Raw genomic sequence first — 134,399 nt, forward strand, 5'->3', positions numbered from 1 at the left:
TTTAAGCCTCTAGGCAGTCAACCAAGCAAGTGAGATTATCCTAGGTAATCTGGGTAGCCCTGATTTAATCTGGCTGAAGGCCCTGAGAGGAGAGCTGGGAATCCCAGATGAGGAGGGAATTCTGGGCGTAGACCTCAGCCTCCACTCAGCCCCAAAGTTTGAAATAAGTCCTGCTGCCCTTCTTACCACTTCCGTCCAGATGTCTGCAGGAAGTGACTTTTCTAGGGACAGGTGCATGCACTGACCACACTGCTTTATGAGGGTAAGTGGACCGGGAGGCCGAGAGGGAGGCCAGGCCCGTGAGGAGGCCCTCCCCTGGCACAGGGCTCGAGGTGCGCACGGACAGATGGCAGGGCGTGACTCTCGCTCCTCGTTGATGACCTTTTGTGATGAAAGGTGCACCCTCGTCAGGGTGCAGGCGGCCCTGAACGCCAGGAACACCGGAGTTCTAAGGGCCACAGCGGTGCACCCGAAGCTGTCTCATCGGACGGGAGCAGCACCTCCGTGACCCTGACAAGCGTCCACCGCGGAGAGCCCCGAGAGCCAGCGGGAGGTGTGATGGAGCTCGGGGCGTGCTGCGCAGGGCCGAGCTCTGGACAAGGCGCCCTCCTTCCCTGCAGGAGAGACGGGCCGGCCCTGGGCCAGAGGCACCTCTTGGCGTGTGGCGGCAGCCTCCGCACCAGAAAGCGCCACGCCCTTTGTGTGGGGTCCACGGTGGTGGGGGCGCCGCTCTGCCCAGCCCAGGGACGGGCCCAGGCGGCTGGCGGGTGGCACTGAGGTGCGGTCACCAGCCTTGTCCCAGCGGGTCGCATCGGGGTGGGCAGGCTCTCGCCTTGCACCTCGACGTGAGTGACTGGACAGTCTGACGTCTTCCAGGCGGCAGAGCGGGTGAAAGCGCAGCAAAGCTTACTGGGTGGGGGGCCGGCCTGGGCTTCCAGCCTGAGCGCAGCACCCACGCCCACTTCCGGCTCGGGGCTGTGCGGCCTTGGGTGAACAGCTTGGCCGCAGGTGGACCCGTCGGATTTCAGCTTAGTGGTCCCACCAACGAACAAGACCCTGGTGTTTGGGGAGCTGGAGGTCACCATGGAGCCAGTGGCTTTGCTTTGGTGGGAGGAGCCGGTGATCCAAGTCTCCAGAGGATCACCAGTCAGTGTTTGCCCGTCTGCTTGCTCAGCTGCCCCACGGCACGTGGGATCCTGTTTCCCAATCACACCTGCGAGCCCCGCATCGGAAGGTGGGTTCTCAACCACTGGGCCACTAGGGAAGTCCTGAGTGATGAGCTCAGGCCAGTGACTCTGGGTCGCAGTCCCCTTCCTGGACTGGATGAGGGCTTACCCAAAGGTCAGCATCATTCAGAGAAGGCCGGAATTCCATAGAAACGAACTGTGTGGCAAAGCAGTTTGGGGAACCCCGAGTCAATGGGGTCCCCGCACTACAGGATCAGAGCCTTTTCTGACCTGCTAACTGCCTGGGCGGGGGCTGCGCACGCCTTGCTGGCTGAGCGGGCCTGCTCACAGCACCGTCCCGGTGAGCTCCGCACCTCTGGCTCTCAGCACAGGGCTTTAGAGATGACGGTCTCTGGAAGGTTCCATGCGCTGGTCTCCGGATCCCTCGCGACCCTCGTCACCTTGTGTTCGCGCCCGGTTTTGAGCTCTCCCCCACCCTAGCACCTCCAGTCAGGTCGTGAGGGCCCCGGGCGGCCAGTAGCCAGCATACCTACGTGTGAGTGCAGGAGCAGCTGTCCCAAGGGAACTGGGACCACAGGGGCGGGCTGGGGGCTGCCAGCGTTTTCAGCGAGGACCATGTTTATTGAGAATGGTTCATTACAAACGAGTTAACACGTATAAAAATCCCTGTGATGCAAAAGACCCCTTTCGCCCCCAGGTTGCTGGGGAGACAGCCAGCGGCCCAGCGCGCCCCCCTTGTGCGGCCAAGGGGTCGCGGCGTCACGTGCCGAGTCCTGCTGTCTCCAGCCCCGTTTTCATGATTTGTGTGTGAACAGGACAGGACGGCGAGGTCTGTGTCCTGCCCGAGACCCCTCCAGGCAGGCGGCGGCGGCCCCGGGGGCAGGCAGCTCCTGCGAGCCTTCCAGACGGGTGACCTCTAGCCTGCGGCTTGCCCCGAGAGGCCCGCTCCTCCGCCCCAGGGACGGCGTCTCTGATGGACGAAGGCACCGTGGCCTCTGTGGAGGCCGCTCCCTGGGCAGCCCCCGCCGGCCCGAGTACCGGCCTCACCCGAGGGTGGCCGCCACTTCCCGTCGCTATCTCCCTGGACGCCGCCACCCTCCCTGGGGTCACCTGGAGCCCTCACGGGGGCGCCCGGCCTGCAGCTGCCACGTGGGATCCTCCCGGGCGTGGGAACCAGGGCTGCGGGGGTCTCGGGCCACCCAGGGTTAAGGCAGTGGGGACGAGAAGGGCCTGCAGGCAGTGCTGGCCTCTGAACCCAGCGCGGCTGCCTAGCCAGAAGCATCTGCCTGTCAGTCAGGGCTGTCGGGTCGAGGAGCTGTACGGCTGGGTGGTCTGCAGCCCAGGGAAGGGGCAGCCGCCACCCCAGCATCGGGCCTCCGGCACCAGACGACAAAGACTTCGGTGCTGTGGCTGACGGGGGCATCCTGGCCCCCCGGCCAGAGGTACCCGGGGCAGGGGTGGGAGGAGTTCCAGCCCCTTTTGGGAATGACCCATCTCCCTTTTTTTCCAGGGGCGCAGACCCAGGTTCAAGATGCAGCCCCACCGCCGTCCTGAGTCAGGCTCTGGCTGTGGCGAGGGGCCGGCCTGCCTGCAGCCCCAGGTCCCCTTGGCTTTGGAAGAGACCCTGGCCTGGCTTCTCTGCCCGTGAAGAGAGGTGTCTGTGGTTCCAAAGTACCTGCAACCCCACTATTATTGTCTTGCTTGAGGTTGAGTATCACCCAGCCAAAAGTGAAAACTTCAATCTCAAAAAAAACACCCTCCCCCGGCTGAAAAAAGGACTTAAGTCTCACACACACACACACACACACACACACGCACACAAACCTCCCCTGGCTGAAAAAGGAAGAACAGGAGGCCGCTCTAGTCCACGCGAGGGTCCATGCTGTGCGTTCTCTGCTGAGACAGACCACCGGCATTCTGTCGGGGGGAGGCCACAGGCCGCCCCCAGCCCAATCAGGCCTGCAGGCCCAGGGCCCCAGCACCCAGCCCTGAGAGGTGGGGCTGCCCGCACTCAGAGGCAGGAGGTGCCATGCTGGGGGCGGGGAGCGTCTTTGGGGCCCAGGCCGCTGGCCCTGGCCCTCGGGGTGCCAGCAGGAGCCAGGGGCCCGCCCACAGCCCAGGTGTCCCCTTGAAGGAGGGCCACAGGGGCCTGAGGGTTTCTGCCTGAGGTCCAGCCCTCCCCAGGGGCCAGGGGCCTGGCCACCAGCCGCAGGGACTGGGCCCCCCCGGGGCAGGGGCGGGGCAGCGGGCCCAGGACGGCATCTGCCTTTCAGAGCCCAGGGAGGCTGGAGCCGGCACAGCCCCGGGGCCCAGGCTGGCTACGGTCTCCACACAAACAGACCCGCAGCGTCTCTCTTGGGGCTAGGGAGATGGGCTCTGGCGTGCCCGTGGGGGCGGACGTCCCAAGCGCAGCAGAGCTGGCCTCAGGCCCGGGGATGACGCCAACAGGCAGCAGGGACGCGCGCGGCGCCTCGTCCGAGCCCCAGGCCCAGGCCTCCAGGGACAGGGCGGGGCAGAGCGGGCTCCCGCCGTCAGCTGTCCGCGTAGACGAAAAGGATGTCCTCGTCCGTCCCGTAGCTGGTCCTGGCCTCCTCGAAGTTGCTGATGCTGGCGCTGCACATCCCTGCGGCGGCGGGAGGACGGGGCGGTCAGCGGGGGGACACCCTCCCTGCCACCGCTGCGGCCCCCGTGAGCCTGTCCTCTGAGCTCTCCCCGTTTCAGCGGGAGAAACAGGCCCAGAGGGGAGGGGACTCGCTGGAGGCCGCAGGGTGGTCCCTCCCTGTCCCCAGGGCCGTGGGGAGTCTGGGCGGGGAGCGGTGACCAGGGCCAGGGCCGGCAGACTTCCCTCTTTCTCTTTCGGCCCGTCTGCGCAGCGTTTGGGCTCTCAGCCCGACCAGGGTGCCCGGGCCCTCTCTAGCGTGGAGGGCCAGCCTGCGGGCGGGGGGCGGCGGGACCTGTAGCCCTGGGGTGTGCCCTGGGTGGGGGCGGAGGGCTGGCCCGGTGACAGCCGGACGGGTGGGCCCCGGGGAGGAGGCGGCGGGGGCCCGCCCGCCCCACTCACGGTCAGCGTATGCCGGGTTGTTGTAGAAGATGCAGCCGGCGGCCCGGCTGTAGCCGCGCAGCACGATGAAGTGGCCCTGGTAGCCGGGCGAGCGGCAGAAGCAGCGGGGCCCGCCGGGCGTGAAGCAGCAGTACTTGGGGGGCCTGGCGCAGGCGTCGCAGCGCAGCACGCCCGAGTTCACCAGCACGATGGCCACGTGGCCCTGCGCCAGGTGGGCCTGGATGTCCTGCACGCTCACCCTGCTGCGGGGGTGGCCGGGGTCAGGCGTCCGGCCTGCGCTCCGTGCAGGGGGGCCCGCCTGCTTCGTCACGGTGGCCGGGGCTCAGTGGGGGACCAAGCATGGACCGGGGGGGCTCTGAGGGCACCCAGGACACGCTGGGCCCACGGCACTTCACAGGTGGCCATACAGCTCCAGACGGCACCCCATCTCTGGACCTGCCCCCCACTGCCCTGGTCTTTCACCCTAAAGACTGCATTAGTAACATAAACGGGTGGTTTAATTTACTTCCCTGAATCAGAACCGAGGCTTTACCGGTTTCTAAACTGAGTGCTTCTCTGAAAGGGTTATTGCTCTTTCTGTCTGAGGCTCCTCGTGGCAGGAGGGGCTCCCCGGGAAGGGCTGGGGGGATTCCCCAGTGCCCAGGGCCCCACCGTCTTCACCGGGGGGCAGGGGGCCAACGCCCCGCCGGCTGAGCCCTCCTTGCTTCCAGGCCCCCCGGAGGAGCGTGTGGGTGCCTGGTGGCCGGGCCCAGCTCCAGCCCCGCCGAGTCGCAGGGCGGCCTGGCCTGACGCCGTGGCCGGGGAAGGGTGCCATGTTTCCACTGGGTCTCTAAGAGGAAGCAGCTGGCTGAGCTCCCAGCAGAAGGTATGACCAGAGGGGGACTTCAGCCACCGGGAGGCGCGGGGCGGGGCTGCAGGGCGGGCCCGGGGTCCGGTCCCGGGTGCGGGTCAGCGTGTGGCCAGGCCGCGGGGGTGACCGCGGCGCTCACTGCGGGGTGCGGGGGGGGCAGCCCTGCTCTCCACACAGCCTGTCAGGTGCCACTGAGCCAACACTGGCCACCTCGCCCTCCGACACGCGCTCACGTGGCCCGGGGACACGTGAGACTTTTTCCCTGAGCCCCGAGGGCTGTGTGCCTGGGTCACATGATCGTGAAGTCAGAAATCCGGGAGACGGGGGACGCAGGAGAGACTGGCCGGGGGGGGTCTGAGAGCCAGACGCCTGCTGGGCGCAGTGCCCACAGCAGGCTGGGGAGGAAGCTGCTTGCGTCCAGGCAAGTCTCCTGGGTCTCCTGGGACCCCCGCCCCGTGTGGAGGAGAAGAGGGTAAGGTCAGGCAGCCGGGGAGGAGGTCTGGCTGCCAGGCCTCCCTGACAGCTGACCCCTGGCCTTCCCCACCGCCCTGGATGGCTGCACCAGCGTGCTCCCCAGGCTGTCACCCCACCGCTAGGGTCCCTGCACTCTGTCCCAAGGCCAGCATTCCCCGGGCAGCCCGAGGGCTGGCTCAGATCTGTTCTGCTCACCTGTCCGTCTGTCCCCCGCTCAGGATCCACCCTAGGTCAGAGTTTTGTGTAGACTAGGTCTCGTAGCCCCCCACCTGTTCCCATTTTATGGGTGGAAAAACTAAGGCTCGGGGGTCGGGGGCGGGGACAAGTCAGTGCCCATGGCCGGCAGGGCGGGAAAGCTCAGGTCCACCCTTTCCCAAGGGAGGCTCCCCCCCACCCCGTGCCAGCCTTGGGGGAGCAGGTGCATGACGGAGGGCGGGGGGGCGGGGACACACGGACTCACCACTTCTCCACCAGCACCTTGCAGCTCTTGGCTTGGGCAAACAGCTGGTTCACCCGGGTCTCCTCCGTGTCAAAGTGCTTCCTGTAGAAGGACTGTGAGGGCACAGCAGCTGCAGAGGCCGCCCGTCCCGGCTGCCCTCACCCCCCCGGGAGGACGCGAACAGCACAGGGGGCGGGAGTGGACACAGGGGCCCGGCCTGCGGGCAGCGGGACCACCCGAGGCTGGGAAGGATGCTTGGGAGACGGGCGAGCAGCAGGCGCAGGCCAGCACCCTGGGTGGGCGGCAGCCTGGATGCCACCTACTCGGCTCAGCCAGCGCGTGTTAGCAAAGGACACGGTCTGTGTGGCGCAGGGGCTTTTAGGGGGCCAGGGCCCCCACGGGGGAGGGAGAAGCGACTACTCTGGGGCCATTCCTCCGCCTCGAGGCCACGCTGACCACGCCAGAGCCACCAGCCTTTGCCCCTGGCCTGGACAGTTCACAGGAGAGCTAGGTGGACGGGCGCTGGCCCCTGGGTAGTGGCCTCGTCACCCACAAGGCCGGCGGGCACTCTCTGCTCTGCCCAGGTTTGGAGCCTGGGCCAAGGCCTGCCCCTGGGGGAGGCAGGACTGTTCTTCTAGCAGGCCGGCAGAGTGCCCTGGGGTCTCAGCGAGGCTTTGCCGGCATTCTGTTTTTGTTGTCATTTGCTTGTGGTTTTTCTTGTGTGTGTGTTTGTGTCACTTTCTTGACCTTTCCACATGCCGTGGGGTCTCGGTTCTCCGCCAGGGATGGAACCCACGCCCTCTGCGTTGGAAGCACCGAACCTGACCCGCTGGACCTTCAAGGAGGTCCCTGGCATCCTTCCTTTTTCATAAAAAGGAAAGCCAGTAGATTTTCTTTTTTTTCTCCTTCCAGAACACCAGGGACCCAACTTGGAGCGGGCTGTCCCCGTAAGGAAGAAACCTGGCAGAGGACGGCCGGAGGGAGACAGGGCGCCCTGAGGCCTGGCCGGCTGCTGCTGGGACAAAGGGAAGGACCGTGAAGGCCGCCTGGGGCGCCTCTGCAAGCCAGCAGGCACTTCCGAGACAGGCGGGGGTGTGTGTGCCTCTAGGTGGGGGTGTCTCTGTGGGTGGGGTGCCAGGAGCGGCCCGGCTCACCACTCGGGGCCTGAGTGGCCTGTCCTGGCCGTGGCGTGTCCCCCGGCGCCCGCACGGCCGCAGCTGGCGCACCTGGTTCTTGTAGCCCTTGTCCACGCCCAGCGTCCGGGTGCAGAAGCGGTGCCGCACGCCGAAGCGGCGCATCAGGTAGGCCAGGTCGATGGTCCAGATGCTCCTGGTGAGCTGCAGCTCCTGCAGGGCCCTCTCGAACTCAGCGTCGTCCAGCTGGCCCAGGTACCTGCGGGCAGACTGGCCACTGAGCCTCGGGGGCGCCGGCGCGGGGCAGCCCCCCCGAGGGCCCCCGGGAGGCTGCGCCCTGCATCGTGAACTCCTGGGTCCTGACCGCACGCCACCCGGGGCCGCCCAGACACCACGCAGGCCCTCGTGCGGGCCTGGACTCTGTGCCTGGCGTCTCTCACGGGCCCTGTGACTCTGGGCCAGTTGTCAGCCTCTCCAGCCTCGTCTCAGGACCGTCTAAGCGCTTGGAACACATCTCGTCACTGATTCCCTGAGCATTAGACATGGAACACCTGTCTTGCCTGGACTTGGGGGGGGGCGGAGCGAGAGGCTGCGCTGCCCAGGGACCCCGTCTTCTGAGAGTCTGAGGTCGGGGGTGCACGGGGACCCCGCGTCTCGGCCGTGGGGGTCACTCTGTGGGGTGGGCCCGGGCACCTGTGACTTCCCGGCCGTTCCAGACCCCCGGCATCCTCCGGAGGCAGACCTGGGGGGCCTGGCCCGCCACCCCTCGCTTCCGCAGGTGGGGTGGCGCCTGGGTGGATGCCGGGCCTCCCCCAAGCCCCAGCTGGAGACGGCCACCGGGATGACGAATCCCGCCCGGGGCTCTCCCCGTGCGCCCCTCCATCAGAGGGCCGGCCCGGCGCACTCACCGGAGCACCATCCTGGAGCAGGCCAGGCCGCAGTCCCAGTGGTAGAGCTGCTGCATGACCGGCACCGGCAGCTGCACGAAGTCGCCTGCGAGGAGGAGCACGGGGTCACGGGGGGAGCACGGGGTCACAGGGGGAGCACGGGGTCACGGGGGGAGGAGCACGGGGTCACAGGGGGAGCACGAGGTCACGGGGGGAGGAGCACAGGGTCACGGGGGGAGGAGCACGGGGTCACGGGGGGAGCACGGGGTCACGGGGGGAGCACGGGGTCACGGGGGGAGCACGGGGGTCACGGGGGGAGCACGGGGGTCACGGGGGGAGCACGGGGTCACAGGGGGAGCACGGGGGTCACGGGGGAGGAGCACGGGGTCACGGGGGGGGAGCACGGGGTCACAGGGGGAGCACGGGGTCACAGGGGGAGCACGGGGGTCACGGGGGGAGCACGGGGTCACGGGGGGAGCACGGGGTCACAGGGGGAGCACGGGGGTCACGGGGGGAGCACGGGGTCACAGGGGGAGCACGGGGGTCACGGGGGGAGGAGCACGGGGTCACGGGGGGGGAGCACAGGATCACAGGGGGAAGCACGGGGTCACAGGGGGAGCACGGGGGTCACGGGGGAGGAGCACGGGGGTCACGGGGGGAGGAGCACGGGGGGGTCACGGGGGGAGGAGCACGGGGGTCATGGGGGGAGCACGGAGTCACGGGGGGAGCACGGGGGTCACGGGGGGGAGCACAGGGTCACGGGGGGAGCACGGGGTCACGGGGAAGGAGCACGGGGGGGTCACGGGGTGGGAGGAGCACGGGGGGTCACGGGGGAGGAGCACGGGGTGGGAGGAGCGCGGGGGGGCGGTTCATGGGGTGGGAGGAGCGCGGGGGGGGGGTCACGGGGGGAGGAGCACGGGGGTCACGGGGTGGGAGGACCATGGGGGGGTCACGGGGTGGGAGGAGCACAGGGGGTCACGGGGTGGGAGGAGCATGAGGGGTCACGGGGGGAGGAGCACGGGGTGGGAGGAGCGCGGGGGGTCACGGGGGGGTCATGGGCGGGGGGGTGTCACAGGGTGGGGGAGGAGCACAGGGGTCACGGTGGGAGGAGTATGGGGGGTTCACGGACCCTCGGCGCCGTGCCCGGCCGCCAACCCACTCCCACTGGAGCCACCGGTGCCACTCAGGGCCCACAGGGGCCACCTGAGGACCAGTCCACATCCTTACAAGGCCCCCCAACCCATTCTCTGCCACAGCAGCAGTCTCCCTGAAATGCTGGTCTGGGAGCGTGAGCCGTTTGCACAAGCCTCTGGTGGGGAGGCTCCCACACCCCCAGGACAAGGCTTGTGTGGCTGCCGCCGGAAGCCCACTGGCACCCGGCCTCCCCTCACCCTCCTGGGGCTGGAGCCTTCACGCGCCCCAGGGCCTTTGCACACCCACTCCCTCCCGCCTGGACTGGCTCAGCCTCCCAGGCCGCGGAGCCAAGTCTTGTCTGCGGACATCACTTCATGACGCTGCCCCCATGGTGCACGCCCCCCGCCTCCACGGGCCCTCTCTGGAGCCCCTCTGTGGCCGGGGGCTCCCGGAGGCACTCAGCAGACGTTCCTGTCTCAATTCCCAAGGCCGCTGACTGCACAGCCCCCAGGGTTACGAGCAGGGGCAGTCACGTATCAGCTAGGGCTGGGCTACCCGGGGCGGAGCAGCACGGGCCCGGCCTGGGCGTTCTGCTTCGGGCTCTCCTGCTGGCTTGGCGCTGACTTCCACATGTGGGCCGGGTCTGGCCGTCCCTCAAGTGCGGACTTTGGTCTGATTTCCCTTTCGGTCAACAAACATTTCCCCAGAGCCCCATGAGTGCCCAGCCTGCGGACTGGCGACTCGGTGAGGAGTGCCCTGGCGGACAGCACACACAGGCGGCGCAGGAAGAAAACGAGGGGCCAGGCCAGGGCCACGTGGGACGCGCTTTCAGATCAGAGCGCGGGGCCGTGCGGGGCCGCGAGGGGCCGTGCGGGACGCGCCTTAAGACAGGAGAGTAAGGGGCCATGGCAGGCCCACGGCCTGGGGGACCCCCCTGCCCTGGGGTCCCGGGAATGTGCACAGAGCTCAGAGCTGAAGAACCGGCCGTGCTACTCTGCTCGTTCAGGACGCCCTTTCGACTCCCGTGGTCTCCCCACCTCGGGGGTCTCCAGGCGACACTCCTGAACTCACAACCGGCCCGCGCAGAGCTGACCCCTGCACCCCTCCCCACCCCGCCCCTACACGCACCAACCAGGAGGGCCGCCTGGGAGCCCTGGGGTCCATCCCGGCCTTGCAACCTGCGACCTCCCGATGCCTTCAGGGGTCCCAAGCTCCTGCCCTCCCGTCCACACCCTCCCCTGCCCTTAAGGCCTGGCTCAGAGGACAGCAGGCTGGCCATGCCCTCGCTCATCGGCACTCCGCCAGCCCAGGCCCACACTGTGGCTCCCAGGAGGGGCCCCCGCGTGGACCCCTGCCCTGCTGGGCTGTCCGTGCCCTCTCCGGAGCAGGGCCCGGGACTGCGCCTTGGCTGCACTGCCACGGCCTCCCTGCTCTCCCGCCTCACCTGCAGGGCCCATGGAAAACAGCTTGTTGGCCGAGCTGCCTGGCCCCAGGGGCAAGAATGTCCGCGGCGCCCCTTCGGGGGTTCGGCCGGGAGCCCCGCCCTCCATTCGGCTGAGACCAGGCGGGGGCCAGGCTTCGCTCCCTCCTTCCCCTGGCTCCAGGAGGCCCTAAAAGGAACCCAGGCCACCTCTCCAGGCTTGCGACATCCGCCTCCGCCCACTGCCGCGAACTCGGCCCGGCGGGCACCGACCTGCCTGACTTCTTCTGCCTGACTTCTCCCCCCAGTCCCTCTCTGGCTTCGGTCCACAACAGCCGCCGGGGTCCCTCCACAGTCTTCCAGGGCCCTCAGGAGACAGTTCTTACCCCTAACGAATGCCAGCCGGGCCTGCCCCACTCGCCGGGGGAGCTCTCTCACCCTCGGGACTCAAGTCTGCCCCCTTCTGTCACTCGGGTCTTGACTCAAAGTCTTGCCCGCCCCGTGAGAGGCATTTACTGACTGTGCCTTCGGGAGCAGGGGCTCCTTCACAGTACTCCGCAAAGGTGACAAAAACACACAACATAAAGCCTTCCTGTCTCCCCGCTAGGCTGTAAGCGGCCCGCGGGCAGAGAACTGGCTCATCCTATGCGCTGCTGTCCCACACGTGGTGCTGGCTCGCCGAGGGCCCACTGTGGCGTGCTCGGCTCTGGGCACACGCGGTGTCGGGACCGAGCTCTGCCAACCAGGTGTTCACGTCCCAGAGTAATCCCCCCCGAAGGCTGGGCAGAGGCAGAGCGTCTGCAGGCTGCTCTCCCCTGGCGGCCCGTGTCCTGCCTTCTGGAACCCCTCCCGTAGCTACAAACTGCCTTCTTGTTTTCTCTCCGCGGGCTGTGTACTCCCCAGCTTTGGCTCCTGCATATCCCTCCGTCCGGAAGGTTGTCCCCCACCTCTGAAGATCCAAACGTGTCGGTCTCTTCCCCTCCATCTGGAGGACTGGAGCTGGTGTCTGTCTGCCCGCAGGACTCACAGGGAACTCCTCAGTGCCAGGCACGCAGCGTTTGCCTCCTCCCAGCCCGGAGACCTGGGCAGGCACACTTAGACAGTGAATGGAGGGCGTTTTTGTTTGTTTTTCTTTCCCTGGAGGGGCCCGAGCCTCCGTGTCACCGCAGGGCTCCCCTTCCCCCAGGCTTCCAGACTGTGGTCCTCTGTCCACGGCGCCTCCTGACTCTGCGGCCCGGGTTCTGGCACTGGCTGGCTGGGCCACCTGTGGCCAGGCTCGACTCTTGTCTGTGCCTCCCCAGCTGTAAAATGCGGCACCGCCTGGCCGCTGGCTGAGGCCCTAGGGAACCCTGCCCCACCTCTTCTCGCCCTTATCTCTTACCCTTTGATCCTGCCCACACCCCTGAGGTGGTTGAACACCCGCCTCGGGGCCACCCCCAATCCAGGCACAAGCAAGTCGGCCAACAGGGACCCAGAGATCCTCCTGCAGCGGGTGGCGATAAGCGCAGGCCTTCCAAGCCCCAAGCTGCTGCCAGATGCCTGGAGCCACAGGCCCATCCCACCTAAGGGCCAGGGTGTGCCTGGAAGGGGCTTCGGCAGGCAGCTGTTCTCAAGGAAGGAAGGCAGTTCCTGGCCCTGAATACTTAAGCCATCGGTCGGCTCATCTGCAAAGTGTAAATGACAATAGGAACCAGCTTCACCAGAGTCATTATGAGGATTAATGAGGCCCTGCTTGTAAACAACTCCGGCAGTGTGCCTGCTTGGAGAAAGCACCCTGGAACTGTGAATCATTACTCCACTGAGGCCCCTCTGGACAGGCAAGTGTCTGGTCCAAGATCACAGAGTGAGACAACCGGAGGAGGAGACAGCAAACCCCAGGGACAGCTCCAGACCCAACTCCTTGCTGCAACCACGGTCATGTCCCACGGATGCCTCAGGGCTGGGGTCTCCCACGTGTGGGCGCCTCACTGTAGAGTTCATCGGCCCTTTCTCATCAACTGTGTGCCGCAGAGGGGACGGGAAACCACTGCTCCCCCCTCTCCCACTCAGAAAAGCATGCCGAGGCCGGCCACAGAGCTATCAGTCTGTACCCCCATGCCCCCCAGCAAAGGAACTCAGGGGGCTGGGAAGGAGGAACTAAAGAAGGAAGACCCCATAGCAAGACAACACGCAGGGATCTGGGAGGCCAGGGGCAGGAGGTCCGTCACTGCTCTGCGATCCCTGCCAGTTGCCTGCCCCTTCTAAGGCCTGTATACCGGAAGGGGGACAGGGTCTCCCGGAGGCAGCTCCAAAGAGGACTTTTCCCTCCTGGGAAAGGTGACCCCTCCCCCCGCCCCGGGTGCTCAACCAGGACCCTCCTTCCCTCCACTACCGCAAGCGGGAGATGCCCAGGGGTGTCCCTGCTCGGGGAGTTATCAGGAAAACAAGCAAATCTTAGGTGGTCGTGGCTGGCCGGCAGGCCCGGCCAGAGCGCACACCTGGCCAGGTTTCGCTCAGAGCTCAACAGTCGGGCCGCGGCGGCGGTCGGCCCAAGGTCGCGCGGCCGGACCCTGCCCCGCGCTCGGGCGGGGTTCCCCCCCATACCCCATCCCCGGGGAGAGGGCTGCCCCCACCCCTGACCCCCGATCCCCGGTCCCCGGGGTCTTGCCCCGCGCGCACTGCGATCGCAGGGGTGAGGGCCGCCCCCCGGTCCCCGGGGTCCTGCCCCGCGCCCGCCCCGACCCACGGGGTGAGGGCTGACCCCGGTCCCCGGGGTCCTGCCCCGCGTCCACCGCGATCCCCGGGGTGACGGAGGGGGCACACTGACCGGGTTCGAGCGGCGGCCCCGCTGCCTCCGCGTCCACCTCCGTCCTCATGACCCGGGCGGCGCAGGGCTCCCATGGCCCCGGCCCGGCGCCGGCTGCAGCTCTGGCGTCTACTGGGGACGAGCGCGCGCGGCTGGCGCGCGCCGGCTTCCCGGGCCGCCAGCACCAGCGCCCCGGGGGAAGAAGGGGCGGGAGGCGGCGGCGGCCCCAAGCCCCGCCCCGGACCGCCTCCGGCTCCCACGCCGGCCGCCCCCCGGGCCGCTCCTCCGGGTCCCCGCTTCCCCTGTCCGCACGCCGGAGGCACTCGCCTCGCTCGGGGCGCCCCTTCCCCGGCGCCGTCGGCTTCCCAGGCTTCCGCTGTGGGGGCAGGTCCCGGCCCCGGGCCCCCGCGCCCGCCGCCCCCGTCGCCCGCCTCGCCGTCCAGCCGCCGTCTGGCGTCGGGTGCTGGGGAACGCGAGTGCCCCTCGGCCCGGGCCGGCCCGAGGGTCGCTGTTTCCGGCGGCACCTGGGTCCGGTCATCAGCCCCGCTCTTCCCCGGGCCCGGAACTATTGTACCCGAGCTCGGGTTCCCCAGCCGGCGCGATGAGGATGAACGCGAAGGCGAGAGACCTCGCCCGCCGCCACTAGGGAAAAGGAAGGGGGCGGGCCCTGCGCGGGGCATTTTGGGAGCGCGTGGTATTCTGGGAGCGCGCGGCCCGCCATTCGAGCACCTCACGCCTTCGCAGTCACTGGAGTTCCGTCTACCCTGCCACCTCTGAAAGAGGAGACCGGAGCCGGTGAGGAGGGGGCCGCCGGGGCTGGGGCGGGCGAGGGCCAGGCCGAGGTACCCGCGAGGGGCGGTGGGGCTGGAGGAGGACGCGCCGCCGAGGAGCTCTGCGGTGCTCGGGGACGGAGAAACGCGGGCAGCCCGGCCACCCAGACCCTCAGCGGCGCCTCACAAGCGCCTGGAAGTGCGCTTGTTAGCTTTTCCCCCGAAGTACTTGCTCTTCGGTTCCCGAACCTCTCCAGACCGGTGTTTCTCCATGCAGTGGTCTTGAGATCGTCCCTGGCTTGTGGCCACCTTCCCCCCGAATCCCTACCTGGGTGATTTCTTTTCAAAGCCGTTTGCATCTCTGCCTCCCTCCCCCTTCCAGGACCTGATCCCCTCACGCTTGAAACACAGGTTATCAAATTTCCTTGCCTCTAAAGCGTGTTCGATGCATTTTGTAACTTCGGCGCCCTTGCATTGGTTAGGCTCTGTGCTGCCCCGGTTCCCCCAGCTGCGTTTCAGCATTGTCCTCACCAGTGGAACCTGTTTTTTCCCAACCTCTCCCGGTCCTTTTTTTCTCTTGACTACACATAGTTGTGTTCCACCCTCCAGCCGCCTGTTGACTGAAAAAATACCGCCACCTAAAAGCTGAGAATTAGGTTTATTAGGTGGGAATCATGAGGACTCTGAGCCCGGAAAACAAGATCTCTGGCGACCCCGAGGGGAGAGGTGGGGTGGGGTGGAGTCAGGCTACATACAAGTTTGCAGCAAGGGGCAGGTAATCTGAATATTAAAAGATGACTGTTGAGTAATGAAGACCAGATCTCCTGTCTGAAGAGATTTAACACTTTTCTGTTATATGGGAGGATGCAGGAGTCCGGGCTTCCTGAAATCTTTTCTTTAAAATGCATCTCAGCTCTCTGGGGCCAAATCCTGCTTTTTGGTTGTTCACATCCTAATTCCTCCTTTACCCTAAGCCGTAAGGTACGGGGGACTGCCTCTGTGCTTCTCACATCCCCCAACTCCTCAGCACTTGTAGGAAGTAACGGAGGGCTGCCAAAAAGCCAGTATGGTTTTTACCTGGGCTTTGAAATTTGCATTTGGAAGGCTGGAATACCAAATGGTTGTGACATGGCTTGTTTACTGGAGAGCAGAAGATGTTTCGTTTTACAGAAGTTTTGTTCTACACACCCATCTTGGGATTTAAAAAAAAAATCCACTTGCTTTTTTTCTCTCTTAATTAGGTCAAGTCAGGGTTTTCCCTGATTATATTTTCCCTCCAGGATGAGCATTTCCTACTTGTAGCAGATTGTCACTTTGTGAACACTTGGATATTTTCTCTTTAGCTTGATGGTGAAGTAAGTAGGTCAGAGAGCACTTAATGGGTTGAATTAAATGCACAGCCCCTTCTAGATTTTAGCTTCCCAGATGGCACTAGTGGTTAAAAAAAAAAAAAAAAAACCTCCTCTCAGTGCAGGAGATGTAAGAGATGCGGGTTCCATCCTGGGATCGGGAAGATCCCCTGGAGGAGGGCATGGCAACCCACTCCAGTATTGTTGCCTGGAGAATCCCATGGACAGAGGAACCTGGTGGGCTACAGTCCATGGGTTCACAGAGAGTCCGACGTGACTGAAGCAACGTAACATGCACACTCAAGGGACCTGTGGTGGATGGAAAATGGGAGACAACTTACATTCCCATTAGCTTTCCCCCTGTCTAGCCCCCCTGTTGCTCCCCACCCACATCTTGCGTGTGTTTGCCAGATAGGTCCTTCAAGCTCAGAATTCAGCTAAAAAAAATAAAAATAGTGCACCTTTGGCAACCTTGCTGAGTTTTCCGGAGTATCGGCTTTGAGGGGTTTCGGTGTTTGCCACATGCCTTCTCCGGCTTCGAAAGATGAACTAACTGCTGTCTCTTTCTCGCTGTAGAACTCTCTTCCTGACAAGATGTCTATTGGCGTGCCGATCAAAGTCCTCCACGAGGCTGAGGGTCACATCGTGACATGTGAGACGAACACTGGCGAGGTGTATCGGGGCAAGCTCATCGAGGCAGAGGACAATATGAACTGCCAGGTACCCTGCTCTGCACCTGAGGCTGGGGCACGCCTGAGCCTCTGCCTCGGAGGACAGGAAGCAGGCGGCTGGGGGTCTTTTCGAAGTTCTTGGTCAGCAGTTGTTCGAGTGCCTGAGGTGTGCCAGGCCCTGTTAGAGGTGCCAGAGAGGCGAGCATCGGCAGGAGCCACTTGGAGGTTGAGAATATGTAACCTTTAAGGGTTTAACTGCTTAGACTACTCGTCCTTGGTTTCTCCCAATCCCGCGGTCATCCTCTCGCGTGTTGGGAACCCATTTAAGAGAAGTAGCACAACCTTCAGTGGAGCTCTCAGGTTCAGTACCCCCCCGCCCCCGGCAACGTGTTTGCATGATGCTTTGCAGTTAGCAGAATCTTCTGCTCACATACCGTGGGTATTTGCTATTTTTCTTGCAGAAGCAGCTCATGTGATTGCACTTAGAGCAAATACTTGGCCAAGTAAGCAGGTTTGGATGATAGTTTTATCCATAAAGCGGGAAGAATAAGATTACAGGACTCACCTGCTGAATATCACTCTGCTAAGAAGTGTCGGACCCACTGCTTGGTGCGGTTCCCTTCCCACGGCACGTGAACTCGCATAGCATCACTTTACAGAGTGTAGGACCCAGTTTCTCCCTAAGAGCTTGGGCTTTGGAATCTGATGTGGGTTTGAATTTCAGTTGACTTTGGGCACGTTAATTACCTCAGTTTGCTCATCTGTAGAAGGCTGTCAGAGTTAATTCTGCAAGAGATTGATTGGGGGAGCTGATGAAAGCAAAGGGTAAAGGAGAAACAGCAGGAGAGCTGTCAGTCTGGTGTGCTGGTCTGACGTGGGGACGGGGGTGCTGAGTAGGAGAGCCTCAGACGGTAACACTGCCCCGAGGGAGTCTCAGCTCAGCCAGCATTGCTAGTGAGGTAAATAAGTTACGATTCTTCACACTAGTGTATCTCATGAAGGGTATTACTCACCTAGTACAATGGTGTGAAAGAGTATTTAATGTGCTAAAATGCCATGGCATAAGTGGGGAGATACAGAATTCCACAATGTTCCCAGTTTTATGGAAATGAGAACCAGGCTATAAAGAATACATTAAAATGTTTTTAGAAGATTTTGAGGAAGACCCACATGAGTAGTTGCTTTTCGGTGGGGAATTATATGTGATTAAATTTTTAAAAATATTTTTCTCATTTTGAAATGACAATCGTGTGTTAAGTTTGTGATCATCAAAGCACAGTAAATGTTATGTTTTTTTAAAAAAAAAAGTAAGGGCCAAATCCAAAATTTCACTGTACTTAAAGCAGTGTGCTTCCCAGATGTTTTGGCGGGGAAGGTGATGGTTAATGGATTCTGTGAAAGTGATGTTTTGCGGGTGTTGGCATGCTCACCCCTTTGGTGACAGGTCAGTGCAGGCCATTTTCTTGGCCATGGCATGATGGTCTGTGGAAATCTCCCGAGGTGTTTCCCCGAGCTCTCCTGGAGAGCGGGCTGCAGCCCTTCACTGCATGCCTTTGTGTCTGTTTGCGTGTGCTTGCTCTTGCCCAGAACCCCAGCGTGGAGTCCATTCTTTAACCTGCAGCGCCTCCAGTTTCTTCAGGTGTGTGGGCTGTCCCTCATGGCCCCGCCCAGGGCCCCTTGGTGCGTTTATCGGTCAGCTCCTGTAACGGTTGCTCCAGGTTTGCTTTTTCACACCGCTGATGACTTGGTGAAGACTGGAGGCCAGGTGTTTTGTTAGCATGTCCCTTGATTGGGGCTTTTCTAGTATTTTCTCCTCATTAGGTTTGGGTTATGCTTTTTGGGGGTGTTGTGATTTTTGTCTCCTCGGGGCGTCACTCGGGCCTGAAACGCCTGTTTGCCCCTCGTGGGTTGTGAGCCGTGATCTTCCGGTTGAGGTGCTGTGTGTGCTCTCCTCTGCGTGTTCCTTTTCCTTTTGTAACTGATGAGAATTTCCTGGGGAGGTTCTGTAAGTAAATACCCTGTAACTGTCTGTTCCCCACTCTTCTCCCAGTGGTCAGCCCTGCTTCCTTCCGCTGAAGATTCTTGCTTGAATCTTTGTGTTATTACAACCCTTGCAAGAGTAACTTCTTTTCTCCGTGATGCTCTCTGCGTTAATTGGGTCTGCTCTGTCTGCTTCTCTTACACTCTCCGTTTCTTCATTCGTTTGTTTTCCACGTGGGTTCATAGTGTCCGTGTGTTTGTGAAGGGGTTATGATCCGTTGCTATCATTATCACCCCAGTGTGAGCAGGCTTCAGCCGGGCGGACACGTGCCGGTTGTGAGAGCACTCAGCCTGAGTGCCGTTGATCTTTTAGAACGGCCTGTCCGGGTTCTCAGGGCGGGCTGGAGGAGAGGCGGCCTGCGGCAGAGAGCCCCCGAACACTGCAGGCCGGCTCGGAGTGCACTTGCCCCTTCTGCAGGCCGGGGGCTCCAGCAGAGGCTGGGGCAGGGGCAGTTAGCACTGGGAGGAAAGCGCAGGTCGGGGTAAGGTGACGACAAGCGTCAGGAAGCCCGGGAGCCAGTGCTCAGCTGTGCGATGTGGGCGTGACCCGTTCCGAATAGACTGTGATCCCTTTCCACCCAGAAGGCTGGTAGAATGAGCTGCCCTTTCTGTTAAACGTGGTGCCTGTTGAGATTGGCACGTTCAGGTTTGTGTCGACGTCCCAGGCCCAGCCAGTCTGCTGTCTGGATTCCCCTCCGGCCATCCCCCACCACCCTCTGCCGGCATATGCACCAGTCCACAGGTGCAGGGCCCCTTAGTCTCAGCGACGGCCCTGCTCCTGAGTCCTGTGTGGGCCTCGTGTGAGCTCTCGCCGCACACCCGTCCTGTGTTCTGGGCCATCATGTGCGGGCATGGGTGACAGGTGTGGACGGCCCCGCATCTGGGGCACTCATGACCCTCGGGATGCCTTTGCAGCCCGATGCGGGGGCATGCGAGGCTAGGCCAGGCCGTGCTGAGCCGTTGCAGTCAGTTCACAGCGGGGCTGCGGATGGCAGGATCGGGGCTCTGGGGCCAGGCCCAGGGTTCCAGTTAGGATTCTGCATGCTGTCCATTAGGCCTCGGGTTTTTAATCTGTTATAGTGGGAACTCGCATACTGCGAGGTTCGAGGTGCAACCCCGCTCCGGCGCACACCGCCGGCGCTCTGGAGTCCCGGCTCTATCTTGTGACGTGCGCGTCTGCGTTTCTGGTCTCCCTGCCTCCAGCCAGGGCTCGCCTGCACGCACCCTGCGCTCTGCTGGTGCCCGTGACCTTACTGAGGAGGGCGGTTCTCTTGCAGATGTCCAACATCACAGTCACATACAGAGACGGCCGTGTGGCTCAGCTGGAGCAGGTGTACATCCGGGGCAGCAAGATCCGCTTCCTGATTCTGCCCGACATGCTGAAAAACGCGCCCATGTTGAAGAGCATGAAGAACAAAAACCAGGGCTCAGGCGCCGGTCGGGGAAAGGCGGCCATCCTGAAGGCCCAGGGTAGGTGCTGTGGGCGTGGGGCTGTGACGGGCGGGCGTGTCGTGGTCTTTTAGGGAGGCCCTGTGACCGGGGCAGCTGGCTCCACATTGCTGTCCCCACTTTCCCTGCAGTCTTAGGGATCCCTGGGCCCCGTCTTCTCTGTCTTGCCTCACTCGATCCCACTCAGGACGTACGCAAGATCCACAGGGGCTCCGTAGAGGAAACACGGGGTCTCAGATCAGAGTGGATGAGTCCGCTGCGGTGACTCTGCGGGGAGCTTGCCCTGAAGGGCTGGGGTGTCTCCTGACGCCCAGCGTGAGCGAGAGAAGTGTGGGGAGGGGTGCTCTCAGATCAGAAGTCAGCCATCTGGAGCCATCTTTTACCCATTAAAGGAGGCCAAATGCAGTTTTCCTTTAATACATTCCAGAAGTGGGACGTGGTCTTCCAAGACATGGCCTGACCTTTTTCTCTGGCTTAGCCCACTCAGTGTTCTGTGTTGGGGTCCTGGAGAGTTCTGCTGTGTTGATCAGCTAGGAAACAAATGAGTTGTTAGGAGCAGTCTGAGTATCTATCGATGAAGAGCCAGAAGGTCCCTGGAAGCTCTGTCAGGTCCGTAGCTGCAGCAGGCCTGTCCCACTTCAGGTGGCCTTGGAGCTCAGAGGGGCCTTTAAATTGCCCTCAGAAAAGCTGGCCAGAGAGCCTTCTCACCCCTCCCGGTAGGGACCGCAGCCCTGGACCTCCGTTCTGGGGAAGGCAAAGGCTGAGCTGCAGCTGCTGTTCCCCGCTTCCTGAGGGGCCACCCTCGCCACGGTCTCTGTCTCTGGGAGGCGCTTACCGGTGGGTCAGTAGGTGGCCTGGTTCTCAGAGGCCCGCCCTCCCTCTTCGGTCAGCTCCAGACTCTGAGGAGAGCAGTGAGGCTCCAGTTAGTCCAGAGCCGGCAGGGTATTGTCTCCTCTTCGGACCTGAGTCTCAGAGAATGGCGGTCTTCACTGAGGGGTGGTTTGGGGTTTTCATTTGTAGTTCCCCCACCCCCAATCTGAAACATTTCACACATGCAGAACAGCTCAGAGAACAAGATCCCTCACCCAGATTTAATAGACGTTAACACTTAACATCTGTTCCAGAATTTTATGTGTGAATTAAATGCGTCTGTAGTGTTTTGTTCGCTCACCCTGGGGCAGCTCTGAGAATTCATCTTTTCTCTGGTTCCCAGACGGGCTCCCCAAACCACCTTCTCCACAAGGCCCTACCCCCCAGCTTCTGGTGGACGGGTTCAGGAGACAGGTTCAGGGACCCCTCTCCATCTCTGGCCGGGGCTCTTTCCCCTGTGAAGTGTGACGGGCGGGCTTGCTGCCGGACTGGGGGGCCTTCAGGCCCCTCTTGGCCAGCATCATGGGGCCCTGGCTCCTCTGTGGTGAGAGTCCGCACTGACCTGCCCCATCCTTTCTCTTCTCTCCTTTCAGTGGCCGCGAGAGGGAGAGGACGTGGAATGGGACGTGGAAACATCTTCCAGAAGCGAAGATAAATTTTATCTGTTGGACAGAACTTTGCTCTTTTTTTTTGTTTTTTCTTTTAGGTTATCTGGGTTGAGATGCGTGCCTGTGAATTATGTCCTAGGTTATCTGTTGACATCATTTTCTTTAGATGTGGGTAAAATGTTAAACTAAATAAATATGGTGGTTTTTCCTTTTTGAGAATCTGAGGACTCTGTGTTCCTTCTGTAGTTTTTTATTGTGTTTGCTTTGGCTGCAGCTTAAGCTTTGACACCCTAGGAGATGTCCTGGGGAGGTGCCAGCTTGAAGGAGCGTGGTTATTGATAAGCGCAGGGGCCGCCGTCCCAGCCCGCTGCTGGCCAAGCGCTTGGAGGGGCTCTGAGGGCGCACGGGTTCTCTTGCCGGCGCGCGGGCACGTACGCGGTAGCACTCCGTCCGGCGGCCTCTTCGGGAGCACCGTCAGCTCAGCTTGAACAGCAGGACACACAGGGTCCTGCCCTGTGGGGAGAAACCAAGACCCAGGCCTTGCAGCCTGGAACGGTGACTCAGCACCTAGCAGAAGTAACCTAATCCTAGAAGGTCGTCCAGAGCGCCCCGGCGGCTCCTGCCGAACTGGCTTCATAAGCAGTTTTGTGCTGACCCGGGGAACAGCTTCCTGCGTGTTTATCAGCGCTCGGCGTGGACTGGCACAGCGGCAGCTGCTGACGCAGAGACGGGGTGTGCGACACCAGTAGCTGATGGCAGCCCCGAACTGGAAAAGCAACGTGGAGAAGAGAAGTCGGACACCAGAGAGGGGCCAGCAGGGGCCCTGCGTAGGATGAGCTGCGGCAGAAACGAGGCGAGGGGGTCGGTCATCAGCCCTAGAACGTTGCTTGTCGGACAGATGTTCCAGCGCTGCGGGGAGAGGAGGAGGTCCCCTAGTGAGCTTCCATCCCGAGGTCAAACACGACCATGAGGTGGCGGCCCTCAGCTCAGCCTGGCGTGTGGGCGTGCCCAGGACCGGCCCCCCAGAGCTGCTCCAGCAGGTTCAATGAAGGGTGGCTGGGGGCGGCTTCCAGCGAACTCACTGTGAAGGAGTTAGTTTGCTTTCGATGTGACCAAGAGTTCATCTGTTTCTCATAAGAGAAACAGGTCGGTTGATACGCTCACGGAGACTCCCCTAGAGATGCGGGCTCGGGAACCTGTTCTAAACCATGCCCTTGCTGTCTCAGTGATTCCAGTTCAGTATATCCAAGTCCACGTTCTGACCCTGGTCTAGAGTGTCTTGTTTTATGTGATCATTAACTTTTTTGGCTGTGCCCCATGGTTTGTGGGACCTTGGTTCCCTGACCAGGGATCAAACCTGGGCCCTTGGTAGTTGAGGCCCAACCACTGGACCGTCGGGGAGTTCCCTGGAAGTTTTATAAAACAGTAAAGTTACCCTAAAACAGCTTTATAAACAGTTTTGTATCCCGCAGTTTAGGAGAAAAAGATCCGTTACACTGAAAGAGCAGACAGTTCTGGGAGGAATCTCCCCCGCTGCCTCTGCCCAGCCCTCTCAGCTCCGGGCTGGTTGTCCGTTTTTGCTTCCGTATGTCCCGTTTAAACCTGTTTGCGTGGCTACTCCTTGATGTTTCGTTTCAGGCATTTATCTTCCAGCTTCTCTGTCCTGCCTACCGACATGGACTCCCCGTGGCCCATCTCCCTGATACTGTAATTCTGAGTAGCTCATGTTCAGTGTTTATGTTATTAGGGATTAGGGCCGGGTGTTTGATTACAGCTGAGCCAGGTGGTAGGTGGGATCACTTTCATGCAGAACTTTCTCTTTCCTAGAATTAATAATCCTCTTACTGGGTCGGCCAGGAGGTTTGTTTGGGTTTTTCCGTGATGAATGAACCTTTTGGCCAACCCAGTACCTTCTTGCTTGCTTCGTTTTCTGTCTGCTTGTTGCCAGTTCAACCCCAGACTTGTCTAACGACATTAATACGTCTCTGTCTGGTCCGTTTCTTCTCAACTGGCCCCAGGCTGGACCGGCTTTCCTCTGTGCTTGCTGTTAGGGGCTTTCCTCTGTCGAGGTCTTCTGTGGTTTGTGTAACGTCTTCCTCCTGCCTCTGCTATCGAAGAGTTACGTGTCAGAAAGCGGCTTGTCCTCATACTCTGCTGAGGGTGAGGTTCAGGCGGGAGTTTGCTTCTGTTAGAATATTAAAGGCATTGTTACCTTTCCATCGAGTACCCTGTGCTGCCATGGAGAAGTCCGGGGCCGTTCTGAGCACTGACCTTTGTACGTAACTGTCCCTCCTGGCTCCCAGTTCCGGGATTCACACCAACATGCCCCAGCCAAGGTCTGTGGGTGCATCGAACTGGGCTGTTGCTGAATGAACCTTTTCAGAATGGACTTTAATCCTTCGTTTCTGGGAAACTTTCTTGAATTACTTGTTAATGATTTCCTTCCTTTGGTTTTCTGATTTCTCTCTGGAATTTCTATTCAGATGTCAGATCTCCAGGACTTTGCCTGTTCCACTTCTTTCTCTCCCTGCCTCCCCCGTCCCCCATTGTCTTTTTGGTCTCCTTTGTAGATTTCTCCAAGTTGATTCTCTGAAGGTCCCTTTTTCTTTCTTTCCTTTTTTTTTTAAATAGGACCTCAAGCCTTCCCTGGGGTCCGGTAGTTAAGACTCCACATTCCTACTGCAGGGGAATTCGAGTCTGATCCCTTGTCAAAGAACTAAGATCCCATATCCTGCACAACCCTCAAAAATGAAAATACATTAAAATTTTTTAAATAGAAAATTGCCGTTTAAGAAAAACAGTAAGGTTGGAAACAGCATGGCATGGTAAAGAAGATGACAGGTCAAGGATGGCGTTGTGGAAAGATAACCGGACCCCGACTTAAGAGATGGATTTGAGCCTGACTGTGTCCACTACCAATTCTCTCTGAGCCTCTTACCTATACCAGGGAGGTTCAGACTCAGTTGATTCATTGATAGCATCTCCGCTTCTAGACACACCTGCTGAGTTTTTCATAACCTTAAAAAATAATAATAAAGGACACAGGATTTTTTTTTTCCTACTCCTGGCCAATATGGAAACTTATCCTCATGCCTAAAAAATAAAATAAAATAAACTCGGGGCATTGAAAGAGAGTAACCCCTGAGAGATGAGAAACACATGAGGTGGACTTACCTCCTGGTGAGAGCTTCCAGGCCGCGGCAGTGAGGGGGAGCTGGCAGACTGCTCGGGTTGAGGAGTCGGTTGAGAATCCGGAGACACCGAGGCAGCTCACGTTCAGAGGACAAAACAGCAGGGAGAAGAAGAAAGCCGCACAGAGGACCCCGGAGGTCTGCAGAAGGTTCCTCTTATTAAATACCGGTCAGTACACAAGCGTGGGGAAACGGGCCAGGGAAGACGCCATGGAAAAGACGCGGCATCACCCAGCCGCAGGAACAGTTCCTGTCCCCACCGGCCAGAGGAGAGCCTGACTCACGACAGTGGGAGGATGTTAGACCCAGAATCTCATTCTAGGTAGAACGGGACAGACTGGAGACGACACTTCCCAAGCGCAGGGGGCATGCCACGCTGCGCGGGGTCACCCGAGGAGACCCCAGCTGGGTCAAGGGCGGGAGGGGAGGGAGGGCATGGCCCAGGGCCTGAGTGTGGAGTCCACGGGGGAAGCAGGGGTGAGGCCGTAGGCTGGTTTGAGGACATCTGGAACTGGATGATTTGAACAGAGCGGAGGGCGCCGAGCTCTAGGGGTGGTGTCTGCTTGTGTGGTGTCTGGCACGGAAGGTGATGGCTTTGATGGGCGAGTTAAATAAAGGTGGTTGGTTTAGACTTTGGTTAGTCTGTATGTGAAAGGCACGCTGTGCAGGCAAGCTGTTTACTGTCTCTAGGAGGGGCAGTCTTTAGTGAGGCTCCAAGATTTTAAAATTTTTGACATACTCAGTAAAAGACATTTAAACATGGGTAATACAAAAATATGGTATATTTTTAAGACAACTATCCAGGAAAGTCTTGCTTCATATGAACTTTGAGCCCTAGATTGAGCATTGCTGTGGACCCAGGTAACAAATCATAAAAACAGGACTTGAAAGGATCAAGCTGTGTCTAGGTCAGTCAACTGTATTCTCCAACAAAGCCCCAAAAGATTTATAAGAACATAAACGTATCTAGCACCCTACAAAGTGAAACTCGCAGTGTCTGGCGTCCAGGCAAGGATTACCAGGCATGCAGGGCCAGGAAAGCACAGCCCGTAATGAGAATAATCAAAACAGACTAAAACGGACTCACGTGTTAGAGGGAGCAGAGAAGGTAAGATGGCTGTTTTAGCTCTTTCATACATTCAGAAAGTGACAAGACACACGCGGAAGGTCTGTAAAGAAGGTCAGTGGATGTTAAGGCTCTTCGTGAAGAACCCACCTGCAGTGCAGGAGACCCTGGTCGATGCCTGGGTCGGGAAGACCCCTGGAGGAGGTCATGGCAGCCCGCTCCAGTATTCTTGCCCGGGAAAGTCCATGGACAGAGGAGCCTGGCAGGCCACAGTCCACGGGGCCGAGAAGAGTCGGACGCGACCGAGCGACTAAGCACAGCACCCATCACAGAAGCGATCCAAGAGGAGACACACACAGAGAGAAGGTCTGGAGGGCGTTCCCCGGGCGGTCCAGTGGTGACGGGTTCTGCCTGCCAGTGCGGGGAACACGGGCTCCATCCCTGGTCCGGAAGCCAGGGTCCCACTTGCCGAGGCACAGCTGAGCCCCTGCACACGACTACTGAAGCCTCCGCGCCCTCGAGCCCACGCTCTGCAACTAGAGAGCGCGCACGCGGTAACGGAGCCGCTTCAGCGACAGCACAGCCAAAAATAAAAGAACTGTGGGACCATTTCAGGTTTCCTAACATATGGGTAGTTGGAGTCTCTGAAGTAGAGGTGATGAGAGAGACAGAAAAAGTGTTTGAAGAAATAATGGCCCCAAACTTTCCAAACTGGATGGAAACTATAAACCCACAGATCCCAGAAGCCAAATGAACTTCAAGCACCAGAAAATGAGATCCAGGCATATATCATAATTCAAAACCAGTGATGAAAATTCTAAAAAAACTGCTAGAGAAAAAAAGAAGTGTTATCATCAGAAGAATAATAGGAATGACATTTCTCACTGGGGACCATACAGACACAAAGATCGTGAAACAGCATCTTCAGAGTATTGACAGAAAACTGTCAATCTGGAATTCAGTACTTGGAGGAATAACTTTTTAAGACGGAGGCAAGATACATCATTTTCAGACATTCAAAGGTTGAAAAAAATCACCAGGAGACCTGCTATACAAGAAACATTAAAGGATACTCATCCACCAAAAGGAAAATTAGAGCACGTGGAAATCCAGATCTACAAAGAAGTGAAGATCTCTGTCCTTCACCGACTCCCTGAGTTTGCGCAGACTCCTGTCCATGGAGTCAGTGATGCCATCCAACCATCTCGTCCTTTTGACGTGTGAATGTAAAATGCATGACAATATTAGCGTAAAGGCTAAGAAAGGGATACTACATACTATTATGAATTTCTTATACTAGAAATGGCGTATTACTTGAAGTCTGTGGTAATTTTAAAATGTATAATATAAACCCCAAAGCAACACTAAAATAACAAAACACAAGGCAGTACTCCCATCTGCAGCAGCTGATGTGTGAATGGGTAAACAAAAGTGGTATATCCATACAATAGGGTAGTATTTAGCCCTGAAAAAAAATAAATTACTGACACATGTTACAGCATGGATGAATTTTGAAGACAAGTGAAAGAGTACACAAAATATGATTCCATGCATATGAAGTCTAGAATAGGCAAGTTCATAGGAACAAAGCAGGTTAGTGATTTTTTCTAAGCAGACAGCACTACACACCTGTATTAGGGAAAAAAGGTCTTGGGTCAATGATCTCAGCTATATCAATCTCAGACAAGAAGATATTAAAGAATCTAGGAGAATTCTGTGGCGGTCCAGTGGTTAGGACTCAGCACTTTTGACTGCTGTGGATCCGGGTTCAATCCCTGGTCAGGGGACAAGATCTTGCACTCCTCTCGGTACAGCCAAAATAAAAGAGAAAGTTATGAACACCTTCATGTCAAATTCCACAGCTTAGATGAAATGGACTAATTCCTTGAAAGATCAAAAATGCAAAACCTCCCTCTGAGAAGTAACAGCTAACCCGAATACCCCTACTTCTTTTAAATTGGAATTGTAGTTGAAAACCTTCCCACAAAGGAAACTTCAGGCTCATGAGCCTTCCCTGAGGAATTCTGCCAAATATTTAAGGAAAAGATAATATCAATTATCAGTTCTTTGGGAATGCTTCCAAGGTGGCTCAATGGTAAAGAATCCGCCTGCAACGCAAAAGAGTCAATCCCTGAGTCAGGAAGTTCCCCTGGAGGAGAAAATATTGTCCCACTCCAGCATTCTTGCCTAGAGAATCCCACGGACAGAAGCCTGGCGGGCTGCAGTCCACGGGGTCACAAAAGAGTTAGCACGACTGAGCCACTGAGCACGCATAAGCGCAATATCAACTCCACACAGACTCTTCTCCAGTGACTCGGCTCTTCACATCAGGCGGCCAAAGCATCGGAGCTTCAACTTCAGCCTCAGTCTTTCCGGTGAATATTCAGGGTTGATTTCCTTTAGAAGTGACTGCTTTGATCTCCTTGGTGTCCAAGGGACTCTCAAGAGGCTTCTCTAGCGCCGTTCAGAAGCATCAGTTCTATAGTACTCAGCCTGCCCTGTGGTCCGGCTCTCACATCTGTACACGCCTACTGGGAAAACCATAACTTTGACTCTACAGATGTTTGTCGGCAAAGTGATGTCTCTACTTTTTAAATACGCTGTCTAGGTTTGTCGCAGCTTTTCTTCCAAGGAGGAAGCGTTTTTAATTAAAGATTTCTATCTGGGCTCAAACGTCCTCCCTCCAGGACAGAAGTTCCCGAGCGCTGGTCACCACGGTCCTGCAGAAGACAGGCATGTTTTCTTCGTCTTTCCTTTTGATGCTCTCAGCATGCTGGCATGACCCGAGAAGCGGAGCCCAGAGAGATGAAGGCTCCTGCAGCTGTCCGCCAGTTTGCCAGCAGCGGGCTCGGATCCCACACGCCTCAGCGGGGTTCAGTCTGAGAAGTATCGTCAGTACTTGCCGACCCACTCCTCACCAGCCCCTTTCCATCCCAGAAGAGGACGGAGTCTGGCTCCTCACTGCTCCGCACCGCACCCGTCTTGCACACGCGGAGACAGAGGCCCGGGGAGATCCCAGCTGTTCTTGCTCCAGCGGGGCCGCCATGATGGCTGAATGGCCTCTAGCTCACTGGGGCTCCCCTGGCGGGAATTTGGGTGACTCCTTGGCCCCCAATGGCTGGGAGACAGCACCCCAGACTGAAGCCAGGCTGCCTGGCTCACCTCCTGGCTGCCCCCGTTCCTAGCCCTTTGACCTCAGACAGGTCCCTCAACCTCTCGCTGACCCAGTTCGCTCACCTCCTCCAAGTGCAGAGAGAACTGAAGGGGTGTAAAGCCATGGAACAGTGCTTGGCCCCGACAGAGGCTGCAGAGCGCTCTTAAATAAATAAATGGCTTCAGCCCCGCCTCGTCCCGGGGCCTGGGCTCCTGCCACTCCCACCCAGAGCGCCCTGGGTGGAGGCCCGCTGACGCTGCGGAGCATCTGCCCCGTGCCCCCCACGCCGCAGATCCTTTCCAAGCCTTGTCAGCCTCGCGCCGGCGGGATAAGGGGAGCCTGGTGAGCCTCGATCCCAAGATGCGGGGCCTGGCCCCGAGACGACCACACTGTCCGCGGGTGACAGGGCGGCGGGACCAGGCCAGGTCTGTCTGCCTCTGAGACTGGGCCTAGCAGCGGACCAGCCCCAGCCAGGTCCACCTGGCGCCTCCTCCACCTGCAGCCAGCTTCCTGGGTGTCCCTGCCCGCAGAGGAAGCCTCTCTGGGGGTCGCAAGGGCCCCTCGAAGAGGCAGACTGCCCCGGAGCCGCTTCACACGCCGGCCCGGCCAGGGCATCGCACGTGTCCATCTGAGGGGCGGGGAGATTGAGACCAGCTACCACCGCCTGCATCCAACCAGCGCTCAGCCGGCAACACCGGCCACGGTCCTCACAGCGTCCCGGTGAGACTCCCTCCACGCGGTCACGGTCATCAGGCCCCAGGGCTGTGGCAGATGCAGGCCCGGGGTGGGCAGGGAGGATGCGGCTCAGCAGCTCGCCCGGCCCGGGCTGGCCTCCTCATCCTCCCAGCCCTGGGGGCCCGAGCCCACTGTCCCAGAGCGGGGGCCACTGGGCAGGTCCATGGCATTAAAGCAGGGAGGCTGGGGAGGGGCCAGGACCCCACGGCGGAGAGCGGAGGGAGCCGGTGCACAGAGGGGAGCAGAGCTGGGCTGAACGGGTCCACTCAGGCCTCCCAGGAGGGCTCCCCCGGGCGCAGGGAGGCAGGGGCCTGACCTCACCGCCTCCTGACCTCCCAGGCCTGACGCCGCCCTTCTGGCCCAAGACGCTGCCCTGTGTCCGGCCGACTACAGACGTGTGTCACGGTGCCGGCTTGCAGTCCGCCGAGGGCCGGAGCTCTGGGGAGGGTCTGCGGGGGCGCTCCCCGAGGTGGGGGTCTCCCCCCCCGGCAGGACCCCGCCACCCCCGGCGCTGACCTGCAGGGGAGCCCTGGGCTAGGCACGGTGACACCGCTCAACTCGCTTGGCCTCCCTGCCCAGCTCCCAGCGGGGCTGAGCGCCAGCCTCCCACGCGGGCCTGGGCGGGCGGCGAGGTCTGGTCTGCAGCCCGCCCGTGGGGCTCTGCCTGTCCCCCACCCCCACCCCGCGTGCGCCCTTGGGTTTCCCCACGGGGGAGGACTCTGCGTGGGGGCCCCCAGGGCCTGCAGGGAACACAGAGCTCTTTGTCTCTGACGGCTGTCTCTCCTCCCCTGCCCCGGGGAGCTGCCCACTCGCCAAGTACAGGAGTCCTGGCGGCTGGGCAGCCCTATACGCCCCGCGGGAGACGGGCCTGGCCCCGCCGGCACAGTTGTGGGCCCTGCCCAGGGAGTCCTGGTTGCTGGCGGGGGGGTGCGGGTTCAGCAGCCTGGGCTCAGGGGGGAGCCTGGCCCGCTCTGGTCCCGTCCTCCAGGTGCTCAGGCCCTGCCCCGACCCGAGGGCCGGTCCCGGAGGTCTCCTCCAAGGCCCCGCCCACAGACGGACTCCCACTTCCCCAGTCTCCCAGGAGCACCCAGGGGAGGCCAGAGTGAGTCTGGTCCCTCCCTTTAGGGCAGGCAGGGCCCCCCTTCTGCTCACCCCAGTGGCCGGGCTGGTGCCCAGTAGCCCCGGAGACCCACGGTGCAGAAAGGCTGAGGCGGAGAGGACGTGGCCCTTTATTGTGGGGTCTGCAAAGCATGGGCCCCTCCTCCTCCTCTGCGCACTGGCTCCGGGGGGCCTCCGCCCCCACCACCCCGCCCGCCCACGGGCTTGGGAGGCGGGAGCCAGGGCGGCTGGCAGGTTACGCGGAGCCCCAGGCTTGGGTCGCGGGCCCCGCGGCTGCGGAGCCCCAGGGGGATGCCAGGCCTGGGGCCTTGGGTCCAAGCCCTCGTGGATGGTGGGCAGCGAGGGGCGCTGGCTCAGCCCCTCCAGCGTAGGCTGGCCAGCAGGGGCTGGGGAGGGGAGGCCGTGTCCACGTTGCTCCAGGCCAGTGCCGGGAGCTTTGCGGTGACTCGAGGGCCTCGGCGAGCTCACAGGCGGTGGCCCATGTCAGCCGGTCGCCGTTGGGCAGGAGCTGGGCTGGCAGGGCTGACTCAGAGGCTGGGCAGCAGTGGGCACGGCAGCCCATTGCTGAGCCCTGTGAAGCTCAGGGCCAGGCCCGCCAGCCCAGGTAGCGCGTGACGGGCCGCGGGGTCCTGGGCCGACCATGGGTTCCCGACGGGTCCACAGCCTCGCCCACCCTGCAGGGTCTTCCGGAGGCTGCGGGAGAGTCACCGGTGGGGACGGCCTGAGCAAGGGCCTCGCCACCTCCGCCCTGGCCACAGGCGGCGACCCTCAGTCAGGGCAGCCCAGGCCCCCGTGCACGGCCACTTCCTGGGCGAGTGGCCACGGGCAATGCTGGCAAGAGCTCTGAGCCCCAGTTTCCCGCTAGGTTAAGAGGCGGCCTGGCTGTGAGGCTTTGATGCACCTGCGTTCATCAAGTCTGTTCTGCAAACCCACTGTTGGCGGCTTTGCCACGCCTGTCACAACGGTTGATTTTTATGCCGACACAGTGGGTGGCAAGGCTTACCCCGTGGTGCTCGGGAGGGGCGGTGACCTGAGTCCTCCATGGTCACATACCACTACGGGGCAGCTGGGTCTGCAAATCGGGGTGCTCGGACCCCCAGGTCCATCCCGTTGGTGTTCCCATTCTCCTCCTTGAAGGTCCCTGACCGTTTTGGATAGATGGATGCTCCTGTGAGGGTGACTGGTCCCCCCACAGGCCCAGGCTAAGCAAGAGGGCCGTGCTGGGGGACGTGGGCGGGTACCTGCCCTGTGGGAGGCTCCCTGCGTCATAAGCTGGAACTCTGGAGACGAAGGAGGGTCCCCCACCCGCTGCAGAACCCCTGTGGTTCTCTCCTGTCATTTTAACCTGGGGCTGGCAGCCTAGGGGCTGAGAACACCTACAGAGCCCCCACCCGCCAAGACAGGGTTAGGGCCCCAGAACGGGCGTGGACCCGCAGGCCTGAGGACAAGGGCAGCAGGCTGGGGGGAGCCAAGGAGGCGCTCCAGGGCCTGTTGCCAGGCTGAGTCTGTGCGCACGCGGCCACGGCGGCCCGACGGAGGGGGCCCGTGGCAGCGTGGGCCGCTGGGCTGGCCGCGGAGCCTCGGCTCAGGCAGGGGGTTCCCAGAGGGTCGTGTGGCCCCCAGCCTCAGTTTCCTGCCCGGTGACAGGACCTGGACGCCTCCTGCCTCCCCGGCTGCCGCGGGGACTCAGCTGACCGCCGCTGAGGTCATTTTGGTCCAGGGGGACCGGGCCCTGGGCCAGGCGAGGCGCAGAGGGCAGGGCAGACGGCAGCTCCCACGGAACGTGCAGCGAGGGGGCGCCTCCGCCTGGGGGTCCGCATGCCCGCCCCCTCTCCAGCCCTGGGCCTCCCTCCAGGGCGGGCGGGCCCCCCACGGCTGCCAGGCGTGAGGGACAAGACCGCAGACGAGCTGCCGGCAGGTCCTGCCCGAGGACTCCGAGCTCCGGGTGCTACGGGGGGCAGCGTGGTCAGGGAGGCCGGCCTCGGGGGCCCGAGCACGGGCATGCGCACAGCCGGCCGTCTGACCACGGGCCGCCCACTGGCTGACCCCCCCACCCCCCGCTGCAGCCTGGCTTGCAGCCAGGAGAGGCTGCCCGCTGGGAGCTGTACAGGCTGGTCCGAGGCCCGCGGGGCCCGGCGGGAGGAGGCCCAGACAATGGGCCCTTGTTCCCGGTCCTCAGGCCCCGGGCCAGAGCCTCGGGCCACCCGCCGGCTCCCCGCGCACCCTCGGCGCCCCCCGGGACCAGGCCCCTCCAGGGAGCCCTGCTGCCCCCACGCCGCCCCAGGAAACAGGAGCCAGCCAGGTCAGCACGCCCGCCCCCCTCTCCCCGTCTAGCGGGCTGGCGCCCGTGGACTGGGTCTGGGCCGCCGGGGGAGGGTGGCTGTTTGACGGCGCCCCCCACTTCCTGGCCCCCCTCTCTCTCTCTCCTAAGCGGGCCCTCGCAGAGGCCCAGCTGGGCAGGATACGGGGCGGCCTGCTTTCTGCAGAGCCGGCACCAAGCCCGCTCCGCCACCCAGCACATTTTTTCAGCCAGGGCTCTGTGAGCAGCGTGCGTGCACAGTGGCAGCAAGCCCGGGGTCCCCGCAACGGCTCCAGGCCAGCCTCAGGGCGCCCGCGGCGACCGCTGCACCTGCATGCAGCGGCCCAGAGCCGGCCGGGCCCGGGGGGCCGCCCTGTCTCACGCCCGGGCTCACTGTGACCAGGGGCTGCGGCGGCCACAGGCTGTGTCAGGAGCAAGGCCCCTTCACGGCGGGACGTCCAGTGGGCGGGGGGATCGCAGGTGGCAGGGGCCAGCCCAGCAGGAGGAGAGATCTGCTCCTGGCGTGAGCTGCCTGGGGAGGCGGCAGGCTCCCGTCCACAGGGGGAGCATGTGGACCGGCTCTCTCCCGGCTCTGGGCCTCACTTGGATCTGTCAGGGTGTTGTGGATCCCGAAGGTTCTCCATGTGACCCCCTGCCTGGGTCCCGGGGCCAGGCCCACGGCTCAGGAAGCGGGTCCAGACGACAGGTGGCACCCCGGGGCTGGGGTGGCAGGGTTCCCACGGGCTGCCGCTGCAGGCCAGCCTCACACACGACGCCGGCACGGGGTCCCAGAGACGGACACTGACCCTTGTTCTGAGGCCACGAACGCAGCAGGCCAGTGGGGGGCCCCCCGAGGGCAGCTCCAGCCTCACATCCACCAGGCCGCCCAGCCCGGGGCGCTGCAGGTCAAGGGCCAGGGGCCCAAGCAGGCGTGGGCAGGCTGAGAAGGCCGCGTTCCTGCAGAGCAGGCCAGTGAGCAGGGCCCCCTCCGGGCCCAAGTCCTGCAGGCGCTGAGAGTGGAGTGAGCCAGGGCCATGGCCTCCCCTCCCTGGACAACGCCCTCCCAGCCGCTGCCCCCGCCCCAGGCTTGCCGGGCCCCCTTCCTCCTTCCCCTGCCTCGTGCCCAGCAGCGATGGGCCAACTGTCCAGGGCAGCTGGACGCTACATGAACAGAGAGTCAGTGAGTCAGGGGTCTCAGGGAGGCGATTTGTGGGTCTGGGAACCCTTAGACTGGTTCCCTGGAGGGGAGAACGTTCTGAGGCCCCCACGGCTGCTCTGGGGTTGGGCTTGTCTTTGGGGGGCTCCTCTGATGACCGCCCAGTGCCCCTGCCCTTCAGCACCCCTCAGGCCCCCCACCTCTACCTGCCTAGGCCCCAGGTCTCTGGGGATATGGCTGCAGTCCAGACCCTGCCTGTCAGGTGGCACTCGGCTCAGACCAGGCGATCCCTGCCCCTGTGCCCTCAGCAGGGAACGCCACCAGCCCCGTCTTCGCAGGCCCTCTGCAGAGCGCGGGCACCACCCTGCCTCCTCCCTCAGCCCCCTGCCCAGCCCACCCACCACTCGAGCAGCCTCAGGCCTCGCCCCCAACAGCCTCCTCCCGGGGGTCCCGGCCTCCCGCCCCTCCCAGCCGGAGCCAGCTCCACGGCAACCCTGGGCTTGACCCTCTTGGTGGAGATCAAACGTCCTCAGGTCGTGTGGTGGCAGAGACAGCCTGCAAGCCTCAGACTCTGGCCTCCACGGCCTCCCCCGCCCACCAGCCCCCTGTCCAGCACCCGTCCAGCCACCCAGCCTCACGCACACCCCCCCATCAGGCCCCCGGCCTACCCTGTCCTTCCCAACCCCCGGCACCTCTGCCTTGGCCGCCGCCTCCTGTTATTCCCCTGCGCCCTGCATGCTGTCTTTTAGGGGCTCCGTTTACAGGATGCGGCAGGCACCACCAGGATGGGCCCCCAGGCCTCAGGTCAGGTACCTCTGCCAACCCCAAGCCAGAGAGCAACGTGCTGTGTGCGTAAAGCCCAGGAGGACACGGGAAGCCAGGCCGAGTGCCTGAGGGCCGTAACGGCAGAGGCCCTGCTGGCCGTGGGGCAGGGCAGGCCCCAACCTCTGGGACACCAGGGGGCAGCCCGCTGGTCCCCCCCCCCCCCCAGCTAACATGCCCAGCCAGTGCCTTGGGCTCCTCGCCAGAGAGATCTGGGGCCCTGGCTGATTCATGCTGCTCTGCTGGCACCTCACACACGGTTCAAGTGGGAGATGCCAGCTGGGGAGGGTCCAGAAGCCCAGGCTGACCCAGACAGGGTCCCGGAGACCCCAGCCTGCCTTCTGCAGGCGTGGACAGCTCCCCCGAAAGGGCCAGCCCCAGCCTTCCCGCCTGCGGAGCCCAGAGGGGCGGGCTCTGGCCTCGGCTGGCCCCCGCTTCGCTGGGCTCGCCCCTCTTCTCCAAGCCCCCGTCCACCTGCAGACCAGGCTGATCTCCACACACGGGGTGGCGTGGGCGGGGTGGCGGCCGCCGCAGGGCGCCGGGACTTGCCAGAGAGGAAAGCTGCGTGCGGGGGGTGACTCCTGGGGGGGCCCGGGGGGCGTCTGTGGAGCCAGGGCCCCGCACACCCTGACGCGATGCTGCGAGGCACAGCAGGTGCCAGGTGCGTGTCCTCGGCGGCCCCAGGCGCTGCCCGTGAGGAGGACGGGCCTTGTCTGAGCTGCCAGGGTGCCAGGGTGAGGCTGCTGCACCCGCTGACCAGCCGGGCGGGGCTCGGCTCCCCCAGGTCCTGGCTGCAGGATCCAGGGCCGGGCCTCCCGTCTGCCCATTGCCCCGCGGGACAAGACCACTGGCCCCCAGCCGCCCTCCTTTCTTGGCAGGGTCTGAAGGCAGGAGCCTAGCTCCAGGCTAGGAGCCACAGCCGACCTCAAACCCCAGAGACGCACGGGCTGCCCAGGGAGCCCCTCCCCAGCTGCAGGCCGCTGCTCTCCGTGCCTGCCTCGCCCCGAGGGCCAGACGAGACCCCCATCGTCCCCTCCCCTGGGAACCGCCCGGCGCGCGGCCCGCTCCGTACTGCCTCCCGGGCCCTCCCCGGCCTTCAGCCCCGGCCGGCCCTCTCCTTCTCTCGCCTGGCGCAGGAGGCGCCGCGGGTGCCGGGCGCGCTCGGGCCGCTGCTCGTGGAGCGTGGACTGGATCTCGCGGAGCCCGCGCACCCGGCGCTCCTAAGGCGCGGCCCGCACCCCGCCGCCGCCCCGGCCTCCGAGCCCGCCGGCCCAACCGCGCCCCCAAGGCCGCCCCACGGCGGGCGCAGAGCCGGCGGGAGGCCTGGCGGCCTGGCGCCCCGCCCCGGCCCCGCCCCGGCCCCGCTCCTGTCCGGGTATGCGCGGCGTTCGGGGCGCGCGATCCGAGGCTGCGCGCCCTGGCCGGGCCGGAGCGCGGGGCGGGGGAGGGGGAGAGGAGGGCCCCTGCCGAGGTTCCCGGAGATCCCACACTGGGTTTGGGGGTGTCGCTGGAGGAGGCCGTCGGCCCCCGCTTGTCCTGGCTCGAGCTGTGTGGCCAGGGACGGAGTCACCAGAGGGGAGGTGGCGCTCGGCGCCTGCAAAGCCTCGGGCACCCGGGGCTGACCGTGGATCGACCGTTTTGGCGATGAAAGGAGGCAGACTGGACTGCGGGGTCAGGGCGTGGGGGGGGCGGGGGGATCAGCTGAAGGCGGTGCCAGCGCCGGTTCTCAGAACCTGCCCCCAGCCCTCCACGCAGCGCAGGTGTACTGCCTGACTTTTCCACCCGCTGTGGGCTCTCCTGCCTTGACAAATATTTACGCTTTCTCCCTCCTTGGCTGGCAGCAGAGCTGGGCGAGCCAGCAGCCTCTGCCAGCCACCTGGGGCATGAAGGGGGTGCAGGTGCTAGTTAACCATCTAACCGCAGCTCTGGGCAGGCTGGCAGCAGGCTGGCCGCACCTGCCTGCCTTCAGCCTTCCTCCCAGGCAGAAGTGGGGGAAGCGTGTGTGTGTTCGGGGGGGGGGGGTGCCTTGCTACTCCAGGGCCCAGGGGTGAGCTCTCGGGGCCCCTCGCTGGAGGGGTCTTCGTTGGGAGTCCACTCCCCCTTTAGCTCTTCCCCCCCAGCCCCTTCGCATCCCAGTGCAGGCGAATCTGGCTCCAGAGCCCTGACTCCCCAACAGGGAGGGTGTTGTGTCCAGCCTGGGAGGGGTGCCCAGGGACGGCGATGGGGGAGGACCGGCCCATGAGGGAAGGCTCCTTCTGCAGGGTTAAGCACCGCTCCGCCCCTGCAGGAGTAGGGCTGAGCCCGTGCTGGGCTCTGTGGCCCCGGGGTCTGAGCCCCGGAGACGAGGCAGGGGGCTGGCCCCCGAGCCGTGCTGGGCTTGTTCCTATCCTGGCCCCCTTCTTTCCTGCCGTTGGACGGCTGGACGCAGACGCCGCCCCCCCCCCCCCCCCCCCCCGCCCTGTAGCCGGCTTTGTGCCCGGACCACCTTGGCACCACAGGCTTCCTCCTTGGCAGACCTGCAGGGCGGCCCCGCCTGCCTTCCTCTGGGGCCCAGGCAACGGCACAGTACAGCGACGTGGTGGGGTCCCGGGCCTTCAGCAGCGGCCCCACGGCCCTGGGGGCCTCCAGACCCCTGCCCAGAGCTGGCGGCCCGGCCAGCCACACACGCTACGCCCCGCCCCATCCCAGGACCGGAGCCAGAGCTGGGACGCCTCCCAGGTCTTGACCGTATCCTTGCAGAGGCTGAGCCAGGCCTGGACCCGGTCCCCTCCGAGAGTGAGAAGGCCGAGGAGGCGGCGTGGGGTTGGCGGGGCGGGGTGGGCAGGGGAGGCCCAAGCCTGGCTGTCCTGAAGGGGCAGCCAGGCAGCGGTGGGGTGGGCGGTGGAGTCCCGTGGGAAGCGGAGAACTGCTCCCCAGCCCTGAGTCTCATCCCCACGCCACCCTCTGTGTCCTTGGCTGAGAGATTCCTGGAGGGCGTTTTCCAGGAAAGCGGGGAGGGTGGCATCTGGGCTCAGGTCCCGTGGGGGCGGCCGGGTTGACTGTCCCAGTCTGCGTTGGACAGAGGCCCCAGAGGCAGAGCTGTGCCCTCAGCGGCGGGGGCACCGTCCCCCCATGGGCCGGCTCCCGTATGTAACTAAAGCCTGATTGTCCTTATTCCTGGACTTGCCCTGGGCAGCTGAACTGTGTCTGGGGAGACCCCGTGGGATGGGGTGGGGGCCGTGGTCTTGCCCTCTGAGCCCCCAGGGCTGAGGTTGAGGTTCAGAAACTTGTATGCAGTCTCTCTGGCTCCCCAGGCGGTGCTAGTGAACAAGAACCTGCCCGCCAATGCAGAAGACTTGGGAGACGCGGGCTCGAGCCCTGGATTTGGAAGCTCCCCCGGAGAAGGAAATGGCACCCCACCCCCGTCCTCTTGCCTGGGAAACCCCGTGGGCAGAGGAGCCTGCGGGGCTCCAGTCCATGGGTCACTGGGAGTCGGACAGGCCTGAGCATAGCACCCAGTCTCTCGGGGGGCCAGTGAGCTGGGAGGGTGAGGAGCTGGAGAGTCAGGTGGGTGGGTGAGGATGCTGAGGACGTCCTGGGCCCCGAGTGGGACCTGCCAGGGGACCAGGAGTGCCGACAGTTGGTGGCCCAGCTGCTCTGACAGGGAACCGGGGTCCGGATGACCCAGCAGCTGTGGGGGGGAGGGCTGGGGCCGGCCCTGCACGGGACGAGTCCCACCTTCGGGCTTCTCTCTATCCACCCAGTGTGTATATCCAAGCCCAGGAGGAAGAAGGCCAGCCCGGGTACCTCAGCAAGCAGCCACGGACGCCTCCCGGCAGCACAGAGGCACGAGGGAGCACTCGCTGGGAGGGAGGAAGCAGGAAGCAGATGGACACTCTGCAGGGACCGTTTCCCCTGGAGCTGGCTCCAAGGGGTGGGTTAGGCGCTTCCTGCAGGTCAGGGGTCCTCAGGCCCCCGCTCCACACCCCTGGACCTGCCCCTTTGCGGGGACAGAAGCATGGGCGAAGCGCGTAGTGCTACGAGCTTTCTGTGCCTTTCATAACATGTGAACCACAAACTTGGTGATGGTTTAAAACGACAGGAGTGTATCCTCTCCCAGTTCTGGAGGCCAGAAGTCGGAAACTAACCGGGGCCCTGGCAGGGCTGTGCCCTCTAAGGCGCTTCAGAAGCTTCTTTCTCTGCCTGTCGCCAGCTTCTGGTGGTGGCCAGCGTCCCGGGCCAGCTCGCCTTGCAGCGGCTTCCCGCCAGTCTCTGCCTCCTGAGGGCCCCTCCCTGCGTCTGTGTCTCCTGCTTTTTAGGTCGGCGTCTTCGGCCGCGCCGGCCTGCGTTGCTGTGCGTGGGCTTTCTCTAGTGGCAGAGAGCGGGGGCTGCTTCCTGGCGTGTGGGACTCTCCCGGATAGGGACTGGAACCCCTGTCTCCTACACTGGCGTGTGCGTGCTTAGCCGCTCAGCCGTGTCTGACTCTGCAAGCCACGGACTGTAATCCACCAGGCTCCTCAGTCCATGGGATTCTTCTGGAAAGAATACCGAAGTAGATTGCCATGCCCTCCTCCAGGGGATCTTCCCCACCTAGGGATCGAGCCCGCATCTTCTGTGTCTCCTGCATTGCAGACAGATTCTTCACCTGCTGAGCGACCAGGGAGGCCCCGTGACTTCTTACAGGGACGCTGCTTACTGACGTAGGAGCCCGCCCCCACCCAGGGTGACCTCATCATTACTGATGACTTCTGCAAAGACCACCTTTCCAGACAGGGTCCGATTTGGAGCCCCCAGGTGGATGAGGGTCTGGGGGGAGATTGTTCAGCCCACCGTAGCAGCTTCTGCAAAACCGTTTCCTCCTCTGGCAAATGGGGAAAATGAAGATGCCCACCTGGCAAAGGCAAAGGCTTAGACGCAGCAAGGAAGGCGTCCAGCACAGACCCACGGTTGGTGCTGAGCACCGGTGGTCTAACCAGGCTTCCACGGCCCCGTGCCCAAGCCTCCCGGCCACCTGACGGCCGTCACGTCCATTTAGCCGCGGTCACCGGGTCCCGTGGGCGCCCCCGAGAAAAAGATGCAGGAGGTCGGTGGGAGAGCTGGGGGGGTGCTGTGATGGGGGTCCCGGGCCCTGCCGGGGCCAGGACAGCCCCCAACCAGGAGGCAGGGGGGCTTCCAGAGAAGGCGGCGGTGTGAGGTCAGGCCTGACGGAAGAAGAGTCCTGGTGGTGGGTGAACCGCTCGGAGGAGGGCCCGGCCCAGCCACGAGCGCTGACCTGGAGGGCGGCGTGCACCTCTGAAGGGAGTCTTAGTCAGGGAGGGACGTGACCTGAGCTCCGGGGCTGCAGGGGGGCGGAGAGGGGCACCGAAGGACCCCGCAGGGTTGCCACGTGAGAAGGGTACGCTGTGGGGGATGGGGCGGGCCGGGGTCAGGTGTGGCCAGGGGCAGCGCCTTGGGGGGAGGGCTTGGGGCCGCTGGGCGGGGCGGTGAAGATGCCCGGGCCCCTCCCCAGGGTGTGGCTCTGCCTCCCGTGGCCAGCAGAGGTCTGGGGAAGGTCGCCACTTAGCTCAGGTTCAGCCTTGTTGGTTGAAGCATCAGCCGACAGGGTGTTTCAGCAGGACGCAGCTAAAGAGAGGAATTGAGTCCAGGGCTGAGCCGTGAAGGGGGTCAAAGAGAGGCTGAGGAAGGGGCCGGGGGGAGAGCTTCCAGAAGCCCAGGCAGGCCGAGTCGGGCGTGCACAGAGTGAGAGCATCGGTGAAACCACACGTCCCCGTATCCCCGTGCAGGGTCGCAGCCGTGGGCGTGGGGCTTGGGTGTCGCGCCCGCCCCCACCTGGAGACAGTAGGTGGGGGCTGGGGGCTGGGGTGTGGACGAGACACTGCCTTCCTCCCCCGCCCCCCGGAGCTCCCAGACTCACAGATAATTACGAGGTGATGCGATAAATGCTACCTGTGCAGAGAGCCGTGGGCAGGCAGGGGGCGGCGGCTGCAGGCCCCAGGTGCGGCCGGCCTTAGCGCGTCTGCCCAGCAACTGTTTGAAAGATCCGTGCTTCTCCAGACAGAAAACGGAGGACAAAGAAGGAGAGGAGACTCTGGGCCGTCAGGCTTGGGGTTGAAGGGAACCTAGGCCCTGCACTTGCCCATGGGGCCCGGGCCCTTGGTCACCCTGCCAAACTGCCTCTGAGGTTGGAACCTGGTCTACCAGGTGGCACGCGGGCTCTGCAGCCCAAGCTCCTGGTTGTTAACGCGAGCCACTAGCCCTGGAGGCCCACGCACCTGGCCAAGCACAGGCCTCTGTCCTCACGCCAAAGGCAGGTGCTGAGGTGGGAACCCTGCAAGGCTGCCAGCGGGTGTCTGGGGGCAGCAGGGCCCTGCCGCTGTCTGCAGTTTGCCAGAGCTCACCTCTGCCACCGCCGGGCCACACCAGCCCCTGTGCCAAGCCCGGGATCACCTCCCATCCCTTCGGTGTGGCCTTCATGGCTCAGAGGCAGTGGCTGAGTGGCCAGAGGGTTGGGGAGCCTCGGACAAGTGGGCAGGGTGTTAGGCCTGGCCCATCTGATGCACGTGCAGAAGGCATTCCGAGAAGGCAAACTGGGGCTTGATGTTGGGAAGAACGTGCCAGCCACCCGCCGTCTCTCTGTTCTGAGAGGTACTGAGTTCCCTGTCAGGGCAGGTATGCAAGCCGAACTTTCTGGGGTGATGGAGATGGAAGCTCAGAGGCCAAAGATTTGGGACTGTGTGACCCTCAAGCTAGTGAAGATGGACTTTTGTTTAAGGGTCCCCTTGGTGCAGACCCCAGGGGACACAAAATGCCCCTGATGACATCAGGCCTCCCGGCTCCCACGGGTTCCGGAGGGTGGGTCGGGCGCTGCTTGCGTCTGGACCCACTTGCCTGGCTCTCTCACTGTGATGGCATTACAGGATGTTGTTTCTCCATTTTTGTTTTGTCTCTGGCCACGTCACCCGGCCTGCGGGACCTCAGTTCCCTGGCCGGGGGGTGAACCCCAACCATGAAAGCCCGGGGTCCTGGCCACTTGGCCGCCAGGAACTCCCAGGCGGTTGTGTTGCTACCAGCTGGGGCCCACCTGGGGCAGAGGCTCACCGCTGCCGCTCCCCAGGACCTGACAGCCGGGTTGGGGAGCGTCCGGAGGGGAAGGAAGTGTTCTCAGGGCCTTCTCTGCTTCCTGGGTTGCTGGCCTGCCAGGTAACTTTGGGCAAGTCCTTTTTCCTCTTAGGCTGCGGTTTCCTGGGCCAGGAGCACCCTGCTTACCCACCGGAGCCTGTCGGGAGCGGAGCGGCCTCGGAGGCCACTGTGGGCTAGTTTCACAGATGGGGGATGGGTCGGGTGCCAGCCTGCCCGCTCCCCACCCCTGCTCTCCAGGTCCGGGGCCGGAGTCTCCAGTCTGGCCAGGCCCTGCAGGCTCTCCAGGATCATTAGCAGATGAAAGTCTCCGGGAGGGTGGGGCGGGGCCCCAGGCTGCCTTGGCAGCTGCCCCTGGCTGGAGGCCAGCCAGACCCAGACAAGCTCCTCTGGGAGCAAGCACACGGAGCGCCCAGCCCTGCCAGCCCCGCCAGCGCCCCCCATCAGGGCTGCCCTCCGCCTGACTCCTGGGGTGCCTGCAGGACTAATGGTCACCCACCAGGGTCTTCATGAGGGAAACCGAAAGTCACTCAGTCGTGATCTATACAGTCCAACGAATTCTCCAGGCCAGAATACTGGAGTGGGTAGTTTTTCCCTTCACCAGCAGATCCTCCCAACCCCGGGATCGAACCCAGGTCACCTGCATTGCAGGCAGATTATTTCTTTACCAGCTGAGCCGCCAGAGAAGCCCTTAATGAGTGAGCCAGGTTTAATGGGTTACCCAGACCGGTGACACATTTACCAGCCTTCCCGGGCTCTCAAGGTTCAGTCACGCTGGCCTGGCCTTCAGGGTCTGAACTCAGCACCTTCCTGTTCCAGCTTTGATGCCTCACGGCTCCGGAAGGGTCAGGAAGGTCCAGGGTCTTTCTTCTGCCCTCTCTGCTCCAGAGATGGCCCCCAGGGCCTGGCCTCTGGGCTCCAATGGCCCCTCTGCCGGGCTGGCTTCCCCAGTCCAATCCCAGTGGTGCTGGACAACCCCACTCTGGGATGGCGTGGGGCCCTCCCTCGGGGTCCTGGGCTCCCCCTCCATGGCTGACCGTGCTACCCCATCTTGGGTCCAGCTGAGGGTTCCTGGAGAGAAGAAACGGCATGGGTCTGAGGGGAGAGTGAGTGAATGAATGAATGATGGGTGCATGTGTGTGGGCTGCAGGCGGCATGTGGACTTCAGAGGCTTGGGCAGGCTTGGACCTGCCAGCCTTGTGGGGGCACACACCCCACCCCTTCCCGTTGGGCAGGAGCGGGCAGGGGCATGAGCAGACCACCCCGTCATCCATCAACCTGCCTGCTCGAGACCCCAGAAAGTTGAGGGGTGAGGAAAGGCGGCCCGGGTCATGTGACTCCCTTCTGTCCCCGTGACCAGGGTCCTTCGAGCGACAGCCTGTGTATGCCTGCGGCCCCGGGGCTGGGGGAGAGGGCATCCCGTGGCCAGAAGTGGGGCCAGCCCCCAGATATTCTAAGGGGCCAGGAGAGACCCATTGCCTGACCTGCCCCTGCCCGCTGCCCGGCCTCATTCAGCTCCACAGAGGCCCTCAGAACTCAGGTCCTTTTACTCCCGGCTGGGGATCCACCGAGCTGGAAGAGGCTGGCCGCTGTCCCGGTCACATGGCCCCCCGGGGCCGGACCCAGGGCTTCTCCTTCCCCCACCTGGAAGGGTGCCTGTGCCTTTAAAGCCTCCCCCACTCCGGCCGGCGGGGGTGGGGGGGGGAGGAGGGGAGGAGCCGGCACGGGACTGAGCTCCGTGCCTAGTGTTGGAGCAGACAGAGGACCAGCCTTGCAGCCAGGTGAGCCGGGGCAGGGCTGGGGGCCCACTGCGCCCCGTGCTGTGTGACCCCAAGGCCGCCACTCGCCCTCTCTGAGCTGCCGGGGGGCATGGGAGAGGGCAGCCCAGACCTGGGGCCTTTTCGGGGGCTTCTGAGGCACTGGGTCCCAGCCCCAGCTCCATTCTGTCCCGTCTCTGCTCTGAACGGGTCGCTCGTCCTCTCTGAGCCTCAGTTTGTGCACCTGTGTAATGGGAGTGGGCTGCCCTTCAGGGTAATGGGGGTTGGTGAGGCCGGATCCCGCAGAGGGGTCGCACAGACGGGCAGGGCCTTAGGCCCTTGGCCGGACCGGGTCTGGCCTGGGAGCCTCTTGTTTGTTGTCCGGTAAGTGGTCTGAGGCCGCCTGACCAGGCTTCCCGGCTGACTTGGCCATGGGTGTGGGGTGGGTGGAGAAGGCCGGGGGAGTGGGCTTCTCAGATGGAGAGGGAGGGGGGCCCAGTATGAAGAAACTGAGGCCCGGAAGGGTGGGGCAGCCTGGGCTCGTGGTGGGGTCACTGGGGGGGTCTGGAGTGGAGGCAGGCGGTGCTGGGGGCTGGGCGCCATGCCCTCAGACCACATCTGCCCCCCTTGGGCTCTGGGGGGCGGGGGGCAGGCCGGTGGTGCAGGGGGGCTGACTACGCAGCTCCAGGGGCCGCCCACCCCCTGGTGGTCCTCGCACGGCCGCTTGGACAGGCTTCCGGCCAAGAGTGGGATCATCGGGTCTCGGGGGAAGGAGCCGTTTCTAATTCTCGGCCCTGTTCCACCAGGGTGGGCAGCGCGGGGCACGGACCCCAGCTCCGGTCCGGGTGTGGTGCTGAGCTTCCTGCCCAGGGCTGTGCTCTCGGCCCCGGAGGACGCAACTCTTCACTGCCCGCCAGGTGGTAAGTGGGGCGCCGGGGTGCCTACCTGCCCATCCACGTCCCTGAGGACCCAAGTCACCCCGGACTGAGCCTCGGCTTCCGGCCGGCCTGTGAACGGCTCTGCCCAGCCTCACCCCTCTGGCTTGGGCTGGAGGATTAGCAGAGAAACGCCAGGCTGTCGGCGCGCCTCCTCTCTTCACACTCTTTCTGTGTGTCCTGGAACCTGTTCGCTCAGCCCAGATTCCTCATGGGGCTGTGTGTGCGCGTGCATGCGCGCGCACCCATTAGGAGCAGGTGGTGCATGGCAGACTTGGTATCTCTGGATGTGTGAGACTTGCATACTCCTAGGGGCAGGGAGCTCACCACCTTATGTGCCTAGCACAGGAACCCCGGGGTCTGGAGGAGACCTCCTGCCCCCCAGGCTCCCCCCCTGCGGCGGGGTGGGGGCCAGCTGGGGCTGAGTGGGACACAGCTGACCTGGGAGGATGGGCTTTGTTGTTCTGAACGTCTTGCCTCTGTTGACTCGGCCTGTGAGACGCTCTCGTCCTTCCCGAGAACCTGCAGCCACTGCTCGGCTTCTCCTGGGCCCCGTGGCAGCTCCTCCAGCCCAGCCCAGCCCAGCGTTTTCCTGCTGGGGTCACCTGTGGGTCCCAGTCCTCCTCTGTCCACTCAGGCCTTTTTCTGACCTTCCTGCTGCCCCAGGCAGGGAGGAAATCATTGAGCAAGCTCAGGGAGGTGGGCAGAGCCCTGCGGCTTCCCACCGCAGAAGCCTCCCTGCCGACGGTCCAGTCATGCGGCGGCTCAGGCAGGACCCAGTGCCCCGGTGTTGCTGGCCGGCGTCCAGCCCTCGGGGACGGGTCTTGAGCCTCGGTCCCTGGCTCCTGCCCCAGCCCGTCTTCTCAGTCACCCTGGTCTGCAGGGTGCGGGATGATGTCCAGGGAAAGAGCGGTTGGGGCACCCCCAGCCCGGGGTCGTGGTGGAGAGTGCACGGGAGCGCACTGACCGGGTCCCACGCGGAGCCCGCCCAAGGGCAGCGGTATGTTCCGGCTGTGTGGCCCCAGGGGCGGCCGCCCCGTCTCCTTCTATCAGGTGGCGCGGCCTTGTGAGCTTTTTGAGGATTAGATAGTGCAGGTGGGGGGCTGGGGGCTTCGGGGCAGCCTATATACAGTGAGCTCGGCAGCAGGCAAGGGAGGCCTGCCTCGGAGAGCGGCTGATCCTTGCCCTTGGCAGACAAAGGCCAGAGAGAGGTGTGCAAGGTCCAAGTCCCCTGGGGTGGCTCTGGAGCTGCTCCCGACTCCACTCCCTGGTGTCTGGGACATGCAGCCCTTGGGGCAGGTACGGGGCAGCCAGGTGTGTGTGTGCCCTGCTGATCTGTGCGGCCTTGGACCCGCTCTGGCCCTCTGGGCCCTGCCTTTCCAGGCTGGGCAGCTGCTTCCTCGGGCCTGGGGCGCTACCGTTATTGGACAGATGGTGGAAGCTTCTAGGTGTGAAGCAGGAGGGAGGGGTGCCCTTTCCGCCCAGCTGCGGGGTGTGGTGAGCCTCGCAGTCTGGGTTCTGCCTCGCAGTCTGGGTTCTTCCCCGCTGCTGGTGCCACCCCGGCCCCGCTGCACGGCCTCAGGAGCCATCTCTGGGCCTGGATTTCAGACACTCTGAACCAGGACAGGGCGGGCTGGCGGGAGACCCACCCAAACACCATCCTCTGGGACAAGGAGTGCCTGGCCTCTGTCTATGCACCGCTCCTTCCCCGTTGGGGCCACACCCCTCACCTGCTGCCACCATCCAGGGGTCATCGCTGACAGCACCTGCCCCCTCCAGGGCCCTCCCAGGGCGGCGTGAACTTTAGCCGCCTGGTGATGGGTGGAGTCCCTCGGCATCCTGGCTGCCGTTACAGGTCGGGACCGGGCCAGACATGATGGGACACAGCCTCTGGCCGCCCTGCCTGCCATGTGCTGTCTTTGGGGACTGCCCACTCTCCACGGGGATTCAAAGTGCCCCCTGTCATGGCAGTCTGAGTGCGGCTTGGGAAAGCATTTCCAGACACAGAGTATTTCAGAAAGGAGTGAGTTTTTTGAGAATAAACAGCAGAGATAGTGAAAGTGTTAGTCGCAACTCTCTGTGACCCCGTGGACTGTAGCCCGCCAGGCGCCTCTGTCCATGGGGATTCTCCAGGCAAGAGTACTGTGTGGGTTGCCATGCCCTCCTCCAGGGGATCTTCCTGACCCAGGGGTTGAACTTGGGTCTCCTGCCCTGCAGTAGTGAGACTGCTAGGAGTGCACCAGGCCTGGTCTCCGGCGGCCTCGGCCTGCAGCAGCATGGAGCAGGACCTGGGTTCCCAAGCAGAGGCGGGGCCTGTTTGCAGTGCTGAGACCACCAGATCCCAGCCACTAGACCAGTGGTCAGTGACAAGAGCCCTGGCCCTTCGGCTTTGCTGGAAGAATTTCCACCAAGACGGAAAGCAGTGAAGCAAGTAAAGTGGTTATTAGGAAGAGAGTGCAGCATGTGTGGACAGACACACGGCGGACTCGGACGGCGAGGCCCTGAGTTGCATCCACGTGGCAGTTTCAACCACTTTATGGGGCGTTTCTTTCAGTTTCCCTCCAGCCACTCGTTATGATTCGCCACCTATGCGTGTCTCAGGATCCGCCATGTGTGTACACGCATCTCTTCACCAAAAGGGATTCTACCGCAAAGGGCTACGGGTAGAGCATCCCTTGACCTGACTCCCCTTTGGCCTCCAAGGAGCCTTTTCTGTGCCAGGGAGGAGAAATCTGTGATCCATGCAGGGTCCAGGCTCCTCCCTTAATTGTGCTGCTATTCTTATCTTGGAGTTTCGATTGAGAGACTGTGAATCTCTGATAGCTTTATCCTGGTGGGGAGAGGGGGCATGTGACCTTCTGACAGCCTAGGGAGAACTGATGCTTTCCATGGGTTAGTAGAAAATTTTTATAGCCTTGAGACAAAGAAAACTCCTGCTGGAAGGGTGGCATTAGGTGATTAGTTAGGGCGCTATAGGGTGAGGACCGGGTGGGCATTTTTGCGTCACTGGGGGTCAGGAAACTGGCTGGTAAGGATCAGAGAGGCTTTTGACAATGGTTCCGGCTCAATCCGTCCCAGAGACGACCTTCATTCTGGGCTCTGGGTCCCCTGAGGAGCTCTGCAGGGCCCGCAGGCGCGGCTCCGGGCGGCTCCTGGGGTGGGGAGCCCGGCTGTGCCCGGAGAGAGGTTCCCAGGCAGACAAGCCGGCCTCCCCCGCCCCGGCCAGCGCTCCAGCCCACCATCCTCTCTTGAGAAGTAGGGGGGTACTGAGCGCCGCCGCGGCCCCCAGGCCTCGGGTAAGCTGACGGGGTCAGGGGGAGCCCGGCCGCTGCTGGGGGCCCAGCGCCCCTTCTCTGACCTCAGTTTCCCCTCCTGACACTGATTTGGGTGAGAGCCAGCCCAGTGGTGGGGGGCGGGCGGGGTTTGGGGGGGAGGCTTGGATGCGGTTCTGGCCAGTCCAGAGATGTGGGGGCGGGGATGGGAGACAGAAGCTAGTCCCCAGCAGGGCGTCTTCCTCCGGGCTTCCTGTGGGGGGCTGGGCTGGGCCTGGGAGGAGAGGGGGAGGGCGCTGGTCTGTGCGGCCTACCGCTGGCCTGCCGCTCCCCACCCCGGCAGGCTGAACCTCGCAGGGTACCCCCGGACCTCTGGGGAGCCCACTTGGGCCCTTGGGCGGAAAGCTGGATGGAGCGGAGGCCGGAGCGTGGACCTCAGGAGGCCTTGGCGAGCTTCTCCCAGGGGCCTGGGTGGGGAGAGGATGCAGAGTAGGACGAGGGTCTCAGCTGAGGGTCCCAAGCCCAGGAGAAATGCCAGCATGCCCTTGCAGTGCCCAGCGTGGCCGGACCCAGTGAACAGGCCTGGGGCCCAGGACATGGCCTGCGGGCTCTCTGGCCCGGCAAAGGGCACGGAACCGTCCCAAGGCAGGTGCCTCTGAGTAGGGATGGGGTGAGGCAGAGGGGTCCCGGTCCGGGGTTTTCCGGCAGAACATCACCCTTCGGGGGGGAACTGAGCCTGGGAGAGGAGGCCTTCCCCCTCTGATGCCCGTTGGGTCACACACCCCCCGCCTGCCGTCCTTCCACTGGGACCCCACGGTTAACGGCTGCCCCTCCCTGTCCAGCCTGGCAGGAAGTCACCAAAGCAGCCACGGTGTTGGGGTGAGGCGAGGCCGGCCGGCTCCCCTCCCGCCCACGGGCCTGCAGCGTCCCCCTAGCGAAGCCAGTACTTAGCTGATGCTTCACACCCAGCTCAGAGGGCATAGAATCTGCCTGCGGTGCCCGAGCGCAGGGCTCATCCCTGGGTGCAGAAGACCTCCTGGAGGAGGGAAATGGCAACCCGCTCCAAAGTATTCTGACCTGGAGAACCCCATGGACAGAGGAGCCTGGCGGGCTGCAGTCATGGGGTTGCAGAGTCAGACACGACTGAGCAGCTTACATGTTCACACTTTCCAACCCACTTCATCTCTCACTGCACTGGACAGACGGCCAGTGACTTTCCCAAGACCCCAAGCAGGTGAGACGGGGCAGGCCGGCCCCGGAGCCTCTGAGGCCGACTCAGTGGCCCTCACCCGTTGGTCACAGGCCAGCTCCCTGTGAGAGACACACACACACACACACACACACACACACACACACGTGCCTGGGAGAAAGGCCCTCGGGGGCGGAATTCACAGGAACAGGGGAGCAGCTGACAGCTTCCTCTTGCAGACACAGAGACTCCTCATATCGCTCCCCGCAGGCTTCAGAGACATCCTCTCCATTTGCAGGAGGACGAGCAGGCTGCGTGCTCACGAAGTCTCCCTGGAGCAGGTTCTGTGGTCACGGGCTCCCACGGAGCGTGAAGGCGGCCCCAGCCATTTCTGCAGCCCGTCCAGCCCACACCGTCTCTGCGGCCCCCTCCCTGGGAGGCTCGGGCCGCCCACCCACTGAGGAAGGTAGGCTCCGGTCCTGCGGTGGCCTGGCTGAGTCGATGATGTCGGGAGACCTGGGTGCCCCCCCTCACTTTGAGCACACCGGAAGCTGGGCCCCACGCTCTGCGGCAGATCACCTGGGGCCCCAAGGACAGCGTCGGGAAGGAGTCAGGCCAGGCCTCCTATTCCTCCCGGACTGACCTGAAGGCCACCGTGAGGGGCCAGGCAGGTCCGGGAAGCTCCCTTCCCAGGAAGGGTCCTGGCCGGAGGGGGGCCCCGAGGCTGAGCAGGAGGATTTAGGGGGCAGAGATGGGCCAGGAGCTGCTGAGAGACAGCGTGGCCTGAGCAAAGACGGGGAGGCTGGGGGGCCCATGCGTCCAGGGGCCAGGAGGAGGCCCAGGTTTGTCCTTCTGAGGCCAGGCTGTGTGCCATGCCCCGGGGGGCGAGGCTATGCCAGGCCCGGTCAGTGGTCGGTCCCCTGACCTGCCACCCCCGCGCCTCACGCCACAGAGCATGAAGAAGCGGTCCCTGCTGCTGGCCTTGGCGGCCGTGGTCTTGGTCCTCCTGATCATTGGGCTCTGCATCTGGCTGCCCGAGACCTCCAAGCCGCACGGCCACGTGTACCCCAGGGCTGCCGTGGCTGCGGACGCCAAGCGCTGCTCAGAGATTGGCAGGTGAGTGGGGCCCTGGGCCCGGGGGACCGCCCCTGTCACGCCCCGAGGCATCACCCTCGCCCCTCTGGGGCTCAATCCCCGACCCCGCCGGCCCCGGTCATCGGGCTGCCTGGGCGAGCGGTGTTCATGCGTGTGGAGCTGCTTGTCCCGTCCGTGGACCTTCCCAGCAGCCTTCTGGTCAGGGGTGAAGGGGACCCTGGAGCTGAGGGCAGGGTGTGGGGGTCTCCCGCTGATCGGCTGGGCCCCTTTCTCAGTTCAAGGGTGTCTGCCTCTTCAAAGAAATTCTGCTGCTGCTCTCTGTAGGCCCACAACCCACGTATACAAAAGTCAGTTCTCACTTACACGGGAAAAATGTTATTAATGAAAAAAGGAACAAGGTTTCATTCTTTTCCAATTATCAAAGTCAAGTCCATCTATCGGCGTGAAAAGCCTGTTGGTTTTCAAATACAGCAAATTTTTTGCGTTAAAAAATGAAACCCGTGGGCCCCTCTCGGTCCTCCCTGGGGCGGCGGGGTGCGCCCCTCCGAGCCGCTCACCCCCACTGTGCCGCTGGCAGGGACGCGCTGCTGGACGGCGGCTCGGCGGTGGACGCAGCTATCGCGGCCCTGCTGTGCATGGGGCTCCTGAATGCCCACAGCATGGGCATCGGGGGCGGCCTGTTCCTCACCATCTACAACAGCACCACGCGTGAGTGCCCGGTGGGGCAGGCTCCCGGGCGGGGAGGGGCCGGGGCCGTGCAGCCTGCCCAGCCGCCCTCTCCTTCCAGGGAAGGCTGAAGTCATCAACGCCCGCGAGGTGGCCCCGCGGCTGGCCACCGCCGGCATGTTCAACAGCTCGGAGCAGTCGGAGGAAGGTGAGAGCGGGCTCAGGGCGGATGCGGGGCCAGGACGAGATGTCTGCGGGGCCGGGGGTGGCCCTCCCACCCTTTCCGGGGGCCCACAGCACCCCCACCATGGAGGATCAAGCCCATCATCACAGAGTGAAGGGCGTTTCCGCTCAGGCCCCTCCGGGGCCACAGGGAGCTAGAGAAACGGAATGATGCCTGTTACGTCAGCTTGCGTGTATCCGGGGCCGGCGCTCGGCTCAGTCCACGGCGAGCCCCTCGGCCCTCCCTTGACCCACACGTGCCAGGAGAGCTCTGTGCGGGCCCCCGTCTCATCTCGGGGGCGCTGAGGCCCGCCCAGGGGGGCCGTGTAGACTGAGCAAGGCCACACACCGCTTCCCAGGTGGCTCAGCGGCAAAGAACCCGCCCACAGTGTGGGAGACCCAGGTTCAAGCCCTGGGCTGGGCAGGCCCCCGGGAGAGGGGCCTGGCAACCCACTCCTGTCTGCTTGCCTGGAGAATCCCAGGGACGGGGGAGCCTGGGGGCTGCAGACCACGGGGTCACAGGGTCAGACACATGAGCGCACACACACACACACACGGTCACCCCGCTGGATGGTGGGAAAGCTGAGTGTGAACGCACCTGTTGTGTTTTTAAAGAGCATCCAAGTCATTCATCGTTCGTCTGTTTGTTCACCTGTGGGGTTGGCCGGCTAGAGGATGGGGCGGGGTCTCTCTTCTCACCTGCCCTTCAGCCCCAGGGGATGCCCTGCAAGGACCCCGGTGGACTGCAGGAGAGGCTGGAGGGAGGAGGGATGCAGATTAAAGGCCCGAGTTGGTCTGACCCCCTCCTGCAGGCTCTGCCCCCGGGGGACCGCGGGGGCCTCTGGGAGCGGCCCTTTTGGGATTCTCTTTCTCTCCAGTGTGTAGTCAGTCTTTGAATTTTCACCCGCTGGGCAGCTCACCGGGTGTAGCAATGAAGTCATTCAGGGTGTGACACTGCAAACGTCTTACAGACTTGGCATCTTGCATTCTTGATATTCCTGTGTTTGACCCGGGCTTGTCGGGCATTGGGGCGTTTGTCACCTGAAACAAAGGTACCAGGTGAGGGGCAGAGTCCAGGAGGAGCAGAGGGAACATGAGCACGGGTGTGCCCCATGTCACCGCGTGGCCGGGAAAGCGGACACGGGCAGGCCGAGAGGGCACGGGGGTTTACCAGGTGCAAAGACCCGGAGGCTGGGGCCGGGGGTGGGCGTCCAGGGGAAGGAGGAGGACGCAGGGTCAGGTCGTGCTGGACCTCCTGGCGGGTCATCGTGAAGACCCGGCCTTGTGTCTGAAGGAGGGACGGGTGTTCCCTGCGTCAGAGGGCGCTGGGGTGGACCTGGCTGTTTTCCGACGGGACCCCTCGGGCTGCCGGTCAGGTGGCTCGTCAGGAAGTCCCGTGATGGGCAGGGAGGCTGAGGGCTGGTGCTGAGCACAGCCGGAGGCTGGAGCCGTGGATCTGCTGACGGGTCTGCTGTGTCACACAGCCAGGGGTCCCGGGGAGGACAGAGTGGCCCTTACGGGGACTGGCAAGGCTGCCGATGGGTCCCCCTTGAGGTGCCTTTTTTGATCTGGCCATCAGGGGAACAGCCTCGAGAGTTCAGCCTGGGGGCTGTCACCACGTAACAGGGGCTCAGTGGTAAAGAATCTGCCTGCCATGGCCGGAGGTGCGAGAGACCTGGGTTCGATCCCGGGGTCGGGAAGTGCCGGGGTCCAGCCTCGGCAGGATCCAGGGGGTACCCTTACGATGAACGGCGTCGGCGAGAGAAGACACGTGAGACCAGCCTTGATAGGGCCAAGTCTGTGAGGGGGAGAGAGAGAGAGAGAGAGTGACCAGACGGGGGTGTTTGCAGGGTCTGGCCATGCTTTATTTTTCACCGTGGCTTTTATACCCTAAGTAAGTACATTTCTGAGGGGAAGATAGTTTAACATGATGTCAGCTTGTTCTTCACGAAACCAGGGTGTTTTCTGCATACTTCTTTGTTTATGAGGGTCTTGTCTATTATCTTCTGGTCTTGGGGCCTATTAACATTTTATGCAGGTCAGGTGAATGTAAACCTATTTTCTGTTTCTATGGTGACCTTAACTGAAAGGTAGCAGTCTCATAGGGCAACAGTACAGAGTAGAAGTATAACCTTGTTAACACAAAAATTAATCCTTCTGCAGAAGTTGTCACTTGCGTTTATCTAAGAAGTTTACCCCAGACTGACTCTGCGACTTTGGTGAGGCAGCCTCTGCCTAGCACTCCTGGCTGACAACTAACAACCATCTCGTTGTTAGCACACTAGGGCTAAGTTCTTATTTCCCTAGATCTTTAACTATATTAACAATGGTTTCTATAACACAACCTTAGCACATTAAAGGCAAAAACACAGCAAGCAAAACACAGCAAGCAAATCACATCCCAATAACCACCTATAGAATAATTTTTCTTATGTTTTCTAATAGGACTCCTTTACCCCTTAAAAAGGCTCTATATCTATTAGGGCTTTTATATAATCAGGTTCTTTATGCTATTCTATGATTAGGATATTATAAGCAATCATGCATATTAGTACGAAGGGCATAAATGTATTTGACTAACAAACTACCAGCAAAGGAGTTTAAATTAAAACCCTCCTTTCACCCTGGATAATCTCATAAAATACCACCACCTTGGAAACTTATTGATTAAAGTTCTAAATTGATTCTTATTTGGGAAGAGATCGGGGAAGGCCTTCTGCCTGTGTCACAGAAACTAGGGAGTAGTCTATTGAGGCAGGCATCAGAAAGACATATATCATCTTTAAGGTGAGCGCCGGGGGCGGCTTTTCGAAATCCCTGAAAACCTGATCTGCCTTGCCTGTCAGGCTGTCTCCTCGTGACCTTGTCATGGGTGGGATCTCGTGAGCTGGCCGTTTCAAAACCCCTGAAAACCTGATCCGCCTTGCCCGTCAGGTTTTCTCCCTCATGACCTTGTCATGGGTAGGGTCTCGTGTGTTGGCTCCCGGCAGGGAAGATCCCTTGGAGGAGAAAATGGCAACCCACTCCAGTGTTCTTGCCTGGAGAATCCCACGGATGGAGGAGCCTGGCGGCGGGCTGCAGTCCATGGGGCCCCAGGGGTCGGACACGACCTCATCCGCACACACCCTGGAGTAGGCAGCCTGGTGTGCGGGAGGGCAGATGGAGGCAATGCTGGGAGATGCAGAAGCAGCCCGGGGAGACAGGGACGGGCCAGGCGAGATGAGAAAGGGGCCCGGCTCCCTGGTGAGCGGGCGGCCCAGAGCCTCACTGGCCTGAGGTCAGGCCCGCATGTGCAGAAGGGGAAGGATGTGTGCTGGCTGTCAGACCTTCCGGGAGGTGATGTGGTAACAACCCGGTTCTTGGAACCTTGTGCCTGACTTCTGGATGGGAGAGGCCGCTCGAGAGCCTGGGAGTGGCCGAAATGGGCGCCCCCTGCCCTGCCCTGCCCCGCATCTCGGGTGAAAGCAGGAAGGGCCTGTGAGCCGGCCTGTGCTGAGGCTGTGTGTCAGGGCCGGGCCCTAGGGCACGCCGGCGGGCGGTGGGGCCTGGCGGGGAGCTGGGGTCCGGGGCTCTGTCTCCAGTGGCATCCTGGCTTCTCAAAGGATGGGGCTGGGAAACAAAACCCCTCATGGTCAGATGGGGAAACACACCCGGAGAGGGCACGGTGCAGGGGTCTGGGACAGTGGCAGACAGGAAGAGAGGCTCTTGCTTTGGCACCAGCTCAGCCTTGAGGGTGCTCTGGGGCTTGAACTGGGGGCCTTGGTGGGTTCTGGTGGAACCCTTGAATCAATAGTACAAGGTGAAGGGGCTCGTGACCCGGGAGGCTCAGACCGAGAGAGGTGGTGAGGTCCAGCTTCCGTACGCTCTTGCTGCGCAGCTGTGAGCCTGGACCAGGTTTTCAGACACGGGGCCCCTGCGGAGACAGACGTGTAGGCCTGGGGGACAGCGGGACCCCCGTGCCCCCAGCAGACACCCAGAGCAGAGTCGCATGCCTGCCTGCCAGGTCAAGTGTGTCAGTCACTCAGTCGTGTCTGACTCTTTGTGACCCCATGGACTGTAGCCCTCCAGGCTCCTCTGTCCATGGGATTCTCCAGGCAAGAGTACTGGGGTGGGTTGCCATTTCCTCCTCTGGGTGGGTCTTCCCAACCCAGGGATTGAACCCAGGTCTCCTGCCCTGCAGGCGGATTCTTTACCCTTTACCAGGCACAACCGCAAGCATGCATTTCCTTCCTGAGCCTCTGGGTCCCACCAGGGACGTGCCTGGACCGTCCCGTGCAGACCACCAGCCGGGTGCCTCTCCTCTTGCAGGCGGGCTGTCGGTGGCAGTTCCAGGCGAGCTCCGCGGCTACGAGCTGGCGCACCAGCGGCACGGGCGGCTTCCCTGGGCACGTCTCTTCCAGCCCAGTATCGAGCTGGCCCGCCAGGGCTTCCCAGTGGGGAAGGCCTTGGCGGGAGCCCTGGAGAGGGTGCGGGAGACTGTGGAGCAGCACCCCGCGCTGTGGTACACCTGCATCCCCGCCGCGGGCACAAGCGGGTGGTGATTCCCGGCGTCGGCGCCCACCCAGGGACCAGAGCCCTGACCGCCTGAGCCTGGGGGGGGCGGGTCCGGGCCCCAGCTGGGCCGGACATCGTGGGCAGGGGCACCCCATCCTTTGGTCTCCTGTGGGGGTGGGGGCTGGATGCCTGAGCCCGCCCCCATGCCTGCCTCATGAGAGCCCCACCCCTGCCATCCCAGCGAGGTGTTCTGCCGTGACGGGAAGGTGCTGCGGGAGGGGGACCAGGTGACCATGCCCCGGCTGGCCGACACCTTGGAGACGCTGGCCTCGGAGGGCGCCCGAGCCTTCTACAACGGGAGCCTCACAGCCCAGATTGTCAAGGACATCCAGGAGGCCGGTGAGTGGGCGGTGCTGGGGGCCTGGGGCGGGAAGCTCCACAATGGGAATGCTGAGCCTGGGGTCCTTGGGTCCTGCCTGGACGCTGGGCCCTCAGGGAGTGCCTGGCAGGGGAGGGTCACAAGTGTGTCTGCAACTGGTGATGGGCCGCACGGATCCACAGCTCCTGGTTAAGTCAAAGTGGAGGGAATTCCTGCAGTCTAGGACAGGAAGCCCGGGGCTGCAGGGTTGGGTGCATTGAGGGGTGGGCAGGAATGCAGTTGTAGGCAGGAGCCAGGATTGGGGAAAGCACGCAGGTGCAAACCCCAGAGGACTTCCTGGAGGAGGTGGCACCTGAGCCACAGGTGAGGTTGGACTTTGCAGGCAGAGAGCAGTCTGAGGCCTGGAGAGAGGGGTTGTATTCTCCAGGAGGATCACAGGGAAGGAGGGTGGGCTTGCTGAGAGGGGTGTGGGGGGTGCTGCCTGCAGGGAACTTGTGGGCAGGTTCTGGTGGGTTTAGGAGCCCCAGTTGCCTCTCTTTTCTGCTCCCGCCTCCCCAAGCTGTGTGTGTCAGGGAGGAGGGCGCTTAGCGCTTAGCGTGTTGACCTTTACCACTGACGCCGGAAATTAGCCTATAAATACTTCAAATACTTCATCTGTCTGGAGCCAATTTCCCTGGAGAATTAAGGGCCTCCCTCCACCCACCCACTAGTCAGAGGAGGAGGAGGCTGATGGGAGAGGGGGGACCTCTGGCCCCCCGAGAGGACAGATGTCGGACCCGGAGGCCAGTGGCACAGCAGGTGGAGGATGCTGGCCTGGGCCTGGCCCCGGGAAGGTGGCACGGTCAGGGGGGTTGGTGGGGGAGGCGGTGGACAGGGCTCCCCACTTGATGGCCCCCCAGAAGTGTGTCCCATCCCTGGGTCCCCCATTGTAGGGGGCATCGTGACGGCCGAGGACCTGAACCACTACCAGGCGGAGCTGATTGAGCAGCCGCTGAGCGTCAGCCTCGGGGACGCCCAGCTCTATGCGCCCAGCGCCCCGCTCAGCGGGCCCGTGCTGGCCCTCATCATCAACATCCTCAAAGGTCAGCTGTGTCCCAGGCGTGGGCTGGGCGGCCTGGGCCGGGGGGCACACCTGGTAGATCTAGGCGGTCATTGGCCACCCCGGGACCTGGGTAGCCCTGTGGCTGATGTGTGTGCCAGACGCAGGGACCCTTGCTTCCTTCCCCTGCCTCCCAAGTAGGCACTGCCGTTGGACAGTGAACGTTCCGCTTCTCAGGGTGAGCCGAGTGGCTCAGGGAGGCCTCCCGGGCACCGCACTGTCCTGGCGGAGGGGACCCGGGGCCGCTGGGGTCACTGTGGATCTGCCCGACCAGGGTACAACTTCTCCCGGGCGAGCGTGGAGACGCCTGAGCAGAAGGGCCTGACCTACCACCGCATCGTGGAGGCCTTCCGCTTTGCCTACGCCAAGAGGACCCTGCTTGGGGACCCCAAGTTTGTCAACGTGACTGAGGTACGGCGGCAGGGGCTCAGCCCCACTCCGCCTCATTTCTGTTTGCACCGCCAACTTTGGCCTCGGGGCTGCTGGGTGCTGAGGTGGACTGCTGACCCCGTGTGCTGGCCTCTGGGCCAGGGCGCTCTCGCTGGGGGAGTGGGGGTGCTGGGGGGGTCCTTAGTGCGCGCCTCCTCTGCCACACTCCGGCTTCGGGGCCTCAGCACGAGCCATGTCCTTGGCCTGGAAGCCCCTGGAGTGGTCAGCGCCAAGGTGGGGGGAGAGGGGAACACAGGGGCACCCCAGCCCACAGGGCTGATGATGAGGTTCTATCCAGGCTGGCAGAGGCCCAGGCCACACGCGCTCTCGGTCAAACCCGCTGCCCAGATCCCCACTGCCCAACGCGCTCGCTCCCCAGGCGCCCCCCTGCTCCAGGCTGGACCCCCGCCTCCATCCCCATCAGGGCCCTCATCCCCTACTCGGGTCCCCCCTGCGAGGTGGGCCCTGCAGCCGCCCCGTAGCCCTTCCCCCCTCCACCCCCTCCAGGCCCTGACTGGGCCTCCACTCCCCTCCGGCCCCCTCCACGGCATCCCACCCTCTTCACCAGCGCCTCCTCCTCTCAGCTTCCTCATGTAAAGTTGTGGACATTGCGGCCGGTTTCCTTCCTCTCTCCCGCCTCCGGCTCCCCTCCGCTCTGCCTGTTTCTTGTCCAGTTCAGACGCCCGGGTCGGCCTTTCCCCGGGGGGTCCCGCCCGCATCTTGAGGCCTCCAGTCTCTTAGCCTCAACGGACCCCTGGCCTGGGCTGTTGGCGTGTGGACTTTAAGGCCCAGGGCGGTTGTCTCCTAGGATGTCGCAGTCCCTCGGTCCAGCTGCTCTCTTGGAAGTAGATTCGAGCTTAATGTTCTCCCCTTGGATTAGTCACTTAATCCGTGTGTGTTGCAAAAACCCACGGCCTCTGCTTGGCCTCCAGGGCCCTGCCTTGCCAGTAAACTCTACACGTCAGGGGTGACCCATCACACACCCGGAACTGGATCTTCAGGATCCAGCAAGTTTGCGATTCCAGCCGGGTTCCCGCTGTGCCCCGGCTGCCCCTTCTGCACTGTTCACCTGCCCGGCGAAGGTCACAGCCCTTCCCAGCTGTGTTCCGCCCCCACACACAGCTGCCAGAGGTTAACACACGTCAGTCGTTCACTTCTCCGCCCCAAGCGCAGGAGGTGTTAAAGGCCTTTTAGGGCCATAAGGACCTGTGGGAGCAGCCCCTGCCAGCGTCTTCAACCTCCTCTCTCCCTAACTCCTTTCACTGTCTGCGTGCCACTCATAGGCCTGCCTCAGGGCCTTTGCATTACCAGTCAGGTGGCTTTTTTCAGATATCACCTCCTCCGAGAAGCCCTCCCTGACCACTCTCATTCTTCCACCCCTCTCGCCCCCTCCCCTCCCTCACCTGGCTCTTTCAGCCATCCCTACAGGTGTTTGTCTTCCCTGCTGTGAGGGTGGGGACAGGCGTATCTGTTCCCTACTGGTCCCCCAGTGCTGGACACGAACTTACAAGCTCCGTGAATGAGTGAATGAATGGGTGGGTGCAGCGAGAGTCAGGGTTCGGAGGGCAGACGGTCGCTCAGAGATGGTGGGCAGCAACAGAGACAGAGGCTGGGGAGAGGGGGTTCGGGCGGGCCACGTGAGGCTCAGCCGTAGGAGGGTTGTGGTCGGAGCCACGGGCTGGGGCTTCCTGAGAACCGCTCGCACAAGCCTGTGCCCCCTCCCCGCCTCCTTCACCCCCTCAGGGCAGCTCTGGGGTCTCGGCAGGTGGTCCGCAACATGACCTCCGAGTTCTTCGCCGCCCAGCTCCGGGCCCGGATCTCCGACAGCACCACGCACCCGGCCTCCTACTACGAGCCTGAGTTCTACACGCCGGACGGCGGGGGCACCGCACACCTGTCGGTGGTCTCGGAGGATGGCAGTGCGGTGTCAGCCACCAGCACCATCAACCTCTAGTAGGGCGGCTGGGCGGCCGGGGGGGCCAGGGGCTGCCCGCATGTCCCAGCAGGGGGGGCTCCACATTGGCAGAGCTCCTTTCCTTTCCGGGGAGCGTGTGTTGGTGGGCACGGGGCGGGGGGGCCGGCCCCGCTCTGACCCCGCCGGTTGGTTGGCAGCTTCGGTTCCAAGGTGCGGTCACGGGTCAGTGGGATCCTGTTCAATGATGAGATGGACGACTTCAGCTCCCCCAACATCATCAACCAGTTCGGGGTGCCCCCCTCGCCAGCCAACTTCATCGCTCCAGGTGCGGGGCGCAGGGCCTGGGCGGAGGGCGGGCTGGTGGCCCCGCGGCCTCTGACCGGCTGCTCTGTCCCCCCGCCCCCCCACCGGCTGCAGGCAAACAGCCACTCTCGTCCATGTGCCCCGTGATCATCGTGGGTGAGGACGGCCAGGTCCGCATGGTGGTGGGCGCCTCCGGGGGCACCCAGATCACCACGTCCACGGCGCTGGTACGTGCTCCCCCCACCTGAGCGCCTAGCCCCTTGCCCACTGGGCCACGCTGACCCCATCCCCACACCCCCCAGGCCATCATCAACAGCCTGTGGTTCGGCTATGATGCCAAACAGGCGGTGGAGGAGCCCCGGCTTCACAATCAGCTTCTGCCCAACACCACCGTGCTGGAGAAAGGCATCGACCAGGTGGGGCGGGGGCGGGGACCGGTTCCGGTGGGGGTGTGGCGAGGGCGGGGGAGGGGGACCGAGCCCCGGTGGGGGTGGGGCGAGGGCGGGGGAGGGGGACCGAGCCCCGGTGGGCGTGGGGGCGGGGGACCGAGCCCCGGTGGGGATGGGGGCAGGGGAGGGGGGACCGAGCCCCGGTGGGGGTGTGGCGAGGGCGGGGGAGGGGGACCGAGCCCCGGTGGGCGTGGGGGCGGGGGACCGAGCCCCGGTGGGGGTGGGGGCGGGGAGGGGGACCGAGCCCCGGTGGGGGTGGGGGCGGGGCGGGGGACCGAGCCCCGGTGGGGGTGGGGGCGGGGAGGGGGACCGAGCCCCGGTGGGGTGGGGGCGGGGGAGGGGGACCGAGCCCCGGTGGGGGTGGGGGCGGGGCGGGGGACCGAGCCCCGGTGGGGTGGGGGCGGGGGAGGGGGGACCGAGCCCCGGTGGGGGTGGGGGCGGGGAGGGGGACCGAGCCCCGGTGGGGGTGGGGGCGGGGGCGGGGGAGGGGGACCGAGCCCCGGTTGGCCCCCGGGCCTGCCGCTCCTGATCACCGCAGAGCGGGCAAGGGCTGCTCCCCGCTGCCCGCGGCGGCTGGCCCTCACCCCCACCTCCCGGGTCTCCTCGCCCCCGGTCCAGAGAGGCCCGGGCCACCCGCGGATGAGACCCAGTCGGCCCCGCGGGCTCCGGCCTGCCGTTCCTGGCCCCTCGGCCGGCAGCCGCGGCCCCGGGGTGTGTGACGCCCAGGCGGGCGGCCCGCCCGCCCCTGAGGCCGCGTCCCCTCGCCCCGCAGGCGGTGGTCGCGGCCCTGAAGACCCGGCACCACACCACGGAGGAGACGGCCACCTACATCGCCGTCGTCCAGGCCGTCGTGCGCACAGCCGGCGGCTGGGCGGCCGCCTCGGACTCTAGGAAAGGCGGGGAGCCCGCGGGCTACTGAGGCTCCGGGGAGGAGAGGCCCGCCGGGCCGGGGGCCGGGGGCCGGGGCGGGACTTGGGGGGCTGGCTTCCCCTGGGAGCGGCGCAGCAGGGAAATAAACGCGGCGGCGGCGCCGGGCTCTGGGCGGTCCTGCGTGCCGGCTCCCGACTCCCTGGGCTTCAGCGCGCTGTGTGAGTGGGGCCGCCTGGGGGGAGGTTGGACGTTGGCCGCGCGGGCGCTGGGCCCCGGGGGGTGGGCTGCACCCCCGAGTCCCGGCACCAGGGTCGGGCCGCCCCGGGACAGTCCCGGTGGCGGCCACCAGTGGGCGCGCGGCCCCGGCGATTCGTCCGCCGGTTCCGAGAACCCGGAGACCTCCTCAGCTCGCTGGTGCGCGCCAGGCAGGCACTGAGGGGAAACCGAGCTCCCGGGGAGATGAGGTTGGGCAAGAGACTGGAGAAAAACATGCTGGTCAGGACCGGGCCCCCGGGGGGCTTTCCAAGTGGAAACCCAGAGTGAGATCCAAGCTGCGATGCGCTCCAAGAAGCAGGCCCGGTTCTCCGGGATCAGTGAGCTGGAAGAGGGCCTCACGTCCGAGGGTCAGGGCTTGGACGGGCGCCCAGGGTTAGGGCGGCTCTGGCCGGGAGGGGGGCACCTGGAGACGCTGCCCCCAGCCTCCTCCGCGGGGCAGCGCCTCCCGCCGGCCCTCCGCCTCTAACAGAGTTGTAGGGTGGGAGGGCAGGTGCTGGGAAAGCCCCTGGGAGGTGGGCAGGGCAGAGGGGGGCCCAGTCTGACAGCCTGGTGAGCACCCCCCGAGGCCAGGGACACAGGAGGCAGGAAATCCGAGGGATCCCAAAGTGCCCTCGGGGAAGCGGGGCTTTGCTGGGAACCGGGGAGCCACCATGGAGTCCTGGGAGCCCTGCATCCGAGAGGTCCCCCGCCCCTCAGGTCTGAGCCCTGGACCGCGGCGTCCCTGGGGTCCTCGGGGAATGGGATGGAGGCTGAACTGCTGGGGTGGGCACGTCTCTCTGCCCTCGTTTTAGCCCCAGAGGAGAGGCTATGGCTCCTTTGCAGGGGAGAAGACGGAGGCCTTGCTCCCACGGAGGTGGGAGCTGGCCTGGAGCCGCCTGAGCCCTAGCAGGCGGGCAGGGCACCCCCAGTTCCCCAGGCGCTGCGGGGCCCGGCTGAGGGCACCCTGGGGTCCTGGCTTCCCATCTTTCTCCTGCCCCTCACCTCCTGGAGAGGAAGAGGAGGTTCCACCCTGACCCTGGCCTCCCCGCGGGTGGGCTGGCCCTAGCCCAGGAATGCATTCTTGCTTCCTGCTTGAGCAATGCCACTGTGATTTGGGGGTCCCTGGGGACGGGAGGAGTCCACAGCCCTTCCCACCCTGCGAGGTGGCCTGCTGCCCCAGGAGTCCCTCTGGCTCAGGCTGGCGGGGGCTCCAGATGGGGCTTGGCAGACTGTGTGACTGTGTGGCGTCTCTGCCTCAGTTTCTCTGCTGTGCCTGGAGGGGTAAAGAGACCAGGGGACAGCAAAGCTCAGTTGGAAGGAAGCCAGGGTACTTTGGGGGTGGGTTGCTGGAAGTCCAGCCCCCAGGCCCTGCACCCTCTGTGTCCTGATGAGGGCACCTGCTTTCCCAGCTAGGCACCCTGAGGCCTGGACGGGGCAGGGTGCGGGCTGGTGCCCCAGGGGAGGAGGCGCACTCAGTTCAGGAAGAGGGAGGCAAACACGCGGCCCCCAGGGTGGGTAGAGACGCAGGTGCAAGGGAAGCCCCCTCCCCGAGGCCCAGTGGCGTTTCCAGGGCCGCAGTCCCCAGCGTGGACCGTCTGGTGGGCGCTGGGTGCAGGCCCCGTCCTCCTCCCCCACGCAGATGCCTCCCCTGAACAGACGCGGAAGCCGAGCCCCCTCCCGGTCAGCCCAGCCCCCCTCCTTAGCTTCAGCTGAGCTGGGACTTGAACTCGGGTCCTAAGTGACCCTGCCCAGGCCCCCCTGCAGCCCCAGGGTCCTCTGGATCTGGAGATGCTGAGGTGAGCGGCTGCCGGGGGGCGGGGGCACGAATAGGAGGCAAGCTGGGGCTCTGTCCCGGCTCCCTGCCCCTCTGAGCCTGACCCAGTAGCATCCCCTACTGTCCTGGCTTTGCTGGGAGCCGGGGATCAGCCATGGGGTCCTGGGAGCCCTGCACCCCAGCTCCCCCCGGCAGCCAAGCTGGCGCCAAGTCCTCGCACGCACGGCCTACCCTCTGGGCGCTGGCAGGAGGGGCGGCAGGGGGGAACGGCAGAAAGAGAGTTAACAGCAGCTGCTGACTTCTCTCTGAAAGGAAAAACTCCCCATAAACGCCCTGTTGCCTGGCATCTTGCCAGGGCCAAGATAGAGGCTAAAACTGGAAGTCCCGGCGGGTGGCCAGCTCTGCCTCTGCACTGGACGCTTGAAGACGGAGCAGCCCCGTGGCCAGCCGTCCGTCCACACATCCACCGTCCACCCGGCTGCCTGCTGCTCATCTGGAAACCTCTGTCTGTCCACCCATCCGACTCTGTCTGTCTGATCCTCCTCCGTCCTGCCATCTGGCTGTCTGCCCACTTGTCTGTCTGTGGCCCCCGTTTGGTGGTCCACCTGCCCTGTCACCTGTGAGCCCGTCAGCTCCGCTTGTCCGGTCAGCCGCCCACCTCCCTCTGCACCTCCCTGTCGGCTGGCTGCCTGCCCCCCTGCCTCCCCTCTCCCCTGGGCCGCAGCCATGGCCCAGGGCCGCGGGGCCGCGGTCAGCCTGGTCCTGCTGGGGCTGGGGCTGGCACTGGCCATCATTGTGCCCGCCGTGGTCGTCTCCCGGCACCGCGTCCACTGCGGCCCCCAGGCTTTTGCCCATGCCGCGGTCGCTGCGGACTCCAAGACCTGCTCGGACGTTGGGCGGTGAGTAAGAGGTGGGTGGGAGCTGGGTGGGCCTTGGCGCTGTCCTCTCCTGGAGACCGTGTGACTAGCGGCGAGAGTGTGGAGAAGACACGCGCGCGCGTGTGTGAGTGCGCCGGTGTGTGGGGGCCACGCAGGTTTGGGGGAAGCAGCCCCAGGGCCCTTGCACAGACCCGGTAGCAGATGTGCATTGGGGCAGACAGGGTCTAGGGCAGCCACCGTGCGGGCAGAGCAGAGGTGGCGTGTGAGACTGGTCCGAGCCGCGGGCCCGGGAGGCGCAGTGGGGACGCTGCCGCAGTGTCGCTGGTCTGGCCCTCGCTGACCCCGATGACGGACCCGGCGCCTCCAGGGAGGCCCTGACTGTTTTCCAAGCCTGGTCTTCCCCGGGACATGGGTGAGGGGGATGCAGGCTGTGTGTGTGAGGACTGGCCGCCAGGGTGCACTCAGTGATGCCTGAGAGCAGGCTCCCCGTCCTGGCCCCGGGAAACCCGCCTCCGAGGGCACCGTGTCCCCTCACGGCTGCCCCTCTGCATGTCAGGGCCTGGAGCCAGGCCAGGGGCTGGCAGAAGGACTGATGCTCTCTGGGCGGGGCAAGGGGACCGTGCAGAGGGGCCCCAGCCGGCATTTCTCGACCAACCGGACCTTCTTCCAGGAAGCCCAGCCCATGGAGGCTTCCCACCAGGACTCCCCGCCTGGCCCTGCCCCTCTACCCAGCTGGGGCTGTGGGAGCCAGGTCTAGTACCTGCCTCCCTGCCGGCTCCATCTGCTTCCCGGAATGTCTGCCTCAAGGACCATGGTCGGGATCAGAAGCGCTCTGTGATCCGAGGGGCACTGTGGCCGGGGCACTGCTGGGCAGAAGGCGTCCGTGCCCCCTCCGTCCCATGGTCACCCATCTTCCCAGCTTTCTCCCGCTTTCCTTCATTCCTTCCTCCCTTTGTCTGCTGTCTGGCCCTGCCCCCTCCTGTCCTGGGCCCTCCCTCGGGGCTCCCTTGAGGATGACAGGGACAAGTCAGAGGGTAGGTTGCTTCATCTCTGGAGGGGGCTTCCAGGGGCCAGGAGGGGAATGACCCTCCCGCCAGAAGCGCTGCGCCCCCCTCACCCTGAACCCATATTTGCAAAGATGCAAACACGTCAGGCCCCGCTGGCTCAGCAGTAAAGAATCCGCCTGCAATACAGAAGACCTGGGTTTGATCCCTGGGTCGGGAAGATCCCCTGGAGGAGGAAATGGCAACCCACTCCAGTAATCTTGCTTGGAAAATCCCAAGGACAGAGGAGCCTGGAGGGCTACAGTCCATGGGGTCACAGTTGGACATGACGGAGTGACTAAACAAAAACAAGTCAGGGGGGCTTCCCTGGTGGTCCAGTGGCTAAGACTCTATGCTTCCAGGGCAGAGGTCAGGGTTCGATCCCTGGTCAGGGAACTAGATCCCACAGGCCACAACTAAGAGTTCACATGTCACAACTAAACAGCGTCCTGCGTGTGCTGCAGCTAAGACCCAGCGCATAAATACATAGTTTAAAAAAGTCGGGACTTCAGCCTCAGAACCACTGATGAGGACGTGGCCCCGGGGGTGGGGAGCCGCTATCATGGACCTCTGAGGGGAGGCCCAGGCTCACTGTGTGCCCCCAATCTCTGCTGGGGGTCTCAGAGGGTTAAGGGTTGGGGTCTGTGCTCTGCTGCCGCCGCTGGCGAGGAAGAGGAAGAGGATGTGGTTTCCTTCCCAACTGTTTTCTGTCCTCATCAAGCTGTGATTCCACTTCCTGCTGTTGTTCTCAGAAGTCAGAGAGATGGGAGGGAGCCTGGAGCTGTCCCAGCTGCTGTGGGACAGGGGCGATTCCTCCAGGGCCCCCCTCACTCTGCAGCCGTATCATCTGCCTCCTGTCCCTTCCTCCCCTCACCAGGTCTCCCTTCTTCCGCCCTGTGAGCCCTGGGTTCTCTGGGAGGACCTCTAGGGAGACCTGAGGGTCAGCGGTTACTCCTAGGCTTTGTGACCACTTGGAAATGCCACGCAGGGTCCCCAGGGGAGGCTTAATTGTTCCACTTCATGTCTGAGGAATCTAGGGAGGGTGGGGTCTTCCCAGGGTCCTCACCCTCCACCCAGGACCCCGGTGCCTGCCCAGCCCCTGAGCATGGATCATAAAGGCCAGAGCTTCACTGGACCTTTGAGTTTGTTTCTGAATCCCAGTTCCCTTGTGAAGGGGTTGGGGGTGTGTCCCCAGTGAGATCAGGAAGGACATCTATGGGCTGGGCGTCCCCAGGGCTGCTGAGAGGGGCGGAGGGGGCCGGCCCAGGCCTGTTGACCGTGAGCCCCAGCCTCTGGGAGGGCCAGGGAGGACAGCCGCAGGAGCACTTTGTAAACTGAGAAGCACCTTGCATGTGGCCAGGGGCAGTGTAAAGGATGTCGCAAATTGCAACCTGTAGAGTGCAGTGGGTCTGTGAGCCGCTGGACCTGGGGGCAACCTGGTGTGGCCTCTGAACTAAGCTGGGGTGTGGCGGCAGCCGGCAGGCCACCCAGCTGTGCCCGCTCCCCAGTGAAGGCTGGCAGAGCAAGCCCGGGGGTGGGGAAGGCAGGGGCCGAGGAGCCTGGCTGCTTACCCAGCGCCGGTCCCCCAGGGCCATCCTCCAGCAGCGCGGCTCGCCGGTGGACGCCGCCATCGCGGCTCTGGTCTGCACCGGGGTCGTCAACCCCCAGAGCATGGGCCTGGGTGGAGGGGTCATCTTCACTATCTACAATGCTACCACAGGTGAGTCCTCTCCGGACCCCGTGAGGAGGATGGGCTCGGCCCCAGGTGCTAACAGGGAGGGGCTGGGAAAGCCAGAGGGCGGGGCCGACCGGCCTGTCCGCCCCGCCCCTTCACGGGCCCGCCCCGCCCCTTACTGGGTCTCGCCACGCCCACCCTGGTGAGCCCTTCGAGGGGTTAGGTCCGAGGCCCAGAGCCGGGCCCCGGCTGTCTGAGCGGGAACCTGGCAGCCTCCGGGGCGCCCCTGACACCCCGAACGTCCTGCCCAACCCCAGGGAAGGTGGAAGTCATCAACGCTAGGGAGACGGTGCCCTCCAGCCCCGTCCCGGCTCTGCTGGACCAGTGCGAGCAGGCCCAGCCTCTGGGCATAGGTGAGACCCTGGAGGGCCACCTCCCCCCACCCCTGCGGCCCACCCCACCGGGCCACTGGGTTAGAACCTCTCACCCCTAAGGGACAGTGCGCCTCATGGACCAGCTGAGACACCCTGGCACTGGGCGGCGGCAACTGGGGATGGGGGGCCCCCCGCGGAGGTTCTAACCCCCGGGCTGGGGGCGTGTTCCTGGGGGAGGGCTCTCTCAGTGGGGAGGGGCGATCCAAGCAGGGACAACTTCAAAGGCCCCGGAGGGTTCGGTGGAGGTCGGTGGAGATGGAGCTGGTGGGCGGGGTCAGTGGACCGGGCTGTGGGCGGGGTCAGTGGACCGGGCTGGTGGGCGGGGTCAGTGGACCGGGCTGTGGGCGGGGTCGGGCCGGTTTTCCTGAGCCCCGGGGGCCTGGTCGTGGACTGTGTAGAAGTCCATAGGGGGTCAAGGGGTTCGAGTGGAGAAGCATGTGCTTCCACCTGGGCTACAGAAAGCTCGCTCGGGCTGCCATGGCTGGGAGGGGGCTAGGCGGCCAGGAGTGGGCCGATGGAGAGCCCCTGGGGCCGAGGGCACCCCGGGGGCAGGGGTTTGACACCCCGGACCGTGCAGGCGCGCAGTGGATCGGGGTGCCCGGGGAGCTCCGCGGCTACGCTGAGGCCCACCGCCGCCACGGCCGCCTGCCCTGGGCGCAGCTCTTCACGCCCACCATCGCGCTGCTCCGGGGGGACTTCCGCGTGCCCACCGTCCTCGCCAGCTTCCTGCACAGCCCCTTCCTGCGCCCCGCCCTTACGAAGTCGTCCCTGAGGTGCGCGCTGGTGGAGGCCCAGGGCCCCTCCTCAGCCCCTTCTCCAGCTGGAGGATGTGCCCTGGGGGCGGGCTGGGGCGGGGCGCCTTGGATGGCTAGCTCACAGCCATCCTGGTCTCAGCTCACAGACCTTCGCCTCCACGTGGTAGCACCTCATCGGAGGGCTCTGGCCAGAGGGGGTTTATGCCCACGTGATGGGGCTCCCGTGGCACAGATCTGGGCTTTGCACACCCCCTCAGCCCTGCTCCCCACTGTCCTGTCCTCTCCCCGACCCCCACCCCACGCCTGCACTCTCCCCTCCGTCCTTCCCCTGTGCCCTTCCCCCTCTCACGCTCTGGGCCCACCCAGGCTGCCCACTGACCAGTCCTCCAGGAGGGCAGGACCTCAGGCCCTGAGTGGACGCAGGCCTGGCAGGGGGTGTGGCTTCCCGGGACGGTGATGAGACATGAGGGGTGTCAGCCCCACCCAGTCCTGGAGAACCTCCCCCCCCCCCACCCCACCCCCGTGTCCACCGCAGCCCCGCAGGACCGCGGACCAGGACTGCCTCCCATAGGGTCGGAAGTGTGGCCGCCCTCCAGGACCCGGCCCCCCCTGAGGCCGCCCCCCACCCCCCAGGCAGCTCTTCTTCAATGGGACAGAACCCCTGAGGCTTCAGGACCCACTGCCGTGGCCTATGCTGGCCGCCACCCTGGAGACCGTGGCTGCAGAAGGCGCGGATGCCCTCTACACGGGGCGGCTGGGCCAGCTGCTGCTGGAGGACATCGCCAAGGAAGGTCAGCGGGCGAGGTCCCACTGCCTTGCTGGGCGGAGAGAGCGGGGTCTGGACGCCGGGGCTGAGGGCGGCCCCGAGGGAGGGCCAGCGGTGCCCAGGCTTCAAGAGGCCGTTCCTGAATCCTGCCTGCTGCTGGGCTCAGGGACCCTGAGGTCAACACCCCTGAGGCACAGGGCCCCGAGGGTTCGGGCCTCAACACTGAATGATCGGTGGTCACAGAGGGCTCCTGGCCTGGAGCTGGCCCCCCTCAGAGGCTAGCGCGCCTCTCCCATCTTCCCCTGCTCGCTCTCCATCCTGCCCATCTCCGGTCTGCCCACACATCCCCCAGTCCCGAGCCACTGCCCACAGACCCAGCATCGCCACCCTGCCCCGGGGTCTGGAAGGCCACGGGTTGAGGGGAGCCCCGCTGTGTGCCTCTGTTTCCCTGTCTGTACATGGAGTTGTCCTCGCCTCGCCCAGGTAGTCAGCTGACCCTGCAGGACTTGGCATCCTTCCAGCCTGAGGTGGCAGATGCCCTGGCCATGCCCCTGGGTGACTATACCCTGTACTCGCCGCCGCCGCCTGCTGGGGGCGCCATTCTCAGCTTCATCCTCAACGTGCTCAAAGGTGAGGCTCCCCCAGGAGTCCTGGGGCTGAGGGACGTGTCCAGGGGCGGTGTACTCCAGAGCAGGCCTAGGGGGCGGCTAGGGCTCTGTGGGGGTGTTTGCCATCATCTTCCCATGGAGCTGCCCCCCACACCCTGGGGGACCCCAACCCGGGGCAGAGGAGCAGGTGGTGAGCTGCCCGTCGAGTGTGTGCACCCAGGCCTGAGGCCCAGCCTACAGCCAGCCCACAGGGTGGTGGCAGGGGCCCCGGCCATGTCCAGGGCCAGGATTGCCCAATGCTGACTACATTTTCTGGGGCTGCCGTTAACAGATGATCACCAATCACCAAAACCTGCTGGCTTAGACCACAAGAAATTTATTCTCTGCTAGTTCTGGAGGCCAGAAGTTCAGAATCAAGGTGTCCACAGGGCCGCCTTCCCTCCAGGGCCGGTTGGCAGGGGGAGCATTTGTTTTCTGCCTCTTCCAGCTTCTGGCAGCTGCGTCCAGTCAGCATCTGCGGCCACACGGCCTCCCTGTCCTGCGTGTCAGTTTTACAAGGATGTCTTACATTTAGCGCCCACCAGATAACCCAGGATAAGCCGCTCCTCTCAAGAGCCTTCACTTACTGACAGAATTGCCGCACAGGCAGACACTCTCCCGTGGGGGGCAGCCCTCACAGGTCCTGGGGGCAATTAGGACACGGAGTCCAGACCCACTGCACGGCACGACCCCCAACTGCGCCCACCCCCTCCCCCAGGGTTCAACTTTTCCGCCGAGTCGGTGGCCGGGCTGGAGGGGAGAGTGAACTTGTACCATCACCTCGTGGAGACACTCAAGTTTGCTGGGGGGCAGAGGTGGCGGCTGTGGGACCCTCGAAGCCACCCAGAGGTCCAGGTGAGGTGTTCTGGGCTGGTGGGCAGCCCCCATCCCCGCCCAGGGCTCAGGGTCAGGCCAGTGGGTGCCCTGCCTGCAGACCCCGAGTGCCTGGCAGGTGAGGCCAGAGGGAGGTGAACATGGTTGGCTCTGGAACGGGAGGGCCTGGCAGTGTGACCAGGCAGTGTGACCTGGGGTTGGTCTGGGGACAGCAGGGAGTCAGGAGGGCCGTGGGCGCACCCTCAGGGGACCCTCCGCTGTGTGGGCCCCTCCCGGCCGCTCACAGACCCCCTCACCTGTCCGCCCTCCCCAGAACGCCTCCCGGGACCTGCTGGGGGAGGCTCTGGCCCAGCATATCCGCCAGCAGATGGACGCCCGGGGTGACCACCCGCTCGACCACTACAGCCTGGCCGGGGCCTGGACCCACAAGATGGGCACGGCCCACGTGTCCGTGCTGGGCGAGGATGGCAGCGCCGTGGCCGCCACCAGCACCATCAACACGCCGTGCGTGGGGCCTACGGCTGTGGGGGCCCCCCGGGCGCCTGGGGCCCCGCCCCCACGTGCTGTGTCCGCGGGGTGGGTGGGGGGCGGTACCTCTCCTGCTGTCAGAGGGGTCCTGCACCCGGGCATTTCTGGCTGAAGGCTGTTCACCCGGTGTCTCTGAGCGCAGATGGGGAAGGGGCTTCACTCCAGAAGGATGTGCTGGGGGGGGTTGAGGCGGGGCCAGGGAGGCTCCGGGGCGGGGCCGAGAGGTTCTCTGGGGGCGGGGCCGAGAGGTTCTCTGGGGGCGGGGCCAGGGAGGCTCTGGGGCGGGGCCAGGGGCTCTGGGGGCGGGACCGGGGCGGGGCCAGGGAGGGGAGCGCCGTCCCAGCGTGCTGGGGGTGGCCCCTGAAGCGAGGGGCTCCTGGACGGCTGTGGGAGTCAGGAGCCCACAGCCGGCGCCCAGCCCCGCCTCTGTCCGCAGCTTTGGAGCCATGGTGTACTCACCACGCACGGGCATCCTTCTCAACAACGAGCTTCTGGACCTGTGCTGGCGGCACTCACGAGGCTCCAGAGCCACGCCCCCGCCCGGTGAGCACAGGGCCCAACCAGCCCCGGGTGAGGGAAGGCGGGCCGGGCTGGCGTCGGTGGATCGTGGACCGTGCATTGGTGGACGGAGGCGGAGCGGGCGACCCTGGGGGGCTGGCTGGGAAGCGAGGCTGCCCTGACTCCTGTCCGGCCCCCAGTTCCAGGTGAGCGGCCCCCGTCGTCCATGGTCCCCTCCATCTTGGTCAGCGCAGCCCGGGGGTCGAAGCTGGTGATCGGCGGGGCTGGCGGGGAACTCATTATCTCTGCGGTGGCCCAAGTGAGTCTGGGGGCTCCCGGCTGGAACGCGCCCTCGCTGGGCGGCCCTGCTGTCCCCGGAGGGGTTGGGGAGGGTGACTGGAACCTCCCCTGCCTCCCTCCCTGCGTCGTCCTCTCCCCTGCAGGCCATCGTGAACAAGCTGTGGCTGGGCTTTGACCTGGAAGCCGCCATCAAGGCCCCCATCCTGCACGTGGACAGCAAGGGGCAGGTGGAGTTCGAGCCCAGCTTCAGCCAGGTGAGACAGCCGCCTCCGAGCCTGCCTTCAGAGCCTGGGGGGTGGCGGCCTCAGCTCCTGTATGCCTTGGGCCAGGTCTCCACACATCTCCAGGGTCTCTGTGAAGGGTCACAGACAGGCAAGCGTGGGGACCAGATCGCCAGGCAGGTCACTCGGCCCTCAGACACCAATGCCTGGTGGGCCCTGACGTCCCCAGTTCTGCAGACACACCGTCTCAGACCTGAGCCTTGAGGGCTGTGCTCAGAGCGCCTCACCCCCGAGGACCACTGGGACCTGGGGCCTGTGTCCTTGGACTCATGGGTCTTCAGAAGCCTTCAGTGATTCCTCCACCAGCAGGGCCCTGGGGAGTCTGACTGCCACGTCCCTGGCATCCGGGATCCCCCGTGTTCTCGGGCGGGTGGGTGTTGAGAGAGCAGGTCCCAAGCTGCCGATAGCATGGCACCAGGGCCATTCCTCCTGATGTTGAGTTTGGCTCTTCTTAAGCATGGAGGACGTGGCTCCAAAGGGCCCAGGCACTGCCTTCTAGAGGCTTTGCTTTTCAGACCCTCAAAACCAAGTCCTCCACGGCCACCTACCTTCTCCACTGAAGACCTGGACTCCTCTGGGGTCACGCTGAGGCCCCTGGTGTCCTCAACCCAGGATAGAAGTGAGCCTGCATCTCGGGGTCCTTCCAGACGGGGCCACGTCCTCCCGTCATCCTCCCTGGAGCAGGGCCTCTGCTCTGGGGCCTGTAGAGTGGGGGGCCACAGACTCCATGTCCTGCAGACGAGGCTGCGTCCAACACCCCTCTGTCCTCACCCAGACCCGCGCCCCACTCCTGTCTGGGTTGGGGTCCTCAGCTTCCCTGCCTGGGCCCTGTCCCCTCTGTGACCAGACGGCCTCCTCTCCCCTCCAGGAGGTTCAGAAGGGGCTCCAGGACCGGGGCCAAGAGCAGAGCAAGAGGCCCTTCTTCCTGAACGTGGTCCAGGCCGTGTCCCAGGACGGGGCCTGCGTGCATGCCACAGCGGACCCGCGGAAGGGCGGAGAGCCCTCGGGCTACTGAAAGGCTGGTCCCTCCCGATTTGGGGTCCTGCCCAGCATGCACCCGGCTGGCCTGGCCCAGGGGACCGAGCGCTCTGGCAGGATCTGGGCCCCTGGACCGGACGGTTGCTCTGGGGCTGCAAAGAGGTGGACAGCCCAGCAGACGGACGGCTGTGGGGGCCGAGTCCCCCCACCAGAGCCCCTGCCCTGGCCGCTCCAGGCCTCACCCAGGACTGTGCCCCTGCCCCCTGGAAACCCCGCCCCCACCTGTGTATCCTTTGGTCTGAGATTAAAGAAGAGACTGCACCACATCTGACTCGGGGTCGAGGTGGAGAGGGCCACGCACAGAGCTAGTAGTCTTCCACACACGCCACCACGGGGCTGGGGAGACCAGAGCCAGGCTGGTTCTTGTCCAAGCCGCCCCTGGACACTTGCTGAGGCCCCACACATGGCTGCCTGGACTGCCTGCTGGGGCCACCTGGCCCTGGCTCCTGGGAGCCCGTGGCCGAGGCCTGTCCAGGAGTTTGTCCTCTGTCCCGGGAAAAGACTAGAAGACTAGAGACCTAAGCCCTCCCCAGCCTGCATCTCCAACCTGCTCTCCCTCTCAGCACGGCTGACGTTTTGGGGGGAGTCATACTTTGGGGGGCTGCGCCCACACTGTAGGGTGCACAGCAGCGTCCCTGGCCTCCCCCAGCTAAATGAGCCCCCTGCCCCGGCCAGTCAGCAGTCACCCCCGAATGAGAACCGCTGCTCTGGACCCAGGAGCGCCCGGCCACTAGCACTCTGCTAGCTGCCAGGCAGGCTGGCCTCCCTTGGGGAGGGGTCTTGGTGGCTGACCTGGGGGGAGGTCCTGCCCACACCCTGATTCCTGGCAGCATCGGGAACTCCAGTCTCAGCCCAAACATCCCCCAGGGGCGCTGGAGTCCAGCGGCTCGGGCTGGGGAGGGCGTTGGCTCCTGGCTCCAGGGGACAGAACGCAGCAGACGGAGGGGGCTCAAAACGCTGCTCACCTGCCCGCAGGGCCTCCCAGCGCCACCCACGTTCGCTGTGTCCCTGCACTCCGGACGCCCCCTGCCACCCCTGGGGGCTGTTACCCCCTGTGAGCCGGTGGGTTCCCTCCCCGGCCAGGCTCTAGCCCAGCTTTCTGGAACATCAGACTTACATGCCCACTCCCCGCCCCCCGCCTCCCACCCCCTGAGCACCTGGACCCTCAGGCACCTACCTCGGACTCAACACACCAAACCAGAAGCCAGCTCTGAGGCAGCCAAACACTCTCCGGTGGCCTCCTTTCCCTGTTCCGAGACGGTCACCCAGGCCTCCCCCTCCATCTGCATGGCCTGGCCTTGGTTCCGTCTTTATCCCTCTCTCTGCCTCCAGGCTGCTGCCACCACCTCGGTCTGCTCCCCACTCAAGACAGCCATGACCCTTCAAATGCATAACGGGTCCTGCGAGGAGGCCACACGGGGCCCTCCTTGGCCTGCGGGGCCCCTGGAGGAAGCCCAGCCCCCCGCCCTGCTCATCCCACCACGGGAGACTTGCTGGCCCCTGCTCGCCTCCCCCGGGGACCACAAGCCACGCCGACCGGGGCACGTTCCCAGCCCAGTTAGCAACTCTGCAGCTGGTTTAAACATCTCGTTAAACAGAGGCAGCCAAAGCCAAGACTGCCGTATCTTCAAAACAACACTCACACATACAGATCAGTCCCCACAGAATATAGCGAGAGGTAAAAGAATTTGCCTGCCAGTGCAAGAGACGCGGGTTTGATTAGGAAGATCCCCTGGAGTAGGAAATGGCAACCCACTCAGGTATTCTTGCCTGGGAAATCCCATGGACAGAGGAGCCTGGCGGGCCACGGTCCGTGGGGTCACAAGGAGTCGGACATGACTGAGCACACACGCATGTGGGGCTCGGAGGAAAATTCATTGTGTTAGATAGTTACATTAAAATGATCAAAGCATCTCATGTAAGACATTAGCAGAACAACAATCAGAACAGCAGGGAAAGCAAGAGGAAGAATTTAGGAACAACTGAAGCAGAAACAGAATTTGAAGTCAGAACAGATCTTGGAAAAAATATACAGCTATTAGCTAGCCAATCAGTAAAAATTAAGGAAGTATAAATACGCAAAGAATGAAATGAGAATGGGGAAATAACCTAAGCTATAGAGGAAGTTAAAAGTACTAGAAAAGATGACTCATTTTAATAAAAATAAATTTGGAAACTTGACAAAATAAACTCTCTAGGATAAATAGGATTATGGTACTTAACATGTACTAAAAACATCTCTGTTTATCAGAAATTCAGATTCAATTGGGCAGGCTTACAGGTCCCAGAAGGAGCAAAGATCTAGGTGGGTCAACGATCGCATAGAGAAGCTGAGAACATTGCAGACAGTGGCCTACCTCAAACGCCCTTCTGGAAAGATGCCGAGTCCTGCCATTAAGACCAGAGGCTTCTCCTGCCAATTGTGTTCGGGAAGCTCAACACAAGGTCCTCAAAAAACAAAACCCTCGCAAGGAGACTCCAAGCAAGATTCAAAAGGACAGCATGTCCCCGGCAGGCCCGCAGCAGGGCGGCCGGACGTCTGTTAGGGCCTGGACGCCTCTCTCGGCAGAGGAGAAAAGCCAGTCATCTCCACGGAGAGGTGTCTGACAGAAGCCAAGACTCATTCCGGATTAAGAAGCAAACAGCCCGTGGACCTAACGCCCAAACACTGGAAGAGACACACGGGTATTCCCTTCACATGATGAATATCTCAAGACAACAACAAGGCCTGCTGGACACCGAGCACGGTTCGGGGCAGCTCTGCTGCGTTCCTTGTGTGAATCCACGAGATTCTGAACGGAAGGGAGCCACGATGACCCCATCTTACGATGAGCAAGTGCGCGCTCAGTCACGTCCGACTCTGCCACGCCGCGGTCTGTAGCCCGCCAGGCTCCTCTGTCCGTGGGATTCTCCAGGCAAGAACACTGGACTGGGCTGCCGTTTGCTTCTCCAGGGGATCTTCCCGACCCAGGGATCGAACCTGAGTCTCCTGCATCTCCTGAAAGTGGCAGGCGGATTGCTTACCCCTCAGCCACCTGGGAAGCCCACACTGAGGATACTGAAGCCCCAAAGCTCCGAGGGTCCTGGAGAGCGCCAGAGGCGGAAACTGGGGAGGCAGACGGAGGGAGGGAGTCTTCACCCCCTGCCTCACACTACATACAGAAATGAATCTTAGGCCGAAATGGGAAATCTAAAATAATTGCGGGGGTGGGGGGTGATGGACCTCCAGAGGAAGGGGATACCTACAGACACGTCTTGTGGCCGACTCATGCTGTTGTATACAGCAGAAACCAACACAAAGCTGTAAAGCGATTAACCGCCAGTGAAAAAGAAAACGTTATGGAATAACTGCCTCGGCAACCGGGCCAGCATCACTCATTATAAGGACCTTCATTCCCTCACTAAATTGCATCCGTGCTTTTGTGAAGCAAACAAAAACTCAAGTAAACCAAGCCATCAGATTTTAAAACACACTGTAAACACACAGTAGGCTAAGAGAGCACATGAATAAACCTCAGAAATCCGTCAACCACAGAGTCCACAGGGAAATGCAAATATATATGGGAACTTTCGTCTCTGCCAAGAGAGCATTCAAAGCGGTAGGGAAAAGATGCATTGCTAACAGTCAGTATGAGGACAAGCGGGTAACCAGCTGGGAGAGCAGTAAAACGGGCCCCCCGCTCTTTTCATTTATACCCAATTAAATTCCAGCTGGACCAAGATTTAAGAATAAACCTATTTAAAAATGAAACTGAAAAGAAAAGAGGAAAAAAAAAGAAGAAAAAAAAGAAACCAAAATTAAAATTTTTCATTAAAAATGAAACTACCCCCCAAAACACCATACAGACATCGTAAGAAAATGGGAGAATGTTCTGTTTATGATCTTTGAGTAGGGAAGTCTTTTATTGGGCATGACATAAAATCAAGAAGCTATGTGTTTTGTTTTGTTTTTTTAAAAAAGGACTCTGGGGAGGTTGGGATGGACATGTACATAGTGTTATGTTTGAAATGGAAACCAGAACGGACCTACTATGCGGCGCACAGAACTCTGCTCAATGCCATGCGGCAGTCTGATGGGAGGGGGACTTGGGGGCAGAACGTATATGTGTGTGTGTGTGTGTGTGTGTGTGGCTGAGTCCCTTCAGTGTTCACCTGAAACTGTCACAGCAGTAATTGACTATACCCCAATACAAAATAAAAAGTGGGTTTTTTTTTTCAAAAAAAGGGTAAACTAGGACTTCCCTGTGGTCCAGTAGTTAGCACTCTGGCCCTCTAACTCAGGGGGTGGGGTCTGATCCCTGGTCAGGAAACTCAGATCCCACGCGCCGAGCAGCATGGCCAAAACTGTTTTCAAAAGAGAATAGATTTGAACACATAGAAATTTAAAATTTTGATGTGGAAAATATTTTAAAAGACCAATGATAACCTTGGGGAAAGATAGTTTCAATACATAACATGATCTGAGCCTGGTTTCTTTAATATTTAAATACTTAAATATTTAATAGCAATGACCAAGAATCCATTAGAAAGACGCACAAGGATGTGACTCATGAGACCATGGGAAGAGAATTGCAAATGGTTATTTCAATGTATACAGTTATTCAACCTCACTGATAAACGTGCCAATTAAAACAACAACGAAATCCCACAAAGCAAGCAGCTGCAGCCCAAGGCTTCATCTTTGAATGCTTCCAAACACTGATGGAAGGGAAAAAAACCAGTGTTACACAAACTTCCCCAGAACAGAGAAACTATTGCCCAACTCTTAATGAGGCCAGCAGAATCCTGAGAACAAAACCTGACGAGGACATTTCATGAAGGAAAAGTACAGGGTGATTTCATTCATGCACAGAGACGAAAAATTCCTGAATGATATATGAATTCACCACTATCAATTTGGGTTTATTCTGGGAATGCGTGATCGGTTGAACATTACAAAATCAAGCAATTCTGGGAACTCCCTGGTGGCCCAGCAGTTAGGACTGCCAAAGGCCTGAGTTCAATCCCTGGCCTGGGAACTAAGATCCCACAAACCCGGCAACACGGCCAAACAAACAAAAACAAACACCCAAGCGACGCAATCCCCCGTGTTAACACACTAACAGAGTAAAGAGGCAGAAACCATTCGCCCTCTCCACAAACGCAGAGAAGCATCTGATAACGCTCGCCACCTGCCACTGACGAGAAAAACCCGCAGGAACTAGCAACAGAAGGAAACTTCCTGAATCTGTAAGCGGCGGCTACGAGAGCCTACTGGAAACGCCACGCTTCACGGCGAAACGCAACAGCCCTCCTTTGGAGACTGAGGCCAACTTCTGAGAAGGACTTTCATTCTGCTGGCTTTCATTGTTTCCTTTCCACAGGGAAAGAGAAGGCCCTGCCCAGGCGATCAGGTGAGAAAAACAAACAGAAGGCTTGAGAACTGGAGAGGAGGACACAAAACCGTCTACATAAGTAGCTACTTAGCAGGAAAACTGAGAGAAACCTGGGTGAAATGAGCCAGATCACTGGAATCAAGGAAAATGCACAAAAATCAACGCTATCTCTATATATCCCTCACAAATAGAGAACATTTCTTTTTGGACTGAAATCACTCGTGATAGCATTTTAAAAACTCGAAGCCTAGAAGCAAAACAAACAGGTATTCAAGACCCCTACGCTGAGCAACGCTGCAAACTATAACTGAAGGATTTGAAGAAGACTTGAATAAACGGAAGGTTAAACCATGTTTACGGACTAAAGGAGTTAGGACGGTGAAGAGACCAATTCGACCCACATCCACCCATGACTCCGATGCAATTCTAATAAAAATCCTCACTTTTTTTTTTTTTTGGTCTGTTTGTGTGTGTGTGTGTGTGTGTGTGTGTGTGTGTGTGTGTGTGTGTAAATTGGTGAGCTGATCCTAAAATTCATGTGGAAACACCAAGGACGAGGACAAGCCCAGGCAGTCTTAAGTGAAAGTGAAAGTCACTCAGTCGTGTCCGACTCTTTGTGACCCCCTGGACTACTCAATCCATGGAATTCTCCAGGTCAGAATATGGGAGTGGGTAGTCTTTCCCTTCTCCAGGGGGTCTTCCCAGCCCAGGGATCAAACCCAGGTCTCCCACATTGCAGACAGTCTTAAGGAAGAGCATAACAGAGGACCCACATGACCAGATGCCGGGAGCAAGCTAGGGTAAGTAAGGCGATCTGGTGCCGGTACAGTAATAAACCGGACAACGGGGCAGGACAGTCACCTGACCTCTGACAGAGGAGACACGGCAGTGCCATGGGAAGGGACTGTGCTTCAAAGGACAGTGCCAAGTCCATCAGAGACCCACGTGAGGCGTGCATCCTAACCTGCCTCACACAACGCACAGACATCACCCCAGATGGATCTCATCACAAAACCGGACACAATAACGCCTTTATGGGAGACCCCAGAGCAGCTCGGCGACTTGGGAGAAGGCAAACAGGATGCAAAAAGTACCAAATGTAAAAGAAAAAAAACAAAACCCTGAAGAACTCACAAAGAACAGTAGCATTCTGAAGAAACAAAATACTGAGCGCGGCTCAAGCTCCACCACCTGGGGACTGAGTGTTAAGGAAATTCTTCTGTTTGAGTTTTAAGATTTTTAAATGTAATAAAACACAAGTGGGGCTTCCCTGGTGGCTCAGTGGTAAAGAATCTGCCTGCCAATGCAGGAGACCCGGGCTTCCATCCCCCGGTCAGGGAAGACCCCCTGGAGAGGAAATGGCAACCCACTCCAGTACCCTTGCCTGGAGGACCCCATGCACAGAGAAGCCTGGTGGGCTACAGTCCGTGGGGGTCACGAAAGAGTCGGACACGACGAAAGAGTCGGACGCGACTGAGCGACTAAAGAGCAGCAGCAGAATACAAAGGACAGAAAGTTGACCGTCTTCACCATTTCTCAGGGTGCAGCTCAGAGGCACCCAGTACATTCGCCCTGTTGCACAAACATCACCACCCGTCTTGACGGTTTTGCTCTTCCCAAACTGAAACCCTCCAGCTCTGGGGAGTCCCCTGGTGGTCTAGCGGCTAGCATTCGGTGCTTTCACTGCTGGGGCCCGGGTTGGGGAACTGGCCAAAAACAGCTCCCTATTTCCTCTCCCCAGCCCCTGGCCATCTCTATTCCACCCTGTCTCTACGAACTTGCCCCGGGGCCCTCATGTAGGTGGAATCACACAGTAGTGTCAGGCTATTTCACTCAGCACCATAGCCTCAAGGGGCAGACTTTCCTTCCTCTTTAGGACCCAGCGGTGTCCCGTTGTATACAGACGCGCACATGTGTCCACCCATCCATCTGCTGATGGACCCTTAAGTTGCCTCCACCTTCGGCTGTCGTGAATAAGTCTGCTGCTCTGAACACTGGAGGATCCATCTGAACCATGCAAAACCTTGTGCGCACAGTATTTGTCCTCAACACTGCTGACAAATGTAAGGTCATCTTTTTCGCATTTCTGAGCCTGGTGCATAGTTCACAGGACCAACTGCTGCAACACACAGACCCAAAACGTGCCATGGCTTACTCACAGGGAAGTTTATTTTTTGTTCCCAACGCAGGACTGGATGCATTGAACAGGTGGGGGCAGGGGCCCCTTCCACACGCTGCGCACCCAGGCTGGCTCGGCTTCCAGTCCGTGGGAGCAGGGGGAAGGGCGGGTGGAGGGGGTTCCCTGTGGAGGCGTTAAGGCCCAGCCTGGAAAGTTCCCCACCCGCTTCGGCTGGCAGGCAGTGACAGGACTGCTCCAGGGGCACGGGGCGCTGGAGGTTGCTGAGCCCCAACTCAGATAAACGGCTTCCGTCCTCTGCCTGGAGGCAGACACCCCCAGGAAGCGCCACCTGCTCCCACAGAGCAGGGCCTGGTCCCCCATCCTTCCGGGCAGGACAGACCATGGGGACGGGGGTCTCCCAGCAAGGGCCTGGCCGGGAGTGGGCACTGGGTCACCTGGGGCTCTGTGTGAGGAAGCAGCCTGCCCGAGGGGTCCCTCCCCCGACATCAGCCAACAGGAGACCTGAGGTGAAGGCTGGAGGGGATGTGCGTGCTCCTTCCTCGGAGGCTGGGGGTGTCAGGGGCCTTTGCCGCGGAGGCCCAGGCCCCCCAGGTGGCTCCATGGCCTCCTCCCCTCCCCCGCACCATGCCCCTCACCCAGCGGGCCTCTTATCCGACTCCCCGGCTCCCCCCTCACCTGAGAGCGAGCCCCCCCTGCATTACTGCCCCCCAGACCCCAAGCAGGGACAGCAGACTGGGCCCTGGGGCTGTCGTCCCCTGGGCCTGCGGTTTGGAGAGGACACCCCTGAGGCCAGGGTCCCCGCCGCTGACGTTCACAGGGGCTCCGCGCCCAGCCCTGGGACGCACAGCCTCACACAGGCCTGGCCGCACCCCAGACTCCCTCGGGGCCCCGAGAAAACCTCTGCCAGGTGTTGGGGCTTCCCAGCCTGGTCGGCCCCTGGCACTGGGAGAGCCTGACGTCTGGGGCCAGGGCCACAATGGATCCCTTCTCCTGCCTGGGGTGGGGGTGGCGGAGGCTCCAGGGCCCAGAGGGACAGGGGTGGTGGGGGAGCCAGGAGGAGGCCAGGTTCCCTCTTGGGCCTCAGCTGCGGCCCGCACGTTGCTCACCCACAAGAGCCCAGCCTGGCCCTGCCAGGTAGGCGTGGGGCTTGGGCTGGTGGGAGGCCGGCCCTGCCTGACCTCATCTCCACAGAGGAAAGTACCTGCCCAGGGGCCAAAGGGTGGGCACTCAGCCCCCCTGTCCTGAGCTGGAAGCCCAGAGGTGGGGAGGTGCCCGGTGGGGTCTGGAAGGACACGCACTGACTGGGCACCACCCCCGGTACCCTCCCACCTTCTCTGTTTCCTCAAACATGCCCCACCGTGCGCAGCGCCCTAGGACTCCCGGCAGGGGATCTGCTGCCCGGCCCCCTCCCTGCCCGGGCCTCTGCCCAGGACCCTCTGCCACAGGCCAAGGCTGAGGAGGTAGGGCGGTCAGCGCGCACTGGACCTCGGGTAACCTGTACAACTTCCAAGACTGGTGACTCGAGGCGTCCCCCACCCCAGGCGGGCCTGCAGGAGCCTCGGCCGAGGCCGTGACCACAAGTCTGCTGGTGCACTTGCCCGGCCCTCCCTGGGCACCTCCGCGATTCTTACCCTCTGCTGCCCCCTCGTGGCCACTCTCAGCACGGCCATGAGAAGGCTTTGCTCAGGGCCCCCCACTCAGTGCCTCCCACTCCCAGGCCCCAGGGCTCCAGGCTGCCTCCCCCTCCCCCGCCTTGCTCCTCTCAGGCACAGCCGCCAGCCCCGGGCAGCAGGCACCCACCTCCAACCCACATGCCCCGGCACTTCCCCGTCTGAGACCTCTGATGGAAACCCGGCACCATCCTACCCAGGCCCCCCAGAGCCCCCATCCAGCACCCTCAGGAGAGGCCTGGGCCCTGTACACTCGCCTCCGGACAGTCCTGAGCAAAGGCCCAGGGGCCTGGACCAGCTGGGCATGGCGCTACCACACTGCCTCTGGGGCTGCGCCAGAGCTGGGTGCCCCGCGGAGCACCCCATGAACCCTTCCGCTCCCATGACGCAGTCACTGTTCTAGATGCCACTTTACAGACAGAGAGTCGGAGACGGGACAGGCCGGTCACGAAGGCCTCGGACCGGTCACTCTGGGGGCCGTGCACTGCCCAGGCCGACCGCTGGACTCCCGGGAATGGGGAACACAACATGAACATCGACACCAGGCGGAGGCACCAAAGGCGTGTTTTCTGCCCCCACAGTGAGGAGTCTGGCAGGAGACATTCCAGAAGGCTTAGAGCTACAAGCCTGGAGCTTAGAAGGGCACTCTCCACGCCCAAGGCTGGACCCAGCCACAGTCTTGGGCAGCCAGGCCCAGGGCCTGGGAATCAAGGCAGCTCGGCCCTGGGGCTCGCTGCTGGGTCAGCAGGACTCACACTGGGGACCAGGGTCACGGGCACGGGATCTGAGGTACTGGCCTTGCACGTCAGGTGCTGGCACGTAAGAGCTCGGGAGACAGGCCTCAGGATTCAACAGTATGGAGCCCCGGGCTTGGAGAACTAGGGTTTGGGGTGTGCAGGGAACAGAGCCACGGGAGCTCCCTGGTTACAGTTCCGGGTTCGGGTCTTCGGTGACAGAGCAGGGCACTCGGCTTGAAAAGCTCGGGTGCTAGGTGTCCAGGTTCCACATGTCTGGCGTGAGGAATCCGAGTATTCCAGTACTGGGGTGCAGGCTCTTGGAAGTTTGGGAGGCTGGGCTTTGGCCTCGGGGAGGCCCCGTGCATCATGCGCCACCGGCCAAGCGTGCTTCGCTCAGGGTTGCGAACCCCAGACAGCCCTGCAACAGAGTCACGGGCTACGGCAGGCACGGTGGTCTCACGCGCGCCCCGGGGTGGGGTGGGGGGCCGGGCCCAGGAGAACCGAGGAGGAGTGGGCCGGGGCCTGGGAGAGAGGGATCTCACGTGTTGCTCTTCCTGCGGCGTAGGAGCCAGTAGCCGAGCCCAACCAGGGCCACCAGCCCCAGGCCTCCAAAGATGATGCCCAGCAGCACCGCGTAGCTCCGTCCTGGAGAGGTGGCGGGCTGTGAGTGTGCCCAGCAACCAGAGGCAGGCATGCACACACACGCGTGTGGGGCGGACTTGGGGCGCAGGGGCTGGTGGGCGGGGCTAGGCCAACTGGCGGGCGGGGCGATGTGACGTATGGGGGGGGTGCCTAGGACAAGGCGTTGTGGGCGGGGCTTCTGGTGGGCGGGGCGGGGCAAGGAGTTGTGGGCGGGGCCTCTGTTGGGCAGGGTGACGCGACGTATGGGCGGGGCTGGGACAATGAGTTGTGGGCGGGGCTTCTGGTGGGCGGGGCGTTCTCACCTGGCTGGCACGTGGGGGTGGGCCAGGACCAGGTCCCGTCAGCCCGGCAGGTGCTGGCCTCTGCCCCGGCCAGGCTGTAGCCGTTGTTGCAGCGGAAGCGGACGGTGGAGCCCTCCAGGTACCTGTCGCCCTGCTTGTGTCCGTTGGCAGGCGGGGCCAGCCAGCCGCAGGACACCACTGGGGAGGGAGTGGGGCCCAGACAACGGACCTGAGCTCGCCGCCCGCTGTCATCAGCCTGGGGGGGCGCGTCCCAGCGCCAGGCGCCCTCCCCCTCGCCCGCGCCTCCCCGCGTCACCCTCACCGGGCTGCAGGCTCTGCACGCGAAGCAGGTGCTGCCTGTGGGCCACTCGCGAGGCGTTGCCCACGCTCAGGCTCCCGGTGGCCGCCACGTCGAACCTGCAGAACGTGTCGTCCCCACACAGGTCTGCTGCGCTCGCCTGGCTGGGGCTCGCGGAGCTTTCCTCCGGGAAGAGGGGCAGGAAAGTGGGATCATGCTTGGGCCGGTTCTTGAAGTTTTCCACCAGGAACTTGGAGTCGTAGGTAAGCAGGGAGGAGGCGTTCTGCACGGCCCCTGGGAAGACAGCAGCAGGCCTGGCGGGTGGGAGGGTCTGGGGGCTCCCCCCACCTCCACTGAGCCCTCCCCAGGGCCGTGCCCCTTCCCCTCCTGCCTGTGGTCCCTTACAGTCAGCCCCGAACCGGAACAGCTCTCGAGAACTGGCGCTGGGTGGCAGGACCTCCCCACTGCGCAGGGTGAAGTCGTCTGCCGGGTTGTCGTTGAGCGTCCCAAGGAGGCCCCGCGTGTGGGTCAGGAACTTCTCGGGCAGCAGGACCGCCACACTCAGGAACGGTCCTTGGAGGCTGATCTCCAAGCCGGCCTCTGAAGTCAGCATGACTGATACTCTGTCCCCAGCGGCTACCGACAGGAACATGCCTGGGCACACGTGGAGGTGGGGTCAGGGTCGCCTCTGTGGGCGCTGTGCTGTGACCCCACAGCCCCGGGATGCATGGGTAGCACCGTGGGCTTCAGGGCCAGGAGGGCGTCCTCAGGGCCCAGCCTGCCTTGTCACTCCCCAACCCCGGGCGGCGACTCTGAGTGCCCAGGCCCTGAAGGGAGCTCCCACACCAGGGTCCAGTGAGGGCAGGGCTGGCTGTCGGCCCTCACACCCTGACTCCACCGCGCACCCCCCCTTCCCTTCCTGCCAGGACCCCAAATGGGGCCCCCACCGTCCCACTCACCCTTCAGGTCCATCCAGGACTGCTCCGCGAAGCTGAGCACCTCCTGGTTCAGTAGCACCTGCAAGACCCCTGACCCCTCCCCCAGCCGGACCTCCACCACGTCTGAGTTGGCCTCCTGGATGGCCACCGCAGTCAGCCCCGTGCCTCGGTCCTGAGAGCCTGGCATGATGGGTGCAAGACGGGGTCCACCGGGCTCAGTCTCCCCCTCCCCAGGGATGACCCTGAGCCACCCAGAGCCCCTGGGGCCCAGCCTCACCTTCAGACCCCGTCCTGGTCTGGGTCCGCACCTGCACCCGCAGGTCGGTCAGTGCCGCCTCCAGCAGCACGTACTCGCCACGGCCATTGAACGTGAAGTTGGTGCCGTCGAAAGTGATGAAGTGTGGGTCCCCGAAAGCGGAGGCTGGGGAGATCGGAAGGTGAGGCGGGCTGTCCTGACTCTGCCCTGGCCAGCGCCCACCCAGCCCAGCACCCACCCAGGCGCGGGGGCCGGTAGCTGCGGCAGTCGCTGGAGGGTCGTCTGTTCATGTAGCGGAAGCACTCAGGTGCCCAGAGGCAGCAGTGGTAGAAGCTGATGACGTCGTAGATCCAGTGGGAGAGGCCGGGCACGCGGGGCGGCACGCGGTAGGGGGGTGAGCCCCAGTCGTGGCCGCGGTCCGGGGTGCTGCCCCCGGTGGAGTCAGCCGTCAGGAGCTGCGTGCCATCCGCCGTGTAGCAGCACTGCTGTCCGGAGTCGTACTGGGGGCTGCGGGCACAGACAGGGTCAGGGCCGCCCTGGGGTCCGGCCCCGGCCCCGCCCTTCCCCGAGGCCCGCCCCCTCCCGGCCCGCGCCCCGCCCCGCGCCCCGCCCTCTGTCTCGGGCTCACCTGGCTTGCACGGAGCGCACGCAGTGCACAGCGCCTGGGTGGTAGGTGCACTCGCTGCCCTGCTCCAGGTCACAGCCGTAGTCTGTCTGCAGAAAGGCGGGCGGCTGTCACCTGCACGGGTTCGGGGCTCCGCCGTCCCCTACCCCTCCGGGGCCTCAGACCCCCAGCCTCACCTCCCAGGCCTCCGCCTGCCTGCCCTGTGCTGCCTTGAGCAGCGTGGCCCTTGCCGGTGGGGGCAGCCGGCCCTAGCCTGCTCCTCGCCCACTCCCGGTCCCTGTCTGGGGTGGGGGGCTCACGTGGAAGCGGCCGGAGTCAGCCCGGGCCTGGGCCAGGGTGCAGGGGCAGTCGGGCAGCTCCTCCAGGAATTTGGGCAGCTGGTCCTCCAGCTCCTCCCAGGCCAGGCACTGGTTTCGGGCCCAGGCCACAGGGTCCATCCGGAAGTCATCACCCAGGTGCCAGGCCAGCGCGTGCTCGTTGCTCCAGAGCGCTCGCACATCCCTGTAGGGGGCGCACGCACGCTCGGGGCCGCCCTCCCCGCCCCTGGCCCTGGCCCCGCCCCTGCCCCGCCCCCTCCACCGCAGGGCCCTGGGCTTGCCCTCCGTGGCGGTCCTTACTGCTCCCCTGCGCGGTGCCTGCTGTCCACGATGCGGAGGGAGCCCACTTCCCATCTCTGGAAGTTCTGAGGGGCAGGTTTTGGCGTGAAGGTGAAGGAGCCGGAGTTGTGGATGTTGGAAGCCAAGGAATACAGGTACGACCACGCTGCTGTCCACTGCTGGGAATACGGCTTCCCTGGTGGAGGGGAAGGCCTCGTCAGCCCCTGGGCCTGACCCAGGACCCCCGTGGGCACAGGTGGGGTGGGAGCCACCCTGGTAGGTGGACAGAAGTATGGACAGATGGCCCGCACATGAGGGCCTGCCCTGCTGGGGGAGGGAGCCAGGCTCAGGCCCGCTAGCCCTCCAGGGGCTCCGAGAGGATGGGGTGGGGCAAATCTTTCCTATTTCCAGGACAAGCCGTGTATCCAGGAGCTGGGACCGTCTGTACCTCCTCCAGCCCCGGCACCCAGGGCCCCCCCAGCCCCCTGCCACGCCCCCAGGCCACGGCTCTTTCCTGCCGACACCTTCAGGCTCGAAATCCCCGGCTGGATTCCCCCCACCTGGAATCTCCTTTCTCCCATCTCCACGAGCTCCAGGCTCCCGGCGGGGGTCAGGGGCTTGACCCCTGCCGCAGAGGGCCCCCTGCTGGCCTCACCGGTCTCCTCGTAGCCCCACAGCTCGATGCTGACGGCGTCCGAGGGCAGGGCTGAGGTGTTCCAGGTCAGGGTGAGGTTGCCCTGGGTGCCGGGAGTGCCGTAGTATTGCCAGCGGGTCTCATTCACCAGCTGACTCTTCTCGGAGTCCGACGCTTTGCTGGGGTGCACTGGGCAGGGGGCGGGGCGGTGAGGGCTGAGGAAAGGCCTGGGGCCCAGGGGCTCTGGGCTCCCTTGGGAGCCATGGTGCCCTCGTAGCAGGAAAGGTCAGGGGCTGGGAGAGGAGGGGCCCTGGTTTTTGCCGCCTGGGCTGGCTCCTCCCCTCCCCTGGTCAGAGCCAACCCCCCCTCCCTCTGGGCTGCCCCCGCGTGGATGCCAGCGGGTGGAGAAAGGAGTCTGGGGAGCCCACACCCAGGGCAGGCCTCCAGAGTGACCGGTTCAACCAGATTATCACCCGGGGGAGTCCCCGTGAGGGCATCGGACCAGGTGGGTGCGGCCCGGTGCCCTCCTCCCCCGCCATCCGGCCGACACCGTCGTGGCTCACCGGAGAGCCAGGTGCCCGAGCGCGGGAAGGAGCGTCCGTTGTCCATGGAGAGCGTGAACGGGATGCGGCCGGACTCGTAGAGCAGGGGTGACACGCAGTGCACGTGGCCCGAGGCGTCCACGTGGCCGCGGGTCTGGATGCTGTCCTTAAAGCTGCGCGGGGCGAGTGGGTGGGCAGGCTGGGCCGGCGGGGGCCGACCCTCTCCGAGGCTCCCAGCCTCCTCCCAGGGAACCCATCGGGCCAGAAGCCCCGGCCCTCTCCCACCCAGCCCGCCGGGGGTCTGGGCCCCAGCGTGGCCCCTCAGGGCCTCCTACCTGCAGATCACGCTGTCAGTGGGGTTGGGCCAGTTGAGATGCTGGACCACAAAATCCTTGCCCCCCATCATGGAGCCCGAGTAGGGTGAGATCTCCAGGCAGAAATCCCGGATGTCCGCACAGCAGCTGGCCAAGCCGAAGCAGGTCGGGTGGCAGGAGCATGGCCCACTCTGGTCTCCGCAGCGCTGGGAGCAGCTCCCCTGAGCACCTGGAGGAGGGCGCAGAGGGCCACATCTCGCAGCGCGCCTGCCTCGCTCTCCCCAGGAGCCCCTTACAGGCAGCCCCAGGAGAAAGCTGGCCAGGAACGGCGCTGACCACCACGGGGACAGAGTGGAAACCCGCTGGGTTCAGAGTCAGGGGGCGGGGGTGGGTGGATGGTGGCAGTTAATTCTTAGTCCGTTGGCCTGAATGACTGGCTGGAATCGGGGGAGATCTGGGGACACGTGAAATCGCTCAGTTGTGTCCGACTCTTTGCAACCCCATGGACTGTATAGCCTACTAGGCTTCTCCATCCATGAGATTTTCCAGGCGAGAGTGCTGGAGTGGGTTGCCATTTCTTTCTCCCCCTCCCTTCCCAAGCAGACTGACTCTCAGCAACCAAGCTGGTGGTGTGCTCGATGGGCATGCGTGCCTGACGCCCCCACGTGGGCCAAGGAGCTGCCTCCACTCCCCAAAGCATCAGTGGACTGGCAGCCTGGAGAAGGACCCCCCTGGCTCGCCCGGCCTGGGGTCTGGGGATGTGGCTGCCAAGAGTCCCCTTGGAGGCCCACTAGGGGCTGGTGCCAGGCTGAACTTGTCCCATCTCACTGCTGGGCGTGGCAGGCTCACCCACCACGGGTTATGGCCCTGAAGGGAGCCCGCCCCACCCTTGGGGGAGAAGGTGAGGGGTGCTCCCCTCCTTTTAGGGGACAGTTCCGGCAGAGGACTCTGACAGGCCAGGAGGAGGGGGTGAAGGCAGTTTGGTGGGGGGGCTGGCCTGGCCATGTGGGCTGGGGTGGAGACCGGGGGATGGTGCTGGCCCCTGTCCCATCTGGCCCATCCCAGCCGCACCCCCCCCCCCCCGCGGGGGGCTGGTCGCGGGCCAAGCCTGGGCCTGAGCCACCACTGCGGCCCTGCCTCACGCAGTGCAGGGCCTGGCACTCAGGACCGTCAATAAATATTTATGGACCTATGCTGTGATGGCCTGAGGGGTGGGGCAGGAGGCTGAGTGAAGCCCTCGGTAAGATAAGCGGCAGGGGGATGTCAGCGCTTCCCGGGATGGGAAGCTGGCCGGGAGGGGGCGGGGGAACGGGTGAAAACCAGCCCGGCCCGGCCCGGCGGGGGTCAGGGGCCCGACTCCGGAGTGCAGGGCCTTTCCCGGGACTTCCTCAGGCTCAGCCCACCCTGAAAGGGACCCACCGTCCTGCCTCCGGCCGGCCAGGGGGCCCAGTGGGGCTGGGGGCTCCTCCATCCGGGCTCGGGTCGCAGTCCGAGGGCTTGGCTGTGCTCCCTCCCCAGGGACCTCCCTCCCAGCCTGTGACCACCTTTGGCTCCCAGCTAGCTTCGCGTAGGCACAGCCCAGACCACCGCCCCATCCCCAGGAGCAGCCCCTTGGCCCTGGGCTCCCAGAATTTCTTTCTAGCACCTCCCAGGATGGACATGAATCTGAGCAAACTCCAGGAGATGCTGAAGGACAGGGAAGCCCGGCACGCCGCCGTGCTTGGGGTTGCAAAGAGTCAGACACGACTGAGCGACTGAACGGCATCAGCCCTCACTGGGGTCACAGACGGCCGGACGGATGGGCAAGAGTCTGAGCCCAGGGGGTTCTGCGCTGGGTCTGACTGCAGCGGGCCGCTGGACAGACGGGGACGGAAGGGCAGGGCGGGGGCATACCTGCTGCAGGCCGGAGGCCCGGGCCGGGGACAGTCGCCAGCAGCAGCAGGGCCCAGGGCAGCAGGGACGGCTTCATGGTGCGGCCGCGTCTGCAGACGGCGCAGCAGGGGCCGGGAGGTGGCGGGTCAAATACTCCCCGAGCCCGGCCCGGCCCCGCCCCGCCCCGCGCCGCCGCCCCGCCCCGTCCCGCCGCGCCCCGCCCGGTCCCCTCTCAAAGTCCACAGGTGCCCGGAGCGCCAGCAGGACTCAAGCTGCCCCGTTAGCACATTCCTGGCCCTCCGGCCCCTGACCCAGGGGAGGGGGCCGGCACCCTGAAGCCGGATGTCCGGGTCGGCCGCTCAGACCCTGGATCCCGGTCCCCACCCCCCGCCCCCGGGCCTGCTCCGCCAGGCCGCGCTCCCGCTGGGGAAGGCATGATGCTGCGGCGGGGAGAAGGCGCGGTGGTCCCTGCCATGCCGGGATTCCAGCGCCCGGGGTTCCTGGGGCCACGGGCCTCGCACCTCAGCTGTCCCACGGGGAGCTGGGCTTCCCAGGCCCTCCCCACAGCCGGGGTGGGGGCGGGAGCCGGCACCTTCGTGCTGGTGCCTGCCTGCGGCCTGCTGTGTAGGCGCTGGGGGAGGGCCCCAACTGGGCGAGGGCGGAGATGCCCCCGGTGGGAGGAGGGGAAGGACGGGGGCGGGCCGGGACCCCTGGCAGGTGAACCCTGGGGGCGGGGTGGGGGGCTGAGGCCGGGACCCTGGCCTTCCCTCCGCCCGGCGGGCTGGGGAAGAAATGGGGTCAGTCTGTGCTCCCCTGCCGGGCCTTTGCCTAGCCCCACCCGCCCCTGCCCAGTCACTCCACGTTTGCATAATCTCTCCTTTGTTCCAACACCTCCCTTCTGTTTATGCAGGTGTGGAAACTGAGGCCCAGGCGAGGAGAGGCGGCAGAGGCGGCCAGGTCCCTGGGAGAGGTGGCTTCCGGGAGCCTCCGTGGCCAGGGTAGCGGCGGAGGACCCAGGTCGCAGACTCACTCGGGCCCTGCTACCTGGGCCGGGTCTGGACAGTGGCGGCTTCTCGAGGCATCCGAAGGGGACAGGGCCCTGGACCCCTTAGGAAACTGAAGCTAGCGAGGGGCCCGGGCTGTGGCAGGCCTCGGGGCCCTGGGGGTCGGCCAGCCTGGTTCCCTGGTCACTGCCCTCCCCACGCCCCCACCCCACCCCCACCGCAGCGATCCAGAGAGCCGGCGGGGCTGGGGGTGGGGGTGTAGCCACAACTCCTCAGCAGATGCTGGGCACCCAGAGCACTTCTGGGGCCAGCTGCCCCGGGTGTGGGTCCTCAGGTCCCCAAGCCAGCCTCGGGGGGCTGGTGCTGGGACTCGCTCCGGGGTCCTGACCACGGCTTAGGGAACACGGACTTCAAAAAATGCACAGCATGAGAGTTAAGTTTTATTTGGGGCAAAATAAGGACTTTTTCCAGTAGTCACAGATGGATGTGAGAGTTGGACCATAAAGAAGGCTGAGCGCTGAAGAATTGATGCTTTTGAACTGTGGTGTTGGAGAAGACTCTTGAGAATCCGTTGGACTGCAGGGAGATACAGCCAGTCCATCCTAGGGGAGATCAATCCTGGGTGTTCATTGGAAAGACCCTGATGCTGGGAAAGATTGGAGGCAGGAGGAGAAGGGGACGACAGAGGATGAGACGGTTGGATGGCATCACCGACTCGATAGACGTGAGTTTGAGCAAGCTCTGGGAGATGGTGGAGGACAGGGAGGCCTGGCGGGCTGCAGTCCATGGGGTCGCCAAGAGGGGGACACGACGGAGCGGCTGGACAACAACAGAGGACTGCAGCCCAGGAGACAGTATCTCACGCAACTCTGAGAGGCTGCTCCACAGGGGCGGTGGGGAAAGGTCACTGTACATGTGATTTTGGTGAAGGGGCAGTTCACGCAATCACGGACGTATTTTTACAGAGGTTTTCTACTAGTCCCGTGAAGCCTTTGCTGGTCACAAGGAAGAGTGCTCACCATGAAGGATTTTAGAGCTTTTCTGGATATGAGGAGGTACAAGAACTGGGCTAATACAGTCAGCGCCTGAGAATACCAACTCTCTGAAGACCTGTCCTGCCCATTTCCTGGAGCACAGAGGGCCTTGTTCCTGCTCTCCACCCGAGCTCCTTCAGGGGCTGTTGGAGGTCGGCTGCTGCAGGGGCACACGATGTAATCCTTGTGGAGGCAGATGGAGCACCCGTGGTGAGCGCCACTTCGTAGCTGACGGGCCCCCTCATGGTGCTAAGCTTGACCGTACTTTGGGAGGCATTTCGTAGGCACTTTGTGACCATTTTGTCCCACTTTGCTAGGAAGGCTCCTTCCTGGGTCTGGCAACGGTTTTGCAGACAGGCCACTCTGCGCTGTTACTGGACAAGGCCTGTCAGCAGTGACCACAGGGCTCTGGGCCCGCTATCCCACTCTGTGTCAAGGTCCAGGAAAACCCCCGTATCTACAGTTACACTCACAATCATTCATCGCATACGGAACTCAGAGAGTCAATTCCCAGGCAGGTTGATAGGAAGTGCAGGGGTCCCCAAGGAGAGAGGGGTCTGGAGTTCTCAAGGAGGAAGAAAGGACAAGCTTTTTTCCCCTCTACGTTCCTCAGGATTATATACCAATAATGTATCCTGCCTGAGGACAGTCTCTGGAAAAAACCTGGCTAATTCCGTTATTTTAAGGTGTAAATTATGGGAGTGGGTCTAGTGAGGTCTTTACAACCTCCAGACATTCTTCTGATTCACTGTAATAACTAGTTAGAGACAGTATAACTCCATGGCTAACACTAGCAAGGGGGCACTCTTTCTGCCCCCTTCTGATGCCTATGTCAGAAGCTTTCTCTATCTCCTTTATACTTTAATAAAACTTTATGACACAAAAGCTCTGAGCGATCCAGCCTCGTCTCTGGCCCCAGATTGAATTCTTCTCCTCCGGAGGCCAAGAATCCCGGTGTCTTTGCGTGATTCAGCAACAGCCTTTCAGAACTCTACATCTGAGCAACTGCTTCAAGTCACCTAGTCATCATTATTTTTGTTGGAGGTTCAGCCGCACATTTGGTAATACTAATATTAACACAAGAGACAATAATCTTGTAGAACAGGCAAAGTACAACTAACACAGCTAGCAGTATTCTAAAGTCACAAGTAAGAATTAAACCAGGAACTTCCACTAGGTGTAGGCCAGCATATTCTCAGGGCATCTGACGCAGTACAATCTCTATCATTCAGGGATGTCAGCATCAGGCTCCCGGCCCAGCTTCCTAGTGTTACTAGGATGGCTATCCTTAGTGTCATTTAACTGTTTCCAAGATAAAGGAGGCCTTAAATCTTAAATGACCACAGCCTGGGATTTTTATTCCTTGACTGGATTTGCTTATTGCTTCTTGAGTGACTTAGAGGAAGATTCACATTATGGCTGGGGTCAGAGCAGGCATTCTTAATTGGCCAGCCGAGAGGATCCCACCTAGTGATATCAAGAGTAGCCCACAGAGAACTGAACTAACTTTCTTCTAGAAAAATTTCTAAGGGTCAACAATTAGAGCTTTGGAGTGGGGAAACCCACCAAAGTAACCTAGAAGTACTAGACACAGGTAATTGGCCACAACCCAATACTTGGATTCATTTTTTAAAACTAGCATAGGATCATGTTCAAGATAGAAAAACGTTTGATTTATATGCAAAGGTCTAAGAAGTAAAAAAAAAAATTAAAAAAAAAGGTCTAAGAAGTCAAGACAACATTATAAATGATCATACAAATCAGGTCCAGCATCTTGGGTAAGCTGTCTACTTCTGCTGTCATCTTCTTTTCGTCCTGGTCTAAGTGTAATTTCCTCTGTTTGAGCATCCTTTTAAGCTGAGTTTGACATGAGCAGTCCTGTCTATGGACCAGTCCGGTGCAGGGGCCTACAGAAGGTGGGATTAATCCAGGGTCACTTCTCCTTCACTTTCACTGTGCATGAGCTAGTTAAGAGTGCCTGATAGAAGGCCCTTCCACCCAGGTTGGAGACAGTCCTTTCTGGTATACATAAGCCCCTGTTTGGAGGCTGTGGGAACTGAGATTACTGAGATAAGCTTCAGAAATAAAATTTAGAATGTCCTTTTAATCATTCAAGTAACTTTCCATTAATATAGCATAACAGCAAGGAACTTATCTGGGAAGTGAGTCAGTAAATACAGACCTCTGTTAAGGGAACTGGGATTTAACATTCATTGAAACATAATCTTTTTCTCTTTAAAGTTATTCTCATTTCTACCAAATATATTCAAATTAAAACTAATTTGTTTGCAAAAATGTCTGGTCTCAGAAAAACAAAACAAAACAACCTTAGCCTGAAAATTTATATAATTGATCATAGGGTTTTGCTTTACTGAAATTTTTTATAAGGACTGTCAGACTGAACTTCTTAAAACAAAAGCAAAACCTCTCAGGGCCAGGAAGGTCAGGCCAAGAGCTTATCACATGTCTCAACTACAGATCGAGGGGAATTCCTCCGTTTGCAAGATTGCCAAAATGCCTTGAGATTTTTACACCTGATGGTGAGGTAGCTTACCTAACTTATCTGTTACAGCTGCCGGAAACCTGAGAGTTTACAAACTCTGGAGGGAGCCAATAGAGAAAGAAAAGTTAAATATTTCAATTCTGCTTACAAAAGTGTAATTTACCAAATTACTATAAGTCATACTTAGTTTGAAGGGAAGGTTCTCCTTACACCCATAAAACAGATTCAACCCAGTCATTTCTGACTATGATACAATTGACAAAGTAACTTGGTTACTGCTGTGACATACCTCACTTGCAGATAATAGCTAGAATGAGGGCTGACATTTGATCAGCACACGTCAGCATTTTAGGAGCTCCATATAAATTTTACAATATCTCTGTTAGTAACATTCGCCATACACTATGACCCGAGAAGACTGACAATACTTCCCATGCAGTTCAACGCATCGCGTGAACCTAGTTTGTATCTCTCTTTGGGATGTTTCAGAAGGCTCTTTGAAGCACTCAAAGTTAGGGAGAGGTCAAAAAGATTCAGGAAGCTTTGCAAAGAATGTCAAAAGGGTTTAAAATACTCAGAGATCATCACAGGTCATTGTGAAACAAGTTACTCACTTAACCAAAGTAACAGTAAAAGATTTCAAAGGTATATACAGAGCAGATTATCTAAAAGTAAAGAAATTACAATCTGTTATTGAAGGCAGTTCAACATGTTAAGAAAACTTGTACCATGCACCAAATTCTTCTATTGGAGTCCACTTTCCAAAGCTTTTCTGCAGACATCACTTAATTTGCCCATCCAAAAATAATCACATCTTACGTCAGACATCCCTTAATAAAATGTAATTCCATTCCTCATGCCTTCTTTACTGAAAACACATATCCTACTTTCCTTAAGCAACCACGAACTGACCTTTATATTAGCATTCTGTAGATTGGTGAACATAAATACCAATGATAATTTCTAAAAAAAAATTTGCTTTCTTACAGAGAACATCTCAAGATGGCATCAAATATATTCATTAATAGTCCAAAATACCTTTAGTTTCTCTCTAAGAGGAAGCCAGTTATCAGTAATTAATGTTGCAGTATCTTATTTTATTTGGGAGTACCCTACCCATTAAGTAAACTTCCATCACTTAATTTAGCACAACCCTAGAAATTCAATTTACCAAAATCTGGACAGACTAAAACATAATTACTCTTAATAGAGTTTATTGAAAAGCTTTTAACCCGTTTACATTTTCTTTCCTAAAAAGTTTCTTCATATTAAGTTAATTTCCTTGCTGACAAAGTTGTAACAGATATACATTATTTTATTTAACTTATATTAAAATAAACCTAGGCCAGATGATAGGATTATACTTAATTTTATATTTGATGTTTATGAATGTACACATTTCTATATTAATTAGGCCAACGAACTTAAACATTAAATACCAGGTATAATTTAATATTGAATATTTCCCAGTTCATATGAACCTGAAATGCACTTCGCTTAATTTCTCTTGAACTTAGAATATTCTGATTTGTAGGCACTTACTTTTCTTTAGGCTAATTAAATTACAGCTCACTTACAAATTAAACTTCATTAGAATTACAAAGACAAAGACAGACACACGTGAGACATACATTCAGCCAGACACAATGAGATATCTAGCCTCATTTTCTCAACTTAAGTCATGAATCAGATATCTCAATATAAAACTCACCAGTATGTTAGAAAGATTTTTAAAGGCTTCGTTCCCTGTTTTTCTGTCTTCAGTTTCAGGATAAGGTTAAGTGATCCTGGGAGCTCTGATCTCAAGGCAACAGAGATAGAAAATCAGGTTCTCCTAATTAGGACTTATTTCCTCAGGACTTTCTTTTCTTGTTCAAGTTAACTTTCTCTACTGGTTGGAATTAAACTGGTTGGGAGTTGGTTCACGTTCAACTGGCATTGTGGACTCAGTTCATAAATTTTCGGAGCTACCCCCCTTTCTTTTAGTGGTTCTGAAAAGTTGGTCAAGCAGTTTAACAAGCGTTAAGTATGTAACTCAGACCAACCTAGACCGTCTTTCTGAGCAGAGCAGCTACATCCTCATCTAAACCTTCTGAAAGGCGGAGTCAAGCAAAGGATGATTGTGGTGGTTAGAGGAGAATGATTTGGGTGTCAAGCCAGAATAGTCCTTAAAAGGTTTTTTTTTCTTCCTCTTTACTCCTCCTTTCCTGGGCAAAGGCAAACATCAGGAGGTGGAAGAGTTGGAAGAGAAAGGAAAACAATGAGATCGCATCTGAGCAAGTATTTCAGGTAGAAAAAGACACATGTAGAGGGAGAGAGGTGGGTCAGTGACAGGCCGTCAGCAGCCTGTTTTTGGTTCTGATTTAGTTTTAAGAGAAGTTTCCAGATATCAGTCATAGTAAGCACTCCATCCAGTCTGTTTGATCTTATGTATGGCCAGCTTTTTCTAACTGCAAGAATATCAATTTCGGAATATTAAAGGAAGCCCAATCTGCTCGTTTTAGATTGGGAATCTCCTGTTGGCGTAACTGCCCCAGTCAGGCAGGTACTTGCGAGTCTGTTTCGTACGGACACGACCCTGGCCGAGGCGCACCCCTTGTGCTAACAGAAGCATCGGGTTAGCCTCTTAGCTGACCACTCCAGCTTCCTACAGCTGAGCCTCCCTGGTCCCTGCTAACCAGCCCCCACCAGTCCTTCCACGCAGCTGGGCGGGGGGTCGGGGGCGTGTTCTCTCGGTCAAGCCCCACCGAGTGCCTTTCCACTGCCTGGGTACCCCTGGTGTCTTTCAGCCAGACCCCCGCCCCAGCATGCCAGCGTAGCTGACACAGGGACGGGGGTCTATGGACAGGGGGAGGGGGCGCTCTGGCTGGAGGGCGGGGGGAGGCCAGGAATGCCCTGTGGGGGGCCAGGGCTGGGGGCCCTCAGCCCTGCAGCCTCGGGAAGGGGCCTGAGTCGGGGCCAGCCCAGTGCCCTGGGTCCCCGCGTGGCTCCGCCCACACTGCGGACCCTGGCAGCGCCCAGCCTCTTGGGTGTCTGTCTTCTCAGGCTGGGGGGGGTCACGGAGTGTCCCCCCGAGAAGGGGAGGGGCAGAGGGCAGCAAGGAGGCTCTCTGTGCCACCCTGGCCTTCCAGACGAGGCCCCGGGGCAGGCCAGGCACCTCAAACGTGTGCGTCCCCAGGGCGGACAGGCTCTGGGCCTGGCCGACGTGGCCAGCGCCGCGCCGACGTGGCCAGCGCCGCCCTGCTGCTGTTACAGACGCTCACCTTTGTAACAGGGGGGCCCACACTGCACCCAGAGCTCACGGGGCGGTCCCGTTGGAGGGGGAGTGTGGTGGGGGGCGGTCCGCACAGACCCGCGCTCCGGGCACCCGCCACGCAGGGGTGCAGGCCAGCCCCTGCGCACAGCTGGAGCCTCCTGCAGCACATGGCCTCAGCCCTGTGCCCCGTCCAGGGATGGGGGGTTACCCTGTCTTGACAGGCCCCGGGGGAGGGGGCCCAGAAGCCCTGGACGGGGACCCCACCCTGAGAAACAAAGAGACCGAGATGACTGTTTCATCTTTATTAGAAAAGCAACCAGAAAAAAAGGATCCTCCGCCGCTGTGACCCAGGCAGAGCCTGCGGAACACGGACGCGGCCGCCTGGGCGGGGAGGGGGCACGTCTACAAAGGCGACACGCCATAAAAAAGGACGCAGGCCCTGCAGAGTTCGGGGAGCTGGGCGGGGGCCAGGGCGGGCCCTCAAATGTCCATGTACTCCTCGTCCTCGTCCGTCTCGCTCTCCAGCGAGGACTCCTGGCTCGACGTCTCCAGCACCTCCAGCGCCGGCTGGCACAAGCTCTCCTTCCGCACCGTGGCAGCCGACTGCGCGGACAGGATGGCTGACTGCGCCGGGCGGGCGGGCAGGGGTCAGCGGTGGCCCAGTCCCCACCCGCGCCCGTGCCCCCCACCCGGGGTCCCCCCAGACGCGCCATCACCTTCAGCTTCTGCTTGGTCTCCTCCGAGATGCTGCCTTTGGGCGAGAGCAGGGTCGGGGTGGGCGGTGTGACGGTGATCTCGGGGGGGAACTTGGTGGCGGACGAGGGGATGACCAGCTTCGGCATGTTGGGCAGCAGGCGTGACTTGGCCCGGCCAGGCTCAGCCTTGCCCGGGGGGCCCTCGGGGGGTGGGGCACTCCCGCCGCCAGGCGCCTTGGAGCTGGCCACTGCGGGACAGACCCAGAGGGCTGAGCGGGGTTGTCCGCGGCCTCCCAGGCCGCCCCTCTCCTTTGCAGGCCTCGTCACCCCACTCCCCGAGGGAGAGAGGCACCCAGGCACCGCCTCTGGCGGTTAGACCGCAGGGTGCTGGCTCCCAGGCCACTTCCTGTCTCCCTGCCTCCCCGAGGGTCTGGCTCTGGCTGGTGGAAGTGGAGACAGGGGGCGCCTAGGAGCAGGGTGTCTGCTGGAGGCCCCGGGGTGGAGGGGAGCCCCGAGCCTCCCAGGCCTCGTCGGCTCTCACATCCCAGAGCCTGCCCCCGGCCAGCACCCACAACCCCGTGCGCCCAGGAGCCGAAGCCTGGCTGCTGTCCACGCCCGTCCGCCGCCCGCGGCTTTAAAAGGAGCGGGCTGCCCTAGCGGGGTCTGAGAGAGGCCCCGCCCCAGAAGTCCCGGGGCCTGGCTGCTGGAAGCAGGCAGGGCCGCGGACCGCCCCATCTGCCCCAGCCTCCCCGCCCTGCCCCATCTGGGCCGGGCACACTGCTCCTCGGCCGGCGGCCTAACTTGGGCTCCGCACCACCCGAACCATTCCCGTCTGCAAGGCACAGGGCGGAACGGGGCGGGGGGGGGGGTGGTGTGTGGCGCTTGGGCACCCCTGACTTTCTCGTCTGCCCCCGCTCCCCGCTGTCTCCAGGTCCCTCTGCGGGGACGCCCCCGCCGCCTGCTGGCCCCGGGGCCATGCTGGGCCTTACCCTGGCTGCAGGCGGGCTGGGTGCTGGTCCGGGGGGCGGCCTCCGCCGCGGAGTCCTCAGGGGCCGTCTTCAGGTGCTCACTGTCCCGCGGTTCCTGGGGCAGGAAGCCCGGGCCCTCTGTGCCTCCCGCCGGCTCCTCTCCTCCTGGGGAGACAGAGCGGCCGTGGGGGACACACGCCCCACGCTGGGACAGGGCCCTCCACCCCGACCGTGGCCGTGACTGCACAGGCCTCCTCCGACACAGTGGCCCGGGTGGGGCCAGGCTGCTAACTGCCCGCCGGCCGTGGACACCCGATGAGCCCGACTCACAGGGCCCCACACCAGTGCCCAGGAGTGGCGACTGGACCCGAACAACCCAGCTGAGGACGGGGCAGACCAAGTGGCCCTCCGGCCAGGCCACACCTTTCGGACGAGGAGTGCGCCTCCAGGCCCCTGGCCACGCGGGGCCTCCTGTCCTCCTCCTCCGGACGCTCCTGCCACGCCCGCCACCACCCCAGCACCCGGCTGCTCCCCCACGTCCCCAGGAGCAGGGGTCACGGCTGCTCCTCGCCTGGGCGGGGGTCAGGCCCCCGGCCGTCGGCTCTAGTCCCTGGATCTGGCCCTGTCCCCTCGCTCTGACTGCCAGCCGTCTCTGCGTTCCCAGGGCCCAGTCCACACGTGGCAGGGGCAGGCACGACCCGTGGGGGCCTGGGTCTCGCAGGAGCGGGTCGCGCTGGGCACACAGCTGCGACGCGGGCCCGGGGGCGACTGGTCCAGGACCTTCCGCAGTGGCCCCAGGGGCCGTGCTGAGCTGTGCCCGCCCGGCTGGGCACACCCGTTCTCACACAGCTGTCCCGGGGGCCTGGCCGAGCCACCCTGGGAGCTGCTCCTGTCAGGGGTGGGGGCTGCCTAGCTGACCGCCACCTCCAGGCACCTGCCCAGGTGTGCGGAGCCGGCTGGGAGAGGTACGTGTGAGCGCGCGTGCGTGCGTGTCCTGAAACGTGCGCCCTCCCTGGTTGGCCGGGCTCCCCTGCCCACTGTGGGCTGCACTTCCCAGGGGCACCTAAGTGTGGAAGGAACCAGGGCTTCCTGCTGCCCGCAGAGCCCCAGCCCCGCGTCCCCTGGCCCGTGGCCGTCTCTGGGGGTGAAGACCGCTGAGACGGCGCGTGAGCCCGGGGTCCAGACCCTGCGCTCTGCTGAGCCTCCGTGGGAGGAGGAACATGGCGGGTGGGGGGTGGAGATGGCACTTGGGTGTCACCAGGCGGGAGGCGCCCATACCTCCGCGCAGCAACAGGCCTGCTGTGGGACCGGGCCCGCCCGCCTGGCAGAGGGCCCAGACTCACCTGGGTGCAGAGAGGATGTGCTGGGGGCAGCCTCGGGCCGGTGTGGCCGCGGGGGCCCGGCGTCCTTGGCCAGGTCTGGGGTGGAGGCGGCGGCCGGCACAGGGCGAGGCTTGGCGTGGCCGTCACTGGGCCGTGGCGGGGCGTCCACCAGCACAGGCTCAGGGGCTGCGGGGGCCGTGGCGGTGGGGAAGATGCTCTCTCGGGAGTCCTTGGGATGCTTCGGGGTGGTGGGCGTGTCTCCTGCCGCCTGGGAGGGCAGAGTGGGTGTGAGGGGCCCACCCTGCCGACGTCGGGGGCCGCTGGGGGCCCAGGGGCTCGCCTGACGACGTCCAGGGCACGGCAGAGGGGCCCTAGGCTGGCCGGGACCTGCACCCCCCACTGCCGGGTGCCAGCCGGGAGGGTGGTGCAGCTGTGACCCGGGGCACAGGACGAGGGCACCCAAGGTGGCAGCTGCAGCAGTCAGTCCTGGAGGGTGACTTCCCGAGGCCACCGGCGGGAGGGGCCTGAGAGCAGGGGTGACGCAGGCTCTGCTGGGGGGCGGCTCCCGGGCTCAAGGCTGCGGCCCCAAAGCCCTTCCGCCCTCAGGGAGCTGGGCCCTCTGGGGCCTCCCGCCTGCAGGCACAGTTTCCTGCTCATCTGAAGCCCCCACGCGGGGGTGACGTCTGCGGCTCTGCACAGGCAGCTGCCAGGTGGGGCAGGGGCCCTGCGCGGTACCCAGCAACAGAGCCCCGGCCTCAGGTCCACCGTCCTCTCTGAATCACCGGTTGGACCCTGACCCGAGGCTGCGGGAGCCTCACGCCTCCTGGAGGCACGCGGCGCCCCACTGTGACCCCATCTCTCTTGACGTCTGCTCCCCGGGAGACGCCCCATCCCTGGCTCCATGGGTGTGGACGACCCTGCCACTCCAGTGGACCTCCAGCGGGAGGGCGGGTGAGACAGGACCTGTCTCCCATTGTCAGAAGGTGAGAGTGGGGTCCCTGTCCTCCTGCCGCTGGGGCATGGCGGCCAGGCCAGCCCTGGGGACTGAAAGGCCACACCGACCGCACGACAAGCACCTGCCCCAGGACCCGGCGACCAGCCTGCGGCCAGCCCCACCTTCTGGGGTCACCTGAGCCGGCCCTGCCCGAGCCCGGCCCCCACAGCCAGCAGCAGGGGTCTTCCCAGACGAAGGAGGCTGGATGGATGCTGGGCCCCGCCCGTGGGCTCCTGTCGGCCCACCCCAGCGCCACCTCCATGCTGAGGAGCTGCCTCTGCAGGTGAGGTTCACGGGGCGGTGACCATGCTTTGGTTTAGAGGAGAGCTGCGGGGGTGACAGGACCCTCATGCCGCCCGCACTTGGTGCTGGGGTCTGAGTCCCACGCGGGCTCAGGGCCCGAGGCTCAGCGGCCTGCCGCCCACCTGCCCGGGGCCCCCCGATCACAGGGATGGTCCTGGCCTGCAGCCTGGGGCCTCGTGCCCTGCACCAGGCGGCCGGCACGGGTGGGTCCACGCTTACCTGCCTCTGGGCGGCGGCCCCGAGGTGGACCTGACAGAACTTCACGGCCTGCTCCAGGGCGGCCTCCTCATCCACCTGAGCAAGGACATGCCCGAGGTCAGCGGCCTTAAGGACTGCTCCCAGGACGCGACCCCCCACAGCTGCTTCCCGGGGGGGAACCCCAGCCCTGTCCCAGGTCCCAATCCCCAGGGCTGCTGCTCGAGGACCAGCTGGCCATGCCACGTTCACGTCTGTGGCCGCGTGACTTCACCTTCGGGTGCAGAGGCTGGGGAGGACCCTGGGTGGGGGAAGAGGACCGGCCTGGGGTGGGAAAAGGGCCCGCCCTCGCCAGCAGGAGATCCAGGGCTTATGTTTGCTAGTTTACTGTTGATGCTGCAGAGGGGGTGATGAACAGTCTGCAAGCAGTGGGTGCACGTGGACACCACCCAGGAGGGAAGTGTCAGGTGCTCACCCTTGCTGGCCTGGCACAACCGGGGCTCTTCCTGTGGAAAGAACCTATTTTCCTCTAATTAGAGGGAAAATAAAACCCTAAGTCTGAGGGATTAAAAAACACAAAAGGCAGCAGAATGAGACAGGGAGCAGAGCCTCCCTGCGCCGGGCCTGATAAGGCTTCTGCAAGGCCTCCTTTCCTTCGAGGGTAGTTATAGATGTTTTAGAAGGATACTGTCTTTTTTAGTCCCTATTTCACCAGCTTTTCTGAGGTATAGTTAAGTAAAACTGTAATATATTAGCGGAGAAGGCAATGGCACCCCACTCCAGTCCTCTTGCCTGGAGAATCCCATGGACGGAGGAGCCTTGGGCTGCAGTCCATGGGGTCGCAAAGAGTCGGACACGACTGAGCGACTTCACTCTCACTTTTCACTTTCATGCATTGGAGAAGGCAATGGCAGCCCACTCCAGCGTTCCTGCCTGGAGAATCCCAGGGACGGGGGCGCCTGGTGGGCCGCCGTCTGTGGCGTCGCACAGAGTCACGACTGAAGCAACTTAGCAGCAGCAGCAGCAGATGCAAGCTCTCTGGGGCGCACAGCGGGAAACCCTGGGGTGGCTGGGAACGGCCGGACGCCCTCCCGCGGGGCCTCCCGGGTGGGGGTCCGCCCGCAGCCACCCACCTGCTTGATGAGCATGTAGGTCTCCGACATGACCCTCTCGACGCGGCCCAGGTCGCAGGCCAGGCCCTTCTGGCCCTGCTGCCACGCGCGGTAGGCGTCCAGGAGCAGCGTCTTGCCGGACTCCGTGTCCTCCAGCAGCTTCCTCTTGCGGCTGGGCCGCGGGGGCGCCTCCTCGGGGTGGGTGCCTGGCCTGGGCCCGGCCGAGGCGGCAGCGGGGGCAGTGGCGGGCGTGGGCGGGGCGGGGGCTGGCGGGCCGGGTGGCCGGGCACTGATGCTGAGCTCCTCCAGGGACAGCTCGGCGGGCCGGCTCTCGGGGCCCCGGCCCCTCGGGGGGCAGCCTGGCTGCAGGGGCGGCGGCCCGGGCTCGGACTCTGCGCCTCGGGCGGCGGCGTCCCCCGTGTCCATAGGCTCGGCGGGGCCGGCCCGGGGGCTCTCCTTGTCCCTGCGCTCCCCGGCCTGCTCTGCGCCCTCCCCCGCGTCCATGGCCGGGGGCCGGTGGTTGAGGGGGCCCGCTTTGCCCCCTGGCTCAGCGCCTGGCCCTGAGCCGTCGGCCAGAGGGAGCTTCTTGGGGTGTGGGAGACCCTCCTTGCTGTCCTCGGGACTGGCCTTGTGGGAGACGTCCGTGGTCATCCTGGCTCCGGGGAGGCCGCAGGCCTTGGGCCCGGGGCGTTCCGACCCCTACAAGGAAAGCAGCGATCAGACGCGGAGTGTCTGGTGTTTCCTGCCCCTGAGCGCCGACCTCTCCCACCTCGGCCACCCTGGTCCTGTCCATCTGCCCGCCGGCCAGGGCTGGGGCCACAGCTGCCTGCAGGGGCCCTGGCGGTGGCTCTGCTTCTGAGGCGCAGCCATCCCGCCCCGCCAGCAAGTGTGCTGGAGGCAGAGATGAGCCCGCCCAGGCCTCCCACCATGGCACAGCCAGGCTCGCTGGGCGGGGGGCACCGTGGCCGGACGGCCCTGGCTCGCAGTCGCCCCGCCTGCCAGGGTGGCGACTGGCCTCCGGGCGCCCGGCTATGAAGACAGTGCGCACGGCTCCTGGGAGGCGCTGGCTGGGTGAGGGAGTGGGCTGCGGGTCCCATGGGTGGCGTTGCGGGGGGGTCGTGCACCTCCGTGAGCTCGCTCAGCGTGTCCTCCAGCACCTTCACAGTGAGGACGAAGGCCCGCTGTGCCAGCACCTGGCGGTCAGCATCTCGCAGATACTTCCTGCAGTGCGCGGGGGAGGCCACGCGTCAGAGCCACACGGCTACAGCGGCCCGTGCCCCTCTGCTCCCGGAGGTGTTCCCAGGGCCTCCTGCACACCCGGCACTGTGCGTGTCCCAGGTCCCCAGGGCTGAGGCTCCGAGCCCCAGGGGTGGGGGGTGGGCTCGGCCCGCTACTCCTGGCCGTCACCTAGGACGCCTCCGGCCGGCCGGGCGGGGCTGCACTCACTTGCCCTGGTCTGGGGTGCGCTGCAGCATGGAGGAGACTTTGAGCAGGGTGCCGTGGTCCCGCAGCTGGGCCAGCACCTTGAGCAGAAGCACGACGGAGCGGTTCATGTGCCAGGCGAAGCTGCCCGGCCTGTCGATCTCGTCCACGGGGATCCGCCAGATGCCCTGAGGGACGGACCGGGCGGGCGTGAGGGGAGGGCCGCTGGGACCGGAGCCTGCCCCGGGAAGGCGGCCCCGCGGATGGGGGCAGAGGACGTGCACACAGTTCGGTGCCCCTTTCTTTTGAGAGCTGGCACCAGCCCCCGTTGACCCGGTCGTCCCCCCAGGGAAGCACGCAGGGTGCGCCCATGTCCAATGGCAGGACCGGGAGCCACTCGGGCCCACGAGGCTCCCCATGGGTGCTGACCACACAGGGATGGACGGTGCAAGGTGGGACCCACTCCTAGCGGGAAACTGCCGTGAACTGCAGCAGCTGGGCAGGCCAGGCAGGCCCCAGGCCTGGCCATTCACAGCATCCCCTCCGGCAGTGCCCAGAGAGTCTCAAGGGTCCCCCAGAAGTGACCAGCCATCCCCGGGGACGCTGGATGCCGCCTTCCCTCAACACACGTCTGCCCAGCATTCTGGTGCAGCCGGGACCCCTTCCACTTCCCTCCTGGCTGACCCCACTGTTTGCCGGCCAGCTGGGTGGGAGCCTCACTGCCAACCCCCCCCCGGCCCTGTGCCATGCTTAGCCCCTGGGCAGCACCCAGCCCGTAGCCAGCACCCCCACTCTGGCCCAGTCAGGGAGAGGATGATGGCCAGCACGGCTGAGGCGGGCAGTGGACACGGGGGGGCCCGCCCAGGGTCCCAATGCTGCGTCTCCTACCAGCAGGCGCAACTCCTGCAGCAGCTTGGGTGAGCAGCCCGCCCCAGGTATGAGAGCAGGGGCCAGAAGGGCATCGCGGACAGCCATGTGAGACCCGGGAAACGCCCGCGCTCCCCACACCCCTGCAGGCATCCCCGCGGTCCCCACCACGGTCTGCACGGGGCCAGTGATGGAGACACACTTGGCAGGGGAAGAGAGAGGTATGAGGTGAACCGGGGCACACGCAGACGCTCCATGGAGGGCACAGCGTCCCAGTGGGGGGCCTCCTGCCGTTGCCAGTCCACGGGGTCATCAAAGGCAGCGAGGCCTCAATCAGGACACTTGCCCGGTGGCACCAAGGAGTCGCCCGCCACCCACCCAGTCATGTGGAGGCGCCATCCGCCCACCTTGCCCTCCGAGGCTGCCCTCCCCGCGCCCGCTTCCCACACGCGGCTCCTCCCGGCGGGGCCCGCCCAGTCTGGGGCGTCACCATCACGACTCCAGGCGCACGGCTGGCTGGACCTGCTCTCGGTGGCCACGGGGAGCCGAGGGCAGTGAGGGGCAGGCAGCCTGGAGGCCGCGGCCTTGACCCAGCCTCCTAGGGCGGGGACAGACCCCCCCACCCCCAGGACACGGGACGGGCCTGGTTCCCATCACCTCACACAAGGGCTCCTCCCTACTAACCCCAGGCTGGGTGAGGACACGCGGGCAGAACCTTAACATCAGAGACTTGAGAAAGTCAGGAGGCCAAAAGAAATCAGGCGGAGTGCACGGAAGGTTCGGAGGAAAGCAGCTACTGCAAGCCCTGGGCACAAGCCCGGGACGCGGGGCCACAGGCGGGCAGGTGGTGAGCAAGCCCACAGGCCTGCCTCCGCCTCCGTGGGCTGCGCTGAGCAGGGCATCTAGGAAGGGTGAGCCTCATCCTGTCTCCAGGGCGGGGCGGAAGCGCCTCCCATGGGAGCCCCTGCAGAGAGGGGAAGCCCCCCGAGTGACCAGGCGTAGAGGGCGCCATGTGTGGGGAGGAAGGGAAGCGGCCACGTCCTGCCCCTCCTGCAGCAGAGGCCCCCGCGCCCACCCAGAGAGGGCTGCGTGCAGGTCTTGGGGAGGCGAGGGACATGCTGGGAACAAGGGAAGGGCATGGGCAGCAGGGCCCGACAGGACGACCCAGATGAGGGACAGGCTAGAGCAGGACAGCAGGGAGCCAGACCCCCACCAAGGGCAGTGGCGCTGGTGGGGCTGTGGGCCACGGCTTGGCCCGCCCCTCAAGGTGCCTGGCCCCAGGCAGTGGCGGGGGCTCCGTTCTGGCTGGGCGACCGCCTGCGTGGGCACTGGTGGGCGGCGGGGGTGCAGCGGCGGCCTCAGTGTGCCCAGAGTGCGCCCGCATGCCTGGCGGCTCCTCTGCAGGATCTCAGGTGACCCCGCAGAACGCCGCTGAGGCTCCAGGCTGCCGGCAGGCGGATGAGGTCACCGAGACCGACCGTAACTACCTACTGGATAATTCATGGAGCCCTGGACGCTGGGCCTGGCGTAACGTGTTTAATCGCTCAGTCCTGTCCGACTCTTTGCGACCCCATGGGCTGCAGCCCGCCAGGCTCCTCTGTCCGTGAGGATTCTCCAGGCAGCAATACTGGAGTGGGTTGCCATGTCCTTCTCCAGGGGATCTTCCCGACCCAGGGACCAAACCCAGATCTCCCGCATCGCAGGCGCATTCTTTCCTGTCTCAGCCACCAGGGAAACTCAAGAATACTGGCGTGGGTAATCTTTCTCTTTTCCAGGGAATCTTTCCCACCAAGGAATTAGAAACTGAGGTTTTCCTGCATTGCAGGCGGATTCTTTACCAGCTGAGCTACCAGGGAAGCCCCAGGCATTTACCACCAGCTCCTGAACCTTCCTTGCAGCCCAGAGCTGGGCATACTGCTGCTGCTCTTAAGGAAACCGAACCGAGGCAGCTGGCCCACGGACAGGAAGTCTGCTCAAGGGCGGCTGGGAGGCGGGGCCTGGGGAGCGGGGTCCCAGGGAGGGGATGGACGGGAGAGGCCCCCTGGGCACCGGGCACTGCTGAGGCCCACAGATCAGCTTGAGCCCAGCATACCAGGGTCTGAGGAGAGCCTCTTCCTAGAGGGGCCGGGGCTCCTCTCCCCCCGCCCCTGGGTTCCTGGCTGGCTGGCCGCTCCACACCACCCTAGATGCCGCAGTGTGAGCTACTGAGGAGTGTGGCTCCCTGTGCAGAAGGGTGGCTGCAACGGCCTCTCCATGGGGCCCAGGGCCGGCTCTGAGCCAGGTGGATGGAGGGCAGTGACCCAGACCGGTCCCGGTCCTCACAGCAGACCCACCAGGTCTCCACCTCCACCGGGCCACCGCTCAGGATCCCAGGCCTCGGGATCGTTCCAAGGCCCCGGGCCCACCTGTAGCCTTCATGGACTCCGCCCTTCAGTCAAGGGCCCCCTACTCCAAGGGTGGAGACGAAACCTCCCCGGAGAAAGCAAGCAGCCAGGAAACACCAGGGCAGGAGAGCAGGCTGCGAGACGCACAGCCCAGGCCCTGCTCAGCCCCGGGGACCAGGCTCCTCTGGCAGGGGGGGACAGCAAGGCTCAGGCTCTGGGGGGCTGAGTGGAGACCTAGACTCGTCCCATGCCCACACCGGCAGGGACAGTTGGAATATGTAACCAGCCATGCGCAAGGCGGCCCAGGGACCCTAGGGTGGGACTGGGACCGTGGCTCCAGCGCCAGATTCCTCGCCTGGGCTCTGCACACCTTCCCTCCCTCCCTGGACACTCACAAAGGACCGAGAAGTTAGCAACGCGGCCTGTGACTTGCACAGAATCGGGGTTGCAAGGGACCAGGCAGGGATACCAAGTCACTTCAGTCTCCGGGCGGGCAGACAGGCTTGGGGGAAGCCAGGGGCCTCCCCAGCACCCCGAGGGCCTCAGAGGCTTCCTGACTGAGACCCGGGGCCCCAGTGCCAGCCTGTCCTCCAGTTCAGGCTGCTGGCTCCTCCCACTGACCCCTGCTGCCATATGCACGGGACACGGCTGTGCCCTGGGCACCTGCATGGCCCTAACAGGCAGGCAGAGGGGAGGTGAACTGCGCTGGGAGTGCCCAGGAAGGCCGAGAAGAGCTGCACCCGAGGCCTGGGGGAGGAAGCAGGGAAGGTGGGGCCGCGGGGCCCAGAGGTCTTGGAGGGAAAGAGGCAGAAGCTGGCGGCGGGGCAGGTGAGCCCCAAGGGCCTGCGTCCGCTTGGGGCCCTCCCAAGCCCAGCCTGTCCGAGCAGGGGCTCCAGGGCGGTGTCAAGGGCCAACCTGCCTCCTGCCCTGCGGCCCCCTAGACTCTGAACTCATCTGTGTGCCTCTCGGGCAGTCGGCCTCCTACTGCCTGCATAGAGATGACCTCCTGGGGGCTACCCAGCCGGCCTACAAGACCCTCCAGAAAAGGAACGTTCCGGATCAAGGCTGCAAACCCTGCTCCGAGTGCCCTCCGCCTCGGGGCAGCGCACAGGTGGCAGGCCTGGGAGGTCTGCACCCCAGATGGAGCCCCGCTGGTGTGAGGAGGGCCCCTGGGTCCCCCAGGGCAGCTTGGCTGGGCCACTGCACAGAAAGCCAAGCACATCCCAGGACCTGGGGAATCACACTGACGGGCCAGCCGCTCCCCTGGAGGAGTGGTCTGTGCCACAGGGCGAGGGGACAGGAAAGAGGCTGGGCTGAGGAGGAAGCGGGGAGAGATCCAGGACTCTGGGGAGGGGGTGGTTCAGGAAAAGCCAGAGAGGAAACCCCGCAGCAGGAGCCTCAGCCCAGTGTTGGGGGGGTGGGGGGGGAGGGAATGGGCAGTCCCTTAGGGCTGGCCTTGTGACCCGGGTGTCCTGAGCAGATGGCATGGAGGAACGCGAAGTTCTCATCCTAGCGTTTAACTCGGTAACGGAGCACACGTGAGATCTCCTATGTCATCACAAACTCCCCATCACTTCAAGTGACCGCAGTGCATCACCCCGCAGGGGAGCCCCAACTCCTGCAAGTCCCCTCCGGAGGGGCCTCCAGGGAGGCACCTTCACCATCATCAGAGAGAAGGCCAGGTAGGAGCTCGTCCCCCTCCCCAGGGGCTGGACCCCTCCCCAGGGGCTGAGTCTGCCTGCCCAGAGATGCGGGCAGCGCTCCATCCGTCTGCCCCAACCGGCCCAGCCCCCAGCCCCCAGCCGGCTCCCTTCCCAGAGCTGCTCAGCCCAGGCTCCCTGTTCACAGAGCACCCGAGGGAGAGCCCGCCTCCCTGACAGAGGGATTCCTGCCCCCCCTTGGCAAGGGCGCAGCGGTGACTCAGCGCTCCCAGCAGGCGAGGCCAGGAGAGCCCGCTGCCATCCTGCTCCGCACAGCAGGGGCCTAGAGGGGGCCCTCAGCAGGGCCGGGGGCGTGGGTGGGAGTCAGAGGAGGAGAGCAGGGGCCTTTCCCCCAGAGAAACATGAAGACTTTGCTTCCAGGACCGCCTCGGTGCTGCAGGCTGGCCCCGAGTGGAGCCAGGAAGGGGCTGGTCTCTGGACAGCGAGGCTCTGAGGTCAGGAGCGGCCTCACTGGGGAGGACACCAGCGTCCTCCACTGTCCTGGGGAGATACCTGTTACCTGGAACCCATGCAAACCTCCCCAACAGCACGACCACTTGAAGAACAGGGAGGACTGTGCAAGGCTGCACCTGCCGCCCACGGGGCCAACAGTACTCACGGGGCACCCCCCCACCGTCTCCCGCCCCACTCACACCTCCCCCGGAGAGATCCAGGGGGAGTTCCAGGATCCACGGCAGAACTCAGCCTACTCCCCGCCCCGCCCCCCCGGGTCCACGCCGCCTGTCCCCAACTAGGGGCAGCGGCACTGCCAGACACCACCTTTCCCCTCGCGGGCCCGGACGGCTCCAGCTCCTCCAGGAACTGCCCCGGTGGAATAGGACAGAGTGTCCAGCTTGCCTGCTCCCCGTCTCCCTGAAGCCCTGCTAAGCCAAGGGCCGGGCACCTCCCACAGCAGTCAGGGCCACCAGCTGGCTCCAGGCGCTGGGTTAAGGGCGTGCCAGGGCCCGGCTAAGTTGAGCACCCCTGGAGGCAGGAAGTCCTGAGGCCTCCTCTGCAAACCCCTGAGGGCCGCCTCTGGCCGTAGGGTCGCACAGAGGCCGCCAGGGGCGCCCTTGCCCTGGCCCCGGGAGCCCTCCAGGCTGGGCCGAGCAGGGCAAGGAGTCCCCGCGGCATCCACCGGCAAGAGTCCCTCGCGCAGGAAGGGGCTGGGGAAGCCTGCCATTTGCCTGCAGCCGGCGCCCGCCCGTTTCCAGGCTCTTCTGCCAGATGAGACGTCGCACAACACGGGGTCCCCAGAACTGCCAGACTGTTCGTCCCCTCCCCCTCTGGGGAGAAGCAGAAAAGACAAACAACGAAGTGCGAGGAGCCAGCCCACCCGGCAATTGCGCCGGGGCCCCGCCCGCGCCCTCCCGCCCACTCGCGGCGGGGCAGAGGCCCGGCCCGGCGCGGGGAGTAGGCCCGGCGCTCGCCGGACCCGGCACCAGCTTCCCGCCCCCGCACGGCAGCTATTTATAGCCGGGGAAGCACCGCGCCGGGCGCCGCTGCCCACCCGCGGCCGGCTCACCAGCCCCGGGAGCGGCCCGCGCAGCTCCGGGCCCGCGCCGCCCGCCGCGAAGTTGCCGGGTCGGCGACGGGCGGGCGGCTTTCGCTTTCGGGCGGCTGGCGCAGCGCACACCCCCGCGCGCCCACTCGCGGCATCGGCGGGCCGGCTAGGCTCGCTTGGGGTTCGCGGGCGGGCTTCTCTCCCGGCCCCCGCCGCCCCCGCGCGCCCGCCGCCCACCTGGCGCTGTGCGGCCCCGGCCGGGGGCAGGGGGCGCCGCGGCCCCGCTGCCTACCGACTTCCTCCGCTGCGGCGCCCGGGAAACCGCGGCCCGCGGGCTTCCTGCTGCGCCGGGCGGGTGGGCGGGCGGGGGGTCGGGCGCGCGAGCCGGCCCAAAGGACTGAGCCGAAGCTCCGGAGCGCGGGGAGCCCGCGGGCAGAGGGGCTGGACGGCCGCGGCCCGCCCCCTCGGCCCCCCGCCCCAGGCAAGTTCCTACCCGCCGGCTCCGCCGTGGCATCTGTGCAGGGAGCTAGGGCGGGCGCCGGGCCACGGCGCGGAGGCTCGCTCGGCGGGCCGGGGCGGGGCGGCGGGGCCGGACGGAGCGCGGGCGCTCGCTGCTCGGCCTGGAAGCAGGCCCAGCAGCACGACTGACTTGGTCGGCCAATCCGAGCAGATTCCGAGCCGGGCCACCGGCGATACTGGGGGGCATAGCCTTTGCCACGGGAGGCTGTGGGACCAGGCGTCCCAGGCCCAGCGGGGCAGGGATGTCCAGGAGGGTGGACGGCAGGGCGACAGGGCTGTCCACACCCTGCAGCGGAGCAGCTCTGTGCCCGGGGCCCCTGGAGTTGTGTCCTGTGCAGGGCAGACGCCTGGGCGAGTGAGGGGTGTCCTCGCTGACCCAGAGGAGTGGTGGGAGCTGGACTGCAGACTCTCCCAGGACCACTCTCCAGCAGGGAGAGCAGGACAGAGGCCACTGCGCCCTGCAGGGGTCTTTCCAGCTGGGAGGGGCAGCTTCTCTAGCTGGGCTGTGAGTCCCAGGAGCAGATGACACGGGGTGGAGCAGCGGGGCTGGGCAAGAGACCCGGCAGGCTCAGGAACCCTCTGCAGAGCTCCGTGGTACTCAGAGAGGAAGAGTGGGCGTCCCTCCTGGCAGGGCAGCCAAAGCCCCAGGGAGCGCACGGCGCCTTCCCCAGCGGTTTCCTGTGGAGCAGCCCCGTGGAGTCATCCCCCAGCCCCTGGGTGCTTCTCCCACCCTGGCTGAGGAGAGGCGGGGCAGCAGCGGGGACAGGGCTGATGGAGAGACGCTGCCCCCAGCCCAGGCCAGGCACCAGCCCCCATACCATTTCTCCCCCAGTCCAGCCAGCACCACGACTCTGACCAACACCTAGAGGCCTTAGGGCCGCCTGGCCCATCCTGGTGACAGCTTCCTAAGCCAAGTAGCTTCCACTTGTCCTGCCCACCAGCTTTCCCAGGCTTGCCACACGCCCCCGACCCAAACAGGCCCAAGGCCAGCCTTCAGCCGGCAGCTTTTGCACTCCTGGGCTATCCTGCGTCCAGGGCCACAGCAGCAGTCTGGCACCCCACTGGAGGATCAGAACTCCGCCTGGCACTGGAAGGACCTGGTCTGGGCTCCCAGAGACCACCTAACCGTAGTGAGACTGGCCACCTCAAGGCTGTGCCCACCATGCTGGGCCCCAGGCCAGGAGAGCCTGGGCCGCATGTTCTCAAGTCGCAGCAGCCACGCCCTGTCCACACTCGTGTCATTCCCTGCCGGGAACTCGGGCCACCAGCTGTCCTCGTGCGGCCCCGCCTGGCCGTCCCTGCTCACTGCTCCCCACCACCTCTGGGTGAAGCACTTGCACCCCTGTGGGGACTGGCAGCCCAGGGGTGGCCACCAAAGCCAGAGGGGGCCAGAGGAGGTGAGGCTGGGCGACTCTGGCCTTGTCTGTGTGAGTCACCCCTGGCGAGGCAGACAGAAACAGGAGGGTGTCAGAGGCACAGTCCAGGAGTCTCCCGGTGTCCGTGTCAGATGACGGCAGAGGACGAACAGAGGCCTTGGGGCAGAGGCTGTTCATCCGTGTGCGGGTGGAAAGGAAGACTCCAAGGCCAAGAGGTGTGTGGTGGCCCGGGGTGTGGAATCCAGACAAACATGGGCAAGGCCCCAGGCCTGTGGCCGGCGGGCACATGGCGGGCCTACTCACACCTCTCTGGCCCCCTTGTGCTCCCTGGGCAGCACAGGCCTCTGAGTGGCCACCCCCTCCTGAAAACACCCACCTGTGCTTCGCCATACATGCCTAAGGCCTGCACCCCCAGACTCAGGACTGGCTGCTGCCCAGGTGCCCCCAGCCGAGCTCTCCACGGGGAGCACGTGGCCCAGGGGCCCCACACAAGCCACCCCGTAAGACCTGAGCTGACACAGACCTGCAGACTGCTCTTGGTTCCATCCTGCGGGCCGTTAATCTGGCCCTTTAACCCTGACCTAACCCCCGTCTTCCCAGGACTGAGTCCAGCGCTGCCCAAGATGGCAGGAACACGTCTCGGAGCTCACAGCCCACGCTTCAGCGCTGGGCCTTCACACTGCCAGCTGGTGTGCAGGCGCGGGCCTCCCCACTGTGGGGTGCCGGCTCCATCTGTCGTGGGCCTGGGCAGCATCTCTGCTGGGACCGTGCCAGCTCCCTCTCCTGTCCCCTGTGGCCAGGAAAGGCACTTGCCTTCTACCTTAGGTGCACAGACCCCAGCTGCCGCCCCGCCATGTTCCCACTGGAGCCTCTGGCGCTCAGGAGCAGGTCAGACCGTGCTCTGCAGAGGGCTGCGGGCACCAGTGACTCCAGCTGCTTTGCTTTTCTGACCCATGAGTGAGGACACAGCGGAAACGGGGGCCTGCCCGGGGAAACGGAGGGTCACGTTCAAGGACGACCCCATCCCCGTGGTCTGGGGCAGCGTCCTCCTCACCAGACGGCTGTGTCGGCAGCCACGCTCAGCTCCGTAGGGACAAGCATGTGCGTGCATGCACGCCCACCAGGGCCTGAGCTGCAGGCCCGCCCATGGCCCCAGGCCCCAGGCGGCCGGGGCCCCAATCGTGGGTGCCAGGGCTGCTATGGGCAGGCTCGGCCGTGGCCATGGCTGGCTCAGCTGACCTGGTGAGTCCAGGACGGGGTGGGGGCCAGAGTGGCTTTAAGAAGGAGGGGCAGGCATCCGGGCTGGGTGTTGACAGCCAAGGACCCCCACATGGAGGGGGGACAGCCAGGGGGCCCATGTGGGGGAGCACCAGGGGCCTGCGGGGTGGGCAGCATGGAGCAAGGGGCCGGAAGGCTCGGAGGTCTCGGTAACCTGGCCGGGGCTCACCAGGGCCTCCGTGGAACAAGAGGGTGCTAGGGCTCAGCTCCTCTGTGCCCGCCTGTCAGGGACTTGGGAACGAGAGCGGCCGTCTCTGGGGGACTGCTGAGCTGCCCCGTTTCATCTCAAGAGGGACCACATCCTAGAAAAGCCGCGTCTGATGTGCACATGGAGAAAACTAGGCCAACCCTGCCACCACCCGACCCCGGCTCCTAACGCGGGGCCTGCGTGGGCTTGGGGGCGTCTGCGCCACGGCCTGTGCCCGATCTTTCCTGGACAACTGACACGGAGTTCTCTGCAGGGAGGGGTGAACTGAGGTGGGCAGGGATCTGGCACAGACCACAAGACACAGCCAGCGTCTCCTGCAGAACGGCCAGAGGTTAACAGGCCCGGCCCGGCCCGCGGAGCCCACCCCCACCACAGGCGTGTGGCGTCATCCCCACCCATGGGGGTCCTGGAGCCCAGGGCGCCCCAGCCCACCAGAGGAGGGCCAGCTGGGCCTCTCGCTGGAAATGAAGCCCAGGCCAGCACTGCCGGGGCCAGGGCCGGGGCGGGAGGGCGGGATGGAGCCGGAGCCTGTGCCTGCCTGGTGATGGGCTGAGCCTGGTGGGGAAGCTCCACCTGCTCTGGCATACCCTAGTTTCCAACTTCCTACATGTGATCAGGGATTAACGTTTCAAAATTTGTTTTTAATCAACCATGTTCCTGCAACATCCTTCCCAACTGGCCCTGAGCCCCCTCACCCGCTCCCAGGAGGCCGGTGAGCTCTGCTCCACAAGGCCGCCCCCGCCCGTGGGGCCTTCCTGCACCCGCTCCTGACCCAGTGGCCCCAAGGCACACGCGGTCCTCCACAGCCCCCTGCGGTGGGTCTGGTAAGGCCCACTCGGCAGACAAGAAACAGTCTAAGCAGTGCTGACCAGCTTGTCCAAAGCCACCAGCTAGGCGGGGCCAGGTGTGGGGCAGGCCCGGGGCTGGCCGGGGACGAGGGCACGCATGTGTGTGCGCGTGTCCCCAGCCAGGCCTGTGCGGGAGCCCATAGCCTGTCACCATGGAAACCGGGGGGGGAGGGGTGCCTAGAGCCTGCTGCTCTGGTTTGGATTTCAAACTCCATGCTGCTCTCTCAGAAGCCACTTGGTCAAACTTTCCACGTAGGAAAAGTGGAAGGAAAGGCAGGGAAGCTCTGGCTGGCGGGCAGAGGGGTGGCGGGGTGGGGACCCCAGATCTCCCCCGGGCTCAGGCCCCCTTCCCCCAGGGAGCGTGTGGCCCAAGCAGGTGGGCCCAGCCCTTCCTGACCCCGGGAGCTGCTGCCTGTTCGTGTTTGCCAACAGGGTGTGTGAGAAGGCACTTTTGGAAAAAGGGCTGGAAAACCACTGACCTCACCCAGCTGGCCGGCCTTTGGAGATGGGGAAACTGAACTCAGCGGGCTTGGACCAGGAAGCCAGCAGCGGGGTGAGCCCACGGGCGGGTGCGTGCCGGGCCCCCGCGGGCGCACAGGGGACCGAGGTCGGGCCTGCGTGGCCCGGGCTCACACAGGGTGGCCACACGGCAAGCGAGGGGGCCGCAGGCCCAGCCCTGGCGGCCGCCGCGCTAGACACTCCTGAGCTGCGGGGTCGACGGTGGGGTCGGCTCCACGCCCTGTGGGATCCGCCCACCCTTTGCCCGGGCTTGCAGGCTGCCACCTGCCCACAGGCGGGATGCTGCAGGGAGGGCCTGGACCTGGAGTGAGCCGGGTGCCCTGTGGGCCCCGAGGACACAGCAGACTGGCGCAGCCCTGCCTCACTCCCCCAGGACAGGTCCCTGCGGCACTGCCGCCCCAGCCAGGGCTCCGGGAGCCCCACCAGGTCCTGCTCCCGCAGCCCCAGCAGACACACCCGGCCCCACCCCGGTCCCCTCCATTGTAGGTCTGAGCAGCTCCAAACCCTGGGCCTCCTCCAGAAGCTGCCCCCCTGCGGTCCTCCAGACGGCGCCTGGCCTGGGGCAGCATCCCAGGGGACGGAGCTGAGCCTGCTACGTGCCTGCCTCAGAAAGCCTCAGCGGGGACACCGGTCCTGGGAGCCAGCTTCTGAGAAAGGACTCGCAGTGGGAAAGGCGTCCCTGCTGGAGACTGCTCTCAGGAACGCGACACAGCAAGCTCCTGGCTGCTGGCCTGAGCTGGCCAGAAACTCTGGCGTGGAGGCCGCCCGCGGGACGTGGGCCCCGGGCTGAGTTCCGCGCCTGCCTGGGGGGCCGTCAGTGGGTTCAAGGATGCCAGGGGCTAGAGCCCCCACTGCCTGTTTCTGCCCGAGCATCCTGGCAGGGGCACCACGGCGAGCCCACACTGGCCCCCAGGGGCCAGGTGCACATGCAGGCAGGGGCAGCCCCTCTGGAGTGGGGTCTTCCAGCCCCACCGTGCAGAGGTCTATAACCGCCGTGGTCCTGTCTGAGCGGGGCCTGGGCACCCTGTGCACCTGAAGGCCTTAGGTGCCTGCTCCAGACTGAACCGGACCCCGCGTGTGAAGGCCACGAAGTCCACCAAACTGCAGAGTCAGGGGCACGGGAAGGAAGGAGACCTCAGAGCGCAGCTGAGACATCACAAGTTTGCTAACCTTTTAAAGGCTCTTAGAAACAGAGTCTTTTTTCCCTGGAGAACTTGAAGTGACTCTTTTGTTTACTCTGCTTCTGCAACCAGCCCATCGATCATTTCAACAATGCTAAAAATAGCACCACGGCGGATGGACCCGTACTACGCTGGGGCTGGGGTGTCCTCGGTTTGAACGCCCCCTTCTCTCCTGTCCCCTAGGCCCCCCTGAACTGACCGGGGGTCCTTCACCCAATGTCAGGACGGAGCTGCTGCGCTCGCGGCCCCCCGCCTCCCTCCCGGCGGCTCAGGGAGCTGTGCAGGCCTTGGAGAGGGACACACCTGCCCCTTGTGGCCACGTGCCCTCGGGCCCGCACCCAGGGAGGCCATGGTCTGCCGCCCAGGCCACAGGCGCCCCTCATCGCTGGCGGGCCAACCCCAGTGTGGGGCCAGCGCCCGCCTCACCCTCCCACGAGCCATGGCTTCGGCATGAGACAGCACGAGGCCTCGTCCCTCCCCTGGCCCAGACTGGGAGTGGGGTCCCGGCCCGGGCACCTCCCCTGCTGGCACCTCCATGAGATGGGACTGCCCGTCCTGCTGCACTTGGGTCTGGGGCCCCGGGACCTCTCAGCACAACTGGCCCTGGCCTGGCACAAGTTGGCTCCGTACCCAGCAACACGCGCCTTGAGGTGTGGGCAGAGGGACTGGTCACAGCCGGCTGAGCCGAGGGACACGGACGTGGCGGGACCAGCCTTGGACAAGCTGTGGGCTGCTGCCAGCAGCGGCGTCCTCTCCGGGCCGGCCTGGCCCTGGCCCCAGCGGGTGCCCAGGGAGGGGGAACATGCAGTGTGTGCAGAGCAGCACCTCTTCCCTGGGCTGAGCCTGCGAAGGCCCTGCACTTGGGGCTGCTGTCGGGGGTGGTGCAGTGCCTCAGCGGCAGGGGCGGATGCGAGCCCGCGAGGCGGGTCTGCCCACGGGCCCCCAGGTGTGGAGCAGGGAGGGCGGCCGAAACTGCCGGGGCTCTCGAGGGCAGGAGGGGGTCACGTGTGCCCGCCAGACACCACGGGGAGCTCCGGGCCCTGGAGGCCGCATCCAGCCCGCGCAGCGGCGCTCTCCCCGAGGCGCAGGTGCCAGCCAAGGCCTGGCCTGCATGCTGGACACTGTCTCTGAACGCAGGGCCCTGGGCCAGGAGCTGGGCCTGGGCCTCCCTAGCACCGGCCTCTGCAGCCGGGTGGGGCTGGCAGACCCCTAGTCACCGGCCACTGAAGGCGGTCAGGGTGGGACGGACGCCTGCCGAGAAGCACGGGCACCAGGGACGGGGTGACTCCTCTTCCTGCCCCGCCCGCCCGGCAGGTGCTCCTGGCAGGCTCCCGAGCTGGGGGCCTTCTACCAGGGCCCTCAGGGAGCACTCGGCTCCAGGGCACAGACCCGTCTCGACACAGAGACGCCCCCCGACGATCGTGTCTCGTGATGGTTTAAGCAGCGTGGAGTCGGGACGTTCAGGACCAGCAGGCCTGGGGGCTGCTGCGTTTGCCAGGGCCCCGGGGCAAAGGGGCAGGCCTGGGCATGGGAAGGGGCCCGTTGCCCTTGGCTCCCCACGGGCAGGCCGAGACGCAAGTCGGCTTTGGTTCTGAGAGTCCGGGCAGCAGGGCAGACGGGTCGGGCATGTGTGGGAGCCCTGGGTGCCAGGAGAGGCAGCCCCGGGAAGGCGCACTCCCGCATCAGTAGAGCCACAGCCTCCGAGCGCTGGGATAGGGCAGGCGCGGGCGCCAGGCCCCACAGGCAGGCCCAGGGGTGCCTGTGGACGGCGACATCCGAGTCTCAGGCTGCCCCCCCTGAGCCGGAGCAAGGCCCCCGCCTCTAGCCAAGCCCCTTTGGCACCAAGAACCCCGCTGCACCCATCAAGCCCCGAGCAGGCCACCTTCCCATCCTCAGGGCCCAGAGCATGCTGAGGGCTCCCGCCCACCCGTCGTGACCACCTGCCAGGGCAACGCCGTGCCGGGCGTGGGCTGAGAGGGGTGCAGCGACCGGGGCCCAGCCTGCCGGGCCAGGGGGCCGGCCCCGGGTGCCGTGGGTCCCTGCAGCCTGAGCTGGGGCAGGCCCGAGAGCAGGGGCGGCCAGCGCCTCCACTCTGCAGCCTCCCACTCGGGTCCCTGCCGGCTGCCGGCACAGCCCAGAATGCAGGACGCGGGAAGAGTGCCTGCTGAGCTGCTCCCACCGCTTCTTTCACTCAGCCTGGAAACTGGGTTGGAACAGGAAAGGAACCTGCTTGCTAAAATCAGTGAGCATTTTGGGGAAGAAGGGAGCGCCGTCTCTGGCTTCGTTACCATGGGAATGTTTCTGAATCGACTACCAGGGGAGAGAGGTCTGCCCTGGACAGAGCAGTCCCACTCCTGCCATTGCAGGCCTGCCACCAGATGTGCACACGCCTGCCCAAGGAGCCCTGGGAGCTTCTGGGCCTCAGAGACGCGCCCCTGGCCTCTGCAGCCCCTCAAGACTGGCACTGGCTCAGGAGCCCGCAGCCCCAGTCCCGCCTCGCTGCCTCCCGCCGGCCTGTGTGCCCACCCTGGGCTCCCTGCTCACTACATGGTCATCCTGAGGAGCCACCAGAGTCACGCGGCCACACGCTGTCTGCCGTCCCTCCGTGGGGCCCAGGCCAGACCATGCAGGCGGGCAGGGCCACGGGGCCTCAGCCAGCAACGTGCAGTGCTCCTGGGTCTGCTCTGGCAGAGGCCCAGCCGGTCTGCCTGTCGGGGGGGGCTGGGGCCTTGGGCTGGGGCCACGGCCGCCCCAGACATGAGCTTGGGCCGGGATTCAGCCCGCCGGGGCTCAGGCCACAGATGGGACTTTCCAGGGCAGCGAAGGGGTGGGGGGGAGCCGGGGCCCCAGTCAAGTTGGGGGCTGAGGGGTGGGGGCTGGACACGCGCCAAGTCCAGGCCCCTCCCTCAGACGCTGCACGCGGTCTCTGCCGTGGGGCCCCTGGCTGGGCAGCACCTCCTGCCTGTGGGACTCCTTGGGGGTCCCATGCCCTCCCTGCGCCCCCAGCCCCGAGGCCTGCCCGCGGGGCCCACGGCAGCGGGCCGCACCAGGAGCACATGGTGTCAGGTGCCCAGCCCTGCAGCAAGCTCGCACACACAGCTGCGGGTGGCCTGCAGCCCTTGGGGAACGTCCCCAAGACTCAGGCACACCACCGCCAGTAAACACCCCCCGACTCAGACACGTAGGCGTGTCTTCTAAAGCTGGACGACAGACCCATCTGATTCTGCACACGCACACTTCACAGGAGCAGCAGTGGCTGCTCCCCACGATGCTGCTGAGAAAGGCAGGGCGCCCAGGGCTAGGGGTACGGTTGGGCTCAGCCGTGCGACTCAGCTGTTGGTAGCCGCGGCGTGGCCGTTCACAGCTCAACGGCTGTCAGACACTGCCCGTGAGAAGCAGGAGGTGGGTCTCCCAGCCCCGGCCACGAGAATGAGGGGGCCATGACGGCCCTGCCGGCACCTCCTCAGGGCCAGCCCCCAGGCCTCCGGCCCCACGCCAGGCCAGGGCGGTAACCCCACTGGGAGGGAGAAGAGGGGTCGTCCTGACCCCCAGCCCCGTCAACAGGCTCCACAGTGGGCAGGCCACAGAAGGACACCCGTGACGAGGGGCGGTGGCTGCAGCCTGGGCGTCCGGATGGGAGGGAGGCCCTCTCGCACTGCAAGCCCCTGGTACCACCCAGAGTGACTGTGGGTTGTGTCCACCACTTGCCTGCGAAACACTCTCAGGGAAAGGCTGGCGGGGACAGGCTCCCAGCTCCAGAGCCCCGCTCGACCCCAGGTCACGCCTGAGTAGAAGTGCTGTGGACCCAGACACCCCCAACCTGGCCGCCTCTCAGCTCGAGAGCCAGCATCTGCTGCACCCTTCCAGACCCAAGACCTGCCCCCCCGGCTCCAGCCCAGGCCAATCCTGCCGTCCAGTTTCCCACAGCCTGACAGGGCACCAAGGAAAACAGGAGAAAGCAAAGCTCAGAGGATCTGTGTAACAAGCCAAAGCCACTCCCTGAGGACAGGGGGGCAGGACGGCAGACCCGGAGGTGCGGGGGGCAGAGGGCAGACCAGCGGTCTCTGCCAGCAGAGTGAGAGAGGGAGGCCCGGCCGGGGGGCAGCCGTGAGCACCCGGGACCCCAGGGGCGGGACCCCACCCTGCGTGGAGCACCAGGGGGCACTGAGAGCCCAGCACTGGCCACACCTGCTTTCTCTGCAGCAGCGCTGCCCCAGTAAGAACCCCAGGTGCCCAGGCCCCCATGGGGGAAGCGGAGCGCGGGCCTGGGGCCCCTTGCACGGAGCCCCCTGCGCAGCCCCGGAGCCCCGCCAAGCTCTGCAGGCCTCTCCCACAGGTGCTGGGAGGGGCAGCCACCTGCCAGGAGTCTCCCGGCAGGCGGACTGGCGCGCGCTCGCCTGCACCACCCCACAAGGCCTCCGAGGACGCCTCCCGGTCCTGGGAACGCCTACCCCGGGGTCAATTCCCACGCCTGCCGCCCATGACGGGCGCCGGCAACCCGCCGCCGCGGAAATCGACAAGGAAAGTACTCACGTTGAAGAAATTGGTCTTGTTCCTCTCGCAGAAGAGCCCCTGCGCCGGCATGTGGTGCAGCTGTTGCCACGGGATACCGCTGCCTAGCAACACGTCGCGGGCCCACTGCAGGTTCTGGGGGAGCAAGAAGCAGGTTGGGAGTGAGTGTGTGGGCAGCTCCGGGCACCCACGGGGGGGGCGGTCCCCTCCTTCCAGGCTGTGCCAGCCAAGCGGCAGCGCCTGCAGACAGCCATCCTGCGGCGCCCACGGCCCTGGCTTGATCAGCTGGCCACGGGTGCATTTCCGAGCTGGTTTCTTGCCCACACAGCTGACCTAGCAGAGCGCGGCCTCGGACTGCCCGGTGGGGGGCACAGACGGGGATGCCTTGCCCTGACCAGCTGCGCAAGATGCTGCAGGGACCCAGCACTCCACTCTCTGCCAGGGCCCCCAGCAACCCAGAGTCCAGGCTAACTTGCCAGGCTGTGGATGACAGCCTGGAGCCCGGGGAAGCCGGGTGCTACAGGACACCAGGGGAAGCATGTGTGCAGGGAGGAGGCTCTGTCCAGGGCTCAGTCCGCTGTTCTCTGGCCACGGTACCTCTTGGTGGAACCAGGGAGGGCGAGGCCTGAACACCAGGCCCTCAAGGGGAGCGCAGACTGGGCTGGTCTGTCAGCCTCCTGCAGACAGCTCCTGGGAGCCAAGAGGCTGCAGCATGAGGCCGTGCTGTTGAAAACACTCCCGCTGCCCCCAAACAGGCCTGCGGGTGCCCAGGTCTGTTGGCAGAGGTACATGCGCATGCTGGCCCATGTGGGGACGCCCCGCAGCCCTGGGGAGCAGACCAGCCTCTCCAGGCCTCTAATGCCCACGTGCAGGATGACGGTGGCCACTGGGACAATCCCAGGGCCAGGAGGCCAAGGGGGAAGCTGCTGTCTGCACGCCCCCTCCTCCTCCTCCCAGGAGCGGGCCTGCTCTGGCCTTCGAGACTTGAGCCTCTGCCCTGCCCCACCCTCCCCCTGCCAGGCTCCCAGGGACGTGTCCCTGAGAGGCCAGTGTCTCCCCCGAGTCCCTCCTGGGGCTCACAAGGCCAGTGGCACGTCTCTACCTGGCAGGCAGCATGAACTTGCCTGTCCTCACACACCTGGAGCAGAGAGGCCTCGGGTCCCGCCCCGCCCCAGTCACAGGGGTGGCGCCCAGCTGAGCCTGAGGGGGAGGGCTGGCCTGTGCTCAGGGGGCCGAGGCCCCTCCCTCACCTCACGTGGCTCAGGCCCCTCTGCCAGCCTCACTCTCTGTCACTGGGCATCGCCTCCTGGCGACACGCTGGCAAGGGGGAGCTGCTGTCAGGGAGCCGCCGCCGCCCAGAGGGGAGGATCCCTGAAGTGGGCAAGGCTCAGGAAGGCTGGGGGTCACGGGGAAGGCCCCGTGGTGGAGCACGGGTGGGGCCGGGCGGGCCAGGCAGGGCCCTCTTCTCTCTGTCCTCGCCCGGAGGCCCAGGGGAGCCGCTGCTTCTGGGTGGGGTGCAGGCTTCTTTCTCTCAGGACATCCAGTGACCCGGGAGGACCAGAGAGGGCAGAGGATGGCAAGAGCAGCCTGCGCAGACTCTGCGACACCTGGGGAAGCACGCTGCTCGTGGCCTCTGGCTCCACAGCTCTGTGAGGTTTTTGGGCACCTCCAGGCGGGCAGCACCCAGACGCCTGCGGGGCAACAGCATCCCAGTGTGGTTTGGGCCTGCATCCCCTCACGGGTCGTTGCGTGGGGCGTGTCTTCTGCTGCTGCCTGGCCCTGTGTGTGTCTTCTCAGAGAGATGTCTATTCAGGCCCTTTGCCCATTTTTAAGTTGGGCTGGTTTTTAATTAATGAGTTGTAAGAGTTCTTCATGTCTTCTAGATACAAGTCTCTTGTCAGATGCGTGATTTGCAAATCTTTCCCCCATTCTGCTGATCCCCTTTTCACTTTGACAGTGTCCTTTGAAGCACAAAAGTTTTCTGTTTTGATAGTGTCTGGCTTACTTATTTATTTTTGGTCACCTGTGCTTTTAGCGTCATATCTGTGGAATCACTGCCTAATTCGAGGTCACGAAGATTTACATGTATGTTTTCTCCTAGGAGTGTTATGGTTTCAGCTCTGAAATTGAGGTCTTCAATCCATTTCAAGTGAATTTCTGTACACACTGTGATGGCATCACCTACTCAAAGGACATGAGTTTGAGCAAGCTCTGGCAGTTGGTGATGGACAGGGAGGCCTGGCGTGCTGCAGTCCGTGGGGTCGCCAAGAGCTGGACACGACGGAGCGACTGAACAATTCAGCGGCCGGCCTCCAGCTGCACTCTGGCTGCCCAGCGCTCTCTGTTGAGAGGATACTGTCCTTTTCTGCCACGAAAGGACTGTGGCGGCCTCACTGAAAATCAAGTGACCACAGATGCACCCGTTCACTTCTGGACTCCCAGCTCGCCTGCGCTGACCTTGGATCGACCCTGGTTTTCCTTGTACTGTAACACAGCACGTAACGTGAAACCCACCAGAGGCGCCGCTTTCAATTGAGCAGCTCAAAATGCCGTGCCTTCAGGCCGTGGCACAGGCGCGTCTCGAGCCCCTCTGGGACTATTCGCCTGGCCAACCTGAATCCCGTCCTCATTCAACAGCAGCTCCTGGCATCATCTACTCTCTGACTATGAATCTGACTGCTCTGGGACCGCACGTGCATGGAGACCTACTGGATTTGTTCTTTCTGTCTGACTAATTTCACTGAGGACGTCCATGTTGGAGCAGGCATCAGAACGTCCTTTCTTTTTAAGGCTGAATAATATTTCACCCTGCTTTGATTACTGGACATTTGCAGTGAGCTCTGACATTGGGATGTGTGAGTTTTCCAGGTCTATCCTTTTCCAAGACTGTCTAGCTCCAGGACCACGTTGTAACCCGCTCAGTCCTGATCCCTCGCGACAGGTGGGGGCCCTGGTTCCCCGAGGGAGCCAGAAGCAGCAGGCTGGTGGAGCCACAGAGAGTCACTCTTCAGCAAAGACCAGGACCCCATGCTGAAAGGTCTCTGAGTGGCCCATGTGGATGCTGGGAGCCACAATTTTACGAGTAATGCCATGGCCTAGGACTCAAACTCCTGCCACGACCATGCCCTTGGAGCATCACAGAGCAGCAAGCACTGGACTGAGGTGTGGGGACCTTCCTGGGGTGCGGGAGCATCTGGGAGCCTGTGTCCTCAGGCGTGCCCCGCAACGTGGCCCAGCAGGGGCCACAACCTGGGGGACCCAAGGCGGGGGTCCAGTGTATAGCAAAGCTGACCCTGGGCTGGAGAGCAGCCTCGGGGGATGTCAAAAGTCCCCAGGGGCGAACGACTACAGAAGGGCTGGGACGGCCGCAACCCTGGGCGGTGCCGACACAGAGGAGATGGGCTGTAGTCCTCTGGTGGGGCACTTGGGCAGGACCCGAGGGGTCAGAGGCTGGCCCCGCTGGGGCCACACTGCTCCAGGCAGCCACACAGCCACAAGCGGGGAGCACGGAGGTGCCACCACCACACCCACAGGCGGGCTTGACGAGGAAACGGACTGCTGCTGAGTCCACACAGCAGGAAACGTCTGTTATCCAACAGCTGCGTGGGAGGTGGTCACCGCTGGTCAGAAATGGTCCACCAAGAGCTCTGGCTGGGCCCCAGGATGGCAGGCTGCCCGACTGGGCCCGGTGCTCGGCCCGCGAGGCAGCGAGGTGTTAGCAGAGCAAACAGCAGCCTGGGGGGCCCCCAAGTGCTGCAGAAAGGGAATGCCATCTCGGGGAAGCAGGCAGCCGGGCAGGACACGCGGGGACTGAGGAGCCGCAAACATGCGGTGTGGCCCCACAGAACAGACAGCTGGGCAGCCTCGTCTCTGCAACTGGGCCCACGCCCATCAGCCTAGCACAGGGGACCCACCTGACCTGGGCTAGCTTGCAGAGGAGCATGCAGCCAGCAGTGAGCAGGGACAGGCCCACGGTGAGTGCGGGCGGAGGCGCGGTGGAGACGGCCTGGGACCCAGGAGCCGGGCTGCCTGCCGTTGAGCAGAGAGGACATGGGCCCCGACACTCACTGTTGTGTGTGCAGACACACACCAGTGCAGCCTTTAGTTTCACACCAGCAGAACTGTGGACAGAGCCCCCGAGTTCTCTAGCTAGCGTAAGTGTGGTTCTCCACTTTTTGAAAGCCCGCCCAGCAAGGCCACAGGCTGAGTAGCCCGCATGGCCCGGCCACAGGCCAATGTTAAAGCCATTTGGGGGAGTGGGCAGGCACCCGGGAATCCCCAGGGCCTGTGTCGCAGCCCTGCTCTCCCTCCAGCAGCCGGTGACTGCCCCTCCCTTCTCGGGGCGTCTCACCCCCCAGGTCCCATCTCAGCTCTGCTTCTGGAGGAGGGGAGGGCACCCGCAAGCCCCACAGACTGCCCCTGAGGGGCTTCATTCAAACCCAGGTCTGCTGGGTGCAGAAGACTCGGCACAGCCAGGAGCAGCCAGGCAGGCGGGGGCACTCAGCGGGGGCCGGGACAGCCAGACGCCCTGCAGCCCCCGCCCGGCTGCAGTGCCCGTGTGCCCTGCCCTGGGGAGCCAGCCTGCTGCACGCACAGCCGCTCTGCACCGCGCCGCGCCCCCACAGCAGCCGTCAGGGGGGTTCCCACCACAGCCAGCGCCAGGCTGTCTCAGGCTGTCTGCCCTCCCTGCCTCTTCAGGCCCCCAGCATGGGCCTCTGGGGGGAGCGGCTCCTGAGCCCGGGCCTTCCTGAGCAGGGGAGTCAGACAAGAGTGGAGGCCATAGCCAGACCCTGGGGCCACCCTGCCGGCTGCTCGCCCGCCTGGGCAATGCCCTCCCCTCCCTGTAGCCGCCACGACCTCTCCACCCGCGGGCTCTGAGAACGGTGCCTTCCTCCAGCCCAGCGGCACCCCAGTCTGCCTGCGCCTCACCACTTTCCTTGTGGGATTCATCACCACGGGACCCGCTTCATCCGCTCTCTGGTGTACTGCAGATCTGCCCCGTGAGAACGCAGCTCTGGGGGCTGTCTCCCCAGCTCCTCCGGGCGAGTGGGGAGCCCAGAAAAGGACGCAGACAGACCCCACTGACCCCACCGACGCTAAGCGCCCGCACAAAAGGCCTGGTGGGAAGCGTGGGAGCCCCTACGCCCGGGTCCCCGCTGCTGAGTCTACACCATCCGCCCGCAGAGCTGGAGGAGGCCACCAGGGCTGCAGAAAGCCAGGAGTCCCACGCGAGCCGTGCCCCCTCACAGCCGCCCTCGCCCACGCGAGCCCGGGGCCATGGTGGGTGCTCACCCGGTGGGTCCTGCTGTGGGTATAGAGGAAGGCCAGCCGGTAGAGGCTCTTGTAGTGCTGCGGGAAGCGTCCGAGGCAGAGGTGCAGCGAGGCCACGCACTGCTCCGTGAGGAACTGCCGCTGCTCCTCCGCCCCGGCAGGCAGCCCCTGCGGGAAGGCCAGCAGCTCCCCGGGCGCGTCCGCCCGCTTCCTCCCATCCCCCGGGGCTGGCCCAGGCGTCTGGGGCTTGGCGGGGCCGCTGGCGGGGCCCTGGGGGTCGGCGGCAGGCTTCTGGCTGCCCTGCTCGGTGGCCCGGGAGCCTTCCGTGCTCTCTGAGGACTCCTCAGCTTTCCCTGTGTTGGGAAGAAGGGGAGCGCGTCACCTCGGCTTTGGTGCCCTCCCCGTGGCCATCGGCACCGGAGGCAGGAACGCCGATCGCATGGCAGGGCAGGGACGACCCTGCAGCAGCGGGTCTCTGCCCCCAGGGCCCCGCTGAGGCCTCCGTGGCTTCCCGTTTCCTCCCTGACAACACAGGACATCCCAGCTGGTGTGCAGCAGAGGGCGGGGCGCCCCTGCACGGGGGCACAGGCTGCCCACCCCCGGGCGGCGCAGGGGCGCGAGGAAGCGGTGCGCAGGGGGCAGGTGTGGCAGCACCACCCAGGGCAGCGCCTGCTCCAGGCTCGGCGCCCCTACCCCAGGCTCCCTCTCCATCTTAGGGAAAGGCCAGAGGAACTCGGTGGCCAGCCCAGTACACCCCCGCCCCCGACCCTTCGGGGGACACCTTTTCCGACCCAAAGGGGTGTGGTGGCGGGGACAGGCAGCAGGCAGCAGGCAGCTGGGGGCCTCCCTGGCAGGCACGGCTCTGGCCACACCCACACGTGAGCCCCTGAGCCCAGACTCTCCCATCCAGGGCCTGTGTGGCGACTCTGGAGCCAGGGCTGGACCCCGGAGACAGGTTACCACCCTCCCGCCAGACAGGCAGCGTGGGGGAGTGGTTAAGGGTGCAGGGTAAGCCCTCTGGACCTCAGGTACTTGTCAAGTAAATTAGAACAGCCAGTGCTTTTCTCGGGGACACTAGGAGGCTTGGCTGCTGCTGCTGTCTGCTAAGCAGCTGTGAGCCCCAGCCAGGCAAGCGTCAGAACGCTTTCAAACTCCACAGCTGGCCAACCAGCCCTGGCCTCAGAGCACGGCCAGGACTGCCCACCTGCCTGCAGCCTCCCTGCAAGACCAGAACTGGGGCTGACCACTGGCTTCCACAGTGGGGCCTGGGGACCCCAGGGATGGGGAGCTGGGCAGACCCCAGGGCCAGATCAGGGCCCTGCCGAGAAAGGGGGGGTGGGCGGCGTTAAGACCAACAAGCAAGCACATGTGACGTACAGGACGGCGTGCGGGTCTGCGCGGGCCCGGGGGCCTGAGAGGGAGACGCGTGACGCGCGGGACGGCGTGCGGGTCTGCGCGGGCCCGGGGGCCTGAGAGGGAGACGCGTGACGCGCAGGGCGGCGTGCGGGTCTGCGCGGGCCCGGGGGCCTGAGAGGGAGACGCGTGACGCGCGGGACGGCGTGCGGGTCTGCGCGGGCCCGGGGGTCTGAACAGGCCCGCGTCACCAGAGCTCACCGAGCGTCATGCACCTTCCTGAGACACTGCTGAACCCCACAACCCGCAAGCAGGCCTGTGGTCACTCCCACCCTTTGGGAGAAGCACCGGGGCCTGGCCTGTGAGTGCCTCGGCCGACCGCGGTCCCGGGCACTGGTGGAGGCGCCGGGGCACAGGCCAGGGCACTTACAGGACACCTGGCCGTCTGGCCGCACCAAGTCAGGGCTCCATACCTCTTTCCTCTGTGGCCACTGGAAGGTCTTTACAAGGCAGTCCTGCTTGGGAGCCAGGAGCGGGCGGCCTCTTCTCTGTGCAGGGCCTCCGGGAGCCCTCCTGGGAGCCGGCGGGCTCGCTGAAGAAGTCCTGGGTGGAGCTGGAGTCCGAGAGCGCCACAGCTGTGCTGTCCTGGCTGCGCTCTGGGGGGAGGAGAGTGGCGGGTGAGCCACGAGCGGGGCCCAGAGGGGCCTCCCGGGAGCCTCCCGCAGCTGCTGCTCACGGCCCGGCCCGCCCCCCCTGGGCGCATCGAGCCCCCCGCCAGAGGCACCAGGCCCCCAGGGCTTCCCCGGGGAGCGGTGCTCCGGCCCAGGTCTGACAGCTGGCTCTGGGGGACAAGCTTGCACTTGTAACATCCCTGGATCCTGCAGCATAAAGGCTCCCGCCGCAGCTGACTGCCAAGTTACCAGTGTGACGCGCCAGAACATGGGGTGGGGAGGAGACGCGCGGCAGTGGCTGCACGCCACCGCACGGCGGACACCGTAACAGGCGCACGTGACCGCGAGGGTCAGGACTCGGCCGGCGCTGTTAGCCAACGTGGGGCGGGTCTGCAGTGACCCGCCAGACGCCTGGGCTCACACACCACACCAGTGGGGGCGCCCGGGGTGCCTCTCCACCTCTCCGCTGCTTGAGGAGGGGAGTGGAGACGGGGGGCCCCTCCCGGGGTGCGGGCCACAGCCGGGGGAAGGCGTGGAGCCCTGGCGGGACCTTCTCCGCAGGGGAGCAAAGCCTAAGGCAGCAGGTCACACAGGGCAGGTGAAGACCCGCGGGAAACACCCCCCCCCACCATGCGAGGCCCTGGGCCCCAGTGCTCCCACCCCGAGACGCAGGGACCCGGCCCGCCGGCTGTGCGGCAGCAGCCAGACCGCAGAGGACCACCGGGCCCAGCCCAGGCCGGCAGGTGCCGACTCCAGAAGGAGAACTCCGCTGCAGGGGAGGGGCGAGAACGCGGAGGAACCCCCCGAGGGGCGCACAGAGGCGCAGAGTGAGTGGGAGGCAGAGACAGACCAGAGGCCCTGAGCACAAGCTGTGTTGGGGAGCGGGCGTCCGGGACAGGGTGCACCGAGGAGACCCCAGCAACGGCAGGGCCCAGCCCCGCCCGGCTTCCATCTCGTCTGCCTCCGGCCCCTGCTGCCGGGGAGCACAAAGCAAAGCCCATTCCGGGCATGAAGACGCGCCTCCAGCGTCTTCTGTCCTACACGTGCTACCCCGAGTCCATGAGAAACTCAAGACACACACAGTCACAAAAGCAAGAAGAGCGCTGTTGAGAAACAAAATGATCCACACGATGAGGTCTGGGAGACCCGCTCCTCCTTCCCATGGTTACTTTCTCTAAACCATCGCTGTGTCTACAGAACTGCAGCCACGCAGTGCAGGCTGACCACGCTCAAGGCAGGAGCCTGACAGAGGGGAAGAGCACGCCGCCCGTGAAGCGGGACCGTGTCACCCGAGGACAGGCTTCAGTCCCTGAAGACGTCTCAACCCCAGTGCAGATGCTATGCTACTCTCTAAAAAGCCTTGTGAATGAACCAATCAGAGATGAAACACTACCGTCACAAAAGGCTGCAACTCAGCAGGGACAGGGAAATGGCCTGAAGCCCGCAGGGCCACCGCCACACAGCACCCTGCAGCTCTGGGAACGTGTGTGTCCAAGAGGGTCAGCATGAGGCTGCTGACAATGACCCTGATTTTCAGTACTACGAAGCAAGCAAGGTTCCACAGCAAGAAGCCAGCCAAGCCCCCGTGAGGCTCTTGCAGGGGCTGCGCTGGGAGTTTCCAGGCCCCCGTCCTGAGGCAGGGCCAGACCCCATGGAGAGCTGGAGACCCACAGGGCTGGACCAGAGGGCCTTCCAGGGAAAGGCACTCGGAGGACCTGAGGACCACCCACCACCCAGGCACCCGTCCCCCACCTCCAGGGGACGCCCACAGCCCAGGGCAAGGGGACAGGGCTGGGGGTGCAGGGAGCAGGGCCCGGCCTGGTGACACGAGGCGGCTGTCCCCTGGGGCTCTCTTCAGGCAGGTCTGACTCAGCCCACACCCCCTGGACCCTGAGGACTCCCAGGCCAGCCTGAAGGGCTCTGGTGACAAGACACACACTCCCTGCTGTGTTTTCCGTTTGCTCCGGCAGGACGACTAGAAACGGCCCACGGCCACCGATTCCATCAGCTCAGCTACATGAAGGCTCAAGGAAAGAACTGTCTGCCAGTGTGGTCAGAACTGTGCCCACTCTGGCTGCTAAACCCCAACAGGATGACCCCATTCCGCCGGCCAGAAAACAATAGGATTCTAAGGAAAGTCAACCTGAGTGCAATCAATATTTTGAGAACTCTTTAAAGTAGCAAGGTCTGCCCCAGTCGGGCCCTGATGACCGCCAGGAAAGGACTCGTCCACTGGGAGCAAGGCTGGCCGTGGAATGGGTTCCCCCCGCTACAGGCCCAGGAGACTGGACAGATGCCCCAGAGAAGAACCACCAGGAGCCCACTCCACACTCCCAAGAGAGGCAGCAGCAGCCTCCCTTTGGGGTCTCTCTTCTCCCACCTGGTCACTCAGTGTCCAAACACCGCAAGTCTCCAAGCTCCATGTCTTTGCTCCCATGGTCCCTCGCCTGAAATGGCCCTCCTCCAGGATATCCTCCCAACCCACCAAACCTGATGCAGCTCACGATGCTCCCTCGGGGAACCAAGCACTGCCCCAGGGACACACAGATCCAACCGCGGTCTCATCTAGGCTCCCCCAATGGCGCCCTCACCCAGGCTGAGCACCCAGCAGGCACTCCCCAGACGCCGTGACCACCTATGGCCTGAGAACCAGGGAGGGGAGGAAGAGGAGGCTCACGGGCCCGCCCTCTCATGGCCTCCCTCCCTGGTCTGACACTGGGCCCGCCCTGCGGGGCTACAGGACCGCCCGGGTGCCGTGGGCAGAAGGTCTGTGCCCAGAACACAGCCTGCCGCCTCTGCGACCTTTTTAAGTGAAAAGCAACAAAGCGAAGGAGTCCAGGTTGAGGGGCCTGCCGGGCAGGCGGGCAGTGCAGGGAGGCTGGGGCTGTGGTGCGTCTGGCTGGAGCCAGGGTGGAAGCCACACGTGTCAGACACACACTCTCCAAACACGGCACAGTGACGCAGAGGCGCCCCGGTCGTGGGCAGGAGGAGCCAGAACGGGGGGCAGCATGCGTCAGCTCGGTCCCTGAAGCGAGCCAGGACAGCGCAAGCAGGAGGGCCGGGGCGGTGCGCTCAGGGCTAGGGGCGGCACGGGCAATGCTGGCGGGGGCAGCGTGGGCGACGCGGGCACGGGCACAGATGGACACACACAGGCAGGCGGATGGCGGCGTGGCAGTGACGATGGATGCTGCAGGGGCTCCCCGAGGGCCGCGTGGCTCACCACCCCCCGGGCTCTGCGGCACACGGGCACCCCGCATCCCCCGCCCTCCCGTCCCCACACCCCCGTCCTGGCCGAGCTGCGCCCCTCGGGAAGGCCTCCCGCCCTGAGAGGCCTTCTGTCCACGGCTCACAGATGCACACCTGCTCCCGACCAAGCGGGCCGGGCTGTGCCCATACCTGGCTCAGGGCGCAGGACTCCCAGAGGGCAGGGCCACCGGCCACCTGGACGGCCCACCCTGAGCCCCCGCCCGCACCGGGACTCCAAGGTCACGTGGAGGCAGTCAGGAGACGGCGAGGGGCCTGGCCAGCCCACGCCAGGGCCAGGCCGCTCTGTCAGGCCTACTCCCTGGACCCTGCCAGCCCCCCCAGCAGGGAGACACACACTCCCAGCACCGTCGGCCTGCAGGCGCCTCCCAGTGGGGCCTCCCCGCTGCCCACCTGAGACCCCAGCTGCCCTCGGCCCCGCCCCAACTAGCCCTGCAGCCTCCTGCCCTCAGCCCGCTCCCTCAGAGGGGACAGGACACGGCCTGAGCCACCACACAGCGCTTCCTGGAGGGACCCAGATGCACACGTGCACACACACTGCACACACACGCCGGGGGAGCACAGGGCCTGCTCAGGGCGCCCATCCTGCTGCGTCTAGCCTGTGTCAGTGGCCATCCCTGGAGGCATGCTGAAGGGGCCGACAGGCTCTGGTGCTGGAACTCTCAACAGCACCTCCTGAGACGGGCGGAGTGAGTGGTGAGGCAGCTGGGCTGCGGACAGAGGCCCTGCGCTGTCTGTCTGTCCCTCCTGGTCCAGCCGGGGCTCTTGGCCAGCCGTGCGTACCTCCCGCTGCCCAGGGACCGCTGGGTTCCAGGGATTCTCCCCAGGGCTGCGGGCAGGCGGCAGAAAGCTCCCCGCCCCAGTGTGGGCGGTTCAGACAGCGCTCGGGCCTTGGACGCTGTGCTAAGTGATCATGGAGGTGGGGAGCGGTCGTCAAGGTCCCTACACAGACCCTGCCACCTTCTGGAGCCTCCCTCAGCCTCTCTCCAGGTACGAGCTGACCCCCGCCACCTTCCGGAGCCTCCCTCAGCCTCTCTCCAGGTACGAGCTGACCCCCGCCACCTTCCGGAGCCTCCCTCAGCCTCTCTCCAGGTATGAGCTGACCCGGCTCCCCTCTGGGGCGGGGGCGGAGGCGGAGGCATCCTCAAGAGCAGCACGGCCTGAGGCGGGTCTGGCGCTCCCGGACCATGCAGCGGGCAGCAGGGTGGCCGCTGGGCTGAGGTGGCCCCGGGGTGAGTGTGAGGCTCCCTGCACGCTCCCGGAGCCAGGCGCCCAGCTCGTGTGCCAGCAGCACCTGTCTGCACTGCCCCACTCCCAGCTCCGTGCGCACACACGTGCCAGGGTGGGGCACCCGAGAGGTGCTCCCACCCCGGAGGCTGGCCTGGTGCCAAGTCCTCCAGAGAGCGCCTGGCAGAAAGGACTTCCCGAGCAGGGACTCGTCTCCAGTGTCTTCTCAGTGTCCTCGAGATGAAAGGTCCGAAGAGGGCTCACCCTGAGGTGAGGGGCGGGGAAGGCCCTGCTTGGGGCACATCTGTGGGGTCGCAGTGGGAGGACAGGCCGGCCAGCTCCGGGTCTGTGCTCCACGCTCGGGGCAGGGGTCGAGACACACGCACACGCTCAGACCACCCACACAGATCTGCACACGCACACCCACAGCCCCAGAGGGGGCCTGACCAGCATGCGCTCCCCCCAGGTCACAGACAGCACCCCGAGGACTCGCGCGCGCCCCGGGCCCTCCTGCAGCTCTGCAGGGGCCATGCTCCCACGCTGCCCTCTGGGAGCCCTGCCCTGGGTCCCGGCGCCGAGTGACGCGGGGGCAGGGGTTTGAGCGGCCCTCCAGGCCCACCGGGCAGGCCCACGCTGCAGGCCCGAGCTACAAGGCCGGCATGCGGGCCTGTGGTGTTGGTGAGGATGTGGTGACCGGCCGCCGACTGCCCAGCCCGCAAGGGGAGCCGGCCATCAGAAGGACGCGCCGGGACGGCTCGGGCAGCCCGCAGGCACCCGCAGCCTCTCAGGTCCCCGGCCCCCAGCGGGCACGGCAGGCTCGGGGAGGCCCCCGGGGACGGGGCAGGGGGCGGCCCTGAGCATGTGGAGGGCAGAGGGTCACGGTGAGTCCATGAGGTGAATGAAAACCGCAACATTGCCCGTGTCACCCCACACCCGGCACCCCCTCACACAACAAAGCGACTCATGGCCCGAAGCCCCCCCGGGGACCGGTGTGCCGCCTGGGCTGGCGGGAGGGGGACAGGGACTGTACCGTCCGGCGTTGCCTGCTGGTGGGGTTTTTTACATTTGACGTAATCGTGGTCAACCGGAGTGGCTGTGTAAGGTGGGGAAGTCAGACCTGGGCCAGAGGAGGGGAGGGGGGCTCCGGGGCCCGGCAGTGTCCCAGCTGAAGAGCGGGAATCCTCGTCCACCAGGCAGGCCTTCTCCCTGCGGGCCAGGGGCGGGCGCGTCAGCGTCCCTCTGCACCGCGGCGGGCCGGCGCCTCTGCGGGCACCTCCCCTTGGGCGCCACTGTCTCCTCAGGGGGCCCCCCCCTCAGGGGCACCCGTTTCCTGGGGTGACACCGTCCCAGGCTGAAGGGGTGGCCCCGGGGCCCTACTCGGGCTCCGGCCCTACCAGCTGCTGCCCAATCTTTACGGCTGTGCC

The 134,399-nt window shown here is 63.7% G+C and overlaps 6 protein-coding genes across 16 annotated transcripts in view; 3 read left to right on the top strand and 3 right to left on the bottom strand.

Annotated features, from left to right (window-relative positions):
* Positions 1-1,787: 1,787 nt before the first annotated feature.
* On the bottom strand, positions 1,788-26,503 carry GUCD1 (guanylyl cyclase domain containing 1). Of its 7 annotated transcripts, none has more exons than XM_065904164.1 (7): positions 25,535-26,471; positions 24,302-24,458; positions 8,053-8,137; positions 7,238-7,403; positions 6,033-6,124; positions 4,249-4,487; positions 1,788-3,810 (listed from the first exon to the last, which is right to left on the bottom strand). In XM_065904164.1, exons 1-7 carry the CDS (start codon positions 26,168-26,170, stop codon positions 3,719-3,721), a joined length of 1,467 nt encoding a protein of 488 aa, XP_065760236.1. In that variant the 5' UTR covers positions 26,171-26,471; the 3' UTR covers positions 1,788-3,718. The 7 variants fall into 7 exon arrangements, with proteins under 7 accessions (XP_065760236.1, XP_065760235.1, XP_065760241.1 ...); XM_065904163.1 differs by having other exon boundaries at positions 4,249-4,490; positions 25,535-25,979; XM_065904169.1 differs by lacking the exon at positions 25,535-26,471 and adding an exon at positions 24,066-24,145 and having other exon boundaries at positions 4,249-4,490; positions 24,302-24,491.
* Positions 13,740-21,346, top strand: SNRPD3 (small nuclear ribonucleoprotein D3 polypeptide). Its single transcript, XM_065904175.1, has 4 exons — positions 13,740-14,165; positions 16,066-16,209; positions 19,478-19,670; positions 21,113-21,346. The coding sequence occupies exons 2-4, from the start codon at positions 16,084-16,086 to the stop codon at positions 21,172-21,174; spliced, it is 381 nt and encodes a 126-aa protein (XP_065760247.1). The 5' UTR covers positions 13,740-14,165; positions 16,066-16,083; the 3' UTR covers positions 21,175-21,346.
* A 16,995-nt stretch (positions 26,504-43,498) lies between the features above and the next one.
* Positions 43,499-61,036, top strand: GGT1 (gamma-glutamyltransferase 1). The gene is made up of 14 exons (XM_065905034.1): positions 43,499-43,566; positions 44,349-44,462; positions 49,237-50,054; positions 50,611-50,741; positions 50,821-50,907; positions 55,230-55,422; positions 55,657-55,814; positions 56,727-56,876; positions 57,168-57,304; positions 59,088-59,275; positions 59,435-59,562; positions 59,655-59,767; positions 59,843-59,956; positions 60,762-61,036. The coding sequence occupies exons 3-14, from the start codon at positions 49,831-49,833 to the stop codon at positions 60,906-60,908; spliced, it is 1,770 nt and encodes a 589-aa protein (XP_065761106.1). The 5' UTR covers positions 43,499-43,566; positions 44,349-44,462; positions 49,237-49,830; the 3' UTR covers positions 60,909-61,036.
* Positions 61,037-61,051: 15 nt separating this feature from the next.
* On the top strand, positions 61,052-72,842 carry GGT5 (gamma-glutamyltransferase 5). The gene is made up of 12 exons (XM_065905036.1): positions 61,052-63,787; positions 66,399-66,529; positions 66,802-66,897; positions 67,496-67,691; positions 68,307-68,464; positions 68,923-69,069; positions 69,805-69,941; positions 70,234-70,424; positions 70,885-70,991; positions 71,147-71,265; positions 71,390-71,500; positions 72,396-72,842. The coding sequence occupies exons 1-12, from the start codon at positions 63,615-63,617 to the stop codon at positions 72,540-72,542; spliced, it is 1,713 nt and encodes a 570-aa protein (XP_065761108.1). The 5' UTR covers positions 61,052-63,614; the 3' UTR covers positions 72,543-72,842.
* A 9,455-nt stretch (positions 72,843-82,297) lies between these two features.
* SUSD2 (sushi domain containing 2) lies at positions 82,298-90,107 on the bottom strand. Its single transcript, XM_065905033.1, has 16 exons — positions 90,007-90,107; positions 89,507-89,595; positions 87,635-87,842; positions 87,321-87,472; positions 86,779-86,946; positions 86,145-86,319; positions 85,827-86,028; positions 85,531-85,616; positions 85,141-85,409; positions 84,924-85,067; positions 84,668-84,826; positions 84,114-84,362; positions 83,733-84,002; positions 83,432-83,608; positions 83,030-83,132; positions 82,298-82,905 (listed from the first exon to the last, which is right to left on the bottom strand). Exons 2-16 carry the CDS (start codon positions 89,580-89,582, stop codon positions 82,881-82,883), a joined length of 2,463 nt encoding a protein of 820 aa, XP_065761105.1. The 5' UTR covers positions 89,583-89,595; positions 90,007-90,107; the 3' UTR covers positions 82,298-82,880.
* Positions 90,108-97,569: 7,462 nt separating this feature from the next.
* CABIN1 (calcineurin binding protein 1) overlaps positions 97,570-134,399 on the bottom strand; it is a 70,020-nt gene continuing 33,190 nt past the window's right edge. For 4 of the 5 annotated variants that reach the window (XM_065905031.1, XM_065905028.1, XM_065905029.1 and 1 more), the window contains exons 26-37: positions 134,006-134,181; positions 128,287-128,469; positions 126,482-126,813; positions 121,211-121,324; positions 104,318-104,481; positions 103,996-104,092; positions 102,893-103,570; positions 101,784-101,858; positions 100,289-100,535; positions 98,967-99,110; positions 97,999-98,225; positions 97,570-97,906 (exon numbers count right to left, since the gene is read on the bottom strand). In XM_065905031.1, coding sequence (XP_065761103.1) covers positions 97,763-97,906; positions 97,999-98,225; positions 98,967-99,110; positions 100,289-100,535; positions 101,784-101,858; positions 102,893-103,570; positions 103,996-104,092; positions 104,318-104,481; positions 121,211-121,324; positions 126,482-126,813; positions 128,287-128,469; positions 134,006-134,181 — 2,581 coding nt within the window. In that variant the 3' untranslated portion in view covers positions 97,570-97,762. The remainder of the gene's footprint in view (positions 97,907-97,998; positions 98,226-98,966; positions 99,111-100,288; positions 100,536-101,783; positions 101,859-102,892; positions 103,571-103,995; positions 104,093-104,317; positions 104,482-121,210; positions 121,325-126,481; positions 126,814-128,286; positions 128,470-134,005; positions 134,182-134,399) is intronic. The other variant, XM_065905032.1, reaches the window with a different exon arrangement.

Source organism: Muntiacus reevesi, chromosome 13, assembly GCF_963930625.1.
Source record: "Muntiacus reevesi chromosome 13, mMunRee1.1, whole genome shotgun sequence".
Lineage (NCBI taxonomy): Eukaryota > Metazoa > Chordata > Mammalia > Artiodactyla > Cervidae > Muntiacus > Muntiacus reevesi.

Coding starts and splice junctions, on each gene's coding strand:
- GGT5 (XM_065905036.1), top strand. CDS start 63,615: ATGGCCCAGGGCCGCGGGGCCGCGGTCAGCCTGGTCCTGCTGGGGCTG. Junction 67,692..68,306: donor CTTACGAAGTCGTCCCTGAG/GTGCGCGCTGGT, acceptor CCCACCCCCCAG/GCAGCTCTTCTTCAATGGGA. Junction 71,266..71,389: donor TTATCTCTGCGGTGGCCCAA/GTGAGTCTGGGG, acceptor TCTCCCCTGCAG/GCCATCGTGAACAAGCTGTG.
- GUCD1 (XM_065904164.1), bottom strand. CDS start 26,170: ATGCCTGGATCTCATTTTCTGGTGCTTGAAGTTCATTTGGCTTCTGGG. Junction 24,459..25,534: donor CAGGGTCTCCTGCACTGCAG/GTGGGTTCTTCA, acceptor AACCTTCTGCAG/ACCTCCGGGGTCCTCTGTGC. Junction 6,125..7,237: donor ACAAGGGCTACAAGAACCAG/GTGCGCCAGCTG, acceptor GTGCCCTCACAG/TCCTTCTACAGGAAGCACTT.
- GGT1 (XM_065905034.1), top strand. CDS start 49,831: ATGCCAGGCCCGGTCAGTGGTCGGTCCCCTGACCTGCCACCCCCGCGC. Junction 50,055..50,610: donor CGCTGCTCAGAGATTGGCAG/GTGAGTGGGGCC, acceptor TGCCGCTGGCAG/GGACGCGCTGCTGGACGGCG. Junction 59,276..59,434: donor ACCAGCACCATCAACCTCTA/GTAGGGCGGCTG, acceptor GTTGGTTGGCAG/CTTCGGTTCCAAGGTGCGGT.
- SUSD2 (XM_065905033.1), bottom strand. CDS start 89,582: ATGAAGCCGTCCCTGCTGCCCTGGGCCCTGCTGCTGCTGGCGACTGTC. Junction 86,947..87,320: donor CTCGGGCACCTGGCTCTCCG/GTGAGCCACGAC, acceptor CCCCCTGCCCAG/TGCACCCCAGCAAAGCGTCG. Junction 85,410..85,530: donor GTGCGCTCCGTGCAAGCCAG/GTGAGCCCGAGA, acceptor CTGTGCCCGCAG/CCCCCAGTACGACTCCGGAC.
- SNRPD3 (XM_065904175.1), top strand. CDS start 16,084: ATGTCTATTGGCGTGCCGATCAAAGTCCTCCACGAGGCTGAGGGTCAC. Junction 16,210..19,477: donor AGGACAATATGAACTGCCAG/GTACCCTGCTCT, acceptor GTTCTCTTGCAG/ATGTCCAACATCACAGTCAC. Junction 19,671..21,112: donor GGCCATCCTGAAGGCCCAGG/GTAGGTGCTGTG, acceptor CTCTCCTTTCAG/TGGCCGCGAGAGGGAGAGGA.